General features: G+C 32.0%; 6 protein-coding genes across 11 annotated transcripts; 1 reads left to right on the top strand and 5 right to left on the bottom strand.

Moving 5' to 3' along the window:
* The first annotated feature begins 5,097 nt into the window (after window positions 1-5,097).
* On the top strand, window positions 5,098-12,884 carry LOC128163051 (allene oxide synthase-lipoxygenase protein-like). Its single transcript, XM_052826507.1, has 15 exons — window positions 5,098-5,716; window positions 5,953-5,997; window positions 6,718-6,846; window positions 6,938-7,035; window positions 7,703-7,835; window positions 8,078-8,173; window positions 8,258-8,354; window positions 9,135-9,252; window positions 9,446-9,538; window positions 9,728-9,788; window positions 10,370-10,481; window positions 10,858-10,949; window positions 11,033-11,209; window positions 11,437-11,600; window positions 12,108-12,884. The coding sequence occupies exons 1-15, from the start codon at window positions 5,255-5,257 to the stop codon at window positions 12,220-12,222; spliced, it is 1,992 nt and encodes a 663-aa protein (XP_052682467.1). The 5' UTR covers window positions 5,098-5,254; the 3' UTR covers window positions 12,223-12,884.
* A 1,742-nt stretch (window positions 12,885-14,626) lies between these two features.
* Window positions 14,627-25,399, bottom strand: LOC128162945 (uncharacterized). 3 transcript variants are annotated; one of them, XM_052826378.1, is made up of 15 exons: window positions 24,204-25,399; window positions 23,723-23,868; window positions 22,496-22,643; window positions 22,095-22,231; window positions 21,624-21,759; window positions 20,791-20,886; window positions 19,900-20,039; window positions 19,234-19,325; window positions 18,728-18,812; window positions 18,254-18,325; window positions 17,885-17,980; window positions 17,479-17,637; window positions 16,784-16,879; window positions 15,844-15,902; window positions 14,627-15,709 (listed from the first exon to the last, which is right to left on the bottom strand). In XM_052826378.1, the coding sequence occupies exons 1-15, from the start codon at window positions 24,358-24,360 to the stop codon at window positions 15,688-15,690; spliced, it is 1,641 nt and encodes a 546-aa protein (XP_052682338.1). In that variant the 5' UTR covers window positions 24,361-25,399; the 3' UTR covers window positions 14,627-15,687. The 3 variants fall into 3 exon arrangements, with proteins under 3 accessions (XP_052682338.1, XP_052682337.1, XP_052682339.1); XM_052826377.1 differs by lacking the exon at window positions 15,844-15,902 and having other exon boundaries at window positions 24,204-25,395; XM_052826379.1 differs by lacking the exon at window positions 15,844-15,902 and having other exon boundaries at window positions 15,569-15,709; window positions 16,736-16,879; window positions 24,204-25,397.
* On the bottom strand, window positions 25,394-49,227 carry LOC128162942 (uncharacterized). 4 transcript variants are annotated; one of them, XR_008240740.1, is made up of 17 exons: window positions 49,100-49,210; window positions 48,962-48,995; window positions 42,975-43,190; window positions 42,501-42,664; window positions 41,448-41,595; window positions 40,953-41,089; window positions 40,545-40,680; window positions 38,944-39,039; window positions 35,462-35,601; window positions 34,679-34,770; window positions 34,096-34,180; window positions 33,628-33,699; window positions 33,150-33,245; window positions 32,644-32,802; window positions 32,282-32,377; window positions 31,834-32,073; window positions 25,394-25,536 (listed from the first exon to the last, which is right to left on the bottom strand). XR_008240740.1 is itself a non-coding variant. In XM_052826374.1 (16 exons), exons 3-16 carry the CDS (start codon window positions 43,132-43,134, stop codon window positions 31,891-31,893), a joined length of 1,764 nt encoding a protein of 587 aa, XP_052682334.1. In that variant the 5' UTR covers window positions 43,135-43,190; window positions 48,962-48,995; window positions 49,100-49,210; the 3' UTR covers window positions 31,482-31,890. The 4 variants fall into 4 exon arrangements, 3 of the variants coding, with proteins under 3 accessions (XP_052682336.1, XP_052682334.1, XP_052682335.1); XM_052826374.1 differs by lacking the exon at window positions 25,394-25,536 and having other exon boundaries at window positions 31,482-32,073; XM_052826375.1 differs by lacking the exons at window positions 25,394-25,536; window positions 48,962-48,995 and having other exon boundaries at window positions 31,483-32,073; window positions 49,100-49,227.
* A 5,594-nt stretch (window positions 49,228-54,821) lies between these two features.
* LOC128163906 (uncharacterized) lies at window positions 54,822-64,665 on the bottom strand. The gene is made up of 15 exons (XM_052827590.1): window positions 64,572-64,665; window positions 64,193-64,373; window positions 63,769-63,923; window positions 62,316-62,463; window positions 61,799-61,935; window positions 61,382-61,517; window positions 60,835-60,930; window positions 59,062-59,201; window positions 58,615-58,706; window positions 58,051-58,135; window positions 56,758-56,829; window positions 56,264-56,359; window positions 55,756-55,914; window positions 55,395-55,490; window positions 54,822-55,180 (listed from the first exon to the last, which is right to left on the bottom strand). The coding sequence occupies exons 2-15, from the start codon at window positions 64,341-64,343 to the stop codon at window positions 55,007-55,009; spliced, it is 1,737 nt and encodes a 578-aa protein (XP_052683550.1). The 5' UTR covers window positions 64,344-64,373; window positions 64,572-64,665; the 3' UTR covers window positions 54,822-55,006.
* A 9,340-nt stretch (window positions 64,666-74,005) lies between these two features.
* On the bottom strand, window positions 74,006-109,084 carry LOC128162913 (uncharacterized). The gene is made up of 18 exons (XM_052826332.1): window positions 108,052-109,084; window positions 99,729-99,749; window positions 99,155-99,175; window positions 97,519-97,536; window positions 95,018-95,181; window positions 89,685-89,832; window positions 88,957-89,093; window positions 87,059-87,194; window positions 86,637-86,732; window positions 81,592-81,731; window positions 81,023-81,114; window positions 80,067-80,151; window positions 78,908-78,979; window positions 76,934-77,029; window positions 76,450-76,608; window positions 75,736-75,831; window positions 75,002-75,287; window positions 74,006-74,279 (listed from the first exon to the last, which is right to left on the bottom strand). Exons 1-18 carry the CDS (start codon window positions 108,332-108,334, stop codon window positions 74,257-74,259), a joined length of 2,073 nt encoding a protein of 690 aa, XP_052682292.1. The 5' UTR covers window positions 108,335-109,084; the 3' UTR covers window positions 74,006-74,256.
* Window positions 109,085-124,844: 15,760 nt separating this feature from the next.
* LOC128164276 (D-3-phosphoglycerate dehydrogenase-like) lies at window positions 124,845-137,389 on the bottom strand. The gene is made up of 11 exons (XM_052828049.1): window positions 137,168-137,389; window positions 134,403-134,554; window positions 133,237-133,302; window positions 131,684-131,840; window positions 130,981-131,113; window positions 129,370-129,518; window positions 128,760-128,912; window positions 128,416-128,548; window positions 127,966-128,108; window positions 126,605-126,821; window positions 124,845-125,262 (listed from the first exon to the last, which is right to left on the bottom strand). The coding sequence occupies exons 1-11, from the start codon at window positions 137,300-137,302 to the stop codon at window positions 125,108-125,110; spliced, it is 1,593 nt and encodes a 530-aa protein (XP_052684009.1). The 5' UTR covers window positions 137,303-137,389; the 3' UTR covers window positions 124,845-125,107.
* Between the last annotated feature and the right edge of the window lie 957 nt (window positions 137,390-138,346).

The following is a 138,346-nucleotide window of genomic DNA, read 5'->3' on the forward strand; positions in this document are numbered from 1 at the left end:
AACGACTCTGATCGCCAGTATATGAATTATAATCATGAAATCGGAAAGAAATTATTGTTGAATAATTTAAAATAGGAACACTCTTTTCAATAAGAAAACATAAAACAAAAACGTTTCATTCGATGATTTTTTTCTAGCCATAGAGTAGAAGTCAAGTAGCACGCGGCGTATTGCGTGATCTGTACTGTTATACTTAAACTGATTGACAGGCGAAGCACGTGGAGTCCTGAGATAAAAAGCTGTGTTTGTGCTTACATGTACCTGTTATCTCATTCAACTATTTATGATGTAATGTATCATTTTTTGGTACATTAATGTACCCGGTAAATGATATTTTTATCGCAAGTTGATATGTAAAAATCCCTCATGTATAGAGTAGCTGAATTGTTCTACGGATTCACGGAACGATAGTCTAACGTGTAGTTGTTTGTGTCCATTTCTACAAACAGTTCTTTTGTTTTTTTTAAGAGATTAAGAAAAGCCATGAAACTAACAAAGTAGAAGTTAGATATATTCAGACTATACACACAACAGATTGTAATGCGTTACCTAACAGATGTCCGTGGAAAGGTGTGAATACCGGCATCTCGTGTACACCTCTTTAAGCGTCCAAATATACAGAGTTAGTTGTAAAGTACAGTAACTGCTAAAAAACAAAGAAAGACAATAACACCTGTTGTGTATAGAACCAAAGATAAGTTTTTGTACACGTATTTTGCACGAGTGATTTTTGTTCAGGTGAAATCACGACGCCATTACCAGCTATGCGGGAAATAAAGTTGAAAGTTATTTTATGGAATGCGTGTACTTATTTCCGTTCAATGCTTGCATTTAAATTACTAAGAGTTTGTACATGTATTTATTTACAATTTATCATATGAGTAATTTTTTGTCTATTTATTGGTACAAAAATAGCTCAAGAACAAATAACTCGAGTCACCGGTAATATGTGGTTGTCATTTACTACAGCACATACATTAAATTGGTTTAGAAAAAAAAGCGCATGACTTAAATTGATTTGAATTTTGATAATATATCAATTGACTAATAAATATATTTGGTAAATTAATTTGAATTTATCTAAGAACAAATTAATTAAAAGGTACAAATATACGATTACAGATCACAACTTCACGTTGAAAGCCCCGACAATTTTCTGGGTCTGCGTAACTTAAGTCGACATTCTTTTCATTTTTTTAATTTAAAAAGGATATACAATTATATATATATTTCAACCCTTGTTTAGCCATAGTGTATTTATTTCTAAACATACCCTACTTTTTTAGCGTCTCGGGTAACGATCTCTCTCTCTCTCTCTCTCTCTCTCTCTCTCTCTCTCTCTCTCTCTCTCTCTCTCTCTCTCTCTCTCTCTCTCTCTCTCCTGAGAATCACTTAAGGCTATGTAAAGTCCAGTATGTACCCAATGTTTCAAACATTTCATAAAAATAATCAAAATAGTATAACTACGAATTTTGTGAACGTCAATAGTTTACAATCGGCGATGCAAGTTTTGTCGAAAAACAAAAAAATGATTACGGTCTAAGAAAGGAAATATTTTTTGACTGTTTTAATAAGAATAACAGTTTTAAATCTTAGTATGTGTTATCTAATCCCGTATAAAAAATCTAGCAAAATATTAATCTTATCTGGTCAGCGATAATCGCAGCAATGTTAAGCCGTCCCGATGCTAAAATACGGCTTGAAAACGATATTTTTTTAATCATCGTAAAAATACTTTGACCGGGAGTATTTCTTAAAATCTATGAAACATTTATTGACACCGATGTTAAAGATTACATTTGATGCATTTTTGTAACTCATATGTACTTTGTAATCACGTGACGGGCGAATCCTAATAATGCGTATGATCTATATAAATCGCATCGGCACAAGGTGATTAATGACATTAAATCATACATATTTTTAATAAAAATCCTTTGTTAAGTCATATACTTTGAAGTTCTTGCTTGGGAAAGAAATAGATATTTCGTTTATGGGGGATATTGTTGAAACATTCCACAAAATCATCAAAATAATGCACCTTTTTACTAATCAAAAGCGATTTACAAAAAAATTGGGGTAAATCCGTTGGTTTCCCAAGCACGATTTACATATATTCTCTACCAATATTACGTAAAATATTCTAAAATTATGTTGATTTTTCACCTGCGCCAAGCTGGTTTTAGAAGCATGGAAATTCATTCGTTCAGTTGTTTACACGTAGCAGGGAGAGTCTCTGGGAAATACCATTGTCTTTTATTAAAGTTTTAAAACTGCCGATTATTTGATACTGGTTTTTAATATGAATAAATTCTGTACGTCTCGCATTAACGACAGCATCTATGTAAAGGAAACATGCGGTATTATACTGGTTTGATATAATTCACTTTTAAGGTAAAGAAACATTCCCTGAGAACTATCCACAGGAATGCAGATCGTGACATCAAAGTTAATTATGACGTCATATCGTATGAAGTACAGACAAGTGACTTTCTACATATCGCTGTAAAATCCATTGGGAAGCCTTAACATACCCGCGATCTCCGTCCGCATTCATCGAAAGACATTAGGTCAAGAAGCCGTATATGGAAGTTGCTCACTAATTGCACGGTACGATACGCTTTTTTGTCCGTCTGGAGGGGGGTCTTGCATAAATTATCTTGCACGCTTTTTGCACGGTACGATTCGTTTTGTGAACGGTACGGCACGTTTTGTGAACGGTACGTTTCGATTTGTGAACGATACCGTTCGTTTCTTGCACGGAATGGTACGGTTCGCTTTAGAGGTGAAGTAGCACGTTTCAGGGTCTGTAAAAACAACGAATTCTTCCCCCCTCTCTCTCTCTGTCTCTTTCAGCTTGAACTCTAACTTCAAATTTGGGTCATTCATTCAAAATTCACAAGTACAACGGTGTATTCATTATACAAAGTGATTTTTAACCGAGTCTTAGCCCGTTTAAAAATTTGAATAGTCTCAACTCATTGTCTACCCAAGTTATACGAGTATAACCTGGGTTGCGACAGTTTACGCTTTTTAATCCGCGAAGCGGATTACAAAAAAGCGTTAATTACTCCAACCCAGGTTAAACGAGTATAACTTTAGGTAGATATTGAGTTCATTCCTTATAATTTAATTAAATTGGGCAGCCTTAACATACCCGAGTATTTAACATGCGAGTACCCATTGTTGCCGATTGTTATAAAAACAACATGATTTCAGATATGTATTCGTTGTTTTTGCTACAAACCAAAATAAATAAATAAAACAATATTCATGACACTCTAAGAGTTTGGAACGAAGAAAATTTACTTCAAACATCTCGGAATTCACCTGAACAAAGGTAAGCATATGAAAACGTATCTAATTGGTATCCGTGCGATGACACATGCTAATGGATGTTTGACTTGTATTCCAGTTTGATGACAGGACATTTTTTGTTTAGGTCAAAATTTGAAGAATATGTACCAACGAATTCTTATCCCACCCCCTTGTCTCTTGAAACTTGGCCTATAACTATATATATATATATATATATATATATATATATATATATGTATATATATATATATATATATATATATATATATATATATATATATATATATATATATATATATATATATATATAAGTCTACAGCTTTGTTTATTAAAAAACAACAAATTCTTACCCTTTCTCTGTCTGTCTGTCTCTCTCTCTCTCTGTCTCTCTCTCTCTCTTTCTCTCTCTCTCTTTCTCTCTCTCTTTCTCTCTCTCTCTCTCTCCTGCAGCTTGAACTCTAACTCTTCAAATTTTGGTTATTCATTCAAAATGCACAAGTAAAACGGTTTATTCATTGGACAAAGTGATCTTAAACCGTGTCTGACCCGTTTAAAAGTTTGACTCATTATGTAATTTATTTTTTGAAGGATGTGAAACAAAGTTCAAATTAAACAAATATGCTGTCTCGCCGACCAAGGTTTGAACGAGCTAACAGCAGGGGGCATGAAGCAAGCAAATGATAGTGTTATCCGGATCTCTCTCTCTCTCTCTCTCTTTCTCTCTCTTGCAGCTTGAACTCTAACTCTTCAAATTTGGTTATTCATTCAAAATGCACAAGTAACGGTTTATTCATTGCACAAAGTGATCTTAAACCTTGTCTTGGCCAGTTTAAGGATTACGTTTACTCAGGGGCGAAAAATAATCATCTAATAGGAACGAAAAACTACTTATTCTACCTTGTAGCCCCACTATTGTGGTGTTATTTATCACTTTCAAATAACTAGGTCAATGATCTTCTTTTTCTGCTAGTGACCTCTGAATTTTTTTTGAAAAAATTGTCAAAATTTGTCAAAATTGTCCACCATTTTCATTCAAGGTTTTCTTTATTTTGTAATTATTAAAAATAATGAAACAATTTGTATGTTGGGAAATGATAAAATACGAATAGCTTAACTAATTTTATATTTGACTGAATGGTTTTAAGCTCATATTTTCAGTTTAGTTAAGTCGGAATTTCCTCTATCAATTTCCAAAATTGTACCCTTTTTTGATCGAGTTTTACAAAAAACTGACTAATAGGAGCTCCTAACCATTAATTGCCTAAATCTGTTTTTGGTGTCTGTATTATGTTGACATTAACATTATATAAGGTCAATGATCAAAATTGATATTTTATCTTGAATCGATTTTATGTATTTTAAAGATTTTTCCAATCGCGTGCCAGCCAGTAATATAAATTTACAGACGAGTAAATACAACCAAGAAATATGTAAAATGATATGAAAAAACATATAGAAACTTAACTTTTGCAATTACAATGCAACAGAATGTTTTAAGAGAAAAAAAGAAAATGAAAAAATAAGTCCGAATTTCCTCTGTTTTAATATTAATCTACCTTTGTCGGATCATATCTTCCTCAAATAAACAAATCATGGAATAAATATCGATAATTGTTAATCACGTTGTTGTTTTGTGTTTTTAAAACAACTTTGGACTTCAGATATTGAACTTTGTAAAAATATTTTTTGAAAACCCTGAGTAAACTTAATCCTTAAAAGTTTGAATAGACTCATTATGTATTTTTTTAAGGATGTGAAACAAAGTTCAAATTAAACAAATATGCAGTCTCGCCGACCAAGGTTTGAACGAGCTAACAGCAGGGGTCAGGAGGCAAGCAAATGATAGTGTTATCCGCATCTGTGTCATTTAAAACATATGTTGTAAGAAGGCTAGTTCACACCAACAAATTTACTGAAAGAACATCCACGTCGAACAATGACTACCTACGAAATCAAAGTCAAGACTGGGGACCGACTGGGAGCCGGGACTGATGCCAATGTGGAAATAGTTCTACTTGATGGCTCTGGAAGACAAACTAAACCTGCCTTTCTAGACAACTGGTTCAGGAACGATTTTGAGGCCAGACAGTTAGATGTTTTCACTATTAAAGATGACACAGATATTCCTGATGTTACAGAAATCAAGATACGAAGAGATCAGGCCGGGATGTTCAGCGATTGGTATGTTGAAAAGATAGAAGTGCTGAACAAGAGGAGTGGAACTGCCTCGGTTTTTCCAATTCTTCGTTGGATTCGTCCTGATGTGGACTTGTACGTTGGAAAATATGATACGCTTCTTCCCCAGTTTGACCCTAGAAGAGATCAGAGAAATGCTGAGCTTGAGCTGAAGAAAACGCTCTATGAATATGAGGAAAAGGTTCCTGGCCTACCGGTTCAGGTTAATGTCTTATATAATTATTATTTAACATTAATTTTGCATGATATTGTCCGTTTGAAACCACTGTATTGACATAACAACATACTAGTTTATTAGGTCGTATAAGATGACAGGTATGAATAACAGTATGATACTTTTTGAAATTTTATGGTAAAGGTTTGACTTAATAAAAAAAATGCCAGTTTTAAATATTAGTATAAGTATTTACTGTTTAATAATGCAGTTAATTTTATCAGGTTAAAAAGGTTCCTGAGGATGAGGAGTTTTCAATATCTGCAAAGGTAATGTGCATTAATATAAATATTAATCAGCTTTTTTCTAAAGCTATTGCTAAAGAATCACTAATTTTAGCATTTGCTAAATTGTAAACGTAAATTACAATGTTATTATTCTTTAAAAATATTTGTTTGTAAGTTTTGAAAATTGGAATTTCTAAATTGGAAATCATTCAAGTGAACTGCATATACATTTTTTAAACTTGATAATATTTGATAAAAATTGTCTAGCGCTCTGAGTTTTTCTGATACGGAGTTCTCGGTACAGGTAACTGTTATAATGTCAGGCAACTACAAGAGACCTACTTACAATGACTCTTGTGAAGACTCACGTTTTTAAGTGCATTTTCCAAAAAAGTAGTTTAAACATTTAATAAATTCACACGATCAAAAAAGAGGCATTCAGTTTACACAAAAATGTAGGCGAACAGAAATGGGGAACGCTTCGATCACCCCTTACTCATGCGTCGGTTTGAATTGTCTGAGGCATCTTATCTTTTAGTAATCTTTCAGATTATTTTGATGCTATAGCTTTAGATGTTCACATCTTTTTTACATCAAGTGTGATTCTTAAGAACTTAAAAAATACATATACTTCGAACAACAAAAATAATTATTATTTTGAAAACGTATTAGTGGTCTAAGCTATAGAAAGCCACGTGTCTTTAGAGAAATGATAGAAGCAGATACTAAAAAGTCGTGTCTCCACTATTTTCTTATATCTAGTGGGATCTTCTTCAAAGAAAACTCAGCCTTCTCTCGGGAAAAAGCGTGGAAATGATTTTTGGAAGTGGCTCATGGGAAACTTTAGAGGACTTGACTGGTGTCTATTCAAAAACATTCGGAGATCCAAAGGTAAACATCCTTTATGCTTCTATTGTTGTTGAATGTGTTATGGTATCTATATAACATGCACATTATGATTTACAAGTTTGTTGTTAAATAGGAAATGGAGAACTGGAAAAGTGATGAGCATTTTGGATGGCAGCGTTTGAACAGTGTCAATCCAAACCTCATTCGTCTTTGCACAGAAATACCATCCAAGTAATAACAATATTTGAAAATATTTTACTGCATCTTACTTTCATTAATCATACGACTGTATCAATGGTATTTAGTTTGCTACGTATAAAACAATTATTGTGATCGGCTTCGGCCAATCACAGTTGTGTCAGTATTGGACATTCGACAGGTTTTGATATTTGCACATGCATTGCGCCCCGTACTAGTTTGTTTACCATGCGACGATGCGACGACAGCTTCATGTCAATCTTAAATTACTTGAATTTTACTAAAAACCATTATTCTAATGCGTTTTCCTTGACTTGATATTAAAACATTAATACAGTTGAATGATCATTCCAATCACGCTTCTTTACAACGACTAAAAAATAGAATTAAATTTCGCCTTCCAAGAGCAATTTTATTCATACTACTTTGGAAAGAAACAAAAAAAGATTTGCCCTATTGATCATGTTTATTGCTTTTAATACTTTCGCATTACGTTAACCCGAAGCTCACCAGTGATATCACATACCGATCATTCCTTAAAAGGAATATTTTTTTTACACTAAACCATGCTTGTAAAAACAATACGATTACATGTATACAAGGTTACATGTATACGCTCTCGTTTTAAATAATTAGCTTATATTAGTTTTATATGCTTTGATAACGGCTTCAAATGGCCAATCTTTTTATTTACCACTAGGTTCGGGGTGACAGAGGAATCTATTAAAGAAAATCTCGAAGGACTGACATTGTCGGAAGCCATGTCCAAGAAGCGATTGTTTATCGTTGATCTTGAAATACTTGATGGAATAACTTGTGTTGATGGTTACATTGTGCGTATAAATTATGCAACAAATACTTGAACATAATTTCAATAAAGCATCTTCTTAAGATTTTTTTTTTTAAATTAACCAAATAATTGTTCATTATTTTATCACTTGTAGGTTTGTTGATAAACTTTACAATGCTTTTTAAATACACTTCGGTGAGAAGATGAGAAGAAATATTTACATTATAGAATACAATAAAGCATTTTGACAATGTTCGTTTATTTTTCTTCGCTTTTATTGTACAGTCCCCAGTTCCGATAGCCCTGTTCTTTGTTAACGGTGCTGGGAAACTCATGCCTGTAGCCATCCAACTTTTTCAACAGAAGGGACCAGAAAACCCTGTAAGTCTCCTGCATACATTTATTTCACATCATTTTGTAATACATGTAGAATGGGCCATTCACTAAAAAGATATTTTTTTTCAGGTTTTTGTACCGACTGATCCACTGTATACCTGGCTTTTTGCCAAAATGTGGTACAATGTTGCGGATTCAAATTATCACCAAGCCTTAACGCACTTAGGTATTGAATTTATCGAGATAAAAAAAACTTTTGAGGTTTAAAGTACATGTAGTATATAACAATTAACACTAGATAACAGGATCTGTTTTCATATATCCGAGTCTCTTACGGGACCAGACATAATTGTATTAATTCTTCTATATGTATTGTTAATTGTTTGTCAGAGTCACGCATATTTTGATTGAACACGTTTATTTTTTCTGACTAATCACAAGATAACTGGGACCAAAATTAGTAATACTCATCGTTACAGAAAGAAAAACATGAACTAGATAGGGACCTCGTTTTCCCCAAGCAACAAATCTGATTTAAATTCTTAAAAACAAATAGCGGTCAGATTAAATATAGGTCTATTATTAGGTGTAAAAAGGTAAAACTATGTACACTACTGTGATTTAGAAAAAGTGAGACAAATATTTTCATTTTTAGGACTATGGACTATTGGTACATGTAATAAAGTCATTTTGCAAACATGAATATGAACGTATTGATTTGTTGATTATGTGTTTTTACAAACGTTTATGTATTTTTAAACATGTTTTGCGCAATAGTACGAAGAAATCGAAATACACGAAAATAGGATAAGTGTGTGTAATTTTCTTAACATATGTTTCACTTTGATAATACAGCAAACGTTTGAGTATTATTTGCATAGCCATTGTGTTCAATCCTATATTTGAGACGTTAAAAATGAAGGGATATTGAAATATTTAAAATGCAAATGTTAACCCAATTGTTACATTGAACAAAATCAACAACAAAATGATTTTTTTGAAAAAGGTTTCACACATTTATTAATGGAAGGGATATGTATAACAACAAATAGATGTCTCTCGCCATCACATCCAATGTTCAAATTGTTGGCGCCCCATTTTCTTTCCATTATCGCCATTAACGAGTAAGTGTACAGAAATGTTACAGCATTAAATTATTTTAAAAAATTTGAAATCAGTTTTTCTTTAGCATCTCAGAAATATTACGAACGTACCGTAAAAAGTATGAGGCATCATATGAATTATTTATACAATAATTTTAAAAAAATAACATATATGTCTATGATTTAAATTCTCTTTCTTTATGTTGTTCGGTAGTCGTGCTCTGAAGTTTTTGGTCGCACCAGGTGGATGGATTGATAAAACAATGGCGATTGGGGCTGTCGGCATTTTGGAGCTTACTAAGAAAGGGTTAGTTCTTGTATTCACCTTTATATTCCGAAGATTCACTGAATTGCACTTGCGAACAAAGCTAATTCTTTCCACAATCGTACCACGTGGATTGGGGCTTGATCCAAAACACGCAAACATTTTTTTTTCGTTTTATTTGACCCTTTATTCGAATTAAGATTTATTCTACACTTTGTTTTGAATAAATAGTGCTGACTCCTGGAGGATGAACATCGAGGGAAACTACCCAGAGTTTCTAAAAAGCAGAGGAGTAAGTGGGTTTTTTTTCTACCACAACAAAAATTGTATGTGAATATTTATGTATAACTGACATATTTACATGGTGTTCAGTTTAATACAATACAACTGAAGCCATTGACTAAATAATAAGAATTGCTATTTATTAAATAACATAATAAATGACAAAGTACAAAATGCCAAAAAATACCAAAATTTAAACTACAAAAATCACAATACTGTTAATCAAAGGAATAATTCTATATATAAAAAACTAAATAAATAACGCAGAATTGTAACTAAAATAAACAGAGAGCAAAAGGCAATGGAACATGGACATTTCTATAAAGTGTCAAAAATGGGGTATCTACGCAGAACGTAAGACAATAAAACATGGCCATTTCATGTACAAAAATATGAAACTATGAAGATTTTCTAAATAGCAGAGGAGTAAAAGTTTATTTTGTCCACCATAACAAAAAACATGTAAAAAACATTAAATTGACGAAATTACGTCCCCATGAACCTTTAAAATTTAGGCAATCCAGAAAATTGGCCCCCACGGAATTAAATGATTCCACAGTACTGTAATTAACGTTTTACATATTTTGATAGGTGTATTGCAGTGATGGGTCAATTTTGCCGACCTTCTATCAGCGGGATGACTCCATGGTGTTATATGGAGCAATTCGTGACTACGTGACTAAATATGTCAACTTGTATTATGGTGAGTGTAGAAATGAACAGAAATTTAAAATGAGTTCAAAAGCTTTGTAAAAAGATTGAAAGTATATATTTTCATTGTATAACGTTTATTCCCTTACAGTATGATGAATCATGGTTTACTGTTTAAATGCTAAGTTTTAAGGTCTTGTTTTTCATTAAATCAGATTTAACAGTTACAAAGAACCATCAAGTCAAAATGTTGTGTTGAGATTTTTACTGTTTTGAAATTAGATAATGTCAAATCCACATTTATTAAAAGAAAAAAGTCATAGCATATATAGTGAGTCACGTTCATCAATATGTTCAAATGCATCTTAAATGTCATCAGATCTTTTCTTCACTCAGTTTATTTGCATATATAATTTTGTTTTCTGTAGACACAAATGACAAGATCATTAATGATGTGGAAATTCAGACGTTTGGACAAGAACTGACCAAGTCAAAGTCAGATGGAGGGTGTGGAATTCCGGTAAGTCGTTATTTAACATTTGCACTATGTGGTTGACAGTTGCATTTGTTTTTAATTTCAATCATTTTATTTGTTTATTATAGGGCGTCCCTTTTGAAAACGGAAAGTTCAGCAAAGCGGATCAGCTGATAGAGGTCTTCACATCCGTGATATTCTCTAGCAGCGTTGTACATGCTGCTGCAAACTTTCCTCAGTATGATGCTTACGGATTTCCCCCCAACTATCCTCCAAAAATTAAAGGAGTTCCGCCGAAAAATAAAGTACGTTAAAATGATAATAATAAATTTCATACTTTTAAATTGTCATAATTCTCGTCCTTTTTGCAAGAATTTGCAGTGCTTTTTCTAAAATATATCGGATAAGTCAAAATTTATTTCACTTTTTTTTTACAAATTATAAAATCTATACAAATACACCTGAAATTCATGTTGATCCATAAAATTGAAGCGTTTATTTTTTTTTCTCAACCGATTTAATATATGTGCAGAACCCACTGAAAGAGGAAGACATCGTAAAAAGCTTGATCGATAAGTCTACAACACTGGACACAATGGTCATCACTCGAATCCTCAGTGAAAGGAGTACCAACGCTCTAGGAGACTTTGAAGTCACCTACACCTATGATCCCGCTGCAGTCAAAATTGTAGAGGAGTAAGTGTCATGGGAATAATGTATGCAGGGTTATTTTCGGTCCGTGTTATTTTCGCCCTTCTTCCCTGCAAACGGCTTCGCCTCATCTTGAAAACGACCAGACATGGGGCGCAAAAAATGGGAACGAGTATTGCCCTGCCTACATTACATGTATTTATAAGTTTCAGCACTTATTGAACACGAAATGGGATTCTTTGACGTGGTAGTCGAAAAAGTTTGATAAAAAGGGATATCTCGTTTTATTTTCAATTATTTCTTTTTATTAAGTTCATTACAATATGGCGGTGCAAATGTATTTTTGTGATAGAGAATGAACTGTAAACAGACAAACATTGATGCTGATCATAAATCAAGATTTATATGTTTCGTTACCTCAACATTGTGTATATATATATGAATTTTTAATTTTTAAAAAGTAAGGCACCACCTGTTGGACACGTAAGTAACGAACAAATCATCGTTTTATTACCTTTTTCATATTTACATTTTTTTTTAAATTGATTTCAGATTTAGACAAAACTTAAAGGACATCAGTTTGAAAATGCATCAAAGAAATGAAAAATTGGTGCAAAAATATGAATATCTCTATCCGGAAGAAATTCCAAATTCAATCAGTATTTAACCTACAATTGAGAACCCGGAGGTGATCCACAAAACTGAAAACGAAATCATATGGAACATGATACGAATGAAGTTCACATTCTTTATTGCATGTATTAAAAACAAAAATAATATCTTATCTGTTGGAGACTTTTTTTTTTAAATTTCTTTTTCTTTTGAGATTTGGTAATGGGAATTTTAATATATATGAAATTCAATTCATGTTATGGTACATGTATGGTATTATGATATTTTTGTTATATTTAATTTTATGATATTCATGTTTGAGCATAGTTTAATTTGTTATCAAACGCTTATACTGAGCTTTATATTTAATATGCTTGTGCAAGTTATTGTATGATAATATCAATAGCATATACTTACAATTTGAATGTACATGTGTTAATAAAGCAGAAAATTTTAAAAAAAAAAAGAATATGAGAAAAAAAATCTTCGTTCATATTTTTCAAAACCACCTTATAAAAATGTTGTACTTTTAAAAGTTATTTCAGTGAAAACCCACTTAAAGTACTTGATTTCTATAGAGCTGTTGTATAACAATATTTTGTGTAACATTAACTGGACTTCTAGGTCTCAAAATATAAACATTATTTTGTTAATTTTAAGGCTCGTGTCCTGTTTTTGTTTACATAGTTTTAATATACCAGGACAAAAAAAATTGAAGCTGATTTGTCTATCTTCTTATTCATTTTAAGTATAAATAAACAGTTTCTAACGTTAAACACATTTCTTTTAGGTTTAAAACTGGAATTTTCACTTCAACATTCAAAATTTTTGACTAAAATCGTGATTATGCCCCTTTAAAATGTTCTTCAGTAAAAGTAAAACATGTTTAGAATATGACAAGCATATGTTTAAATTTTACTATTGCTTTGAAAATTGTCATTGTTGGATTCTTTGTACACGTAGATTATAATAAAACAAGAAATATAATATGTAAAGCCATTTATGCTATGAATTGTTCGTCAAATTACCTTTATTTATAAAACTTGGAATATTCTTAATTTCTCAATTATTGATTTCACTTTAGAAAGTAAGCTTTACAATTTCCGTCTCCTCTTGATTATGTTTTTTTTTTGTGAACAAAACATGAGATTTTTTTTTACAAAAGTTTACGTTCGAAGATGTGTTTTGGTACTTGTGATAAAGTCCCTATATTTTCAATCTACTTTTATCAATCAGATAGCCTTTTAAACTAAAACTTATGGTCTCTTTTCACCTAAAATGTTTTGTTTAAGTAATTGATTGGGCCAAATAAATCCCATTTCAAGATTCGCAATAATTTAAAGTATACTTGTGCACCGCCTTCACGTCAAAATTCAATATTCCGTCGTAGTCAAACTGTTAAAGTCTTAGTTAATAGACGTACACTATTTCCGTATCTTAACTCAAACAAAATTGAAACTTGCGCCAAGGTTAGTCAAAATTAATGAGAGTACAATTTCTTTTTTCGAATTAAGGTCTACAGAAAATTTCTATGTAGACAATTAACGTTTATACTTATCACCAGCCATGGACTATTTGATGTACTGTCAAACATAAAATCCTTATTATTTTTAAATACTACTTTTTTAATAATATGTTTGGGTTTGCTCAAAGTCTATGCCTAAACTTCAATAGCATCCGTCACTAAGAAAAAAATATATATGAACTGTCTCAAAAATCTCCGAAAACCTACGTACAACCATCTGTTGAGAAATAGGTCGTCCATTTAAGTTCTAGCTTTGTCTCAAAATAGGGTACCTTATTCTTAAAATGAGTCTCAGAAACTATCAGATGGCACGAGATATATTTTTGTGTCTATGGAGGTACATTGAAGAAATATTTGAAGTGAAAAATATATGTAATTTTTTTCCTTAGTTACGACAAATATTTTTATACCTTTGCCCCACTTCAAAAATAATTTTGATTTTTAGAACTAAAAAAGAAATTGGAACTAGTATTAAGAAATGTGTCGTATTCAACAATGACTCTTTTGAATTGACATCAATTTTTCTATGAACATACAACGTCAATATACCTTCATGGAAACAGGAGTTATAAGTATGGACTGAATTTTGTTTGTTCTAAATATAGACCCCATGCCGACTGATAAAAATGGGGTACCATATTTTGAGACATGGCTACATCATTAACGTGCAAGATTCAACCTTTTTACTCAACAAATGGTTCTACAGTGGACACAAATCAACGCCTTTAATATATTGTACCGATTTTTAAGTCTTTAAGAAAAGTATCGAGCTGTGCCAATCTAAAGTTGTTCTAAGTGATTAACACTGCATTTTTCTGGTCTTGTGTAGGCAATTTATAGTAAAAAAAAACACGTAAAAATTCAAATTCATTGCTTTTTAATTACTTTAACAACCGGCTTTGATCTGTTTTCTTTTTTTTAAAAGTCAATTAAAGAAATGTTACATTTTTATTCAAATGTGTACATATAAGATTGCCAAACATCCCCATTAATAAAGAGGAAGTTTGATTTTCAATTACATTAAGAGATAATGCACAATTTTGCGATATAAATATTTGTTTAATAATAGAGATTTGAACACAATGAATAGACAGTTCAACAATTAACTGCACACATTTTATGCTATTATGTTAGATCGACATTATACATTTCATGCTTATGGTTTTTTCTCTCAATTAGATTTTCAAAGATTATTAATGTTTATTAAATCTAGTTTTTTTTATGTCGTCTAAGTCACTCATGTTATCTATTCAAGTTGGTCTTCGTCTATCGTCGTGCGTCTTTTGTTAACAATTTTACAGTTTTAATTTCTTCAAAACTACAACGCCAATTGATGCCATTTTGGTGGGAAGTATTTTTATGTTAAGAGAAATCTTAATTGTTAAAATCATGGCTTTACTACCCCCGCGCTTCATAGACGGGACCAAATAGGCATAAAAAGGTCAAGTTTCAAATAATCTTCTTCTCTACTCCAACACATGTTAGGGAAACACTTAAAGCATGGTTATGTTATCCATGAAGCTATCTACCTAAATTCATGGCCCCTGGAACAGGGGTTCAGGAGTGTCTTATTGTGAAGTAGTTAAAAGTTTTGTTATGCGATATAAATGCATATCTTAAGCCAGTCAAATAAGGTAATATAACCAGAAAAAAATCATACCCGTATAAATTGGGTAGATATTGAAATAATTATCTAAATAGCGAACTTTTCTAAATGAGTAAACGTCATCCGAAACCAAAAATCTCTTTTGGGTAAAAATAAGCCAGTCAAATGATACACACTATTAGGACCTATATTACTAGCGTTAGCAACGGTACCATCAATAGCATCTAACTCGGTTCCCTTAATGAAGTCATCATGTGTGTCGTTTTCAATTTCATCCTAATCTTTGACTTCATATTCCAAAGTGCTAGATTTAGACTGGATTCGTTTTTGAAGTGATTCGTCAGCATTCTTCAGAAGTTCTTCTTTGGCGGCAAAGTATTTCAAAAAAGTCATTGTCGATTTGTAACCTTGCTGTAAAAATGATTAATAGATTAATGTTCAGTATATCTGATAATTAAATGCTACTAATAGCTGACGTGAATTCATAAAAGCATTAAGAGGCCATATTAGTCTCTATCGCTTAACTGCCACTGGGGTATATATACCAATTGAGCAAGTTAGGGTCTGGTGCTTTCCAATCGAGGCATTCAGATTGCACGGACTTCTAAATAAACGAACAACAGTGTAGTAAATGTTTGATTAAAAAAGGAAAGAAAACTTCCATCAATACAAAATAGAAAATGATATATTAAATCTATTTGAAATAATTCCCAGGGTATCCATATTATTTGCACAGACACATGTTGTGCAGCGTTTCTTTGCTTGCATATTAAAAACATGTCTCGTTCATACAGAGTGCCTAACTTCAACATGACATTAAAGATGCAGGTCCCATTACACCCAGCACAGTTGATAAGTGATAGAATATCCAAGAAAATAACAATGTAGCATAGTTTTTACAGAAGCAAAAGTACTACATATATATATCTCAAGTCCATTTTATCACTGCAGGATTTGTTATGGGTGTGGTTTGCGCAAGCGCAACGGTATAACAATAAGACACAAAGAAACGTTCTACAAAGATCAATGATTTTTGTGGCTGGATTTAAGTTTATTTTGTTTGTTTTTCATTAGATATTTGGTACTAGTGCTCTTGTTGTCAAAGCTTCTACAAAACGCGTTTAATAATACGTTGATCCAATGCGATATGTTCCGGTAAAATGAACCATAAATAGTGATCTCGGTCTTATATAGTGGTGTGTAGCGACGAGCGTTACAATAGAAATGATAAACTAATACGGTGGCAGCCGGAGATGAAAGGAAAATAATGCGTATTTATGAATGCATGTCAGCTTTAACAGATTGATAAAATGGTAAAAGCGCTTATATGATTTTTTTCGTATTTGCAAAAAAAAATTAAAAAGTTTAATCGCTTTACTGTGATTTCATTGGAAATCTTCCAATTTAAGTAGCTTGATCCCAAAATATTTCACTCACAAGGTTGAGGAAACCAAATGAATATTATTTTAGTCGAAATCAACTAACATCAATCACAAATCTCATATCTTCTTCTTCCAATTTAAAATCAGTGAGTCCCACGTGGCCAGTATTAATGCCAACAGTTCTATCCAAGTCTTGAGGCTGTAAATCAAAGATGAATTATAAATTTCGAATCAATCAACATGTTTGAAGTTCTAAATAAGGCAAGTTTTATTTAAAAAGCATAAGACACGGGGTTTGGGGATAAATTGTCGGACAATATTGGTAATATCTGCTGTATATAGGGAAACATTTGCCACTGGTTTATTTAACCGCTTTTGTCTTCTTATCAGCGGCCTTTTTCAACGGCCGAATTTAAGACTGAGTGAATTCCAATGTCTCAAACGATCTCTCCTTAATCACGAGTTTGCCCGGGCGAATTCATGATGGGTAAAAATCGTTTGCAAGTAAAGAATATAATCATAATCGTTATCAGCATATATACTGTGGAATCATTTTATTTCGTGGGGGCCAATTTTCGTGGATTGTGGGTTTTTTGCTTATTCGTGGGGATGTAATTTCATGGATGTTTCAGTTTTTAGTTTAAGTAGGTAAACTAAATCTTTTATAATTAGCTTTCGTTGAGGATGTTAATTCATGGGCGATGGCTACCCACGAATACCACGAAAATTGAGCCACCACGAATTCTAATGATCCCACAATATGACCCAAATGTGAAGGTAACCTGATGAGGACCTTACACTGACAAATGCCCGTTGAACGTTTGTTTTGAAGGCGCTTTGAATCGTTCTAAAGAAGTCAAAAAATCCATCAACGTTTTTCCTCTGGTAGCCAAGAAAACGCTCAATTAGTTGTACACCTGTGCCATGCATAAAGTTTAATAACTCCCGAAAGTCTATCTGTAATAAGAAATCAGTGTTAATTCCTGAAATTTGCTATGATGCCTCTTGGCTATCTAATATATTGTTTGGACATATTTTCTATTAATCATTCCAAATTCGTTAAACAGCGTTATTTAGGTTTTTAAAACTGGTCTGATATATTTTTTTTAAAATTTGAATCAATACTAAATTACTCTATATCCTGTGTCTGAAAATACCTTGCACTTTTGAAAAAAAAATATCGGGAAACATTTAATTTTCCAACCTCGCCAGATTTTTCTTTGTCCAGAAGATCAAAGGCATTCTGAACTGTGCAATCTTTTCCAAAAAGAATTTCACAGCTCGTCGTAGAAAATTCCTCCTACAAAAATTAACGGAATATATAATTTCAGTTTATGAAAAAAGATATGTTCATAAAGATTGAAAACTAAAACAATATGATAATGAGTGTTTCCTTTGGAGGGTATCTGCGTTAAAAGAAAGATAAAACTGTTTTAAACGTAATCTAGTTTCATCAATACTCGCAAGTAACCAATTTTCGTGGCTTTTGTTGTTGAGAGTATACACGAAAATGAATCTTTATTAAAGTGAAATTTTTAACACTCAAAAGTACATTGTGATAGTTTGTACCTACAGATTTAAAAGCAGCTTCTAGCTCTGTCCTGTTAATGGTGTGGTTTTTATCCAAATTGTGTTTCTTCAAAACCTCAAAATAAAAATGACTGTATACTTTGCATAAAATTGTGTTTTATTTATTTGTTGTCAAAGTTCTGTTTTCATGTAGAGATATGTTAAGTTGATATATTTCGGTATTTTTAGGTTTATTATAAGTTATTTTATGTCCTTCAAATATACCTTTTTAGTGGCCTAATTACAGTGATATACTGTTAAAATTAATGGAACCGTTGATTCCGAGTATCAGCAATTGCTTGCTAGACCTCTATTTATCCTTGGACTATATTGCTTTAACTTTAAGCATTATGCAACAGAAGCCAATGCAATCTTCTCTTGAATCTTACTGAATCTCGATTAAAGTGGAATATTCATTCCTAATTGTGTCAATTCATATGTTATATATTCCTTCATTATAGACAATATTGCAATTCACTTTCAAAAACTCATCCACTGCCATTACAACTCGTCTGTCTTCTCTCTTAGCCTTTTCTTGATCCTTTTTTTGTTTTAGTTTTATCCTGTAACATTGAATCGCAAAGTGAGTTCATAACAAACCTGAAATATACATGGAAAACTTGCTAACATTATGTTCAATGGCATGCACTTAAAAAATGCTATTCTAATTTTAATGTGCAAGGCAAGTTCCAAATAATGAATAAAAAGAAGCTGTTTCTGTTTTAGCATATAAGACTTACATGAATCTTTTGGATACAAAATTAAAGATACTTGATGGAAAACATAAAAGCCATCAGATTTCACTTTAAATTTTGAGAAATAATTTCCCAAGCTTCAAACTACATGCATTATCTAACATAATAATGTTAATATTTTCCTATATCTTTCTATACAGCTTCATTTACAATAGAATAACTGAGTCTTAATATAATTAGGGATACCAGTGATAAATGCATGTTATTTTAAAATGCGTTCCGTTCTTACCTTCCTAGTTTAGTGTTGGGAATTGGATCAAGTTGAACACCTATTCTCTTCTCACACATAAATCGGAACATATCTGTCTCAGAGTCGGCGTACTAGAGCACAAGAAAAAAGATTAATGAAAAACAAATGATCATTAGAAATGCCAAAAATTATATATAAACGTACATACCATTTAAAACATGCTAGTAGAAAGAATTTCGTGGCTTTTTTCTATAAACCTTCTCAACGTTATAGTTTTGGAGTGTTCGTTTTAATTGGGTTTTTTTTATACGTGTTTTATTTGTTTTTGCTTGTTTTTTAATAGAGATACCTGGTATATTGGTTTCAAAAAATATGTGAATTATTGAGATAAATGCGAAAATTTTAAACAAATGTTTATAAATCAATAAAAACAGTTTTTATTAATGTATATCCTGATTTTCAAAAGTTTTGATTTGAGGAATAACACTATAGAGCATCTTGAACAAGTGTGTGTTTGTTTTTAATAGTTCTAGGCTAAGCGTTTATTTTTTGAAGGGATAAATGATTCCTTTGATGTGAAAAAAATAATGCGAAATGGTATACATTTGGTTTTATAAAAAATATGATAAGCTTAATTTTTTTCATTTTCTTTTTTTGCAATTATAGAACATGAAACTAGAAATGAAGTATGTCAACAGTTCATACCAGAACAAAGCCCAACGTCTTTGCTTGGTCTTTCTGGTCAAGGGCAAACCTTTGCCGTTGGTCTAATAAGTTTTGTAGATCATCTAATGCTTTGAGTTTTTCTAAAAAACTATCTTTTGAATCCATCGAGAGCCACCATCCTGTAAGTAAAGTACCTGAATTATAACTGCATTATCGCTGTTCTATGATATGATTTGTTCTATGTACTGTGAATTCCTAATTAGATGCAAGAAATTAATATTCACGCAAAATCTTGATAATCTTATCTCGCTGATTTTAAAATCTCGCTTTAATCTTTATACACATTTGAACTATTTTGAATTATGATAAAAATTCTGTGTTCGCGTTATCATATTCTCGCTATTTGATGCTAAACCGTTGAATCGTGGAATTAAGTACTGGCGTAAAATAAGGAATCTACAGTAAAAACTTGTCGGAAGAGTAATTGAAGCCGTTATCATTTTTAATAAATGTCATGCATTGTTTACTAAAATATATGAATACAGGAATCACCATGATAATTATTCTATTGTATGTTTTTAAAGTAGCGATACTGGAGTCACTATACAATACTCTTAATATATAGTACAACTCTAATATGAATAAATGATTATCAGTTTAAAGAAAAACATGATTTATATGGAGTAATAACCTAAATTGTTTCACGGTTTGCTATTATAATAATTTTTTTCTGTGTTTATTCTTATTAAGTGATAAATAGGTACTTTTTACTTATACAGAATTATCAACTCTCTCAGGATTACAAGCATATGTTCTATTCTATCTCAACCTAGGCATTATTTTCAAGCAGTGTTTAAATAACAGCTTGATGATTTACCTACATTCTTACCGTACAACGTGTGTTAATGGAATCTATGTAAACCTACTCACCGTCGAAGCAGTGGATGGGATAGTTACAAATTAATCCGCCGTCTACATAGGTATTTGTTTCTCCGTTACATGTGTAATGTGTTGGTTGAAAGAGACCTTTATCACAAAATGATAATTAATTTGAATACTTGTAACCACATGTACAAGCATACTGGATTTTTATGAATTTTATTATTGTATCTGTTTTAAAGGCTTTTCGCAATTTCTTCATTTCTATTAAGAAGCTCCATAGGGTAATACATCTGCTTAAGAAAATACGTCTATCTATCCATCTATTTATCTATCTATCTATCTATCTATCTATCTATCTATCTATCTATCTATCTATCTATCTATCTATCTATCTATCTATCTACCTATCTATCTTTCTTTCTTTCTTTCTTAATAATAATTATTCTTATTGTCATATTCTTTCACATATATATATATATTGAATAAAACAACATAAAGATCATATGGATGAAACGATATTGAAAAATATAACCGAATAATTAAGCACGATCGTTCAAAATCAGTTGTAATAATTCCAACACTTGGTGTTGTTATTTGGAAATCCCATAAAGTGTTATGATCATAAATATATTTAAAAAACTGTTCTTCTACATATTTTCTTCTAATCTTTGAATGTTTCAAACATTTTTTTTATGAAAACAATATTATTTTCCTTGTGCCATAATATCATCATCAACACCCCCTTTCTAACTCTTAAATGTTAAAAGAAAACAATCGAATTTTAATTCTTTTAAATTCATATCTATCATCACAACGATCAAAAAAAAAATAAAAAAAAAAAATAAAAAAAATACAGTGAATGACATTATACTGAATATTACCTGGTAGTGCAATAGACATCCGTACGGCAGTTCTGATGGACATAGACGGTGTAGTCTTTACGTGACAATATTCCTCTCTCATAAGGTTAACATTAGTCACAATGATACAAAGCTCTAGCCCAGTCTTTCTATAATGCTTAAAAAATATATATATTCAGAAACCATAATAATAAAAATGCTTTAAAAAATTTATATATATTTATAATGAAATGTTAATTTTGTATATATTTATATACTTAGAAATAATAATGAAAGAAAAATGCTACAGTTCAAACTAAACACAAGAAATATTATTTTGAGCCGTGTTTTTTTATTATTAATAAATTGTACATTTGGTTTACTACTTTGGTAAATTAAAACTTGTTGAAATTGCAGTTCCTCGTCGTATTTGTGACGTCTCAGTTTTGAATTATTTAAAACACAAGTTTAATATTCAATTATGTACACTTGATGAAAACAAAAGCAAGGAACCTCGTCAAAAGTTACGTCTTTGTTGCCCATCTTTTTTTCCAACAGTTCCCCGAACCAGTTGTAGAATCTATTACCAGGATTCCATCCGTATCCAGTCAGTAGATTCGGCAGAAGACTAAGTATTCCACACTTGGCATCTGACAAGTATATTCTATAAAACTATAACGTGTCCTAGAAAATTAGGGGAACAGGGCATATCATATCCAATCGTTAGGTAAGGAACAAGTATAGATCTCCCATATTATCATTTGATATTTGTCTAGAATATTGAATCTGTGACAACTTTGAAATATCTGTAACATCAAAACTAATGATTAATTACAAAATGTTCTTGCATCAATTCTTTTATAAGGCATGGAGAAAATATTCGATAGTTAATATACATGTGTATCTCTTTTTACCTAATACTATTGAAGACAAATCTTGACCCATTATGTCTTGGAATTCTTCCAAATCGTATCCCACGGCCAAAAGGGAAGCTGTCATTGCGCCTGCGCTAACTCCAGCAAATCTTCTGATCTGACTGACTAGTCCAAGTTCCTCCAAAGCCTACCAAATGAAGACAAACATCCTGTATGTACAAACATTTAATGCAGTTTAGTTTGTGCACTAAGTACAACATATACAAAACATTTCGGTGAAAAATTCACATTGTGCAATTTAAAAAAGCACATTCAGTTTTAGAATATGCCTGTGCTACTGACGTACTATTAAATACATGTATAATACGACAACAACACTTTTTTTATCAATCTCATTTTCTTAAAAAATCTTTGATCTACCCCAGTAGATCGTTACACAGTGGTTATTCGGGGCCTATTTGATATGCTACGTCGTGTACGTGCATCATTACTATGAGCAAGGTAAAATATGTTTTCATCACCTGCTACATCTTTGCACAGATTGAAGCATTACATTTTTTTCAACTACAGTATCTCTATTCTTCTTGTTTGTTGTTGTTACATGTAAACTGACACGGTGACTCAAAACAAATGTTTCACTTTTTTACCATGACAACTGAAATAAGAAGAAATATTCATCATATGAAAGGATTCACGCATTATGTCATCATCTATCTTTCACAAGAACTTACACATGTAAACAAACCAAACTGTTTTGGACATTAATTTGAGTGTCACGCGATTGCAATTGCTATCTAAAAAGGTTATAGTAGGATTGACACACTGACAAGAAAAAATAGTTTGAAATTATTTGATGTCTGCAGTATGAAATATGCACTTTTAAAGAGTGCATCTTTAGATATAATTCTTGAAGACATCAGGTTTCACAGAGAACCACTGGCTCATGATATATGCCAAGCTGCATTTTTTTTTATTTCCCTGCGCTGAGTGGCTATATGGAACGGAAGAAAAACTCAACTTCCATGTATTGGTCCAACGCTTAATTCCCCTTTTCATCTGATACATAAAATATGTTGAAATTGGTAAAAATTCTATATTTGGTAAATTATTAGTTTAAGTCATTATACACACTGTATTTTTTAAAGCGTTGTTTGATAGGTCTGAGAAACATGTCCATATCCTTTTGAATAGCAACTGAGCAAGGCAAAAATGTTGATACACCATAAGAATAGTGTTGCAATGCAAATTCACAATATATTCTTGTACCTTGATAGCGCCTGAGTACGCATATCCCTTGGCACCACCTCCTTCAAAAACAAGGTTCTCAAAAGGGTAACTATGGTCTTTAGGATTAATACTCATGGCTTTTATTTCAATCTCGTTTAAAATAGATGGCGATTTGCGATTGACACCTAAAAAACAGAACAAATGAAAATAACAGTGTGTTGAGGAATATAATTTTTAAAACAAAGTTAGAAAAAAACAGATTAGCACTTCCAAAAAAAACAAGAAAAGGGACAAAATAATTTTATTGTGAAGTTTCTCCATTAAATGATAAGTAGATTTTTTTCATTTTATATAAGATAAATCATGGACATATTTTATTGTATAATACTTAGGAGGCTGATCGCCTCTATTTTTTATTTACGGCTTTATGCATTATCCTATAATTATAATGTGTGTTAAGGGTAGTTAATACATGTAAAATGAATAGCTAACACTATCGAAGAAAGAAAACAAAAATGACCTGTGTTTCCAGTGTCATCAGGTGTCTCTTTTTCTAGTTCGTCTTCGACATCTTGTATGAACTGTTCGTCAAGATAACGCTTTCTAGCCTCCAAAATTTCTTTGTATTGAATATCTCCTGGATCCGTTTCGATTTTTTTTCCAAAGACGTTCCCCATTTTCTTTAGCGGTCAATAAATTTAAAAGGCCTTCTGACAACTTTAAAATCTGAAATTGAACCATATTCTAAGTTAAATATTCTACAAGAAACACGAATAAAACTATACTAGCAGCTAAAGTACTACTTCATAATTTGAGGATCATAGGGTGAAATGCATTACCTAATTGTGAATATCGATGGTCTAGAATATACACTAGTATTTACATTTAATAGTGTTCTTTCCCACAAACATCAATTAATTAAAAGGATAAAAAAAATTCTACATTGGAAAGTAATAGTACGAGATTATCTCAGAAATAACAAAATTATGTCGTCTAATTTTTCATCGCTGAATTCTTGTAAAATGGATCTTTTTTCTTCTCATAAGCACGTTTTTTGACACATTTGCTTTGAAAAATAAATAGAAAAAGATTAGTCGAACATTGAAGTACATGCATTAATTTTAAAAAAAAAACGAAGTTTGATTGATCACTACTAAAACTTGTCAACATTAGTTTTTCATAAAAATACATGTACATTGTACAAACCAACTTCTTGACAAACTTTATATCAATAAATTTAAATCTTACCTCAAAGAATTTGTCATTTGTATTGTTACGCTCACAAACATGTGATCTGAAAAGACTTGTATGAAATATAGGTATGCGGGATTTGTAAAGTAATTGGGAAAACAACTGTCCTGCACTGTTCACCTACATAATTATGTACCTTATCTGCTGACCAAGCTAGGTCTCATTTGACAAAATATCCGGTTTTTGTCATATTACATTATGAATAACAAGTACTTCCCGTAAGTAAATGTTGGTCGTATTCCGGCTGCACTCGGGGTGACTTAAGACGTAACCCAGTTTAAATGGAACTGTAACTAGGAGTATCAAAGGCGGATACGGAAAACTCTTAGCATTTTAGACTGATTCCATCTTATTATCGCTGGAACTTCGTATTTTCAACATCTAGCCGATTTCTATGGAAGGTAATTGTGTTAAAAAAATCCAGACATGTAAACTTGTAAATCCGAATATGCAATCGTGTTGATGTGCGAGTCTATATATATATATATATATATATATGTGTGTGTGTGTTTAATTAAAATCGTGTAATCTATAAAGCTCGGGCACATTATCTGTTGGCCTAGATCTAGAGTTGACTCCAGAGATCTTCACTCCAATTCGTCCTACAAAAGCACATTTCCAGATTTGAATTAATGTTTGTTATTTAAGTGATAAACACCGTTATTTAGTGAACATGGTGTTGTGAATAGCAATTGCTTTGCTGGCATATTTCATGATGCGCGGTAGCGCCGCATCATGGATAATATGCCAGCAGAATAGTTGCTATTTATAACGCCATGTTCACTAAATAATCATTGCTTATTACTTATATTTTTATTTTTGTATATTAATCCTTGCAGATCCCCCTGTTTTAGAGCTTGCCACTTAGATATTGTATCAAAAATTAACAAATCACATAAATTTGTTAGCATAATAAACAATATGTAATAAAGTAGTTCCTTTAAAATGTTAATATAGAATATGTTTTGAATGCACTAGTTTTATGGAATTGGGATCAGATAGTGGTTAAAGGAGGCTGACTTTCGTTTTCATATTGCATGTTTTTGCGCATTTTTATATATCACAGTGGATTTATACTTTTTATGAAATTGTTTCGATGTCATTTATAAAATTGAACGCAATACACAAAATACAGATATTTTTTTTTTCGATTTATTAAGGAAATGTTTCATTTTTGTCCGTTGTGCAGTAGGGGAGCCTGCCATTGCGCTATTATGACGTTGTGATAAAATGAAGCGTATTAGGAGTACGTTATAAGAAATAACATAAAAGAACAAGAGGCCCATGGGGCCACATCGCTCACCTGAGCAACAATGGGCGTTCAAAAGATATTGTGCCATATGGTCCCTCGGTAGAATAACAAAAAATAAATATTGTAAAGTATTCGAATTTTACACTTATTTTTGCATACACGTAATCTTTGACATTGTACCTTCATGAAATACTATTTTTTACCAGATTAAGAAAATCCCACGCAAGATATAAAACTAAACATTTGGTAGGGGTTCACTTTTAAGTTGTTAACTTCCAATTCCCTATATTTTCGTTCTGCCCCCCCCCCCCCCCACTTTGTAAAGCGATCAAAATATATGAGAGCATATAGGTACATTTTTTACATTAACTACTTATTAGTTATTGTATTTTCAAAAAAAAATATAATAGTTTTTTATTTTAAAAATCCTACATGTATAGATGTGAAAAAGAAAATTGTACCTCAATGTGCTCAATTTCTTAAATTAAAAACATTCAAAAATTTAATTTGTCTTCTCCATTATAAACTAATTGACTGTTATTTACCTCGCGTACAAACCAAGATAATTTTCCACTGTGATATTTTCTTAGGAATAGCAATAATTACTTTATCCCCGCAACAGAAATGTGTCAGAACTATGGAAACTGTTTTAAAGATGTCGTTTTTATTTACTCGTGTCTGAAAAACTATCAAAATTGATGTAGATTTCACATTATTTATTGTATAAAGAGGGGGCCCCAGAGAGTAGGTATATACAGAATATCATTCTTTTATTTTGTTTGTACAAGTATTTAACATATTCTAATTCATATAGAATTTCTAATGTTCAACCAAAATTTCAGCGTCAATCGTAGAATTATAAGCAAGATACAGAGCTCACAGTTCGCCTAGGTTTGAGTAATATTTTGTTCACATGAGTTTATTACATTCAGCTTAAGATTTTTAACTTGGTATTACCTAAATAGAATGGCCTAAAATTCTCATTTCTTTTATTCACTCAAGACCAGGTCACTGGTATTTGAGGTTCAAAATCAGTTTATACAAATGTACACAAACACAGTCAAGGATCACATGTACAGTAGGAGTAATAATTACGAAAAAAGGTTAAGTTTACAATACAATAAGTTGTCAAAGTTGGTTTCTGGAAAAACAGACTTTGAAAATTTTCTTTAAAAGTATTGACAATTTTTTTTACTTTTTTAATCTTTAGTTTTTAAGATCTGTGTACAAACATAGAATTGTGAGCCAATCTCTGTATCTTGCTTATAATTCGAAGCTTAACACTCAAATATGGTTAGTAAATAGAATTTGAAAACAATTAAACACAAGAAACATGCACTATAAAAAATAAAGAACACAATTTATTTTTTTGAAATGAATCATATATATACATGAATATATACCTACATATTTCCGTCAGCGGTATCAAACTGTATTTAAACTGAATTAACTCGAGAAAATGCCAAGCATCTTAACAAAACCTATTGCATTAATCTACCATTACGCAAAAGATAATGCCGAATTACCGATAGAATGAATTGTATTTCAGTACTTTTTTGATACATCAGATTTTGCTTCATTTGCGCAGGTAAACAGTTAACTGTTTGATTTACCGAAGTCTCTGTTTGATTTGATACGTAAAAATCACGAATTACAGACGATAGTTCCCAGGTTACAAAGCATAAATAATGAAAACGAAACGAAAATCAGAACAAGCTAACACCAACGTCATGTGTGAAAACTGTCAACGCATTGAAATATTTAGCCTCAGTCTACTTCATAAAATCGGCACCAATATAGTTTGCATGTTTCAAAAATTTTCCTTCATACGCAAACTGTTGCACAACAAGCAAATTCATCATAGTCAGATCGACCCTTTTTCGTATAATGTCATGGCTGCTTTAAACAAAGAACCTCGTTTTAGAAGTATGGAATACGAGTCTTGGTAAAAATGGGTATGCTAACCCGGGCCGTGGCAAAATAAAGGCCGGGCAGATCGGCAATCGTCAATTCCAAATACGCATTATTTTGCAGCAATATTTACAGCGAATACAAATATACTGGTCCATCAAATATCCTGAAATTTTAATAAGATTGGCAGATTAATAACTGTCAATCTTATGTTTTGCCCAGGCCCAGTCTTGCCTACCCATTTTACCGGATGCCGAACCCGAGGCTATAAAACTGATTGAAACACGCCTTTCCTTTATTATTATTTTCGTAATAACTCAGATTTGAATCAGAATTATCACTTAATTTTTGCAATTTATATTTTCCTTCCCATAAGGATAATTTATGCTAAACTACGTTGAATTGGATTCAGTAGTTCTTGAGAAGAAGATTTTTAAAAATGCACCCCCCTTTTTGTACAGTTTCAAGGTTTTCTCCGCTTTGAATACAGATCGGACTTTTATTTCTGCAATTTATATTCGCCCTACCATAAGGATGCTTTGCGCCAAATTTGGTTGAAATTGGATAAGCGGTTTTAGAGAAGAAGTTCAAAATGTAAAAAGTTTACAGACGGACAGATGGACAGATGGACGACGGACAAAATGTGATCAGAATAGCTCACTTGAGCTTTCAGCTCAGGTGAGCTAAAAAGTAAAAGTTGTACGCTGTTGGAATTTGATACACAGAATGATGCTATTCTCGAGGACATTTTCCTAGACTTTTAAATGAATACATTATACCAATCATAATTCGTAATGCTCAAAATATATAGCAAAATTTGGTGCATTTTAATATTTTGAGATAGCCCCCTCTAAAAACCAGACGGTTGAATTTAGTATTTTTTACATATACATGTAAGACAGGAAATCATATCATTAATCATATATAACAATTTGAGAAATAAAATATTGTAGTATTTTTTAATCTGCTTCGAATTGCGGAGAATAACATATTTCTATATATTTCTATAGTAAATGTGCTTCTATTTACATTGTAAGATGGTCCCTAAAAAGAACCAGACAGTCGATTTTCTTGAAACTTCGTAAATAAACTAGAGTTTGTTTCAATGACATATAGTTAAAAGTTAAAGAGTTTTGCAAATGTATTTTTTTTTTTGCAAAAAAACCCAATCCGCCTCCTTAAACTCTGACTTATCTTATCTATACATTTTTTTTTTAAATTCACATTGCATGTTCATTTCATGATTTCTTTTATTGGTTCAATATCTCAGATATACTTGGAGATAGTACAATTCATCCAGTGGATTTAATTAAGCGCCCTGCTTTCCTGATTGGCTATAATGCTAACGAGCTGGGCCGATTGAACAGAAGTCTGCGATTTGAGGGAAGATATCTCGCTGATAATTTCCCTTCCGAACTGGAAGTTTTTGAGAAAAAAAAATACAATTACAAGAGAGAAAAACGAGTCAGAAAGAGGTTCAAGATGTAAAATTAGTAATAAAAATATCATATGAAAATAGGTTGTCTTTTATTTTGATTTATTACTAAAGTTATTGTGTTTTTACTTGTATTTTTCAAAACCATCAAAAGATTTCATGTCATATTTTTTCCATTGCTTAAAATTTGACTTATTAAATTAGTATTGTAAACTTTCTTTTCCAAAACTACTTCGCATAATAAAAAAGGAGTCCTTTGTTATCAACAATGAAACAAAAAACAAGAGAAAACTCAGTTACTGTTATAACAAATCTAAAGGGCCATAAAGAGACTATTAATAATCATTGATCATAAATCGTTATTCGTTTTTCAAGCAACCAGTTCTTAACTGCATGCAACTAGCAAAACATCATTACATTGCACCACTACTCGCTGTGATTAATCTATACAAAATCATAGGCGTAGTCATTTTTCTATATCCTACTGTTTTTGAGATATAGGAAAGCGGAGGGATTGAAAAATAAAAACCTTAGGAATTTTAAAAGACACACTATTTAAAAAGAAGTAATAAACATATGTTTCAAGTTTTAATAAGAACTATTTACTACTTCCGGTTTTATGAACCAACGCTCAACAAAGACCTGGAGTTACCCAAATAAAGTTCTCCAAAATGAGTGTATACGTATTGATTAGCACTTATGGAACTCTCTAACCAGTGAAGATAAGAAAATAAATCCAATTGTTTTTTTTATTTATATATCCATGACATGACCGGAGGTCACTTAAGATCATAAATCAATGTCGTAATATATTTGACGGACGGACGTACGGCAGACAAAAAGTAAAGTGAGCTTATATGTTAGAACTTAAATATATCACAACATAATGTACATTTAATTACAACAACAATAATTCATAATTTACTGATTAAATGCCAAATTTGAATTCGTGTTAGTCTTTAGATCGTGTTTAATAGCTGCAATGAACCATTAAATCAAAACAAAGTGTTGGTGTTTTCCTCTTTTGAGGTTAAATGTTATGTTAAATCCACATTCAAGTAAAAACAATCATAGTATATTGGGGCGCATTTACTAAGAACCCCTTGGACATTCTAACACCATGAATTTGTTTTACGCAAGTTGACATGCATGTACCATTGTGTTGTCTTTACACACTTCAAATAAGGTTATTTATGATGCGGAAGTTCAGATGTTTGGACTAGAGCTGACTAGGTAAGAATTAGATGGAGGGTTAGGTGTTGAATTATGGTAAGATGAAAGAAGGTTTTATCTCGTAAGGATAAATCAGGTTAACCTTCGGTCATTCTTTTTAATTAACCCCTAGAACGTCCCTCATTTATTATTTTCAGAATTTTCAAGAACACAATGTTAATTTGTGAGCATGATTAACTCTTATTTATCCTTTATCAACCGCTGCAAGAAACATTGCAACCACCATCCAACCACCAGCGTCCTAAAATTAAGTAGTTAAAATTGTTAATAGTTATATTTCGTTGTTGTTTTTTTCTTTCTTATTTTATAATTTCAACTTCATGACCAGGAGTTACTTCCGAGGAATTGACAGCGCCGATCGGTCCATGTGAATGCATTTGGTGATAAAGGGCATTGCATAATTTTACATGGAATGCCATCTCATGGAAAGGTGTGTCAACAATTGATCAACCTCGCCATCTCAATGTTTAACAAGGAGATCTAAGGCTTTCTGTACTATACAGAATTCAAAAAGTAAATGACTGCTGTTATTGGAAATTTCGTCTGAAAGTATGATTTTTCGTTTTGAAGTTTGCTGTGTTTGTCATTAAATAAAAGTTGTTTTAATCTTTTATTTTTTATTTTTTTTTTTTTGAAATCGTATGCTTGTTAAAACAATGTACTTTAATTATCATAAAGGTCGCATTTCAAAGAAAATTTGGATCCTTTCATTAATATCTTCCCCGTAAAACGGAGTGTGGTCTTTCATTTTAACAAACTTGAATTCCCTTAATCCAATAATACTCTTTGTAAATTTTGGTTAAAATTAACTCAGTAATTCTGAGGCAGCCAAACATTGAGGAGTTTATGATCATACTCTAAGGACACAAGATTCATAAGATATTGTTTGACCGAGGTTTTTGAAAGTTAACAACTGAATAATAGTTCTTAATTGTACAAAATGATTCTTTATTCATCATTTTCAGAAAAAAATGAACTGATTACAAAAAAAAACGACATCCTATACCAAAGCTTCAAAAATATACATTCTAGAAAAGAAAACAGTCCGTCAAACACATTCTTCCTTACGGTACAAACTATCAGGATTTATATTGCTAGTCTTGGCAAGGGCGCCGACTCTGGCGTCTAATTCATCATTCCCCTAGAGACGTTACTTTGTGCGACGTCATCATTTTCATATTCTTCTTTAGCGTCATTCCTAAAGCTGCTTGACATGGAACTGTTACTTTCCGGAAGTGATTCAACATCCTTCAGAAGTTTCTTGGCGATAAAGTATTTCAAAAAAACCATGGTCGATTTGTAACCTTGCTGTAAAAATGTTAAATGAACCAATGTTAAACATTTAACCATGTAAATGGTACTTTACCAGAAGATACAAATACACTTATAAGGCATACGTCGCTTTTGCAAAGATAAGATATCAATAAAAATATTCCTTTTTAAGTAGCTTAAAAGCCCAATTTTCACTTGCTTGTGTTAAATTGACCCAATATTATTTCAGAAGAAGTCAGCTTACAGCAACAGCGAAGCTCCTATCTCCATCTTCCAATGTAAAATCAGATGTCCCCACGTGTCCAGTATTAATGCCCACAGTTCTATCCACATCTTGGCGCTGTTATTTAAAGATGATAAAAAAAACAATAACTGTTTTTTAGATAACAAGCTTTATCAATCAGCCAACATAATTGGAGCAAATGTATTAAAAATGCAAGTTATTAAAATCTAGAAAGCACAACACGAATTTCTGGTGAATGCATGTAAATGATTAGAAAGTCGTTAATGGAACCATATAAATATACCTTTATCTCAAAACCATACCTATCCTCATGCATAACAGCCGAATTGGAAAAGAAAACGGGTACGACAATGTATACTTACATCGACAAATGCCCGTTGTACGTTCGTCATGATAGCGTTTTCAAGCGTTAAAGCGTAATTGAAAAGTCCATCAATGTCTTTTCTCTGGTAGCCAAGAAAACGTTGCTGTAAATTTACACCTGCTCCTTCTATAAAGTTTATTAACTCCTGGAAGTTTATCTGCAATTGGAAGCAAGAGTAAATTTTTGAAATTTACTATACCTTTTATTATCGAATATAATATTTCGTAATGTCTTGTTTTCGTCATTCTAAATTCTGCATTCTTAATTCAGGGACTTTGCAACCGTTTTGGTGTTTTTTACCCTGTTTTTTGCTTAAACTATACTGAATATATGTGTATTTGAACCATCTTGCGTCTTTAATAAATAAAATTCCAAGAAGAATATTTTTCTGAGGATATGAAAGGCTGTTTTTTTTCATTAAAGACTTTGTCCTAATTACATTAACATCTAACACAATTATTGAAATAATAAAAAAAAGATAATGCTAAACAGAACATTTTAAACCTCGCCATTTTTATTGCTGTCCAAAATTTTAAAGGCATCGTCCACTGTACAGTCTTTTCCAAAAAGCAATTCACTGCTCTTTGTAGAAAATTCCTCCTACAGAAAATAAAAAAAATAATTTCGTTTAAAAATGATATAATCTATTCTTTAAATTTGGAAATTTAATAAATATACTAATGAGTGCCCCCTACGGTAAATATTTTGATAAATAAATGCTTTATTATATAAATCTTTATAAAACGTTTTTGGTACATCAATATTCGTTAAATATCACTTTTTGAATTTCGTAGTTGAGTGGATCCACGAAATGAAATGTTCACCAAAATTGCAATTTCTAATAACACATTGTATTGATTTGATCATTGTACAATGTTTTACAGATCCCTAAAACTGTGATATCAAATCCACGAAAATTGATGACCACGAATATTAATGAAACCGAAGAAATAAACACTTGACCATTACAGTTCTGACTTACACATTCGAATGCTTCCTTTAATACCTTCCGACTTATTGTATGGTTTTTATGTAGCTCGTGTTTCCTCAAAACCTAAAAAAGAAAGTATGATTGTATATTATTTCCAAGAACATTCTCCATTTGTATTAAAGTAATCCAAAGTAGATCAAAACAGTATCATTTTTTTATATAGTTAGAAATCTGTTTCATTGCAATTCAGAAATGTTGATATATCGATCTTTTTTGTACTTGAGATATACCTTATACTTGATAGCTAAGATACAAATATGGTAATATACTGTTAAAAATAAATGATCGCACTTGCAACAGTTCTACAACCTTCAGCGTATAATGTTCGAAATGAATAGGTTATAGAAAACAGCAGACCCAATTGAAAGCGGCGTCTCGTTAAAAGTGAAATGGCCATTCATAAATTTGTCAAACAATTTGTAAAATATGTATTAAATACATAATCAGAATTGTAATTACTTTCATAAATTCCGCAACTGCCATAATAACTCGTCTGTGTTCTCGCTTAGCTATTTCTTGGTCTCTTTGTAGTTTCATTTTTTCTCTGTAATGTACATGTATCATAACAAAATCATAAACTCTGGACCTAGGATCATGAAGCAATCTACGACTTAAGTCAAAAATAGTACACTACCTTAATGTTTCTTAATTTATCACTGTCAAAATTGAAATGCTTTTAAAAGATCTTGGTTTAACGTCGTTCATTACAAATTTTAATTGTCTTTTTATGATAAACAATCATTTCATGAAATACTGAAATATTGACTTAAGTCTGAAATTGCCTCATGATCATGAAGCCAGGAATAACCTTGTATCTGTGCAGTGTGCTTATAATATACTACATACTACGCAATGAAATTTGTAAACAAATAATGAAAATGTTAGTTTTTCTCAGTGTGAAAAATAGGTTTCTAAACATAAACAATGTGTTTCTTCAATTTGTTTCTTCTGGTGCATATTTTGCAACATGCATAGTAATGTATATATTGAATACAGGATCAAGGTAATGAATGATTTATCTTATTACGCTTTCTGTTCTAACCTTCCTAGTTTAGTATTGGGGGTTGGATCAAGCTCAACTCCTAATCGTTGCTCACAGATGTATCGGAACAAGTCAGTTTCAGCGTCAGCGTACTGGAATACAAGAAAAAGATAAATGAAAATATTCCTGTGGAAATGTCCTTTTTTTTCTCTACATGTTATTATTGTATTTTGAGTTTTTTTGCTGGGTTTTTCTTTTCTTTCCTTATTTTTTTAAATTAATTTTGTTGTTGTTGTTGTTGGTGTAAATTGGCATTATACGTGTTTTGATTTGTTTGTTGTACTTTTTGTATTAAAATATCTATATTTATATCAATTATAAATAATAACAGTAATTGTTTTACGTAAACAAGATGATTTTTTGAATCTATGCCCTAATATGTACATGTAATAGATGTTTAAAACTTAAGAAAAAAAAAAGATGCTGTACCTTACCTAATTGTGTGAATAAAGTTATGTTTTGCACTTTTATTCTATTTTGAAAAGAGAAATAAAAGAGAAATATTATGCTTTAAAAAAATGTGTGATATTTTTTAAATGTAGTTAGAAATAATGAAAAATAGCACATGATGTCACAGTTTTTTTCAGACAGAATAAATGCCCGTAACCGTCGTCAAAAACTAAATAACTATAAGTAATACATTTAATGTCAAAATGTATAATTAAGGTCAGCATATAATGTGAATTTGATCTTGAGCGTTGGTTGTGTATACAGTTTTACATTTCATTTATTTTGCAATTACATGTAACAAAAACTGAAATAGAGGTTTGTTAACAGTCTTACCAGTATAAAGCCTAACGTTTTTTCTGGATCTTTATAGTCCCGAGCAAATCTGTGTCGCTTGTCTAGCACGTTCGGAAGATCATGTAATGGCTGAAGTTTTTCTAAAAAACTATCTTTTGAATCCATTGAGAGCCACCATCCTGTAAGTAGAGAACTTGTTCTATAGCTGTTTAATCGATCTCATACAGTGAAAAAATGACAATAAAAAACCGTGAACTCAAGTGTCTCAACAATGTCTCAACAATCCATAAAACAAAATATAAATTCAAAGCAGAGCAACACAGACCTCCAAATAGAGGTACGATCAGGTGCCAAGGAGGAGTAAGCATCCTCTGCTGACCGGTCACATCTGGCGTGCGCCCAGTGTCATTTCGGTAAAAATGTTATTATGGGGGAAAATGTCGGATATTGGGGAAAATATCATGATCGGGAAAAACGGAGAAAAATCAATCAATGGACAATTCGGTATTCAATCAACAGTCCATAGCAGAGCAATCACGAACTTCTGGAAAACCCAGAGGCAGGATCAGATGCCTAGGAGGAATAAGCATCCTCTGTTGACCGGCCACACCCACCTTGTGCTCTTTGTCGTAATCGGGAAAAAAACAGAAAAGTCCGTAGACAAGTAGGTGATTAATTATGGTCTAACAATTAGTATAAAAAACGTCAATCAGCATGCGACTCAGTGGGAGATTGTATTTGCTGACAAGGTTGTTGTATCGACCATAGAGCTATCGAAAAGATGACTTCAAATGAGACTGTAAATAGTCCTGTATTTTCAACTTGTTTGTCAGTAGCCTGCTTCGCATTAGAAACTGTTCATACGAAGAGCATGCCCTTGCGTATCGAATTAACTGAGAGACAATACACCATATGCAGGTGATTAAGGTATATTGTTTCATTTTCATGCATATTAGCTTGAACGGTATATATGTAAGGAAATAGGTTATATATTTGCAATGATGTTTTTAGCACATATAGTTCAAAACAAGAAGAATTAATCTTTTCTCCACTATCAATAACTGGTAATGTTGATTTTCTGTTCTGTGAAACCATTTGAACAGCTGACTGATAATCACTTTTATTGCACTGTAAAAATCAAAGTTTAATTGAAGGAAACATTAGTATATCTTGGTTTATCGGTTGATAGAATTGCTCACATCATATTTAGATTTAATGTGATGTGTTCATTATTGTTACAAATTATTATTTTACCCCATTATTTTCAAATCATGTAAAATAAGATTTTGTAAATATACACAGTCATATACATGTAAGATTTGAAATTGTCAAGTAAAGTAATATTAATTTAAATTTTCAAGATTATAATAAAATGTTGACAAGTTTCACCTGATATCAAATTTTGATATAGAATATTCCATTTATATATGAGCTTCTGTCTGTCTATGTTGCATACATTTTCACAATATGCCCATATGAATTTTATTTTTCTACCTGTAGCTTCTTCAAATCATCCTTTTATATGGGTCATTCTTATATGTATTAAGTAATAGTACCAGTAATATCATTTTGTTTTTTTAATACAGATTTTTCAAACCTCCAAGAGATGAGAACATCATTGGTATGTGTTAACGAGGTCATTCTTAATACAAGACACAATGCGTAGAAATATAAGAATTATGTAAAAAAAAAAACCAGAAACCATGAGTGATGAAGAGAATTAAGTGCTAATTATCGTTTCTCTTATGTTCATTATGATAAAGCCTTTCCCGATTGATAACTTGGATCATTTATTTTGTAATTTAAGGACAACAATATTTATTTGAACATTTATGATATAATATTAAGACAATTAATTAGCAACACAACATATCCTGAAATATGAAGCTGGACCACACCAGTGATGATCTACCATTTATTATTTATTACATTTACTTGGATTTGAAAACCATTTCTGAAACTCCAAAAGTCATGAATAATTTGGACATATAATGCATACAATTAAGAATAATTTTTGTAAAAGAATATATATTATGATAAATGCATATGCTATAAGAAATACATTTGATAGATATCAAAAGTTGTTTATACTGACCAAGTGCAGTAATGACGTTTGTAATGGCGATATACTGTTTACTGTTCATGTGGAGTAACTGATATTTAAAATATATGTCTTATGTTTATTATTATGTTTAATTTTATGATTTTATAGTATATCAAATCATCATTTCTGTCTATCACTTTTGTCTGTCCATCCATTTATCTGTCTGAAGTCTGTTTTATTTTATAACCCTGATGAGGTTACTGATGTAGATCAAGTTCAGATCATCATTATGACGTTTATACACAACAAGCCTCACAGAAAATATTAGTCCTTTTAAATGACGGAGTTTTTGAATGAGTTTTGAATGTATTGTTGAGTAAATTTTGTATTTTAAATACTTTTTGAAATGATTTTTGTGAATAAGAATATGTGTTGTTATATATACTAGCATAAATACCTTATCCAAATTTTTATCATTTTTACATGAAAAAAATAAACATATCCTAGTTAGCCCACACCAATATAATTTCTTGCTTGGCGGACATTAAGTGGAAAAAGGGTACGAACGGGCGTGCGATTAAATAATAAGATTATTATTTTTTGTGGCCGAAATTTTTACCAAAACCGAATCGAATAGTTTTAAACACGTTCGGTTGCATTGGATTTCCGGATAAACCTTAGAATGATCTTGTGGTATTTTTAGGAAACCCAAGCTATCAGTTATGGATATTATGAAAGAACGTGAAATACCCTAATGTAGCGGTCTTGTTGACGTTTCGTTACATGACATTTTGTTTTTAATTGTAGGTCTTAAACGTATCCGGTTGAATTGCTTTTTAGGATATGAATTAGATGAGTTTGTGGTGTTTGTGAAAATCTCTTGCAATCTGTGATGAATATTATAAGTTTAAAATAGCTGTTTTGCTGTTTACGTGTCGGACATCATTTTTTCAAGGTTATAAGTAAATAATGCAAATATTGTGAAAGGAAATAAAGCCTATTTTAAACCGGGCTCTGCTTGGATCACGTCTACTGAACTTGAAGGTTCTTTGGCAGATATTCTAGTCAATAGGATTTATGGTTTTTTAAAGCAGCTTAAGACAGGGAACCGATGGAATCGAGTCGTTTTAAAAAACACATCCGAAAAAAAACATTTGCTCTACGCTTTTCAACAAATACGGTCATGGTCGAGTATTTACTTACTACCACAGAATGAAGCTCTGCCATTCAGTCAACTGAATGGTAACTGAATGGTCTGGAAAGGTGACTGAATGGCATAGCTATGCCTAGAGCCACCTTTTAGTTACCTTTTAGTAACATTTTAGTTGACTGAATGGCAGGGATTCATCCTGTATACATTACACATTTTTGACATGAACAGCTGAACATTTTAAACACGGTGATGTCAACGACTTAAATACTGATGCTGAAGTTTCTTATAATAGAGAATATAAAAACAGTATATAAACCAACTAACCGTCAAAGCAGTGAATTGGATAGTTACAAATGACTCCCCCATCAACATACAAGTTTGTTTCTCCGTACGATTTGTAATTTGTTGCTTGGAAAAGTCCTATAACACAAAAATGATAACTAATGTAAAAGCATGTTGATACTTGTAACTACATTATCTATTTTATCTATCTATCTATCTATCTATCTATCTATCTATCTATCTATCTATCTATCTATCTATCTATCTATCTATCTATCATCTATCTATCTATCTATCTTTCTATCTATCTATCTATCTATCTATCTATCTATCTATCTATCTATCTATCTATCTATCATATTTTTGTTATATGTTTTACAGACACACGCATACACACTCACACACACACACATATATATATATATATATATATATATATATATATATATATATATATATATATATATATATATATATATATATATATATATATATATATATATATATATATATATATACATACATACATATATAAAATTATATATATATATATATATATATATATATATATATATATATATATATATATATATATATATATATATATATATATATATATATTGAAACACAATAAAATCCACAGTGGTCGGCGAGTTATAGATAAAAATTAAATAAGAAAACACGAAAAACGTTCAATATAGCTTAAGCGCTTTCATATTAAAATCTTCAGAAGCTATATAATGGTAACATAGTAACGTGACGTCAAAAAACTTGAATGTTGAACGGCAATGTCTTTTATGACGTCATAATGATGTCATTTGACATGACATGTGACACTAAGAATGTATTATATGTTATAACATGTCCAGGCTGCAACGAGTACTATATTGGGGAAACAAGCAATCCACTTCGGGCCCGTGTGCGTGTACATAAACAACACATAAACACCCCGGGATATCGACAGATACCGTTAAGTGAGCATTTTGACACTTGCGGCAATTAACAGTTTAGAATATTTCCATTTTATAAACTGTTGAGTGACAGTAATGTGCAAAGAAGAGAAAAAGAAAAACATTTCATCCGTATTTTTAAACCCAAATTGAACTGTTTGTAATAATAATGTATTGAATTGTATGTTATCTAATATGTTGCAAATTATATTTTTTCCGCTAAATCTAGCTATGACGTCATAAAAGACATTGCCGTTCAACGTTCAAGTTTTTTGACGTCACGTTACTATGTTACCATTATATAGCTTCTGACGATTTTAAAATGAAAGCGCTTAAGCTATATTGAACGTTTTTCGTGTTTTCTTATTTAATTTTTATCTCTCTCTCTCTCTCTCTCTCTCTCTCTCTCTCTCTCTATATATATATATATATATATATTTTCTGACAAATAAATTTCATATGTATAATCTGAATATGGAACTACATCATTTTTAATATAAAAAAAACACCAGAGTCAAACAATAATATAATTATGTTTTCTCCTTTGTTATAAACATAATTCAATGATTTTGGGTGTTATTATATTCGTATTCATATAAGAATTAACAATTATCATCACCATCCCAGCAAGAAACAAAAAATAAAAAAACAAGAAACCAAATAAAGAAACAACTCAAAATAGCATCAAATTACCTGGCAATGACATAGACATCCGTACGGCTAATCTTATTGGCATATCAGGTGTAGTCTTCACGTGACAATATTCTTCTTTCATACGGTTTACATTAGTCACGATAACACACAACTCTATTCCAGTCTTTTTGAAATGCTAGAAATTATAAATGCACACATGAAAGCTTGCTGTTAACAAAAGCAAAATAATACTTAGTTGATTAAAACAAAGTAGAACCGTCCAAAAAGAAAAAAAAATGCATATTCAGACATGTTAGCTTTAAATTTTAAAAATCATTATTTTAGATTTTATGCATACTTTTCTACTTCAATAAGTTTGTTTAAATTGATGTCTTTTGTCATGTTTGTGCAGCCTATACTTTTAATTAAACTCTCATAAAACCATAAACAACAACTAAATCAAAGTACCTCTTCAAAGGTAACGTCTATGTTTCCCATCTTTTTTTCCAACAGATCTCCGAACCACTTGTAGAATTTTTTAGCAGGATTACAGCCGTATCCCAACAGAAGATTTGGCAGATAACTGAGTCTTCCAAACCTGGAATCTGACAAGAAAATGTTTTATAAAATATATCATTAAGTCAATTGTGTCAGGTTAAAAAACAAGGGTGAACACACTATCCCATTAACAGGTAGGGGAGAACTATTCATTATTATATAAAAAAACTTTTATTCATTATTTGGCTTTACGTTACTCAAAACTATTTTCTTAAAGTTTATTGTTGGAAATGGCTGCCGCGAAATTAAAAACAAATACATGATTGTATACTAATCTTTGATATTCTAAGAATGTATGATCTATGACAATTATTCGAAGATAACTAACCGATTAAGATATTTCACATGTATCTGCATTATATTTTATTTGAAGTAAAGTTAAACTAATTTAAAATCAATATTTACCTAACAGAATTAGAGACAGGTCTTGAGTTAAGAAGTCTTGGAGATCTTTTGAATTGTATCCCACGGCCAAAAGGGCAGCTGTCATTGCGCCTGCACTTGCTCCGGCATACCGTTTGATCTGTTTGATAAGTCCAAGTTCTTCCAAAGCCTACAGAACGAATTGAGAACACAGTGTATGGTTTAAAAGTAATTAATACAGTTTTATGCAATATACACTATAGAAAGAACCGTTATAAATTTACATTAGGCAAATGATAAAACCCTTCACTGTCGTAGAACTCAATATCGTATCCCCTGCTCAATTAAATTCTAACAGCAGCCACGTGGAGGTCATGTAAGTTCAATAGATAATACGAAATAGTCATCCCTTTGAGCACTATAACGTCATTTTTATAGTAATATAACGTCAGGTTTTTTATCATTTGGAAACTTGTAAATTTGTTATGGAACGTTGATTTCTATTGTTATATAAATGGTTTGCCATTTATAAAAAGACTATCTATGATATATAATCATTACAATGTTTGTATTTGATCTGATATGGTTTATCCGTAATCAGTGTATTCCATCTGGAGAGAGAGCGGAGTTCAAGCCCCATATAGAATTTATTGACCACATATAAACCATATTAGGTCAACTTCAAACAATGTACCTAATCATATAACGAGGTATCAACATTTGATAACCAAACAAAAATGACTTTTGTCCCCATGAATATTATTTTTAGTATCTTTTTTTTCGTATCAATCTTATAAAACAAATATCCTTGATCCGCTCACGTACATCGTTAAAAAAGAGTTATTTAGGATCTTATTGGATATGTTAGGTCGTGTATCATTACTGCAAGGCAAAATATTTGGTGACTTTCTGCCAGGTGATAAAATATTTTTTTCTTTACTACATCTTTATTATCTAATTTTTGTAAAGAATAGTCTAATAAACCTATAAAACACGCTTATATCTTTTTTAAATACAAATTGAGTATGACTGAAATGTGGATACATGTACACAATAGGAACATCATTACAAAGCAAAATACCGATATTCTCTTACCTTAATAGCTCCCGCGTACGCATGACCCTTGCTACCACCTCCTTCAAAGACAAGGTTCTCGAATGGGTAGCTATGGTCTTTCGGATCAATACTCATGACTTTCAATTCTATTCCACATAGAACGGATGGCTTTCTGTCCGTATTTCGATCGAAATTGGATATGGCTAGAAAAAAAGAAACCAGTATTTTAAATTAGTGACAAGATTTTTAAAAAAAATAGTGACGAGTGAGAAATAAGTAGTACTTTGAAAATGACAAAGATATAATTCATTAACAAGTGATCTTGAAAAAGAAATGTGGGATTATTATAAATATTTACTTATTTTTTAGGATAGCAATGAAAAAAGACTTCTTTGATTAACAACGTTTTGCAGAATTTTTACGGCCGAACGAAACTTTTTTACCTTGTTCTAACGGTACTGAACATGTATTACATGTTAAAGCAATAATCGTGAAAATATGACAACAAATAACCTGGCTCTCTGGTAGAATCGGTAGAATCATCATCATTTTCCGCCTTTTCCTCATTTTTCTCAAACTGTTCCTGGAGATAACGTTCCCTAGCTTCTATAATTTCTTTGTTTCGTACATCTACGGGATTTGTCTCGATTTGACTTCCAAAGTAGTTCCCCATTTTCTTTAGATGTCACACCAACTTTAATAGTTTTGTGTTCTAAATTTGATCCATATCTTAAATAAACAAGAAATATGAAAAAAAGTGTTGATGGGGTACGGTATCACAGTGCCGACAAGACCTTTTCTTTAGAGATCACACCAACTTCAATATTTCTGTGTTCTAGATCTGATTCATATTATAAATTAACCAAAAATATGAAAAAAGTGTTGGTGGGGTTCCAGTATTACAGTGCAGTGCAGCACAACCTAACACCAGAACAGACACCATGTAAACCTCGGGTTTAATTTCGGAACTTACACGGGGTTTACTATGGGTCTGCTTGTTCAAATTGTGCGTCAACTCTGAGTTTACTTTGGGTTCACTTGTGGTTTACTTTAGGATTGTCTTGAGTATTTTGGGGGGTCCACTTTACGCGCAAAAGTGTGACACAGACCCGTCTTTACTTACCATCTCACCACCTGTAATTCCCACCCCTTGTATATTACGAATATACATATAGTGTCTGCTTTCAGAGGCATACTTCTAATCGAGGTTTAATATAGGTCCACTCTGGGTTTACATTGGGTCTACTCGGGTTTAACTCCGGATCTGCTCTAGTCAATCCGGAGTAAACCTCCAAGCAGAACCCGAAAGTAACTGAAGGTTTAGTTTGGGTCTACTTTCTGTTAGGTTGGGTCTGATTGGTTCTTCATCATTTGAGGATGTAAAGCCTTAATACATTTTGCATTAAGTGAAGCATTGGCCACGGATATTTAATTGTACTTATCGTTTAATCTACTAAATATTATGCCACTGCATGTTGATAAACACGGTCCACCGAATCAATAAAAGAGAAAAAATCTTCATTGGAAATTAACAGTCTAAAATCATCTTTTTTCAGTTTGCATTGGGCCATTGTTATTCATCGGTTCAATGTAAAAGAATTTTATAAAGTGTCAGCGGGCGAATTTAAGCCTGGGCAAATACCAATGTTCCAAGTTACATATGTATCTCTTTAGTAAACAATTTTGTCTGGGCAAATTTAAGTCGGGGCAAAACCATTTGCAAGTGCTGAAGGGCGATAATAATACGGGGCAAAATAACCCTGTATACAGTATTTGTTGTGTCAAAATTATGACAAAACAAGCGAAAATCTATGTTTAATCACTGGTCAAAAGACTTAACCCAGCTCTGCAGAATAAAAGCCAAAAGTTAACTCCTGGTTAAGCAATTTACCCAGTGGTTATCTTTTGAGAACTAGAGTTTAACCACTGGTCAAAATTTAATCACTGGATAAAAGATTTGACCAGTGGTTAAAGTCAATTTAATTTAGTGTTTTGGGCAACCCGGTCCAGGTATAATTTATTTAAAAAAAAGATTATTATTACCTTTTAAGGGAAATCTGCTTACACTTTCAATTTTGTCAATATATTTCTGATGCCTTTGTGTCAGGTTGAGACAAACGTTAAAGGACATAAATTTAAAAACCCGTGAATGTAATGAAAAAAAATAGAACAAAATTATGAATATTTTTTCTCTGAAAAATCTCGGTTTCCATCATAGTGTATCTTATAATTTAGGCCTGTGAAAAAAAAACTGAAAAGGAAGTAAAATCAAACATGATAAAGACTGTTAACATAAAGTTCAAAGGTTACACTCGAAACATACTCAAATCATACAACTGCATGAACAAGCAACGCTGCTGGGTTTTACACAGAAACAAATAAACGATAGATAAATATACTCTGAAAGTAGTTTTTATACACATATTAATCAATTAATTAATTAAACAGTAAAGTGGTTTGAATCAACTTATTGGTCAACATACCAGACGAATGTAGCCTTAAGTATTAAGCAATGTCTTTGAATTTTTACTTCCTAATCTGCATAATGCTCCTGACGGTTTACGTCTATTTGTATCAAACGACCTATATTTTTACACGATACTGTGGTTTCATTAATTTTCGTGGGTATCAATTTTCGTGGATAAAGTGAAAATCACAGTTTCAAGAATACTTAAATTCGTGGCAAATGATCCTATCAATACAAAATGTTAGTAGAAATTGTAATTCAATGAATATTTAAATTCGTGGATAAACTTAAAAACGAAATCCACGAAAATTGGTATTCAACGAATATTGATGAAACCACAGTAGCTAATCACGTCTACGTTGGCCTTTTAAAAACCATTGTGTGAGAAAAAGTTATTTTGTTTTATATTTGTCCTATCGATTTTCAAAATTCTATTTATTTTTGGGCAAACATTACAGCAAAAACAAAAAACAAAAAACAAAAAAAAAACAGACAAACAAAAGACGGAGCAATAGCAAAAAAAATGTTAAAATTTAAGTTTACTCAATATTACATATTTTTGATCAAATTTTACACAAAAACCCAAATCGCAACTTATCGGGTCTTCCTGACGTGCTCGGAGATACACCTCAAATGGAATATTTTTATATTACCGGATGTTATAATTTTATACAAAGTGGGGTCGCTTACAATTAAAATAAGTATATTACACTACAGCCAACGCAGATCCCGTATTTTCCCGCGACACCGTGATGGTGTTTTAATCCTTTCCGCGATACACCGTCGCGGTATTGTAATCGCGGTGATCGCGTGGCCACGATTTTACCGCGATGGTGTAAGACACCGTAACACGCGTGTTATCAGTATCAGGGATTAAACCAAGAAGGAGAAACAAGCGCTGTTTTAATTATTGTTAGAATTTAGATATAAAGATCGTTAGAAGAAAAATTCATCATTTTCTTTGAATTGTTTTTAACAAAAACTTCTAGAAAACTATTGTTACATGTATTTTTTTAATGTTGTTCAAGAGTCCCAAACATAGCAATGTATTACGCAAGTCATGCATATAAGTGTACTTGAAAATTAGTAATATTTTATTTTAAAGTATTATTTTTTTGCATATTATGAGTTGAAAATATGCCACAGATTTAAAGAAGACAAATATTGCGCGATGTACTATTATAAAGTCCATACCGTAGGCATCAACTCAACTTGACGAAAGTATGTTTTCCCCTCAATCTGACTCTTATTTAACTCATTAAATATTTTCCGGCCTCTCTCTCTCTCTCTTTTGTTTTAAATAAATCAGATTATATATACATTTAGGACGATCGGTGCTAATTATAGTCTATGCAACGGTATGGTCAATCATGGAACAATTATCACCTTGCAGGACTAGTGTAGTGTGTTCTCCGAACGCCTACTCCTCAATTAAAAATAATAATTGGTCAAGGCAATTATGGGGCCCTCTAAGGGAACACAGGTAGACTTTACCTGTATATACTTTAGTTCACAGGTAGACGACATTGTGTTATTTTTAATTTAAAAAAATAAAAAGATGCAATAAATAGTGCTAATGGCTGCATGTACCTGAAATTATATTAAAAATACCATATTTTTTTAAAAAACTAAATGGTTCAGTGACATAAAATAATCATTAAATATTATTTTAAAAAATAGAAATAAAATATCTTTCTTAATTTTTAAATTGACATCTTAACAAAATAAAACATTATATCTTAAGGTATAATTATGATAAAAAATCACTTTCTTCAACGAATTTGTCCTAGCTGTGAATAAATGAACGACATAAGCTTAAATATTTTTTAATAACAAAGTCATAAAACCATGTAATTGAACATCATTATGGTAAAAAAAATCACTGATATTTTTTACATATTTGTTTTGAAATCAATTACTGTAAAGATGTTGAACTGAACTCATCTAAGCTGTAAATAGATAGATCCTCTGGAGGTGCACTACATCTGGGTGTTCCGCCAGTATCTCAACAGAGAACGACATCCCCACAGGTTTTGGACAACAGCAACACACCCATGCAGCGGACCACACTGAAGTCGCCAAACAAATTATGACAGCCATCTCCATAAGATGTACAGATGAAGTTAGGCCCATCCCCTCCATTTTCAGCGAAGAACCCAACAAACTCCGAGACAACGAATGGGGCGACACCAGCAGAGAGCTCATCGAGAGGCTGCTTTCAACACCGCCAGGTCATCACTCTACAGAGCCCGCAGGAAACAGACACCACCACTTCCAAAGACTACAGCAGACATCAGACTGGAGGGGAAATGGACAGAGACAGAGACGGACAACCATTCCTTTTACTAGATAACATCTTCCAGAACAACACGATACTTGCGTTTGCGACAACATACAACCTTCAAGACCTTGCTGCCTCCGAGACCTTCTTCTGCGATGGAACCTTCTACACCTGCCCCACCCTCATCGACCTTATGACCTACGCAGATTCAGCATCGGAACTTCTTCATTGACATAGTGACATTGAACGTGAAAGGACATTAAGACAGACTCAGTGCCCATATTAGTATCTGTGTAAATATTGTTTATATATATTGGTATAAATTATACTTTTTAAAACTTTTTGTCATTTTAAATTGTTATTTATGTTTTAGACATCCATGTATTTATGAGTTTGTTATAAAACAGTTCTTAGTGTCAAAATAAAAAGAAAATTGTATATAAAATGTTATGCAATTTTAAAACATTATTTTATTGAATTACATGTAGTGCTAATAAATTAAATAGATATATTAAAATTGATTCAATGTTTTCTTTTTATTTATGCAACAATTTAAATTATAAAGACATTAAAAATTTAACAAAAATGACAAACTATTGTATTATTTTCATTCAAGAAAACACAGGTAAAGTCTACCTGCGCCCCTTTAGAAGGCCCCAAAATTGCCCAGTATAATTGAATAATGATAATTGGGCAGTAGGCGTTCGGAGAATCAGCCGACGCGGGACCCGTGTAACGGGATTTTCTTCAGGTGACACTAGTGGCTGATTCTCCGAACGCCTAATGCCTTGACCCATTTAAAAATGACAAAGTAGTTGTTAAAATTAGGTAACGCTTGCATATGTGTATGAAAATAATAAAAAAGTATCGTCTAGACAGGCTTGTTTTCTAAAGTCTAGTATGGTTAATAGTGGTATTATTTATGCTTCATCGAATTTTTAATGTAAAAAATTGAGTTAGTAGCAAGATACAGAGTTTTTAATTTCTTGGTTTGTTTTAAACAAAGGTCGATTCATGTTATTGTATACTTAAGTGTTGCAATGTTTAACAGAGTGGTGTTTTTGTTGATAATACTATTTAAGAACACATTAAATCAGTTTATCTAATTCCCACAATTCAATTTGTCAAAGAAATGGAATCACCTCACTTTGCAGTATTTGTAAACAATTAAAAGAATCGAGCTTTCTTTGTTTATAATTGCCTAAAACGAATTCGTTCCTCTTTCTCTTTAAAAGCATGACCTCAAATCGTAACTAGGTTCCTTTAAAATATGAAGAGACTAAGTGCAATGGTTTTGAAGTATGTGGCATATGAATAGACTCTATATAATTGTTTTGAAGCATACCACAAAACATGCTATTGAACAATAATGCTGTCTCGCCGACCAAGGTTAAATTGATTTTGTGTCATGTTTCGAACAATGATACAGACTTTAACACACGGTTAGTACTACAATACTGTAAATATGAAAAGGTGAGGCTTGAGAGGGAAAACCGGACTAGCATGAGAATAAAAATAATGAATATGTAATCAAGCAGTAAGGAAATCCAAAAGACAACCGTTTAGTTTGACAGATTTATTAAATGTTTTAAAGCATTGACCTATAAACAAAGAAAAATATAATTGACAAAATACAATTTTGCATGTACTTTTAATATGTTTTAGTTTCAATTTTTCGTTGACAATAAGCAATCGTTACTACAGTATTCATTTTTTAGGAGTGTTTTGTAATAATTTATTATTAGAACTTACAAACAAGTTTTAGAAATCAATATGGCAAGTTTACCTGCAAAAAATACGATAAATTATAAACCTTTCAATTAAAATAATATGCGCTATTCGCTATCATGGTAGCAAAGAAATATATTACTAAATATAATAATAACATACCACAAGATGCAGCTAATATACGCTGGATTGTCCGACGTCGTTAAAAAAAAATGCTGCCCATTTTAACTTAGTTTAAACGGTTAATTATACTAACAGAGAATCTTCATTGGATGATAATACGAGCCAATGAAATTAAAGAAAATTTAAATAAAATTTTAGAAGAATAATATTTAAGAATATACTGCACAAAACGAAAATAAAAAATTCAAAAACGAATAAATACATAGGAAAAAGATAGTAATAAATCTGTTCTGTTCTACCACGTATGTCTTGTGCTAAGTTTTAACGAGTTGACAGCAGGAGGAAGGGAGCAAGCAAGGGATTGTGTTATCCGGATTTAGGTCGTTTTGAACACTGCCCGGTACCACTACATGTCATTCGTACATAGTTTTGTAAAGGTTAACCTTAGAAAGCTGGTTTACACCAAAAATAATTGCTGGAAGAGCATGCACGTTGAACAATGACTACCTACGAAATCAGAGTCAAGACTGGAGATCGAATGGGATCCGGAACTGATGCCAATGTGGAAATAGTTCTACTTGATGGCTCTAGAAGACAAACAAAACCTGCCTTTCTAGACAACCGGTTAAGGAACGATTTTAAGGCCAACAAGTTTGATGTCTTTACAATTAATGACGACACATATATATACCTGAAGTTACAGAAATCAAGATACGAAGAGATCAGGCCGGATTGTTCTTGGTATGTTGAAAAGATAGAAGTGCTAAACTGGAAGAGTGGAGCTGCCCCGGTTTTTCCTATTCTTCGTTGAATTTGTCCTTCTGTGTTCTTTCCCAGTGAAGAAATCAGAGAAATTCAGAGCATAAACTGAAGAAAACGTTGTATGGATATAAGTAAAAGGTCCCCGGTTTACCGGTTCAGGTTAATATTTAATAATTTTCGTTAATTCTGATTTTGCATAATATTTTTAACGGAAACTAATTCATTGACCTAACAATAAACTGATTTGCTAAATCGAATAAAATGTTCGGTATGAATAATGGAATTATACTTTTTTGAATTCTGATGGTTTACATTTGGCTTCTTCAAAATATTTTGAATAGCTATTCAGTATCATTTAATATGTGTATTAACTTTTAGTTCATTCGATTGTTTTTGTCTGATTAAAAAGGTCCCTAAGGGTGATAATTTTTTTTAAATTCTGGAAAGGTAAGGTACAGTTATGAAGAATATTGCTAGTGTAATAAGTTTTTGTATTTGCTAAATTCTGTATGTTATAGACCATTTTAATACCAATTTAATAACATTTGTTTATTAGTTTAAACAGCTTTAATTGCTATATAAATATTATATGTAATATTATTGAGACGCATATTAAATTTCATAACGTAATATTATTTAATACAGATAATCTAGCGCTCTGAGTGTCTTCCTTTAATTGCACCTGGTACAGGTAGCTGTAAACAGTTAAGTGATTATATGAGCTATCGCATTTTATTAACAAGCAATTGCAAGACCTGCAAATAATGACTTAAGTTTGTTTAAAAAAATAACAGGTTATGATCTACACATATTTGCAGTATAGCATACTTGTTAGAGCGTTAAATAGATGTTTGACATGCAAAACGATACACTTTGTGACAAAGATGCCAAAGATGGCTTACATATTTTTAGTAAACTGAAAGACGGTATTTTTCTAAAGGAGAGGAAGTACATGTTGCTAACAAATTAGGATAATCCCAAACACCCAAACACTAATGAAATATTCATTTATTATGAATTTCTTTAACTTAGAGTTATTTAATGTATCCTTGATGTCGCCCTTTTATTTTGAAGATGCACAGTGCATTTTGAATACGATTTTACAAATTATAAAGCATTTGCAATCATTTGAAAACCCCTTTTAAATTAAAAGACAATGGCTTTAGGTCTTAACCACTTCAACATCCAAATGTATTTTTTTATCACGGCGTCATATTGTTTGAAACATTTACCTATACTACATCAACGCTTGATTAGTCTGTCATTTATGTCCTTAATGAAATTTATAAAATTAAATACATGTACTGCAAATTTTAATTTGTAGCGTTATCACAAACAAAGCCACTACAAAATGTAAATATGTCACTATGAGTACTAATGAGTATTCGGTTTGATACATTCTTAGTTGCAAGGTATACCTAGTTTACCAAAAGGGTTGTCTCCTGTAAATATACAAAAAATAGGCGAACAGAAATGGTGAAGGGCGCTTCGATCACTTTTTGTTCATGTGCCGGTTTTGAGTTGTCTGAAGCATCTTATCTTTTAGTCACCTTTCAATTAATTTTAATGGCTTAGCTTTAGAAGGTCTCATAAAAATCACAAAAGTATGCTTCGTGTTAACTTAAGAGACACATAAAGTTTACTTTGAAAAACATAACCTCATATTTAGAACGTATGTGTGGTCTTGGTTATAGAAAGCCACGTGAGAAATAATGGAGGCAGATGATAAAAATTCGTGTAATTTAATTTTGATTCTTTTATCTTGAACTAGACTTTGAGCAGTGCGTGCACGGGTTGACATTGGATATGATATCGGTCATTTACGAAATAGATACATCGACACACCGTATTCTTGATATTTACATAACCAAGCTTTAAACCTAAAAAAAATTTATTAATTTTATTACCCTCTACTTCGTTAGAAAAATCTAACTGAGTCTCGGGACAGGCCTTTACCACAGTAAAAACGCCTCCCATATACCCGTAATAAAGCAAAAACTTGCAGAATCGCTCCGAAACGATTTTGGAGAAAATTAATGAATCTGAATTGGAAATAATAGTCAAATTGTTTATAACAAACCATTCTGAGGCTGTAAATACATTTCATCTAAAAATTAAATTCATATTAATAAAGAATTCAACACTTTTTCGCCAACGTTTTTTACGCGCTTCGAATTTACACACCATTTTGACATTCGGAACTCTCGGGATTTTTTCTATATTAAATGCACTGAGTTAGAGTTATCCTCCGTATTTCCATTGATAAACAGAACATAATTATGACAAATTTTCAATGAAAATTTACACGTATTTGTAATATAGTTTCTAAGTTTATCAATGCAAATTGCGGAAACCTAAACTAAAGATCCTCTCGTGATTTAGCATGAATGTAATGTGCGTGTGCAAGATTGTAAAATCCTTAAAATCAAGATGATTTTAGAATTTTTTAAAGGAATTTTCGTTGATTATTAATTACCGAAGCTTGATTGAGAAAAAAATAAAAACAAATTGGTAGTCTTCAAGTACCAGTGATGTTTAAAATATATAAAACAAAAGAGAGTACTCTTCTGATTTATCGGTATTAAAGCCCAAAATTTCGAGTCTATTATTTTAACATAGTAGTATAGATTTTAGGACTTTTCTGGTGACTATTCAGAAACATTTGGAGATCCAAAGGTAAGCATCTTAAATATCTATTGTTCGTTGAATGTGTAATGACATGTAGAATACATATTTGATTTGATCTTTTATCAAAATTATGATCTACAAGTTTGCTGTTGAATAGGAAATGGAGCACTGGAAAAGTAACGAGAACTTATTTGGCAGCGTTTAAACAGTGTTACTTTAATTTTCATTCGTTTTTGCACAGAAATACCCTCCAAGTAATAATTGCACTTTAAAAGTATTTTATTTATTCATTATTCTATTAAACAGACGACGCCATACATTGCACTTTTATTGTGATCGGCTTCGGTCGATCACAGTTTTCTCCCGACGAGGCATCTTGGAAATTTTACTATTGGCACGCGCATTGCGCCTCGCACTACTTTGTTAACTATGCAATGACAGTGTCATTTATATCTTCAATTTCATGTAGATTTTTAAACTATATCATTCAAATTCGATTTATACAATTACAGCAGAATACAACCAATCATGTTTGCAATGCTATTTTTGTCTTTGCAATCATTGTACAGTCCCACGTGCCGATAACCCTGTTCCTTGTTAACGGTTCTGTGAAACTCATCCCCGTAGCTTTCCAACTTTTCCAACAGAGAGGACTAGAAATTTCCATAAGATTTCTTCAAACCATTGTTTTGCATCGTATTGTAATACATGTAGTGATCACTCACGTTAATGATAATTTTTTCCAGGTTTTTAACCAATTGATCCACCGTACACCTGGCTTTTTGCCAAAATGCGGTACAATGTTGCAGATTCAAATTATCATCAAGCTTTAACCCACTTAGGTACTGATTTTGATATCAAAATAAAATATCTAGAAAAACTAATTGGACTATCGATGTTTAATCTAGTAAATAACACTGAAACACTATGCACATGTAAAAGCATTTTGTTTCCTTGTATTCAGGTCGCATGTCTTGAGTGAACAAATGCAATTCATCCTACCTTTTGTAAAGTTAATTGTTCGCCAACAGTCACACATACGAGGGTCAATCAAAAAATACGAAGACTTTTGTCATAGCTATGTTACTTAACGTCATATCATTACTAAATTTGATAGACATAATTTAGCAATAGTTTCAAACAATTTGCAAGAAAAAAAGTTGATAAATTCCTTTATATGTAAGAATTATTTTGAATCTAATCCTGCAAAAATGAGGTCACGGCGCACGGTCAAAATTTGTGTTATGTCAACAATAAACCCTATAATGTTGAAAGTTATATCTCTTTAAATTGGGCTAAAAACCTAATAATATTGAAACCTCATATCAAGTCATGGTATTGTATGTACCAAATAATGACGGGATGTATTGATTTGTCGAACAGATATTAGTAACTAAAGACAGATAGTCCTCTTTAGAAGTGACTAAAAACATCGACGACGCCGGACGTCACGGCGCAACGAGAAGTACAAACAAAATGGATTAAACTCAGGAAAAAGCCGATACAAGCTGTAAAAATGCTCAATAGTGCAAAAAATAAGTCCACAATTATTTGCAAGTTTGTGTTTAACTGTAATAAATTTTGTTGGGGTGGTAGTAATTGTATTTTGAATATATAACAGTCCGAAAGAGAGTAGAGTTTCTGTAAATATTTGGTCAAAAAATAAGTAACGTAAACCGACGTACAGTGTTATCCTTACTGCAAACTAAGAGATACACGGTTAGAAAATGAAAACTTTGAAGAACTAACTTATGATTCTCGAACAAATGTGTGCAAATAAGATGTTAAGTGGTTCAGTGCCATTTTTAAATTGTAAGGAGAAAGGCACAAAAGACTAAGCGTGATATAAAGCGTGATATAAAGATGGGGTATATCGATGAACTGTGCGTGTTTAATCTTGACGTCATGTTTTGAACGTTACCGTGCGCCGTGGTGACAAAACATGTTGTTTTTAAAAAGGGGTAACAAAAATACCATGACATTACCGTTGAAATTTGCCCATCAGTTCTATTGCAGCCGAAAATGTTAAAAACAATTATAGACAGACGAGCAAACAGACAAACAGACTGACTAACGGCAGACAAAAAGTGATTACAAAAATATGAGCTTTCAGCTTAGATTAGCTAAAAATCTAACTGAAAGTTTATTGAACAAAATCTTAATAATAATATGTTGCAACACATTCCTTTTGTCAATTAGCTGCTTATCTTTTTTTCCTGTATATCATCTTCTTCATGAAAAAAAAATTATCATCGTGTACCATTCTAAGAAGTTTATGATAATATTCTGGGAACACATGCTTCAAAACTTTTGTGTGACCCAATTCTTTGAAAGCTTACATTTTTTTAACCAATAATAGATCTTAATTCACACATCATTAATACAATTTTTTTATTCATTATTCGCAGAAAACAATCAACTAAACATGTAAACCTCGTCCTTTACCAAAGTTATAAAAAATATACAATCTAGTTAAGAAAAAAGTCCGTCAAACAAATCCCTCTTTACAGTAGATACTATCAAGATTTATATTGGTAGCCTTAGCAGGAGCACCAACTATGGCGTCCAACTCATCATTCCCGTAGAGACGCCATTTTCATATTCTTCTCTAGCGTCATTTCTTAAACTGCTAGACATGTAACTGGCAAGTTCTGGAAGTGATTCAGCATCCTTCAGAAGTTTCTTGGCGACAAAGTATTTCAAAAAAATCATGGTCGATTTGTAACCTTGCTGTAAAAATATTTAGTGAATCAATGTTCAATATCTAATCATTATAAATGTTACTTTATAAGAAGATACAAAAGCGCCTACAATCATGGCATATGTCGTTTTTGCAAAAATGGGGCTTAATTGAAAGTATTCCTTTTAAAATAGCTTAAAAGCCAACATTCTCACTTGCTTGTGTTAAATTAACCCAATATCATTTCAGATGAAGTAAGCTTACAGCAACAGCGAAGCTCCTATCCCCATCTTCCAATGTAAAATCAGATGTGCCCACGTGTCCAGTATTAATGCCCACTGTTCTATCCACGTCTTGGCGCTGTTAATTAAAGATGATAAAAAAAGACCAAAAACTGTTATTTAGATAACAAGCTTGACCAATCAGCCAACATAAACGGAGCGAATGTATTAAAAATACAAATTATCAAAATCTAGAAAAATATGACTTTTTTGTGAATACATGTAAATGATTAGAAAGTCGTTAATGGAACCATGTAGATATACACGCATCTCAAAATCACAGCTATCCATCATTTATGAGAGCCAAATTAAAAAACAAGACGGGTAGGACAATGTACACTTACATTGACAAATGCCCGTTGTACGTTCGTCATGATAGCGTTTTCAAGCGTTAAAGCGTAATTGAAGAGTCCATCAATGTCTTTTCTCTGGTAGCCAAGAAAACGTTGCTGTAAATTTACACCTGTTCCTTGTATAAAGTTTATTAACTCCTGGAAGTTTATCTGCAATTGGAAACAAGAGTAAATTCTTGAAATTTACTATACATTTTATTATCTAATATAATATCAAATCATGTCTTGTTTTCGTCATTTCAAATTCGTCATTCTGCTTAATTAAAAAATTTTGAAATGGTTTGGGTGATTTTTACCCTGTTATATACTTAAACTACTAGTATACTGAATATATATGTATTTGAAACATTTTGCGTCTTTGGTAAATAAATTTCCAAGAAGAATATTTTTTCTCAAGAAATGATATGCTGTTTTTCCATGTAAGACATAGTCTTACATGTAACTACATTAGAATCTAAAAAAATTTTTGAAATAAAAGAAAATAATAAAAGTTTTAAACCTCGCCATTTTTATTTCTGTCCAGAAATTCAAAGGCATCCTCCACTGTACAGTCTTTTCCAAAAAGCAATTCACTGCTCTTCATAGAGAATTCCTCCTACAAAAAATAAATATGTGATTGTTCGGTTAAAAATCAAATAATCTATACTTTAATTTTGAAAATTCAATAAATATACTAACGAGTGTTCCCTCCCCCCCCCCCCCCCCAGATCTTAGATTGATATTTTGGTTTATAGATACTAAAATGTTTATAAAACTTTTTTGGTTCATAAATATCCGATGAATACCAATTTTTGTGGATTTCGTTGTTTAGTGGATCCACAAAGTGCAATGTTCACCAAATTGCAATTTTCAATAACACATTGCATTGATATATTCACTGTACACTGGTTTACGGATCCCTGAAACTTTGAAATTAAATCCACGAAAACTGATGCCCACGAATATTAATGAAACCAAAGAAATGAAGACTCGACAGTGACAGTTCTAGCTTACACATTGGAAAACTTCCTCTAGTACTTTCCGATTTATTGTGTGGTTTTTAATTAAATTGTGCTTCTTCAAAACCTAAAAAGAAAGAAAGTATAACTGTATATTATCTTTTTTAAAATCTCCATTTTCTTCAACGAAAACCAAAGTAAATCAAAACAAAATCTGTTTTATATAGTTAGAAATCTGTTTAATTGTGATTCAAAATTGTTGATACACAAAAGTTCTTTTTTAAGTCCTTCAAAAATACCTTATTTTTGTAGCTAAGATATATGTATTATAATAGTAATACACTGTTAAATTTAATGAAGGCGTATAATGTTCAAAATGAATGCAGTCCCCTTTTGAAAGCCGCGTCTCGATAGAAGTGAAATGGTTATTCTTAAATATGTCAAACAGTTTGTAATGAAAAAATGACAATAACAAACCGTCAACCATCTCAAAAATCCATAAAACGAATTACAAATTCAAAGCATATAAACACGGACCTCTCAAAAGATAGAGGTGGGATCAGGTGTCATGGAGGGGTGAGCATCCTCTGCTGACCGGTCACACCCGTCGTTTGCATTTTGTCGTGATCGGGAAAAAAATGAGAAAGTCCCTAGACAATTAGGAGATTAATTATGGTCTAACAATTATTATGAAAAACGTCAGTCAGCATGCAACCCAGTGGAAGATTGTACTTGCTTACAAGGTCGTTGTATCGACCATAGCACTTGACTTCAAACGAGACTGTTGAAAGTCCTGTTTTTATCAACTTGTTTGTCAGTAGCTTGCCTTGCCTTAGAAACTGTTAATACGAAGAGCATGCCCTTGTGTATTGAATTAACTGAGAGACAGAAAACCACATGCAGATGATAAGGTATATTGTTACATAAGTAAGGAAAGTTGACTATAGAAAAATTGAAGTCATCGCATTTATCATAAAGTTTTGTTGTTAGGTTACCATCAATGTCTATTTCTAGTAAAATGTCCAAATATGAAACAGATGACGCAGACTCTCTGGTACCTTTTATTTCAAGTTCACTAGGATATATCGAGTCGACGTAAGTATGGAAATAAGAATTGTTAATTGATAATAAGTCGTCAATATACCTGAATGTTGAGTTTACTTTTTTCACAAACAAGTTTTTGAACAAATTCTGCTTCATAAGAATACAAAAATAGGTTTGCTAACAATGGGGCACAATTGGCACTCCAACAGAATTCTGGGAATTCCAACAGATTGTTGGAAGACTTGATTTCCAAAAACTACAACAGCAAAAATTTTATCAAATACATAATCAGAAATGTAATTACTTTCATAAATTCCTCGACTGCCAACATAACTCGTCTGTGTTCTCGCTTGGCTATTTCTTGGTCTCTTTGTAGTTTCATTTTTTCTCTATAACGTACATAACGTATAACATAATCATTAACTCTGGATCTAGAATCATGAATCAATCTTAGACTTAAGTCAAAAATAGTACACTGTCTTTATGTTTCTTGATTTAAACTACAGTAAAAATTTAAATGCGCTTAAAAGTGTCCTGGTATAATGTTATTAATTACAAATTGTGATTGTCCTATGATAAACAATCATTTTATAAATAACTGAGATATTGACTTAAGTATGAAATTGCCTCATTATCCTGAAGCCTGGAATAAACTTGTACATGTTAAGTTTCCTTTTGATATACTACATGCTACACAATTAAATATATACGAATAATGAATATGTTATTTTGATTTCTAAGTGTCAAAAAATATGTTTCTTCCATTTGTTTCTTCTGGTGCATATTTAGCAACATGCATAGTAATGCATATATTGCATGCAGTATCAAGGTGATAAATGAAATATTCTCTTATGCTTTCTGTTCTTACCTTCCTAGTTTAGTATTGGGGGTTGGATCAAGCTCAACGCCTATTCTTTGCTCACAGATGTATCGGAACAAGTCAGTTTCAGCGTCGGCATACTGGAGAACGAGAAAAAGATAAATAAAAATATTCCTGTTGAAATGTCCCTTATTTCTTTACATGTTATTACTGTATTTTGGGATCTTTTTCGGTTTTTTTTTCTTTTTTTAATGGCACATTATTTTTTTAGGGTTTTTTTTTTTTAAGTAAAAAAAATGTCTGCAACCGTCGTCAAAAACTGAATACATTGTAACCAGTTGTAATAAATTTAAAGTGAATTTGCATAATTAAGGTCAGAATATGATGCGAATTTCATTTTGAGCGATGGCTATGAATACAGTTAACTTTTCTATTTCATTTGTTTGCGATTACATGTAACACAAAACTGAAATAGAGGTATGCAGACAGTCTTACCAGAATAAATCCCAACGTTTTTGCTGGATCTTTATAGTCCCGTGCAAATCTTTGCCGTTTGTCTAACACGTTCGGAAGATCATTCAAGGGCTGGAGTTTTTCTAAAAAACTATCTTTTGATTCCATGGAGAGCCACCATCCTGTAAGTAAAGAACTTGTTCTATAGCTGTTTAATCAATCTCATACAGTTGTTTCATTTTTGCACTTGTCAGATCACAATTGAATTCCCAAGATTGACAATCATGGTGGAAATGGGCGCGAGTGTTGGTTTTTCTTATAAGATATATAACCGACATACTTGTACAAGCCTTAAAGAACTCTTGTGTTCAAGGGAAAATGAGAAAAAAATATTGTCCGGTTAACAAACAAACACTAGTAGATAAGCGGTTTTTTTTCTCCAACGGACACCAAAACACTTTTTATAATTGTTCAATCATTTAGCCTTAACTATCACATACTCTAAAATATTCCTTTTTCCTAAAGGTTTTTTTTTTTCTAACATAGACAAAAGCTAACGAATCTGAATATTCATCAGCTTTAAAACTTATGACATGCATTATTTACTCCAATCAGTAGGAAAGCAACTCAATCAGTCTTCATGATAATTGATGTGACGTATTTTTATTTTGAAAAGTTACGACACTCGAGTCATTATCGAACTTTACTCGATAAGTTATGAAATACCGTTGGGGTATATAAGTACATCTCTAACATGAAACAATAATGAGCAATTTAAGAGGAAACCTGATGGAATTGGAGCTATGTTGTTAAGTGAGAGAGCACAAGTCGGGTGCGACCGGTCAACAGGTTTTGTTTACTTATCCTAGTCATATGATCCCATCTCTATGGCAATGTTAATCATTTTGACCATGACAATGAATAAACATAAAGAATAAAAAATAAAAAGACATTTTCTACAAAAACTCAATCAAACTTTCTTTAACGGAGTTATAAAAATATAAAAATGTAAAGGTAACTTACAATATAAAAGTTGCAACATTAATACCTCGTGCGTTTTCCATTTGCACTAATACATGTAACATGTCACTGAGATCCCACAATTAAATAAAACTATTTGTGTAAGGTTATTCTTTTTCTTTTGATCCAGGTTTGCTACATTCTGATGCAGAGGAATATTAATATTCTCACGCTCGGGTTATCTTATCCCATATATACAGACCATTAATCTATTTTAAAAGTGTGTCGTGCAGTTGTGCGTGTATTGCGATAACTATCTGAGAAGTGAGTTACCCTATCGTACCAGTCAGGTGGAAGTGTTATTATAAGACTTTTTTGCCTTCATGGCAGGTATACGGAAAAAATGACAATAAAAAACCGTCATCTATCTCAAAATCCATAAAACAAAATACAAATTCAAAGCAGAGCAACACAGACCTTCAAATAAATAGAGGTGGGATCAGGTGCGATGGAGGAGTGAGCATCTTCTGCTGACCGGTCACACCCGCAAACTGAACTTGAGGGTTTTTGAGCAGACATGCGCACCATTTAACTAAATTGGTTTTTTAAATAGCTAAAGGCAGGGACCGATTGAATCGAGTAGTTTAAATCCAGCAAGAAAACATTTCGAACACGTGCTCTACGCTTTTCAACAGATGCAGTCATGGTCGAGGAATTATATACTTATTATAATTACAATTTTTTGACATGAACAGTTAAACATTTTGAACAGTAGACGATGATGTCGGAGACTTAAATACTGATGTTTAAGTTTCTTAAATCAAAGAATATTAAACAGTATATAAACCAACTAACCGTCAAAGCAGTGAATTGGATAGTTACAAAGTACTCCACCATCAACATACAAGTTTGTTTCTCCGTACGATTGGTAATTTGGTGCTTGAAACAGTCCTATAACACGAAAATGATAATGTAAAATCATGTTGATACTTGTAACTACATTATCTCTCTTCTATCTATGTATCTATGTATGTATATATGTATGTATCTATCTATCTATCTATCTGTCTATCTATTTATCTATCTATATATCAATGATATACTTTTTTGTTATATTTTCTAAGATACAACATACATATATATTGCACTCTTCAATTGTTTTACAAATAAATTCCATATGTATGATTTGAGATTGGAACTACATCATTGTTAATTAAAGAACAACAGAGTTAAACAGTTAAGTGTGTTCTTTCCTTGGTTATATACATGGTTCAATTAGTTGGGGTGTTGTTACGTTCGTGTTTGAATGAGAATTAAAAATTATTATCACTACCCCAGCAAGAAACCAAAAAAAAGAACAAGAAACCAAGAAATGAAACAACTAAAAATAGCATCAAATTACCTGGCAATGACATAGACATCCGCACGGCTAATCTTATGGGCATATCCGGTGTAGTCTTCACGTGACAGTATTCTTCTCTCATACGGTTTACATTAGTCACTATGACACACAGCTCTAGTCCAGTCTTTTTATAATGCTTAAAATTATATATGCACACATGAAAGCTAGCTATGAACAAAAGCAAATAATACTTGGTTAATTAAAACAAAGTAGAACTGTCGAAAAAAACCAAAATATTTGCATATTTACAATGTAGCAATATCAGATTAAAATTAAAAAATCCTTATTTTAGATTTATTTGATATACTTAACTACCTTAGTAATTTTGTTTAAACTGAGGTCTTTTGTCGTGCTTGCGATGCCTAAAGTTTTAATTAAACTCTCATAAAACCATGAACAACAAACAAATCAAAGTACCTCTTCAAAGGTAACGTCTTTTTCGTCCATTTTTTTTTCCAACAGTTCCCCGAACCAATCGTAGAATTTATTAGCAGGATTACAGCCGTATCCAGACATGAGATTTGGTAGATAACTCAGTTTTCCATACGTGGAATCTGACAAGAATATGTTTTAAAAATATATCGTAAAGTCATACCTGCCATGTCCAAAAAGTGCAGAGAATACCGTATCCCATTTGAAAGGCTAAGAAAAAAGACTAATTAAGGACTCTTAAATTAGTAAATGTTAGAGACAAAATGATCAACTTAAAACTTATTTCTAAAAGTTCTTCATTGTTAATAAAACGGCTGCCACCAAATTAAAAAAAAAACCAAACACATGAATGACATTTTTAAGAATGCATGATTTATGTAACAGTTTCATTGTCAGTTACTTCGATCTTTAAAATAACTGATCTAGAAATTGCACTTGCAAACTGCATTACATCTTGTTTAAAGTAACTTTAGATTTATATTGCCTATGTATTTCTTTTTACCTAATAAGAGTGACGACAAATCTTGAGTTAAGAAGTCTTGGAGATCTTTTGAGTCGTATCCCACTGCCAAAAGGGAAGCTGTCATTGCGCCTGCACTTGCACCGGCATACCGTTTGATCTGTTTGATAAGTCCAATTTCCTCTAAAGCCTACAGAACGATGGTTTGAAAACAACGTGTATAATTTTTTTAAGTATTGAATACAGTTTTATGCAATACGCACTTTAGATAAAAAATATTATAAGTTTACATTGAGCTATAAGAAACCTTAAGCGATCGTAGAAATCGATATATTGTCTCATGTTCTAAGAACATTACTGGCAAACAGCAGTCTCGTGGAGATCATGCAAATTTAATACATAAAACGAAAAAGTCCTCCCTTTGGGTATTATGACGTCATTCTTCTAGCATTATAATATCAGGTTTTGTACAAAAATTGGAACTTCATACTGTGTTATGAAATGTGAATTTCTATAATTATTTTCAATGTTTGCCTTTTTGCAAAGACAATCAGATATACCGTATATCAGGTTTTTTCCGCGTCATGTTTTTTCCTCGATTTAGAACCTAGAACGGTGTATAAAATTTTCGCGAATCAAATTTTCATTATTTCAAAGTCTTAGTGAAAATATAATTCAAGATTGTTTAACCCTGTGAAGTAAGAGGGTAAAAGTATCTAAATTGCCGCTCTTTATAATAAAAAAATTCGGACAAACCATTTAGACCATCTCTTAATGTTAAATAATTACCGATAATTATGTTCAGAGACGCAAACAGTCATAGATAAATAGATCATGTACTGTTACAGATACCAGTAGCTTCACTGTTCATTGTACTTTTACATAACTGTTTACTTCATAAGGAAGGAGAGAACTATATTATAAGAACAACACTTTGTATCAAATTTACGCTGATATATTTTACGCAATTCGAAAATCGTCGCAAACAAAGCGGAAATTGGATACACGCAGAAAAAAACTGATATACGGTATAATCATTACATGGCTTGTATTTGACGTAATATTGTTTATTCATAATCAGTGAATTATATATCGGGCGGGAGCTCTGTTCTCGTCCAATACAAAATTTACTATCGACGTATAAACCTAGTAATTAATAATATGACAATGTCATCAACATGCTATTTGATAACCTATGAAAAGAGAGACACACACACATCAGAATCTGAATATTATGAAAATCAAATCCTTGATTCGCTCAAGTATATTACTAAACAAAAGCCATGAAGAGGTATTTAGGACCTTATTGGATATGTAGGTTGTGTATCACCATTGTAAGGTAAAAAAATTTCCGATTTTGTGCAAGGTTAAAAATCGCATTTTTCTTAACTACATTTTTATTGTTTGAATTTTGCAAGGAATATTCTAATATAATCAGAATTTGATTGCACAAATAAAAACACTCTTACAAGGCAAAATATCAATATGTTCTTACCTTAAGAGCCCCAGCGTACGCATGCCCCTTGCTACCCCCTCCTTCAAAAACAAGGTTCTCAAAAGGGTAACTATGGTCTTTTGGATTAATACTCATAACTTTCATTTCTATTTCGTTTAAAACGGATGGCTTTCTGCTCCTATTCCGATCGAAATCTGAAAAAACAATGTATTTTTTGTTGTTAAAAAGCGACGAGTTGAAAATAAGTAGGACTTTCAAAATTACAAAGAAAAATTTCATTGCAAAGTTTTCTTCATTAAAAAATGGGTGATTATTACAAATATTCACTTATTTTTTAGATAACCAATGAGAAAAAGGCTTTTTTGTTTCATGATGTCTTGCAGACTTTTTATGGTTAAACTTTTTTTTATTACCTTTTTGTTAAAGTACTTAATGTATATATTAAGTAATAATAACAAATAACCTGGCTCTCTGCTAGAATCAGCATCAGATATCGCTGTTTCGTCATCTTTCTCGAACTTTTCCTGGAGATAGCGCTTTCTAGCCTCCGTTATTTTTTGGTTTCCGTCATCTCCGGCATTTGTTTCTGTTTGACTTCCAACAACGTTCCCCATTTTTTTTTTGAGGTCACACTAACTTTGATCCTTTGAATCAAATTTGATCGATATTAGAAGTTAACAAGAAACATGAAAATTGCGTTAATGGGGTAATACAGTACTGACACGATCCAACCGAACACCAGAGCAGATTATTTTAAAGATATGTTCAAAATATATGCGATATGGAAGAGCAGAAATTGCATAGCATAAAGGAAAAACAACTATCATACTCTACCCACTTACAACTTTACACTGCACCTTAGCTGCTAGCCAGGGTCTCAGAGAAGATATCCGGTTGTAGGAAATTTTCAGTAATTACATGAAGGAAAAATGTTTTTGACCTATAGAATAACAAATATATTTATTTCTGTGTAAACGTTTAAATAAAACTACGATTATTACCAAATTTTCTTGTAACAAGACAGTTTCGTAATTGTAAAACAAAAACACGGTTATTCATCTAATTTTGAAAAATTTGCTTTTGTCAAACTTACAAATAATAAATGCACAACAACGAAAATAAGAGAAAATGTGTTGTCTAAGCCAAGCATTGGTAAACTACTGCTACGAAATGTTTGGTTAAATGTGCATCAAACGGCAAAAAACCCACAGAAAACGGACAATTTGAAAGATTTTGTCTGAAGAATCACAACGGAAGCTTATGGTTTTTCATACTGTAAAAACAGAGTTATCCAATAGTGATATTTTGGTTGAAATTATAAGTAAGTTTAACGAAGATGGTGACTTCCAGTGTAATGTGAAAACATATAAACATTTGAAATGTTCGGTTTAATTAGTGCACTATAAAGATAAACGAAATTGCAAAAAATCATTTTATTATGAGGAAAAAATGTTTAACATGGAGTCATGTTTTACACGTAGTTAATTGTCACATATAAGCATGTACTTAATCTCTGCTTGGAAAGGAACCATACATGAACTTACAGACATGTTGATAACCCTCACCTTTTTTCTATAAGAGGAACAAGTTCCATACTAATTAGATTTTTTTTATGGTAGAGTTGAAATTCAAATGTGAATCATTGACTGGCTATATGGTTTATTAGTTTGATCCCGAGGCTAAGGATTGATCGAAGGATTTTACTTTGCAGAGTAAACACCATATAGCTATCCAACACACGTGTTTTATTTTGTACCATGTGCTCACATCGAAGCATGATATTGCTCATAATATTACAATATATGGCAAGTTACAACTCTTCATTATTCACACGTCATGCATTCCGTTTTGAATCAAAATGGTGTTAAACAATACTTCACTCTAATTTGCTCTCTGATATATATTTAAACGATTTAGATTAAAATATTTTGGATGCTTTGATTGTAACTGGTGCACTTAACTGTTACCTAGCCATTTGTTTATGTCCGAGAAGCGATTGCTTAACGTTAATTCTTAAAACCTTTAAAGAATATCTTGCGTTGAAGGTTATATTGTACGTATGAATTCCATACTAGAAATTTATATTAGGAAAACATTTACGGTAAATTGAATCAGAAATGATATTGATATCTCTCATGAATTCTTTTGGTATGAAAACACTTTTAGAATAATTTTTTTTATTAGTTTGATAAATCAAAAAGCGCACGCAATGAATTCTTTTAATAAAACTGAAGCTCCAAGGTCTGTCAACCCGAGGTTGACGTTAAGCTACAATTTAAGGGATCACATGGCTCAGTGGTCATGGGCGTTTGGCCAGTAACCGAAAGGATGCTGGTTTAAACACCGCGATGGTAACTTGATGATGTGTGTTGTGAACTTAGACAAGGCACTTTACCTACATTGTCTCAGTCCACCCAGCGGAAATTGGGTATCGGCTTACGCTGGGGGTTAACCCGCGATGGACTGGTGTCCCATCCAGGGGGAGTTCATGATTCTCATCCGGTTAGCACCACGGAAACCGGGGATAAGCACCGGCGATCTACGCCTTTGTGGCACTGAGAAGGAATTAACTTTAACTTGACAATTTCTTCAGCTGAATGAGTCAATGAAAAATACCAACAGCATCTGTGTACAAAGCAGAAGTGTTGTAAAAAACGTGCCACCATTAAGGTAGCTAGATTCAAACCAGGCACCCATTTACTAAAGGTCGGTAAAAATGACATATGCTTGGAATACCACTTTCCATTTTTCTTTCTTTTTTGTTCAGAAACGGATTTTTAGTTTCTTTGGGGGAAAAGGTTCAATTGAAATGCTCAACGACGTTGCTGTTTTTCTCCAGACTCGAGACAATACGGTATATCGTTAAAAAAATTGTAGGATATCATCCTTTAACAAAATTTACAGACACCTAAATATCTAAGCCTACATACGTTTTTAATGCAATTTGTAAAAATTAGATCTTTTTTTAAAAGCTTTTTTTCAAACTCAAGCATAAAGTTCAATGCCGTTAATCTACCAAAGTTTTTGAACATGTTTTTGAACAAAATATAAACTTAAAAAATTAATATCAATAACCACTGAATTAAAAAAAATAAAGGCAAATGATATCGTTATTGCAATTAAACATAAATTATACAATTAAGAGAAACATTTCACAATTATTATTTTTTTCAAAATCTGATAAGTGAGACTATATAGAGAAAGACAATATTTTTGAAAAATAATATTTTACTCAGTTACTGAAGAATGCAACCCCAAGTAAATTAAATGTGCGTAGATATTCGGAAAACTTGATATCTATTTGATTTAGTGAGAATATTCAAAAAGGAGCATACAAACGTCTTCCAGAGCAGAAAAAAAAGTCGTTCTTGAAATGAAATTGTTTCTGCGTCTGAATTAACGATTTTGATTATCGAAAGTATTAGCAATGATCAGGTGTAAATCACTTAAAGAGACAGTACGGCGCATCTTATTAAAAATCCGACTTAAAAGAAATTTCCAATCGGGTTCCGTTTTTTGTACTATTGACAAATGTATAAACTTTCAGAAAATTACAACTTTCTCGATGAAATAAATCTGGCTATTTCGTTATAACCAATAAATATTTACATCGCGACGTGTCACGGGGTTCAGCCTTATATACTATTACACATGCGTATTTACGGTAAAAAAAAACCGCACATGTGGGGCTCGCGAAGACTCCTGGACATGTTTGTTGATAGAAATATATATTTTTTTTCTACTTCTCCAAGCCGGGTAAAAATTGTTAAACGTTTTTAAAATAACCACAATTATTATTTTTTAAGTATATATTTTGCGTGTTTATCATGGTAATTGCGGCAACCTAAATTAATTTTTGTACGTGAGGCCACTGAAGGGGGGTAATTTGACCTTTTTATGCCTGTTCATTTTAAAATGAACTGAAATTGGTTAACCATTAATAAATTATTGAGAAAGATATATGTGTTAGAGAGTCCCTTATACCTCGTAAACCATGATGACCGTAGTTGGGCGAAGATTCTGTAGTTTTCAGCGTGCCAACTACTGTCAATCAAAATCCATGTGGTACAAAAGAACGATATAAGATGTTTTCGGTTTGTACGATTTTTGAATTTCTGGAGGCTCATAACTACATTAATTAGGTATGTGAAAGGGGTTTTAACTGTCACAGTCAACGTAATTTCTTATTTCCTAACGATGCAATGGGTAATCTGAAGTTATTCATACATGGGATTTCAGCTGCACTGTTCTCTTAAAATAACCAAATCATTACCTTTTTAAGGAAAATGCTTTTAAATTAGCTCTTGATCTTGTTTTTATATTTTGGTTATATTTGCCAAAACTTTAGACATAAGTTTAAAAACGCATGAAAGAAATGAAAAATAGAACGAAATTATGAATTTATCTCCTCTTAAGAAATCTCGAATCCCATCAGTATGTAACATATACATTAGGACAATTTTAAAAAACCCTGAAAACAACGTCAAATAAAACGTAAAATAAACTGTTTTCATAAAATTTAAATGTCACTAGAAACATGACCAAATATTTATATGTACTTTGCTGGACGAAAAAAGACATAAAAATATGTTCTAAAAGTAACTTATTATACACATATTAATTTGTCAATTAAGCATTAAGGTGTTTAATTCTACTTATTGGCTAACATACCAGTGTAATCCTCAGACCCTCAGGATTAAGCAGTGTCTCTGAAATTGTTCTTGCTTATCTGAGCAATGCTCTTGTATTACATATCAAACGACCTATATATTTTAACATGTCAACTTGTCACGTCTGCATTGACCTTTTTTATTATCATCATGCAAGAAAAATAAAATTTGTTGATATGCAACTTTTTTTATATCAACTTGCAGGATAATTAATATGATGATTTGAAACATAATTAAGTCAATTTGCAAGATGCTTAAGGTGACCCGCCATTTAGGTTTTTTTTTTTTTTTTTTTTTTGGACGCGCTGCGTGCAGACATAGCTACAAGCATTTTGTTCATAAGTTTGATCTTCAAAGCAAATGTTTTTAAGAATCGTGTTTATTTTGGAGTGAAAAAAATGCCACTATTACAAACAAAAAATACTTATTGTAAATTGTAGTCCTACTGTAGGACTGCTTATTTTTCACTGTAGTACTTTGACTTTCAAGTAACTGATCAACGACCTGAATTTAGTTCTAGTGACATTTGAACAAAAATTGGAAAATAAGTCAAAGTTTTCTATTCAAACCAAAATTTTCTCTTTTTTTAATTATTTAAGACAGTTCAAATACTTGGAGGGTGGGAAACAGTAAAATATGAATATGTATTATTATTTATAATATATATATATATATAATATATTTATTTTATTTTTCTTTCGCATTTCATTTATCAATGTTCTACTTAATGTATATGTTTACATTTTTGAACAAATATTACAGCCAAAAAAAAATATAAATAAAATCGAAAAAAGGAACATCAAGATTTGAATTTATGTTATTTCGAATTTCCTTAATCGATATTCTCAACTATCAATTTGATCAAATATTAGTGTACTGTGTGTGTAAAGAACCCTGGCTTGCACTAGCTTCAAACAATTAATGACTTAAACTGATGATACACTAGCAATACGCGTAATACATGTCAAAGTGTTGATTCTATTGACATTTTTTAAGAGTTTGAAATCCCTATCAAGACTCCTAACAATGAATACGACATATCGTAAAAAGTATTTCTTATACTTTAGATACCATTGTTCGTCATTTTAAAAACTACATGTAAATTTACAAGGGACTTTGCTGAAATGAAACTACTCAAAGAATCGTTTGTTATTTAGTTGGTGTTAGATTAGTTAGTCTTCATACATTTTGTTTTTAATAGCTCATATGCATGGTTATATGTAAATATGTACTGTTAACACCATGATATACAGGATGTCCAAGAATATCTGATACCATTTACTCTTTAGATAACTTTTGACTACATTTCCTTAAAAAAAGTCAAACGCATTTTCATAAATGTACATGATGTACATTTCCACTCAGCAAATTTCACAAACACATGTTTTTCACAAACTGAGCATTGTTTATAAAACCATAACAAACTGGGAGTGTGTCCAAATGACGTCCTTTTTATCAACAATAACGTCAACTGGATGAGTTTAATTCCTCACAACATCCCATTTGTACGCATCCCATTTTCTCAAATCCTCTCACTATTTAAAGAACACGTTACTTTTTTTTCATTATATCACACGATATCTGGAGTCTGTGTATGAAAATACAGGTTTTCTCGAGCAATCTTGAAAAAAAAAAAATAAATTCAAACAAAGATATATAATGCAATTCTGTGACATCATAAATCTATGAAATGCACGTTTTTCTTTCATTTTTTTTAAAGAATTGAATATTATTTTATTTCTTATCTGAGTTACAATTTACAAAGTTTGGCTAAACATTATTTAATTTTTATGAATTTCAAACGGTATACGATATTCATGGACACCCTCTACAAGTAATAGGCGTTAGAGTTTTGATAAAATTGAAATTTTTAGAGTTGGAAATTCCCATCATAATTTGTTTACATTGAATACAACAAAGCGTAGAAAATATTTTATAAAGTTTAGATATAATTACTCGTCATTTCTATATTGAAAGTACATGAACCACCAACTTTGCTGGATTTTACACACAAAACAATAAACGACAGAAAATTATGTTCTAAAAGTAGCTTATTATACACGTCAAATGAATCATATTCTAAAACGATTTGACTCTACTTATCAGTTGACATACCAGAGTAACCTTCAGGATAACGCAGTGTCAATAGCTGTGCTTGCGTATCTGCACACTGCTCTTCAACGTATTGAGTTTTCGCCGTCGTTTTCTTATCAATTTTCGTATAAATAGATCAAACAAACTATATTTATGTAATACTTTCTGATCTGGCTGGGAGCTTAAAAGATGACACAACACATATATTGCGAATTTAGTCATTTTATTAAATGATTAGCAATCGACCAATATTAGGGGAGATTATTTTTCAACGACTTGCATATAATTAATGACCAAAATCTTTACACTTAAGCTAATAACCTCCACTGTTAATATTGAGAGTGATATAACAATTCAATACAATAATACAAATTAAACGTTGGTGCCATATAAAACAAAAATTGCCAACAAAAATCTCCAAACAGCAATATACAGAGGAACATGCAGGGGATGGAAGGTGGGTAATTCTGACGAGAAAATCTGTTCGTTTACACTGACCACCCAAGTCCGCCAAAATGGCACTGATACTTATTACGTGTATTAACCCACAAATTTGATTGGTCAAAAAGTATTGCAAGTAACCCCTGATGCCGAACTCATTCTAAAAAAACACATTTAAAGAAATCTTATAAAGTTGATACAAATGTTATCATTTAACAATAAAACGGTTACCGTATTATGTGATACTTTCTGATCTGGCTAGGAGCGTAAAAGATGAGACAACACATGTATTATGAGTTTTTATATATTATGACTTTTGTAGACAACGCCAAATAAAGTGGATTAACTCGGTTGACATACCAGAGTAACCTTCAGGATAACGCAGTGTCAATAGCTGTGCTTGCTTATCTGCACAATGCTTTTCAACGCATTTAGTTTGCACCGTCCTTTACTTATCAATTCTCGAATAAAGAGATCAAACGAACTATAAAATTAAACTTGCCACTCAATACATAGCTGTCTTTTTAATATGTAAAGATAAGTTTAATTTTCAAAATTGACGTAATTAATGATTGCGTTTATTCTAGGGCGTAAATAATTTATAATACTTATTGTATACTATGGTAGTCCTCACTACGTATACTTTCAAACAACTGGATCATCGACACATATTTCATTCTAGTGACCTCTGGTGATAATTGGGAAATTAGTCTCAGTTTTCTATCCAACAACAAGCAAATTTGTTTTACTTTATATGCAAACCAGTATACGGCAGAAAATTAAATATATTCTGAAAATAAGGAGGAAAGTGGTTTGAATTTATCTATTTTCTAATATAGTGGCGAAGTCTTATTTTCAAAGTTCACGTAATATACAAATGCGTTTATTCTGGGGTGAAAATAGTTCTTATATTTTTAATTTAAAAATACTAATTGTCAATTGTGGTCTTAATGTTCTTTTAATATTAGTGATTATATTATACTTTCAAACAACTAGATCAACGACCTAAATTTCATTCTAGTGATCTCGGAATGATAATTTGGATATCAGTCAAAATTATCTATCCAAACCAAGGTTCTTTTCTTTTGGATTTAATATGAATAGTAAAACGACTTGCAAGGTGGGAAGCAGTAAAATAAAAAGATGTTTAGTAACTTATTATACGTTTTACAAAATGAACATCTAAGTTCAAATCTCAAAATACCTATATTTTACTATAATGGCTAATCACGTCGGTATGAGCCTATAAACCATCATGCGAGAAAAGATAAGTTGAGATGCGATTTCGTTATATAAACTTTAAGGATAATTATGGTGATTTGCAACTATTTGCAACTTATTCAAGTCAGTATACAAAATAGTTCAGTTGACAGGCCATTTAGGGTTTTTTTTCTATCTGGAGATTATTTTATGTATATGTTAGATTTTTGTGAGTCAGTCTGTAATCTGAAAATAAACACAAAACAATACAACTATAAAGTACGTAAAATGATAGGATAAACACATAGAAATCTTACTTTGGCAAAACAAAAATGATTAAGCAATATTTGTTTATTACTTTGGAGGTTTTTGTGTTTTAAAAAATTGATTTTGACTATTGAACTTGGTAATTTTTTTCTTATTTTAAATCCTGAGTAAATTCAAATTTCGGTGGCATGTAACGATAAATTCTGATGTTGACATAAACACTACTATGTTAGAATTAACCTTTGTTTATTGTTTTGGTCTAAATACGCTCTACGAAATTTGCTAGTGGGTTATATCTTGTGATAAAAAAAGATTCGTTGCAGTTTATTGAACTAAAAACGATGCTTTGACATAATATTTTTTGATGATCTCTAAAATATGTTTTCTTTTTAGTCGCCTTTGAAATAAATGAATGACAGAAAATCGCTCTGTAGATATCACAATATATGTGATCTAACGCGGGGAAGACAAGGAAGCATATGAACAATTTCGCGTCTTATTTCGATTGCAATAATTATACACTATCAGATGTTAACTATAAATAGCTTACATTTATTCCTTGATATAAAATGAGATAGAACAACACTATCCCGCGCTTTCCACCAAAACAATAACCTTATCAGGTAAAGGAAAAACATCTCACTTTTATAAAAAGTGCTCCTAGAATCCTCTTTTCTCCTCTAATAAATAGTTATACGCCCAGTTCTCTAAAAACCTTCCCTACTTTTATACAGTTTGCACGGAAAATGAATTGCTGAATCAAAGTGACACATACATGTTATATGGGATTTTAGAAGAACTACTGTGGAATCATTAGATTTCGTGGTGGCTCAATTTTCGGAGAATTCGTGGCAACCTCTCATCCACGAATATACACCCCCACGAACTAATAAACTAGGGCTATAAGGTCATAATCCTTTTCTATGTATACAAAAATACACGAAATTACGTCCCCTCAAACCTGTAAAATTTAAGCAATCCACGAAAATTGGCCCCCACGAATTTTAATGATTCCACAATATTTAAGTTGAACATTATTCAAACAATTGATAAATGTTAAATGTGAAGTTCAAAATAAACGGAGTAGTGTTATTTTAGACGGATGTTCGTATCATAAACATCGACAGAGGAAAGCCTGGCCGAGAAATAAAAGCATAATTATATACCTTTCAGCAAATATGCGATAAAAATAACATATGTGCTAGAATACCCTTGCTCAGTTCTCAACAAATCACACCAAAATATATTAACCTTATTAAAGTTCTTATGTTTCTTATATGTTAAATCTGTTCACAATGCTTTTTCCAATCAAATTTTCACGACATTTCACTTTTAGTTATGACGTCATCAATGTTTAAATCTATGTAAAACAATCTAATTTCTGATAAAAAAAAATATCTCTAATATTTTTACTTTGAAATTGGTCTGTGTTTTGCTGATTACATATTTGAATATAAGGTATTTGATAACTTAAGATTCGTTAGTTCGCGAAATTATGTGATTGAATCTTCCATTGCATATGCTTCCGTAACACCCCAACTAAAAATACTGCAATCAATTTTTTGCTTCTTTTTGATGACCCGTTTAAAAAAAACAGAAAATACTTCTGATGTTAAAAAAATATATTTTATTCGAACACAAATTATGAATAAAGAATTATCACAATAAGAATCTATATCTTAAAGCAAATGCAATCACCATGTGCATGAACGTTACAATTCGATGTTGGGTATTCCATCCAATAGCACTTCCATCTCTCTTGGAATTTCCAACATTATATCAAATGGGCATTCAAGACCACTTTCTGGTTTTTCGGACACCAGTGCTTTAAACTGCAAAACTGTCAGTTTCGACATCATCCTTTCGATATATGTCCATCTGCAAAATATAACATCAAACAAATAACCATTACGATATATTATTCTATCAAATCCCAGATCACCCAAAATTGAAAATCTTGATTTCTTACTTGACATGCTGTATTAAAATAAGACTTGCATTGTTCGGGGTTCATGTAAATATTTGTCCCAAGTTACTGTTTTCATCACTTTTGACATGTTTTAACTAAAATATGCATACCTGTCAAAGACGTACAATTAATATCGATGAAAAAGCTTTTAATTCAGAGAAATTCTAAGAAACGAAAACTTATTTCTTACAAAAGTTTATAATGGGAAAATTACTCGGATACCTCGAATAATTTTTCAACGTTCTTATTCGGGTACTTGTTTGTCACTTGCTATGCAAAATCCCCGTAGACTTTTTTTTGGCTGTGAATTGAAACTCTACAAATTATAGAGGGCGTTTCTAAATCGAAATCTTGGGATTTCTTTTTACTTTTGAATGGACATTGTTTGAACTCAAAGAAATTATACAACATCCAATAATTTAGCAAAATGCGCTGCAATATTTTTACATGGTGTAATAAATTAGTCAAAGCACGTTTCATAGATTTCCTGTTTAGATTCTTTCGTTATGACAGTATCTGAATTGCAATTATCAAATTAGGCTAATATATAAATAATAGAATCAAATATAATGCAAAATCTATTAAATCTGTTTGGCATTTAAAATTATTAGAACTTTCATTTTATACACACTTTTTGAATTACTCGTGTTAGAATTAGCATCTAGTTCATCTTTTCTTTTTATAACGTCATCTTTTACATCTTGGACGCCATCTACAACATTCATATCTTCCATGATGTCGTCATCATCATTTTCATCTTGTTCTTCAACGTCATTTTCTACCGTGCTAGACAAAGAACGGATTCGTTCCCGAAGCGATTCGTCGTTTTTAGCAATCTCCTCTTTAGCGGCGAAGTAACTCATCTCCTCTTTAGCGGCGAAGTATCTCAAAAAGGTCATGGTCGACTTGTAGCCTTGCTGTAAATAAATAAAAGTTATATATATATATATATATATATATATATATATATATATATATATATATATATATATATATATATATATATATGAAATATTATAATCATGTTCAGTCGATAAAAAAACACAATGCTTAGTCCAAACGGGAAAATGTTTTTAACTGTATTTAAGATATTTATTAAAACTAGCTTTTTGTCCCTTTTCCCCTTACATGACTCAGTGTTCAAAGAAAAAAGATAACTTTTTTTATTATTTAAGATATTTTTTTATCAAAATTTAATTTTGCAAAAGTAATAATTTAAAGTTTGTATGTTAAATAATTAGTGTAAAATAATTTTAATCGATACATTTTTTTGGTTTCACTTTAAAAGAGGTTTTTATTCTTTTTTTTTTTACCACACAATACACTTGTTTTATTTTGTTTTATGAATGAAAAATCAACACTTACAGCTACAGCAAAGCTTCTGTCTTCCTCTTCCAACGTAAAATCTGAGGTCCCCACGTGACCTGTGTTTATTCCGACAGTTCTATCCAAATCTTCATCCTGTTGAATGAGAAATGGGTCATTGAAAGACTACATATTCATTTTACTCTTAAAACTTGAATAGTAAACGCGGTTTCATTGCAGTGCAATATGATTTATAGAAAACCCACGATCAATTCTGATTTTGATTGTAGTTAAAATTAGTAAATTTATCCATTTTCCAGAATGATAATGGCGAAAACATTTACCTTTTTATATCTTTTCTTGAAAAATTCAAATCAATATCAATGCATGTACACTAGATTGAAATTGGGTGGAAAAATCACCAAGTAGATAAATAGGAGAAAAGTGCAACACCCAGAAGAAACAACAATATATTATTATATTATTATTACGCTCAGATTATTGACTAATCTATGCCACTGCATGCATTCTGGGGATTTATTGTCATAACAATATCATCAAATAGAAATTTTATTTATTCAGAATATTTCATATCTTTGGTTTGTGTAAGGTCTGCCAATTCTAATAATCTTGAGCATTACATACATGCCATTGTTACGTTTCCATCGGTATTCATACGGGATTTGTGCATCAAATCTTAAAACAAAATGTATTCAAATGCGTGCAGCTATACGTAAGAATTGATAGATGAATGGAGATGGAGAAGAAACTTACATTAACAAATGCCCTTTTAACGTTTGTTAGCAGCGCGTTCTGGAGTGTGTCGAAAAATTCAAAGATGCCGTTAATGTCTCTCCTCTGGTAACCAAGAAAACGCTGCTGTAAACTGATCCCTGTGCCTTGTATGAAGTTCATCAACTCGTTGAAATTTATCTGTAAACAAAATCATTAAATTGTTCATAAAGTTTACCTGGTCTCCTACATGTACCTCCATTAATCATTTATTGACATACATTATTTATCCTAATTCTTAGTGCGTATTCATCAAAAGCTTCAATACCTCCATAGTACATCATTTATTCTAATACATCACGAATAACATTCCATGAAATTAAACGATAACATCACAAAGTGTATCTTTCATTAGAAAACAAATATAGAATCAGTTGTTCTTTGCTTCTATTATATTTTATCAAAATTACAATCAAACCCTACAAACACGTTGATGCACATAGAATGTGTAACAAAATTAACCAACCTCGCCATTTTTATCTTTGTCAAGGAGATCAAAGGCTTTCTGTACTGTGCAATCTTTTCCGAAAAGCATTTCACTGCTCTTTTTAGAGAAGTCGTCCTGAAAAAAAGAAAATTTTAATCTAAAACTACTTCAAAGTATTTCAATTATTTTAATCGAGAACTTATAAAGAATTCTTAAAGAGGCTTGGTGATCAACATACTAATCATCAAATCCTTTTTTAGTTTTAGATATGTTTTTGAGTCAAATACTTATTATCTCATATCTAAAAAAGTAAAATTCTTAATATTTTAGAAAACAAATCTCATATCTAAAAAAGTAAAATTCTTAATATTTTATTTTTAAAATTTGAATATTATCTTATATCTTTATAAAAAGCTCTTTTTAAAGAAATTAATATCTAGAGTAAACATGGCCCAAACCATACAGCCTTATTTAGCATACACGCAAGAGTGGCTTATTATATTGTTAAGTTCGTTTTAAAATCGTTCCCTTTCCAAGTTCTTGACAGAAGTATGTTCATTGTAATGATTTGATATAATATATTATATCATTTTCATGTTGAAAACTTAAATCTGATTGGTTTAGACAGCAGTTTATAATCTGTTCTATTATACTCAGCATTAGCAACACACTTGACAACGGGCAACACAACGAATTGTTACATGCGCGTAAATTCTGCGCGTACGGTTCGCCAAAGAACTGGGTTTGTCAATGGTTTTCTCGGGGGTGTCATTTCAATTGTTACCGTTCCAAACAGGCACTGTTTGTATAACATTCATGCGTATATATATATATCTTATTAAAAAAAAAGCAATCAATGGGAGATATATATGTCTCTAAGACCAACTCATAACCGTAATGTAAGCATTTCTTTTTTGCAAATGATAATTTTGATAATTTTAAGCGATTTCATCATTCCTGTTTGTAATGAGAAAATGATTTTGGTACCATTAAGACATCCTTACCTCCTGTAGAAAGAAAGAAAGAAAATTCTGTTAAGAAAGCATAATATAGCCGAGATTCACTAGTAGTCCTCTTGTACATGCGTGCTTGATGGCAATATATAAACAATATCATTCATTTATCTTCCCATGTTCTTTTTTTATATTAACGAAATTTAAAGTAAACCTGTATTTAGTTCTCTTGTGTCTAAAGTTATTTCCTCCAATTTTGAAAATTGAAAAGGAAATGACATACTTATTTCCAAAGAGTATGTAAATATGTATTGTAAAGAAATAAGTGAAATAAAAACATCAAATATTTCTAGGCTTGTCGGAGAAGAACATTGTCTGATTTGTCTAAAGAATTATACGGTGTATATTCTATTATTCTACTTAATACGTTCGAATTTTATTTAAGAGAAACCAATTCAAAGAACATCGTAACAGTCCAAAACAAATAACAATGGAATATCCGCAAGATGAATGTATGACAGCTAATCGACTAAAAGGTAACTGGAACGTCTGGGAATGTGACTTAATGACAGAGCTATGACGTCACAGTTTCGTCCCATTTGAAATATAGTTTCATCAATGTTCTACTAGAGGTACAAAACTCCACATCAGATAGACTTATTACTTATTCTATGATAGTTTATTTCTCTCAAATTGCATGAGATACCTCTAAATTGAAACTTACTTCCTTTCGAAAAAAAAAAACCCAGTATAATGAAGTACAATTTCATTTTTTTTTTCTTCAAAAAATTGCCAACTGACAACAGAATGGGTTTAGCACCTATATGTTAAAAGTTAAAAGTCCGCTGACACTTTTATAATTTTTTGTTGAAATCTTTTCAAAACATAACATTTTGGTCAATTGTTGAAAATTAAGAGAATTTTAAAACTTTGAAAGACAGGTGTCTCTTATAACCTTAAGTGGTGAACATATTATATCGAAAAGAACATTTTATTTTTTTTTCAGATGGCTTTTCTTCCCTATAGAAAGCTCTAACATATTTCAATATTTCCTTCTTACATCTTTGAAAGCATTTTCCAATTCTGACCGGCTAATCGTGTGATCTTTATCCAAGTTGTGTTTCTTCAATACCTGAAAGTGAAGTCAAGGTTTGTTAACGTTACTTTCATTTGTTCATCGATTCCACTACAATCATATCATGTAAGACAACTATTCTCTAACTTAGCAAGTTGTACCTATTGCGATTTTTTCAAGATAAAACGCTTAATTATCACATATGAATTATTTATGACAATTTCTATCTGAGATTTTCATTTAAAAACAAAGTTAGATTCAATCAAGGTAAATCAAAAAAAAATTAATCGTCAGATTTAGAGTCATGTAGCTGTAACACTGTAAATCAGAAAATAACACATTTATTACTTTATTGTGAATTATCGGGTTTTTAAAGATCATTTAAGTGGAATGTACGTATCTCTTATATTTTATCTGACTAATGTCTCATAAATGTTAATTAAAAAGAAAACATATAAGAAAGAAAAAAAGATGTTTTCCTGAATTACTTTTTTTCCTGGGTTTTAATTGAAAATATAATCCTCATCATGAAAAGAAAACTTAACTTTGTATATCAATCAACAGGCAGGAATCCTTTTTGAAATAAAAAAAAATCCTTGTGCCATAATTAAAAACCTACGAAATGGTTTAACCTTGTCCAAGTACCGGAGTAATAATGTTTCTATTCAGTTGTTGAAAATATAGATTTAATATCAAATAAAACAAAAAAATGTTGAACTGAAATCTTTACTTAGCCTCAATTAAAATAAAATTTCCTAAATTTTGACTCATAAGCTTGTAACGGGCAGTAATTGAGTACAACATAACAATTACAGTTAAAACATTAGAATAACCAACAATGCATGTAGAAGTTGTATCTTTTGTTATACTTTTAAAACATGAACCTCAACGTTATGAAACACTTTGAAATTGCAAATTGCAAAAACCTAGGGTTTTTTAATTCGATCAATAAAATATATTTGAGATATATAAAGCAGGTCTCTTAATTTATGCAATAGCTTCAGTTATCTTACTTTGCTCAAAAGTTATATCTAATTTGAAGTCTATTATGCCTGCAACAACCTGGTGTCTCTTAATAGTGAACGTTCTAAATCGAACATTATGCCACAAGTAAGTGTAATTTTTTATTAACATTGCGCACTACCTTCAAAAACTCGTCCACCGCCATCATAACTCGTCTGTGTTCTCTTTTGGCTTTTTCTTGGACCTTTTTCTGTTCCATTTTCATCCTATCAAAATTGATTGCTATTTTTAAAACTAACTGATGAGGTAAAGCCCAATAATAAGTAAGAAAAGTTACATTGTATCGTGCAAGCAAAGTTGAAGCGTTGTTAGAATTGAATTCTGTCATTCCTATAATACAATCGTGCTTATGAAAAAACAAAGACTATCAGAATTTTTTCCAGATTTAACATGCGTCATCACTCAGTTTAGAGAAACTTAAATAGCAAATATTGAATGCACAGTATGTGCAATGTTATTTATTACTGAAGGAAATTTTCATTTGCGCTGGGTTTGTTGGGTTTTGAATTATTTTTCAAGACATTTTAAATAAATAATTATGACTGATGTCCCACAAGAAATTTAAAGAAAGTACTGTATACTATTTGTATTGTTTAACAGGAACATGTAGTAAACTTTTGAAAAGTGAACAAGCGATAATGAATGTCAATAAAATATCTCACTTTAAAACATGATACAAATATTGCAACATTTTTTAAGAAATTTGAATTGAAAACGGAGGAATGCAATATTTTTAACCTTATTTTCTTTTTCTTTCTTAAGTTTTGCAGGTAATTCTTTTTTATATTTTACCTTTAACTGTCTAAATATATATCTATATTGAAAAGCGTCTGCTCGTTTATAACTGTTTATAAAATCTAATTTTTCTTAAGACAATTCTTGATTTGAAATGTAAGTTTAATTCTTTTAAACTTTTAAAATTTTAACACAGTAAGATAATTGAAAGAATTACCAAGGTTTTCAATTCTCTTTACTTTTTACAAACTTAATGCATCACAATAAAAAATAATGTCATTAGAATCTAATGCTTATGATGATATGTTCAATAATTTGATTCTCTGATCAATTCGTGCTTACTTTGCTAGTTTAGTATTTGGGCTCGGATCAAGGTGCACGCCTATTCTTTTCTCCAACATATACCGGAACACATCCGTCTCCGAGTCTGCATACTAAAGCATCGGAAAGATATCAAGCAGGTTAGACATAATAGCAAAACTCAAGTATTTTTTTATTAAACAATGCCATGCAATGATTGATTTTATTTCTAAAAAAAACCATACAGGAATTAGAATTAACCTAAAGCAAAGCAAAGTGCATGGTTGGCAAAGGGAAATGTTGTATCTGTTAATTAAGATCAATAGTCAAACATTTGTCTATTGTTCAGACTGAATAAAGATGCTATCCTGTAAATAATTGGGCAAGACTTGTCATTTGAGAACTTTAAGGCATTGTATTAACAAAAACGTTAATAATGAAATTCTAAAATTATAATTTAAACACACATGCGAATAAATACCCATATCTCTTAAAAATGAACTTGTCTTTTTTACAGCGTATCCATTTTCGACTTGAAATTTGATGAAACATCAGTTTAACCATAAAAAAAATATGTATGTATCAATTGATAATCACTGTAAATGCTTTACCAGTAGAAAGCCAAGTGTTTTGGTTGGATCCTTGTGGCGACGATCGAACCTTCGCCTTCTGTCAAGCAGTTTTGGGAGATCGTCTAATGGCTGGAGTTTTTCTAAGAAACTGTCGTTTGAATCCATAGAGAGCCACCATCCTGAAAATTAATCAACGTCTTAATTTGTACTATAATTGTTGCTTTTAAAGGGTCATGGTCACGATTTCGGTCAAATTTCGTTCTACATTATGGTCAACCAAACTTAAAGTGTCAGTAGTAAAGTAATAAGCAAGATTCAAAGCTCACAGTTCTTTGTCATGTAAACAAGGTTCGTGCCATGTTTTTTGTGTACATTGAATGTGTATAAAATAAATTCGGATTCTGAATGTGAAATAGTTTAGCATTTGCATACACTGGAATAAAGGATGTCTAAACATCAAAATTTGTTAAAGACATTTACATCTTAAATGTTGCTACTCTAAAAAAACAAATAAATGAGCCAATAAACTAAATTTTGCTTTGAGGTCCATAGGATACTTCACATTTAGCACGACAAGCTTTAAATAGTCATGCAATAAAAGCATTGATTCTATCTTTCGCGTTGTTTCAGCAGAACTGCAGACTGGTTACAATGTTCATTTTTCCTATCATTGATTCCCGAGGGGCCACACATTTCCTCATACATGTATGCCTCCCCATTTGGGATTCTACTTAATAAAATAGTGAATGGGATATCATTTATCAAAGCAACTTCATATTTGACTCACTGTTTCAATAAAAAATGATGGTTATCTTTACTACTTTATTAAAATAATAAACTCGAATTTTTGGGCTTTAATACCGATAAATCGGAAGAGCACTGTCTTTTTTTTTCATAAATTTTAAACATCATTGGTACTTGAAGCTTACAAGTTTATTTTTATTTTTTCTCAATCAAGCTTGGCTAATTAATAATCAAAAATTCCTTTAAAAAAATCCGGAAATCATCTGAATTTTTGGGATTTTACAATCTTGCGCATGTGCATTACATTCACGCTAAATCACGGGAGGCTCTTTATTTTATGTTTCTTCAATATCACATTTGCATGGATAAACTCAGAAACGATAAAACAAATGCGTGTTAATTTTTAGTGGAATTTTTTTCTGTTCATCAAAGAAAATACGGAAGAATACCCTTAACACAGTGCATTTGCTATGAAAAAAAAAATCCCGAAAGTTTCGAATGTCAACATGGTGCGTAAAAACGTTGTTGAAAAAATGTTGAATTCTGCAATTAAACTTTTCGAAGAAAGGTGTTTACAGCTTCAAAATGGTTTGTTATGAACATTTTAACTCTTGATTTCAATGCAACTTTATTTTCTCCAAAATATTTTTGGAGCGATTCTGCAATTTTCTGCTACATTACGGGTATATGGGATGCATTTTATCTGTGGTGAAGACCTTTCCCGAGCACAGTTAGATTATTTCAACTCAGCAGAGTGTAGTGAAAATTAATAGCATTATTGTATGCATGGTTATGCAAATGTCAACAAAATAGGTGTGTCGATGTATCTATTTCATAAATGTCCGATATCATATGCAGTGTCAACCATTGCACGCACGGGTCAAAGTCTAGTGTGGTTTATTTCTTTTACTGTGAAATGATAATTAATCTATGTCTTTGCTATTCTGTATTATAAATAGTTGAACGAGATGAGTTGATGTTGATAATGAATTAATAATCATAAAAGTTCTGTTATTGATTTGGCGCGATATATATTTAACGGAAATTGAAGATCAACAGACAGAAAATTGATTAATATTTAGAGAGAGTAGGGGATCAAATGTTTTTGCTTTTGTGAGATTGTTTTATCAGTGTTTTCTATTTGATATTATTTAGACAAAATAGATTTTATCTTAAATGCGTAGACTGAAGTTATCTTTATGTTTAACATCAACTCTGCACGTGTAGTTTAATGAGATAATAGTAAAAAAAATTTGAAATAAACAAATAAACTACTATTTCAAATACCATTCTTTTAGTTAAATATTCATTTTTGCAACTACGTTTATATGCACGATATTGCAGTCTATAGAAATACAGAATATTTCGAGCACAATTTAGATTATATATCAGATACGTACATCGATAACTGACAAGATTCTCAAACAGTATACCGAAAAAATTAAAAACTCACAGTATGTACATGTTGATGAATAAACATCATCTCCTTCAAAAAATGTGGTTTATCTAAATTTTAATTTATTTTTTCTCAATTGTTTTGTATTCTAAAGGTGAGGTTAAGCGTAGAATTAACATAGGCCAGTCTTAGCCTTAAGATCAAACATCGCGATATTCTTTGGTTTCTGGCATTGCGCCTGATATCTTGTCAGTCTGCCGCTTTTATCTTCAATGTTCCATTAAAATTTCATCAATGACATTTTTTGAAAGAAGATTAAAGATCTCAACAAGAATTGTTGATTTGCTGTTGTCTTTGTTTCCTAGACGTCAATTCATCTCACATTCAGATTGAATCAGAAATTACAAGGGTTCTCTTTCAAGCCATTCATCAAAAGATATCTAGAACAAATAGACTTAGCATCTACGAACCAATTTTCTATTTACAAAACATCTTGTTGGGAACTTTCATCAAAAGGGAACAAACAGTTGAAATATATATGAACCAATTTTCTTTTCATAAAACACAAGCAATGCTTCTACGATTGATTTCTTGGATTCATAAAACATCTTATTTGGAACTGATTTCTTTGATCAATTTTGACGACATGTTTGATTCTTTCATACTCTATCAACTAAGAACTCCTTATTCGTAGCATACATATTATGTGAACTACTGATATTTTAAAAAATACATTGGGAACAGTAATTCTATGTATTCATTTATTTTGCCTTGATGTATACATTCATTTATTTGCCTTCGGCGACGATGGAGATTTCAATTTAACGACGACCAAACAAAAACCGAAGTGAAACCAATGCAAGCTTCATAGAAATCCTACGCATATAAATGTTTATTGTAAAACACAAATAGAATCACAGGGCACTCAAAAATCTATACGGAAACCACAGAAGTGATATTGTGTTTCTTGACGATGCATGATAATTCTTGCATTGAAATCTCAAGAGCAATAAGAAAAATTTCTAGGAATTGGTTTTAAAAAAAAACGGAAACCTATTGAGTGTAAGGGCACCTTGATCTTTATCATCTAAGAAAGAAATATTTTTATCCACCAAGGTTACACTGAAAATAACAAATCTCCAAGCAGAGTCACCCAGGTTATTAGATCCTCGCGATTAATTATTTAATCGAGGCGTCTTGTATTTTCGTCTTGCCAAATCTTGATTGATCTTTCCAACGTGATTAGTTTATAATATCTCCGTAGGATAACAAATTTTGTGCAACTTGACAGAGATAATTGCTATGTACTACAGAGAAACATATGTCACAGTGATGTAATCTGAGTAATGTTTTTTTTCTTTTCTGCAATTTCATCATACTACATACTTGCTATCATTAAATTTGTTCTCATAACCTCTAGATCAATTTGATCCAAGTAGGTTCTCTCTTTTAAAATTCGATATATGCATTTATTTGTAGACATACTTTTGATGATAACCTTAGAAGGACCGGTAAATTCGGACCAATCAATTGAAGTCCAATTGGTAATTAAAGCTTTTTAAAGAAAAAAAAAACATTAACGAATGCGTCCCTTAAAAAGTACACTACTCAATTCCATCTTTCACAATAGTCTCTATCTACGAAGAACCTCTGCTGATTTTAAACAGTGCATGGAATAAAGATTTCAGCTTGAAGACTTTTTATCATCCTGAATATTACAATCTGGTATTTGGTCATTGAGGCAAATTGTCTCAAAGAAATGTGATTTTTGGATGACAATAACAAAAATGACCTTTGGGTGACCTTCAGAAGACCTCAGATTGTCACCAGGTTCATCAGCAAAGGAAAAGAAAGTTACTTAAAATCGAAGAGACGGCGATGGTGTCAATAATTTCTTGCCTTTACTTGTCTAGAATACAGAATTGTTCAAGTATACAAAACAGCCTTCTATGGTTGCGTAGATAAAACGTCGTCTTTGCTACTGCCAACTTAATTTTATTGTGCCGTACCTCTTTTTAAAAAACAAAAATTTTAATAAAATCATCAAACAATTTCATTTTACTTTGAATGTGTTGAAGAAAATGATGCTACCTTTAATCTCAATAATCGATATCAATATTCATCTTTTGATTACGCCTACATAAATATACATGTATATGTAGTCTTTCAATTAACAAAATCTTTATAAAGATTAAATAACGTTACGAAAAAATATTTCAATTGCTAATCAGACCGATTCAAATCAAATGTGAATCTATTATTGCGTTTCATCAGCGCACAAAAATGCATTATTACTCATCCGAATCAAACAACATTACAAATTATGTCCGACATAGCTATGTAGATGATGCATGGATGAACTTCAAATAAGATCAGATTTGCATAAAGTGCACACTGTGTAAACGGCCTAGTTATTGAGGAAATGCACTGGATTATGTCAGAAATCTTGTTCGACAACTCTATAGAGGGACATGAAAAGCCAGTTGCCTTATTTACAGACGCTTCAAAAAAAATGTGATCTAGCTACCTGACATGGTTATTGTGCAAATGAAACTAAAGATTTTGACCCGATTTTGTCAAAGCGTTAGGACCGAGAGGGAGCGAGAGGAGAAAGATTATTTCATTGAATACTTTTATGAGCACATGTCGACCCATTTAATTAAAACTTCATGTAGTAACCTTTAAAAAAAAAGTAGCAAATTAAAATTACAAACTTGGTATCTTCATACATGTGCATTCGTTCTTGCGTTTGATGCTTCTGGACATGTGTCCACGTTTACAATGTTAACATTAACGGAAACAACCGAAGAAGCAAGTTTCGGGTTTCAAGCGTGAGAAAATGAAGTATCCCTCAGACAAAATTTCATTTATTTTCAAAATGCACTACTTGAAAATAAAGTTTATTGTCAAATGACTGTTTTACCATTGACGTAAACCGACTTACCGTCGTAGCAGTGGATGGGATAGTTACAAATTACTCCGCCGTCAACATATGTGTTTGTTTCTCCGTTGTATGTGTAATTGGTCGCTTGGAACATTCCTATAGCACGAAAATGCCCATTAAGTTAATGAAAATTCATTATGTTATTGGTTCTGTATAGAGTTATAAAAGGATATGAAGATAATTGTTCTTCTTGTTCATCATCTTGCGGGAAAGTGGGGCTAAAAAATGTGTAGCACTTTTGTATCAAGTAATTTAAAACTATCTTTCTATCTATCTACTGAAAATTGTGATGACTACTTTGCTGGAAGTATCTTCTGAATTATAAACTTTATATATTTATAACAACGGTTCTATAAATGAAAAGTTTATTTATTCCATCGGAAAGAAAATTATAAAAATTGAATATAAAGGTGTTTAATTACCTGGAATCGCCATGGACATGCGCACTGCTAATCTGATAGGCATATCCGGTGTAGTTTTTACGTGACAATATTCCTCGGTCATGTGGTTCAAATTTGTCACAACAACACACAGTTCTTTTCCAGTCTTTTCGTAAAGCTTAAAAAAAGGAAACAGCTTTTTCAAGTTCATGTCTGAAAAGTCAAATTCTTAGTGCAACGGATTTGTTTTCAAATGTTTGGATCATATTAATGCTATAACAGATTTCTCATATAATTAATCTATCTGAAGTGTCTGTTAGGCTTCTGCTCCCCCCCCCCCCCCCCCCCTCCTCAAACCATCCCCGCCTAAAAAAATTGTTTTTATAAATCCATGCAGAAATGGCATTACTTTGAATTGAATTTATATAAGAAAACGGGGAACTTATGAAAAATAGGCTAAATCTAAATAAATTTATATTTTTGGTTAGTTCAGTTATCTAACTACAAATGGTATGTTGTTCCAAAAAAGCAGAATGCTTAGGAACATCGAACTATTTCAATCATCTTTGCGTTGTTATACCTTTTTTTTAACTGTTTGTTGAAGGTAGATTAGATGAATTCAGATTGTGCAATTATCGTCTGCTTGCTGAATTTGTTGTCTTTACTTCAGGGGCCGTAAGCTAATGCACTACTATAAAGTGTTACATGTATTTATATTTAAAACTAATATAAATACAAAAACGAAAGAACGAGAGGTTTTTTAACGTAAAAATTACAACAGCCATCCAATGTGAGGTTTACTGTTTTTGGAGATTGGGTTACTCGAGCTATGCAATATATCTGACCTAAGATTTGAAATTTAACCCACGGTACAAATTTACACAATAAAACGAGATTCTAAGTCTTCAGTTTGCAAAGCTTTATTCTTTAAAAAAAATTGTCACTGGAATTCGTTTATTTGATATACATCCTAAATTGGTGTTTTTGTTCTAAACATCGTAAAGTTTCTGAAACTAAGGAGATGTAAGCAATTTGTTTTGTCTTTTAAAACAACAGAAGGAATTATACCATAAGCATTTAAAAATACAATGTATCTTGTACTCCTTTTTTCAATGTACTTTAGACGACACAATTTTCGAACAAAGACATGTCCAATGTCTAACATGATTCTTGTTTTTAAGCTTTGGGCAATTTTCGCCAATTAAACTTGTAGATGACTCAACAAAGAAGTTGTACGTTAATGACAAACTCGATCCAAGAATGCAGTTGACAGGGTCGTAAATGTGAAGACTTCTCTATTTGCGCTCAATTTATATAATTACGAATTTAAAACACCTCCTCCGAGACTCTAATTCGAGATATTAGTATTGATTCTAGGTTAGAATTGGTCCACAATCGTCATTTTTTAAATCATTTTTTACTATTGAGATTTAATTATCTTTTACGAGCGTAATTGTACCATAAAGTGAAATGTGGGTCCCCACACACTACTTGAAAAAAAAAACTGCAACTACGCATCACAACGTATGCAAGTTTGGTTAATATCCCCTTACTTAACCAAAACCATCATCATGTTTGTAAACTTACAGGCGTAGGTCTGATATTGATTTACAGTCAAGCGCCACCAATATAATACACGTATAATCAGTAAACTTACTCCCCTTGATGGTTTGAGACCCAGTCAAACCCTTACATTTACTTTTTGTGCCAAAAGCTTATTATTCATATATGTACACGTCGATGTGAGCTTTGCGTTCATCACAACTAACTATCAAATGTTTCACACACAAATTAGAATATAATTCTTGATAAATTAGAATATATATATATTCGGCACCCAATAAAATCAAAACCAAAGTTGACATCTCCGTAAAGTGGAATGTCTCCAGTCATAAGATACTTCCAAATTTTCAAAAATTAACTAATCAACAAACACACACCTCTCCAAAAGTTACGTCTTTATTGCCCATCTTCTTTTCAATCACTTCCCCGAACCAGTTGTAGATTCTGTTGCCGGGATTCCAACCGTATCCGGTCAGAAGATTAGGCAGAAGACTAAGCACCCCAAACTTGGCATCTGACATAAATAAGGTATAGAAACTACAAAGTTCATTCAAAAGTATCATACACCGGTATTTGTCCAAAAAAAATTTATGGGCATGATTTTTGGACTAAAAATCAGCATACTCACGTTATAATTATACCTTTTTTAACACAAAAATGATTATGATGAAATTATATTTGTATTAATTATTAATAACAGAAATACGCTAGATAAACTACTAGTAGACCAATACAGTATATCCATATAAAACGGTGAAGTAATCGCTAAATATACAAGATTCACTAGGAATAATTAGAATCATTTTAACAAAAGCTTGGACTTTGGGTAGTCAAACAGCAATGTGACGTAGGCCTGCCTATTTCACTGCTGGCCACTCAGCCATGGCTCTTTGAAATCAACAAGATTTGTCTGACTTATGAGCTAAGACTACGCAATCAGTGCATATTTCGCCTGAAATCGCGTCATTTTTAATTTGTTTTGACGAAAGAAATAGATAGCTACGTCCAACCGAAAGTCCAAGGTCTTGTTAAAATGATTCTATAAACAAATGGCTGTTTTGCGAACCAACTTGATTGACTATAGATATCGTGATCTGATGTTTACCTAGGAACATTTTGGACATATCCTGGCTGAGGAAGCCTTGGATGTCTTTTGAATCGTACCCAACCGCCATCAAGGAAGCTGTCATTGCGCCTGCGCTGGCACCGGCAAACCGTTTGATCTGACTGATCATCCCAAGTTCTTCCAGAGCCTACAATAAACAAGAAGTGTTTCTAAGAAAGCCCATTATTGGTGACAAGTGAAAAATATATTTCATCTTGCGGCTGTTAAAAATTATGAGGACTGGAGCGTGGCAGCTCTCAGATGAAATAGTTATCTTACGTTGCACCAACAGGCTTCCGTATATCGCAAATTATTCATATTGATTCCTTTATATTATTTTATATCTACAATGGCTTTAGTTAGTATACATATTGTTACAGGCACCATGACATTTACGGTCAGGTTCTGAATGTTCAATGTTTCTCTATGCACGACGGAATTTTTCAGAAACAGGCTACCCATACACGTTGTAAAAGGTGATAACATAAAGAAAATAAGACAACAAATGCCTAGATATACGTATAAACTACGGTTGCTTGTAAATCGTTTCTTTTTCTATAGGACCTATATTCAAAACATAAGTAATTATTCAGGCGAGCTAAAATAATCTTTGATACCAATTTACGTAAAAATCTTCGACTCGATGAATTTTTTTACATTCTAAGAATCAAGTTTTTTTTCAAAAACTAATTTGTCACTTGAACGCAATCAATAATAACTATTCGATTTTTCTTTATAACGACCCATATTTTGATCAACTTCTCGGAATAAAAGTCCCAATCGTTTTTAAATTCGCCTTACCAATGATATGTGTATGCTTTAATAAGTTACACTAAAAGTACTAGAAACCTTCAATCACGAGCGATAACCGTACATAACAGAGACTGATATGAGTAGAAATTGCACATGATTACCAGTGGCGTAGCGCCCTTTACGCAAAAACGCAAGTGAATACACAAAATTTTGCAAAGCATAGGTCTTATGATTTGAGTTTCCTATTGTTTGCACGTAAACAAATCGTACTGAGACTCCACTGAATTATAATCTGCATATTTAGTATTCAGTTCTCATCGTGCAATTACTACGATTCCGGAAAATACCGTCAGTCTATACTTACATGTAATTTAAAGTCGGCGGTCGGGTGATTAAAATTTTGACAAAGTCACAATACATTGTGATAAACTTGATCAAAAAATTGTCATTTAGGTAAGTATGTTACGGTTTGAATAATAGACCTGTTTCAAAACGCCTATTATCTTTAGTCATATGCAATTGGTTTCCGCTGGGGTATCAGTGTTTCATATATAATTACACATTCTTTTAAAATTCAACATTTCCCTTACACATACAGTAGGTAAAATTGTAACATTTTTAGACAATATCTCATCAAAAGCCTGTAAATCTAAAAGCTAAAACCTAAAATCCAAGAGCAACGGGGGTCTTGCAAATTTTAAAGAAAATATTCGAAGAGTACCAGGTAAATAATGTTTGTCTCGGAATTCAGCAACTTTTGTTCATATTTATTGGAATCATAATACTTAAAAAATGTCATATTTTTAAGGCTGTTTTGTCATTTAAATAACATAAAATCCAGGAGATTCCGGGGGCTTCGCACCCTGGGCCCCCACCAGGGCTCTGCCCTGGACCCGCTGGGGGCCTCAAGGCGGCCCCCAGACCCCCTACCTTTTTTGAGTACAGTAAATTAAAAGGTAGCTACGCCACTGATTACTATAATTAAAACCGTTCATAAAAGATCTTACAGAATAAAGTTTTGGTCTTATTAGGTTTTCATATTTTACGAATAGTAATTTATAAACAGCAGCGCAAAGAAACTGTTAGAAAACTATTTATCATGCATAGCAATAAATGACTTCCGGAAAAAAACGATTTGTGTCAGCTGCGAGACGCGCTTCGTTGGAATTTATTTTAATACAAATATGCGGAATTTTAAAGACTATCTTTATTTACTTATGAGTGTTTTACCGACAAAAAGTTTCGCTCAGTCTGTCGGAGATACAATTACAAGCTACATTTAGCTGGAATTGGTTAATGATTATGTACATTGTAATATGAGCTATTCGTCCGGCTCGTCATTCCATGTACGAGTATTTCATGGTATGAGATAATGTGTCAAAATATTTAGGGTTCAGAATAGATGAACTGTAAGAAAGTCACAGATTACCTACACTCAAGCAAACAAGGTTTTATCATTGCGAGAGATTTTATAGCTGGGGGCCCAAGGCTGTTATTTTAATTTACGCGCAATACGGCGGAATTTTATCCCACTCTAAATGGTTAAACAACCATTTGTAGTAGATATTGATATAGACGTTCTGTTTCAAGAAATGGCTAAAACCTTAGACACTTATCTCACCCATCCCCCCACCCTCAATAAAATATCAAAATTCGCTTTATATTATCTCTTAATTATCTAGTACATGCTTTTTATGTTTCTCTTACATATATTATTGTGTACCGGTACATTGTCTAACAGACCAGCCAAACAGGGAAACATAGAAAAAATTCAGAATATGCATGTAGGAAACTTTTCACAATTGGATCTAGAACGTACATGTATTTACAGTCACAGCGCAAATTAAATTCTATATTTTCAATTTTCTAAGCATAGATACGTTAATAAAACTATTACAAATTATGCCATTTCTTTTTTATCACGGGGACGCAATTTAGCGATCTACACGTATACGAACTTTTTAAATGTCTCAATCGAGGTTTGGAGCATGCAGATGACTAACACATAATACAGGTGAAAACAAAAGGAAATGAGGCGCAAACAATCTGCACGTTCAACAAACAGAAATCATACGTTGCTGGGTGCAACATAGACGACAATGGATAAATAAAACTCGGATCAAAGCAAGGGTGAGGTTTCCGGAAATCACGATTAAAATTTTACATGTAGGATGGGAAATAAAAGAAAAACAGGTTTGATTCAAATCATAACCGGAAAGTATACGTATATAAAAATGTTTTATGTGGTTTTTGTTTGTCGCTTGTTTATTCTATATTTTAGAACCTTTAAAGCCCCATGATTCAACACGTCTACCTCATGAAACCCTTTTGATCTTATAATTGAATTTAAAGAAATCCCGGGTATGTATCATAGCTTGAGCGAAATATAGATTAAAGTTAATTATTCCGAGCAAAAGGTCGCCGTAAATAGGTCTGATGCATTTCATACAATGAGTAGTCAAATTCTATGCCCTATTTCGTTAATAAGACCATAAATTGCTTTTTCGGATCGCGTCATATTTTCAAAATTAAATGTTCGATGGCTGAGTGTAATTTTGGTATATTATCGTCATCAAACTGCGACTAGACCTCACTGTTAATATATATTTATTCAGTTTTAAGTATAAGCTTAATAAATGGGAAATAAGGATTCAAAAAAAAATTGTTCACCCTTTAGTTTCATTAATACCAATTTGCAAATAGAGAGATAATATTAGCATTGGATGTACGCGTAATCATTTTCATTTAAACGTGCTGGTTGGAGAGAAAGAGAGAGAGAGAGAGAGAGAGAGAGAGAGAGAGAGAGAGAGAGAGAGAGAGAGAGAAGAGAGAGAGAGAGAGAGAGAGAGAGAGAGAGAGAGAGAGAGGGGTGGGGTGGGGGGGGGGGGTTAAGCTCCAGCATATCCCAAACTACTACTGTATTTATATACATGTATGTAACGGTCTATTCGTCGAGAGACCGAGGCTAAATGAAGGCGGCAAAAGGACAAATCTGAGTGGAAAATATTTTTAATGAGTTCGTTGTTAACATTTGTTATCTTTCCACTACGTTAGTAGAGCAGTCAGATATTATACAATTATTTAATGCTTGAGCAGTCGATAGACCCGAATATTTTTCCCGAGGTGCAGGGAACAGCTAAGTATGATCAAAAGACCATACTGAGCTGTTCCCTACACCAAGGGAAAAAAGTTCTGGTCTATTGACTGTTCATGCGTTAAATAATTGTTTTATTACCTAATTCCGTTTTTAGTATTTTGTGTTTACAATTAATATAAATTACAGAAGGTTTTCATACCATGAAGATAAATTCTGAGAACAATAGTAAAATAAACATGATAAAGTTCTCTTTTAATTCTTGTAGCAATTTCACTTTTTCTAAAATACGTTGCTGGTCCAATAGATCGCAGTCTATGGACCGGCGGTCTAATAGATCGCAGTCTATTGACCGGCAGTTCAATAGATCACTTTCAAATCTGAATACATATACAAAATAGACGTAAATATTTAATTTGTAATAAAACAACAAAATCCCTTTGATTAGGTAATAAATGCTCATATGGCATTAATGTTGACAAAGCAAAACCCCAAAGGCAATACATGCATACTTCAGGAGGCTATGTGGTCAACAAATTCACCATCAGATCTTCTTAAATTTTTCAGATATGATTTGTTTAGTTGTAAACTAATATTTAGTAAAGAAAATTCAAAGTATTTTACTTTTTAAATTTTGATTTTTTTTTTATATTTTTATATAGAGCTCTTCTTATAAAGGAGATGTAAACAGTGTAAAAATACCCACGACCGTTGAGCCCTCTTAAAGATTTTCTGCCGGTACATGCATACCTACAACGCCGTATTCGATTTATATGTTCAAAGAAATATCTCTTTCTCAGTTATATTTAATGGTTTTGAAAAGATAACAAGTCTGTACCCCATTTACTCAATTTAAAGCTTTTAAAACATAAAGAAAAGAAACTTTGGTTAGATAGGTGTTTTCAAATTTGTCCCTGGATTTCAAAATATCAAATGACACAACATATTCAAACAATATAAAAGCTTCTTTAAATTGGTATTTCTCTTTGAGAAATGCTTCTCGGATTCTATTAATTATACTGTTTCTTTTTTTTTCAAATTCACAATTCTATGAATGTTGACTCGTTTAAAACAGATTAGATTCCGTAATGATTTTGGCTTTCTATGTCTATTATCCAGTGCACATATTAAGTATTCTTCTCTCAAAAATAAGAAATTAAGGTCCAAGTTGAGTACATGTAATTACAGGACTGAATATCGAAATACACTAGGCACCGTATATGTCGATTAACAAGGACATAAGACATACCGAACTTTGGGTTCATATGAAAAAAAAAAAGATATCATCGATAGAAATTAACATTTGTTTTTAATTGAAAAGCATCAATTTTTCTCCTGTAAAATGCACTTGCGACAACGGGTTCATCTATTTAACAACTGTTCCAGTTAATTCGACAACCGAATTTTTTATATAGATACCATTTCAACGCAAGCAGGTATTTTTTCACCCCTTGAAAACTGATTATCTAGAGTACTCTCCCCTTACCCTGACAGCACCGCAGTATGCAAGTCCCTTATTGCCGCCTCCTTCAAAAATGAGGTTCTCAAAGGGGTAACTGTGGTCTTTTGGGTTAATTTCCATGGCTTTGATTTCCATTTCGTTTAAAACAGACGGCATTTTCTTCAGTTTCCGGTGGTGGTTGTATACACCTGAAATTAAGATAAAAAATTAAAAACAATCATACAAATCGAATAAAAAAAAAACAATATAATAAACCTGTGATGAATCGTGAGGAAAGACTTGTTTCAAAATTGTTCAATCTTAAATAAACACCATTTCAATCAATCATAACTGTTTATATTTATTTAACTTGATAGGATGACACAATATTTGACAATAAATCGTAACATTGTGACCATATGATCTTAGTAAGGTAAGTTTTAGTGATTGTATATTAGAATAAGACAGTATGACATGCACACTGATTACGAGAGAGAGAGAGAGAGAGCGAGAGAGAGAGAGAGAGAGAGAGAGAGAGAGAGCACGCATTTCTCATCAATTTAGATTTGATAGAGAACACATGTTCGTAACTAGATGTTAGATACATAAAATTATAGATTATTAGAAGCATTCTCATGGCCACTTTTTATTTGCCATTTTAATACATAGCATGGTTTGATTATCTACAGTAGTATATGATAAGTTCATTGCATATTACGCTTTAGATATTCATATCAATTTGGTTTTCATTGGTCACTTGTCCTTGGCTTACATGTATACATTGCTGAAATACCGGTAATTTTAGATATAAAAGGAGTCTGTTGTTTGGAGTATTATGAATGCATGAGATTAATCTAACTGTTACATGTATATAAACTTTTAAAATTGCACAAATATATGGAAGAAATTTAAACAATTTGCATTTTTTTTTCAGGGGGGGGGGGTATTTCGATATTTACGTTTGTATATTTTGCTTTTTTTATCTACCGACAAATACTAAAATACAGGTATCGAAAATACAACTGCTGGAACTTAATTAATTGAATCGTGCAGTAAAAAAGAATTTAAAACGCTTTTTTATTGTGATAAATCAAATGTAAACAATTAATGAATAAAAAGGATAATTTAACATAATTTATCATCATAAATCAAAGAAAAACATAGCACTGGAAAAAGAATTAGTCAATAAAATTGTCAGCCATGATAAATAAAATTGTGGCATTTTTTTATGTATGTGTACAATGAAAAAAAAAATCGAATGACTGATGAATTTATTTGAATAATTTGAAGCGTATCTACGATATTAGTAAGTTAAATGCAAAGATTATATTAAAACAAAAACTGTCTTGCGAAATATAGAAAATTTAAAACCTGACATCAATTACTAGACTTGCATTACACAGATGCATCTCGGCCTCAAAATATATAATCAAAACATTATTTCAGTTTACGTATAAATACATCTTCCTGTTCATGACGAAAATAGCGGATCATAAGCCACCTTAAAAGTTAATATCGCAGATTTCTGGGTTTTTTAATGAAATCTTGCATTTGATTTACTGGTGATATGAAGACACATTTCTTAGATTTGCTGTTATGTTTTGATAATGCTTTAAAAAATCTCGTAAACTTGTCGCGATCGTCCAAAGTTTGAAACATCAGTATTATAATTTTAACTTCGAAATTATATATATTAATAATGTCTGCCAAAAATGTCCTCGTGTTTCTACGAAGTGTTAAATATAGATAAATGAAACAGAGCGAACCCTTTAAAGTTTTGCATCTATATCTTAATACATGCTTTGTGTGTGCGTTTATTTTTTTTACGTTTATCTCAACCTTGATGTAAAAAGTCTGTCAATAGATTCATCACACCTCTTTTTTTTTTAATTCCACACCTAGACATTCACCTGTTGGTAATTTAAATATATCTTTCATCACTTTTAATCGGAAATTCCAACAAAGTCGGCGTTTTAACCTATTCAATTAAGATTTAAGAGTCATTTCAACCCAACCCTCCATTAAAATTAACAGGTATGTTGAACTGTAGTCAAAGTAGTAAGTAAATATAGTAGTAATCGACGAAATATGCAAACACGTTGGCGTCAAATTCATTCATCCATTCATTCATGATCGTAACATAGAGTCATCGTCCCAGAATTTGAACTTTGAACTTTTCGGTACACAAAGAGAGAGAGAGAGAGAGAGAGAGAGAGAGAGAGAGAGAGAGAGAGAGAGAGAGAGAGAGAGAGAAGAGTATTAATATATAATACTACTATATTTATAGTAGTACATAGGTAGTAATGGTTGAATTGTACAGTAATGGTAGTACATGTACATTCGTGGAGTAGTTAAACATGCACATATGCATGTGGCAATATAGGTAGCAATGACAATGGTGCATGTTACATAATACAGACTTTTTAGAGAACTTCACATATATATGTAGATTACTTGGTTCGAATAATAGAAATATAGATTATGTGCAAAACATGTATTAGTTTGGTAGTATACATGAACAAACTAGCCAAGGGCCAGATATTTACCTCTAAATTTCACAGCGGCTGCAAATAATTCATGTAAGAAAATAAAAATAAAATTATAATATAATAATTACACTAATAAGTAATATTTTTTAAACACCAATAACACACAAAATTTCGCCAAGTTCACACAGAATAAAAGTATAAATAGTTATGTGTATGCAAAGGCTACTGTGAAATATGTAAATCTATGACACTTAATAAAAATATTATTTCGAGGTTAACATACTTAATTCAAAAATATATTTTATTTCAAAACAGACACAGTCTGCTTATAATTTACTTATTAAATAAATGTTAGTTTTCCTACAAAAGAGACACACATCAAACGGAGAAAAGTAAGATCCATTTCTACAAGACCTTAGACTTTTGGTAGGACGTAGCTACGTGTATATCTATTTCTTGCGTCAAAACAAGTTAAAAATGATGCTGGATTCAAGCTGATTTCAAAGAGCAATAGCCGAGTGGCCAACAATGAAATAGACAGGCTTACGTCACAATACTGTTTGACACATCTACAGAAAGTCCAAGCTCTTGTTAAAATGGTTCTATACAACACTGTTGTCTATGTCTGTGAATATTACTAGTCCTGCTGCCTGCATTGCTCGCCTTGTGCGTTTTCAAAATTGTAAATGATCACGTTGTCACACACAAGTAAAACATGTGACATTGAAGTAGCAGTGTAAAAATCGTGCTAGCAAACAGACTGCAAATGTTTGCAAATTTCACCCAGCTTTTCTGCGATAAACGCAAAACCATGAATTTCTGTGAAAAAGGATGGTTTTTTGGGGAGTGTTCATGACTCTCTATTTTTACTGTTAATATCGTTTTTAATCTTTCACATAATTTATATGTAGCAGTATTGGACACAGACAAACAGACAATGTTTGAGCGGAAAAAGATGACAATACAACAGACTGTGCTCTATAGGGTTATCAAAGGTTACTACTACATTATAACTACTGTAAAAGAAATCAATTTTTGTAATTCAAAACGTTAGAAGTTGGATCCTACTACGCTATATGTTAACAAAAGTTTTCAAAAGAAAGACTTGATTATTAACATAAAAAATATTTTGCGCTGCTGGATGAAAAATGTGAACACTTTCTTTCTTTTGCATCACATCAATAACCAAAAACTCAGTTTTTCGTATAGCTGGTAAAATGTGTAAAGCAATTTAAAAGTTTGTATTATCAAAGTAGATTCATCAAAAGCCAAAAAATGAAACAGGTTCTGTTCAATCCAGCTCGGTGGCATGTTTATTCATATTATGACTCTGATCGCTGACAAATTATAATCAATAACTAAAGGTAATGAAAAAAAAATGTTATGCCAATTTATACATAAATCTTTGAAGGGCACCGGTCATACACATAATGATATTTATGAGGATTTACAAGACCCTCAGTAGGTTTGTAAAGATTGGATTGATTCTGTTAGTTGCAGAGAGAGATCATTAAAACATACATGTGCATGAGGTGCGTTTGATATACATGTATACATCAAAGGGTTTGACCATTCGGACCACCCTCGGCCATTTTAATTTCTAATAAGCAACGGAAAGGGCGAGGTGATCCGAATAAGGTTTTGAGGATTGAGATTCCGAGTGTGCAAGGAGACAAAGAGAAACTGGCTTTACCTCGTAACCTAGCAACATAAGCTACAAAATGAAGAAAAGTACAGGCTAGCATGAAGAGTTTTTAAATTACCTTTTTGTACATTTTTTGCATTCCATATCAATAGTTGCAGATATGCATGCATATGAACGTGTTACATGTATATGCATTAATACGTGAATATTGTATCACACGCTACATTTTCTTAAAATATTAAGGGTCAAGTTTTGTTGTTGTTTTTTTAATAACTAAAATATAATTGCTTTTTTGATTCATATTTGATTGATCTTGCATGTAAGTTATTTCAAATAACAAAGTGATATACATATCCGAAATGTCATTAATGAAGGGTTAATTTGGGGTTCATACCTGAATTTTTCGTGCTTTTTTGAGTGTTTTTTTTAACAAGATATTTATATAAAGGTAACATGATTTGCTTCTGAATTTTTATCAAAATTATTGGAGTTGTTGTTCTTAACTTAAAGTTATCGAGAATCAAAGGAGAAATTGACAAGAATGAAAGACAAAATAAAATGATAAACGAACGTGATTTTGTAATGTCACTAATAGCTATATCTCAGAGTGAGAAAATGTTACCTCGGACTTTTGCGACATTTACTGCAAAGAAAAATAACGTAGTGACTGCAAAGCAACAAAATAAATCAACGATGCGTATATACCATCTAAAAGCATGCGTAGCTATTCAATCAATTAAAAATTACAAAATAATCAACAAAAATTAAACCATTAACGCCGTGGCTTACGTGCAGTGAAAGCCAATATCCTTCTAATACGTGTTCTATCAATTATAACAAATAACAATTAAAAGCATGCGCAGCTATTCAATCAATTTCAAATTATAAAATAATCAACAAAAACTGAAATGATTTTTATGCAGTGAATGCGTGATGAACAGACATTATCATTCCATCAATAAATCATATATTAGTAGCCAAGTTTTTATTCTCCAAAGAAATAATCTGATAAGCATAAATGCGATCGAATCACAAATATTTATAGATTTATTTTTCTTCTTTCGAAATATCTGCTTTTTCCTAAAGGTTTTTCTTGAATCATTCTCTCTTCTGTATGAGTATAGGTTATACTGTTTCTTTCCTAGCAAACATTTACTTTAGCATAAAAAGCACTAAAATGCCTTTTAAGATGCTAATTTAATAAAATCAACTGCCATGGAGTTAGACATAGGAGTAAATTAAGAGTAATGCATTAAAACATCAAACTGTCTTTGTAAAAAATAATTGCGAGATGAAATACGAGATCGTTTTTTTTTTCATTTGATACTAGTAACATGTACAAATATACGTCCATGTTCCATGAAAAAGACCATGGTCAATTGATTTTAGTTTGGCTATTTGACAATCACAAGTCACAACAAGGAAACACAAGCAAACAAACAAAACTCTCTCTCTCTCTCTCTCTCTCTCTCTCTCTCTCTCTCTCTCTCTCTCTCTCAGAACTTGATCGAGGTACCTAAATTGAAAAAATATACTGTATTAATGCTAATAATAACAGCACAATGCAAAACTGTTTGCCTTGGGTTACACTGGGTTAATCGTATCAGAAAGAATATTTCATTTTATTGTCATTTTGAATTTACCGGGTAGCAGTAAATACAAAATTTACAACATGACAATTTTGAATTTACCGGGAGGCAGTATCTACAAAATTTACAACTGTCTTCGAAATGCCATTGGTAAATGTAGTATTTACTGCCACCCGGGACAATTGTCATGTTGTAAATTTTGTATTTACTGCCACCCGGTAAATTCAAAGTTTACACCATGACATTATGCACTTCCAGTGTTTACCCATTGCATACGTACTTTTACCCTTTCAGACAAATTTTCATTAATGGCAATTCTATGCATAGATCGACACTGATGCCCTTTACACGTATTCATAAGCCATGTAATATTGATAGCAGTTCATAATCTAGCAGTTAATATAGCAGAGTTATTACTTCCGAGAGTTTGACACTAGGGAGTCATATCCAATATGTTTAAGCAATACAGCAAGCTTCAAGCAACGCACGGGCGTCGTTAAGAATTTTGCAGTCTTGTATACGTATGAACATGTACATGTATACGTTCACTTTGCTTTTAGAGAAGAATTGGGGGTGGGGGGGCGGTTAGTGGGTGAATTCTACGACAGAAATTCTTGTATCTATCACCGCCCTTTTTAACGCAAATCTAAAAACAAGCTGCATGTAAACTGCAACATACATGTATTGAAATGAAAATACTGCGGCCTTTAGCTAAAAAAAAAAACCCTATCAAGTTCAAGAGTTTAATATACAATTTGCTCGGAAGAGGTATCATTTACATTTATAATGTAAAAAAAAAATAATTGAAGTAATCGATTAATAATCGATTACATGCTATATTGTAATCGATTACAATCAATTACATTTTAAAGTAATTGTGTCCGTGCCCGAGTCTGCGTACATGTAGTTCTATAATCTTCCATAAGAAAACATAAACTAGTAGCATGAGAATGATTTCGCTCCGTCTTGTTTGCTACACGTATTAATAAATAAATACTTTTCCTAATGATTTATCTGTTTAAAAAAAAAATAGAACTCACAATTTAACACGACATTGAAAAAAAAATCAGAAAGGAAGTGTTTGCATCAATATTCTCTGAACCTCTGACTAATTGTCTGTTTGGCGTGTATGGGATAGATATTGTGTGTGCTCTGTTCAATAATTAACGTAAGTTACGGTACGTATGACCCTCCAGAGAAATCTCTCCCTTCGCGATGATTAAACAAATCTTGATGAGCATCATCATATTGTTAGATATACAGAAGAGGTACTTATTGTATTAAAAAAAACATTCTGAAATGTCCATTTTTTATAACATAACGTAATGCTATCATGTGTTAATCAATTTATTTGATTGTTGAAAGGCTTGCACACTATAATATGCAATAGTTGGTCAACATAATACTATGGAAACCCTACCACGTACATGTACCTGCATGCATCTGTATGTATGGTTGAAATAGGATGAAACCTGTATTTTTATTAAATTGAAATCTGCATGAAATTGACGAATTAATAAATGGTGAAAGGGTTAAGCAAAAAAAGAAACGAATCGTATAGGCTAATAACAAATTGGAACTTTTTATCATTTTTTTTTTCACATAACACTGCGACTTGGAAAGGACCAGAAATACGTATCAAAAAGAGGGAGGGGGGGGGGCTTGTGGTCGGGAACACGGGGTTTTACCAAATTCAGATTGTTGTAAATAATGGTGAACGGTATCAGACCGGAGAATTGTGTTTACATAGGCACGGAAGAATACCGGTAAAAAATCGTATATCAGAAGACATTATAGCAGTTTCAATGTGAATTTAAAATGATTTATGGGTGTCTGGGGTAGAGTGGGTTATGCAACACTGTCCATCGACGACAGACAGTTTATCTCGGGGATTTATTACTGGCATGGAGTGTGTGGCGATCTCAATTTCACGGAGAGAAGAGATAATTATAAATTGTTTCATAAATATCTTCAACCAAATGGACAACAACTGTTTCCCTTTGGCCATAACACACGCACAGACACAGCAGGTTGCCAAGTTACTCTATACATTTGTATATACTGTGTTAATGGTTGAATGTCGTGTATATGGGTCATTATCAAAATATGCAGACTTTTAAAATATGTAAAACATGAGAAAATTATTGCAGAAAAAATTACTTTGATTGCAAAAAACACATTTAACAAACAATGAAGTATAACATCTAAAAATTTGCAAACATTGGAATCTACCATTTGGTTGATAATTAGACTAAAATTTAATGAACTGTGAACATTTTGTCAGTGGTGTAACAGGCATATAGTATAGGAAAAAATTCTTAAATAAAATAAAATAATTCTTTTAAAATGATGGACATAAAGTTTATATCAACAAACTTCATTTAAAGTTATTAGAATTAGATAACAGAAAATATTTGACACATTTACATAGTGACCAACATAACATTTGAGACAAAGTCTTGATGTTACTCAACAAATTTTTAATTTGAGCATTAAAAAGAACACAACTTGATTTTTCTTTTAATGGAGCATAAAAAAGACATTATTGTAAATGCACTGGTGTTTTCAAATATACATGAATCATTGTCCGTTAATTTTATTTGGAGAAAAATGTGCACGTTACACCACTGATTATTATGTTTTACCACTGACTAAAAGTTACACCACTGACCTAGCGATAATAAATAAGAGATAAGCGTGTTAAATTTTGTAAAATAAACTAATTTTTATTTTTGATTGCATTTAAAACATGATTAATTTGATCTTAAATAAAAGTTTTTGTGCCTCCTTCTTTTATAATCTGAAGATAGACACACTGTTACACCACTTATAATCAGTGTTACACCACTGACACAAAAATGGCATGTAGATGTTTTTTTACATGAATTCACTCATTCTTTGATGTTATATTTTTTACTATTGACATCCACACACTTTTATCCACCTTGTACCGAGTTCGAACTTTCTTCGGCTCATCAATCTCACAAACAACATCTTCAATACTATACCAGCTCATATCAATCATACACTTTGGATAATACAATTGAAATTTCTCCAATTTTCTCCAAAATCTATGCATACAATGCATTTACACTTCCTCTTTGTCTATATATGTTTTTGAAGCTCAGCTAGCATTTGTTACCTTTAAGTATTTGAAAGATTTTAGTATAACATAATAGGGAATGTGAAATGTCAGTGGAATAACATATATTATTGTACACTATAAGTCATTAAAAAATTTGATTTTTTAATAAAAATATGATGTGGATAATTTCATTTCTTTATTAGAATAAATTTGTTTTTACTTTTATCTTTTAATCAAGTATTTAAATGGGTAAAACATAATTAGAGCATACAAAATGTCAATGGTGTTTCAAATAATGTCAATGGTGTAACAGGTCTCATTTTCCAGATTAAGAAAACACAATTGCAATTAAATAGTCAAGCTTTCTTTATTGTGACAGTGTCTAACTTGTAAAATTGATAAATAACAATTGTTCAAAATGCTCAAAATGTAAATGAAATGGAAGAAAAAGTAAAATAATTAAATAATGTCATTTGGTGTAACAGTTTTTTCAGTGGTGTAACAACAATTTTTGGTTACACCACTGACCGTTATACCACTGATGTATCCATAGTAAATGTAGCAGTATGACCCAAGAGAACAGTTACTACACGAAGCTACATAGCCTATGTTATAATGTGATAAACATTCATCATTTATGTGAAAAACTTTTTTGTTCTTTCATAATAGAAAACCTTAAATAGCACGTTATCCCACTGACACAGTTTACATTGTATTTTTCGGAGCATACTAACATTTTCTGCCATATTTTCTATCACAATGATGTCATCACTGATACATTAATCTTTTTAGTAGCAGGGAATGATGTCACTATGATCTGGGGGATTCCAACTGTAGTACAATATTATTTACTTGATGTATTTTAAGATATTTTTATATAATTTGCCTTGTAACACCAATGACAAAAATTTTTTGTACAAGCATATATCTCATCAAATTCATTGTTTTTAAAAAAGAACTTGTTAAGGAGCATAGCAGAAATTAAAATATGAATGTTGTTTTGAAAATTAACGGCGATATTTGGAATAAAACATCAATATTATTGAAGATATTGTAGGTTAAAGACGTTGGAAAAATTTAATGACAACATAAATTCACTGAAATCTCATAACAAATAATATTTTTTTTATACTTTAAGCAGTAAAATTGTCGATTTATTTGTTCAACAATATGGGTTTAAGTTTCTAAAATCCAATGGTACTGTATATATTCCCCAGAACATTATTTTTCCCCCTTTAAACTGACACTGACACAAAAGGCTGCATATTTTGATAATGACCCATATATATATATATATATATATATATATATATATATATATATATATATATATATATATATATATATATATATATATATATATATATATATAGAAAACTTAAATGAATAAAAACACAAAGTCCGAGTAAAACATAAGCGCTTTCATTTTTATCTTCAGATAAAAATGAAAGCGCTTATGTTTTACTCGGACTTTGTGTTTTTATTCATTTAAGTTTTCTATATCTTATCCGACCACTGTGAATTTTTTCTGGATTTACCTATATATATATATATATACATATATATATATATATATATATTTATATATATATATATATATATATATAGACACGAGCTTGCATGTTTTTAGTAAGAAGTATTGAATTATATACGTTTCCATGCTATAGATGCAAGTCGGTAGCTCTACAGGAAAAGCTGGGTTGACATGCAGAACAAGTATGTCAACCAGAATTTGCCGCAGAGCTACATGTCTGCAGCTACTATATGGGGCGTCAATGGATGAATGTTGTATGTAACAGTGTTTTATTATAGTACCTAAATTACCTGGTGTTCAATACTATAGCTGCAATTCTGTAGCTTTACGGAAAAAGTTGGGTTTACATGCCGTGCATGTGTTTTTTAACCCGAAATTTCCACGTAGAGTTACAGGACAGCAGCTATCCATTATACTCAATAGTTATGACATCAATAGTTGAATATATGGGCCTGTTTCTGATACTTAAGTACTTGAAATTAGGTTCCCATGCTACTGTCAAGTGATACTTAATAGCTACTGTATATAGTCTGTCTTATTAAATGAAATAAAAAGTAAACAGTTCGGCGTTCCCGATATTAAGCCGCCACTATATACAGGAAATGAATAATTGTCTGTTCATATCTTAACAATATTAAATCTTAATTTGTCACGACCCCCCCCCCCCCCCATCCCTACTCCGGAAGGAAAGAGGGGTTTAAATGACCGACATGGCTACATGTAAATAATAAATATCTTTGTTAAAATTTCATATAGGAAATACTGTAATAATTATCTAGAAGTTATAGAACAATGTTCCTGTTGATGTCGGGGCCGCTATTATGTGAATGTCCTTATGTGTGTATGTAAAATTGCAATAATTGAATGTAGTAGCGTTGCATTTTTTATCTAATTGTATGACAATTATTTAGTTCATTTACATGAAATTCATGTCGAACGAAACATAATTCGTTTTATGAAACCGCATGTTTTCCACGACTTGTACAATTCTGGCCAAATTTGGGGACACGCAGTTATCTTTAAAAAAAGTGACTAATGTTTAAAATAAACAATGTATTTCTATTTAAGTATACCTGACTCTACTTAATATTACGACATGTTAACAGTTTAAATCTGAAACAATCACAAAACGAAGGGATCCCTTCCTTCTATTTGATCGAGAGATTTAAAAAAACAAAATCAAAGCTATCTATCGACTCCAAGTGTCCATGAGCTTGAAGTCAAGGTCTAATACATTCTTTTAGTAAATAGTCACTCCATCCTAGCCAAAAATAGCCAAAAGCTGGACCTTGGAGCTCAAAATGGACGTTATTGGAATAGCCATAAAACGTGCTATGTATACAAACGCTAAATGTAGCTGAAGGGCAAATTCCAGTCTATATTCAATATATAATCAAATTGATGGTTTCCTTATCTGAACACTGGGACACGCTCTCCATTTAATTTCATTTTATTTACTGAGTGTAGCGTTGCACAGAATAAGTAAGGGACGTTTGTACATGTATGTGTCTGGGTCTTGGTGATTGTTTTGGTTCCATTTTTGCCTCCCGTTCCGTTCATCCAATTAGTTCATTTTTATTTAAGAGTTTTATTTCCTTAACTTATCTTTAGTGAAGTTTTACCGTATGTCGAGTGTACTAAAATTAATGCATTTCCTATACACATATGTTGTTTAACTTTTCATTTTGTTTGAATTGGGAAAGGGGGGGGGGTGAAAATTTCGGTCGTTGATATTAAACATTACGAAAACATTGGGACAATGTCAGTGAAGTTGAGTCAAGATTGCAATTAGAGTGTACAGCAACACCTTAAAATTAGAAATAAAGGTAGTTTTAGATATTCTGCCCGACAGAGCATTTAACATATGTTTTAATGCTAAACATTTATGCATCTATGAGTAGCAATTTGCGTAACGATTAAAAGCCACGGGGGTTATGTTATGGAAGTTTTGGATTTTATTAACAGGCGTGTAATATCAAGGGGGCTTCTTAAGAGGGATTCGAATGTTCAATACTGAGTCTAAATTACTCGTGGGGAGGCAAGGTCTTCATCAGATGATGAGTCTTGGACTTTATAACGTAAATAAAATGCATTCATAGTTGATTGTGTGCATTAAATTCCCCGCCTGCTACCGTTTAATTAGTTCTTGTCTGTTAATCTGTCTGTGTGAATAATCCTTTAAGTATAGCTCCATGTTTAAATTCTAAGGGTTTTCACATGTCAAGCAGGACAGTTCATACATGTACATGCCTCGATGAAGATTTTGGTTATTCGTGTGTCAATTAACTCCAACACCCACTCACCCACCCCATTCTCTCTCACACAGTCACATATATATAACGGTCAATTTCACTTCCTATCCAATCGACTACTTGCTTCGATGGTTCGCAGTATGCCCTGGGGATGTTGTTTTATATGCATTGATAAAAAAGAATGCCCTGTTGAGGCAAAATTCCATTACATTTATTTATGGGAGCTGGATGGTCAATATATCTACCATGACCTTTAAGATATTTATTTTTAAGCTACATATGTAAAAAACAAATATTTATTCAGCAAATATTTCATTTATTATAGCCTTAAAATTGTAATAAATCTTATAGCTATATAAAGAGCTCTTTTTCTTTAGGAGACCATTAAAGTCTTTAAACATGGTTACGACCATCCAGCCCTCTTAATTACATATATACATATTAAACAGATTAAACCTCTAGGATTTATGTGTAATGTAACCCACCTTTGGTTCCTTTGACGGCCGAGTCCACCTCATCTAGATCATCGTCGTCATCTAGTTTGAACTGTTCGTCAATGTAGCGGTTCCTGGACTCCAGAATTTCCTTCTTTCGGATATCCCCGGGATCCTTCCAAGATGGACCAGCAACCGAGTTCCCCATTTTCCTCAGAACAGAGAAGAATCTTTGGAATCCTTTCCGGTACTCTATGCTGTAAAATTGGTCCAAAATATAAGTTAACAGTGTCACGAAGGACATGAAGAAATCGTTTATCCGGAACCAGTCCATCTTTACAGGGTTTTTTTTGGTGATGAAAAGACGTGGTAGGGAGGGGTGTTGAGATTTCGTTGTTGTAACTTCTTTTTTTTTTTTAAGTTCCAAGATAACCCGATCACCGAGTAGTGTTATTAATACTGAACACAATACACGTGCACAAAAATCGATCAAGTTTGGCCAAAGTCCTTATAAACTGTGGTTAATCTCGTTACTTTTAATGATATCACGTCTTTCCGTTCGACGGTTATATAGCGATTGATCCTAGACACACGGTTTTCTTTTCCCTCTTTTTTCACCACATCAGTCGATATTTCCGTAACCTTCTCTCATGCTGTTTTAGGAATATATACAGACACACTATGTCTCAACCGAACCATTTACATCGCACTCACTATAGACCGGCGTTGCATTTTGGGATGAACAGAAGTCATGAAATCCAATTAAAAGACTCAATTATTCTTTTTTCTCTCTCTCTCTCTCTCTTTCCTTACTCGACTGAATTTACTATTTTTAACACTTGTCACCTTCAACGAAAATTTAAAACGTAGCACAAAATCACTGTGTATATACCGATACGTTTGCCCTATTACACGGGCAGACGAACTTCACACCTGGAGGATTTGAGCCAGATTTAAGTTAATCCAATAGAAAGTATATGACTTCGCGGTGAATGTTTTGGTTCAATTGAATTAATCTCCTCACTGTTATTTACAAAGACCTCACCACGAGCATTTGCAATTGCGTGAATGAAAAAATCTTACCACATTTAACTTATTTACATATATATTATAATGTGATCTTTGAATATTCATGATTTGACAAGAAAGACAACTTCTGCTTGTTCGATGAGTCTATACTTCAGCATTAGTTACCGAGCGTTTTTCTTAAAAGGCTATAGTCGGTTATTTTATTCTTTTTGAAATAATTGGGGTTTTTTTTCTTAATTATTTGAAAAGAAAATAGTTTACATGTAACGAAGTGTATTTGTTTCATTAAAAGTTTAAAACTTATAAATTGCAATTTACATTCATTTTATTATGTTTGAAATTTTTAACTTTTAATCTTCGTGAAAAACATTTCGGTGTATTTTAATACTTTTGGAACGTTAAAACGAATTTAAGACGGCCCGATATAATAGGTGGACCAGCTCTTAAAAGTAAAAAAAAAATTGTAAATATTTCACAAATTTCGTAAGTCTGTGAATGACTAATTAACGACTTTGGTTGATAGTTACTATGACATGGAAACAAAACTGCGAAATATTGGGAAATCAAAAGAAATATGCTTTCTAGAAGTTGAAAAAAAAAAAAAAATTCACAATACTACACTATTAAGGACATATTTTACATGTAGCTTTATGATAATCAAAGTACTGAAGTACTGACGGGAGTTGATTTTATCGATTATCATTTATTCAAAATCAACGATATGTGATTTTGCATGGCAAGTAGTATCAGTAATCGAAATATTTCTGAGAATTTGTATGGATCCTGGCAAGATTGATCTCTTGTCTTGTTCAACCAAACGATCGGCTGTCTCCGTTTTTCTCCGACAAGCAGTTTTGTCGGATATCCACGGAGACAGCCAAGCGTCTGGTTGAACGAGACTACATTGAACTCTAGCGTAGGAATACATACGACTTTAAAAAATATCTAAATTGTTTGTACAAATTAAAAACTTATTATTTTCATGGTATCAATAAATAAGTTTTCTTGAAAAACAATGCTTCATAATACATAGCATCGAATTTATCGATTATTTTCAAGAACTAAGTACTAGACTAAGTGTTGTCAGCGGTATTGATTTGTGCTTAGGTCCAAACACTGTTTCACTTTCGCTTTGCCCGAGTAAGTGCATAGGAGAGTTGATTAAAATCAACTCCCAAAAACCAAAGTGAGAGCCAACATGGAAAGCTCTCTTTGAAGTAATAAGAAAACTAAGACTAATTGAGTTGCATTTGCCTGTCCTATAGATTTGATAGAGGAAGTTCTAGTATATATATATATATCAGTTTCACTGCAAGCTTGTAAATGATGGGTGTATGTGTATTGTAACATCATCGAAAATGTTCATGTAAGGCCAAAACATATAAATATAGTAAGTAGGGCCTACATGTTTTTAAAATATAAAAAAATATATACATGTAACGAGTTTCAATAATGCTTGTTAATATTACTTCAATCAAATTAAGTATATCCGAGCTTAAACTACGACAAAAAAAATACATTGTATATTATGTGGGGGGGGGGGTATGGCAGACGAATAATTAACATCTAAAACGCCAAATTACTATTTTAAACCTCAGATCTTTATCTTCTTATCATGTTTGGTTTAAATAGTATCGATTTTTTTATAAAGTTAATCATAATCTCTCTCTCTCTCTCTCTCTCTCTCTCTCTCTCTCTCTCTCTCTCTCTCTCTCTCTCTCTCTCTCTCTCTCTCTCTCATCACTTGAACTATTTCGAATGTTTTCGTTCACGGATGTTATTATGCAAATTAAGGTACTTCGAAAGGCGGTTTAAACATTTCACACCCGACTTATTTATTATAAAAAACCAATATCAAAAATTTTAATGTCCCGTATCAATCAAAATCAGTGGTTCTATCGATCGATCGATCGATCGATCCATCCATCCATCCATCCATCCATCCATCCATCCATCCATCTATCTATCTATCTATCTATCTATCTATCTATCTATCTATCTATCTATCTATCTATCTATCTATCTATCCATCCATCCATGGTGCACCTTCGTTTTCTCGTCCCAATCTCAAATCTAATAAAACATAAACTTATTTTTGATAGTCTATGGTTAGGCTGTGGATTTTTTGAAAAGAAAAAAAAAACAACAAAACAAAACAGATCAGAAACAAATTTTATCTTGCTTTTGCCTAACGTTCCTAACAAGCACATTGTCAAGTACTTAACGTTTATAAATGTTATCAAACTACAATTAACACTCAAGAGATTTAGATGGATTTGCAGGAAATTCCCCTCACTGCACAGGGTACCGACATCTACCAGATTAAGTTGAAAAATAAGCTAAAGATCCATCTCTGTTTACTACATTAAATAGCTTCCTCAATGTACCAGATTTTCGGCAAAACTTAAGTATTTAATAGACAAAACTGTCTATTTTGATATTCTGTCGTTTCTTGCTATTCTATTTGAAAATATTATATTTGAATGTACATTTTTTAGACAAAAAGGTTAAAAATATATTTGTATTTTGTAAAAAACTTGTGAAATTTCCACAATTTTCTAAAAAAAAAAAAATCACTTTCGCATAATGTTCAAAAAATACATGTTTACTTAAGATTTATTTAAATAGAGACTTTCAACTTGAATTTCAATTAATTTTTGGTTAAATATTTTTATTATTGTTGGATTGAAAAACTAACTTTACAAAGATGAACCCCTAATGGAGACGTATATGACGTATATGACCTTTAGGTTAATAATAGGGTAAAAATGTATGGATTAAATTAACTGGTTTTCAACATTAATTTCAATGAAAACATGTATAATATTGAAATATTCTACATAACGGTACATCAATACCAAATCTTTATACAACTTTTATAAGATAAAGTTCTGCCATTCATTTAACTGAATGTTAACTGAAAGGTCTAGGAAAGTGACTGAATAGCATATTAGTTATATCATACAGCCACCTTTTTAGTAACATTTCAGTCACCTTTCAGTTACTTTTAAGTCACCGTTGACTCAGGGTTGTCTCTAAGACCCGGGAGGTGGGGAATTCCCCCACCTATAATGCCTTAATTACCCGGCTATTTTTGAATTTCAATCACAATGTAGCTATAAGCAAGACCCCCAGACCCCCTTCTACATTTTCATTTCCTCCTTCCACTTCAATTTTTAGGGACAACCCTGAGCCTTTCAGTTGACTGGATGACAGATGCTTATCCCCCCCCCCCGGAAATCTTACAAGTATTAAAGGAGGTTGGATGGTTAACAAATTTCCAAATACACACTGTAAGTCAGGTCTTCTTTAAATTTAAAGATAAGTTTGTTACAGTAAGTCACAAACTATAATTTATTAAAGAAAACAAAATCCATAAAGTTTAGCTCGAAAATTTGAATATTTCCTTATATCTGTATACAGGACTCTTTGTTTCAAGGAGATTCAGAATTACTCTCAATACAGCCACAGCCATTCATCCCTCTTAATAACATTATCAAAACACTTACCAGTGATGCTACAGATTAACCCTCGGTATATGAAGATGAGAACGTATACAAATTATATATACATGTATATCTGTAACCTGTAGTTACGTAATTCTATCTCCGTGAGCTGATGAGTGCGAGTCCTCTATAGCTATAGCATAATACCACTGATGCCAGAGAAGACGACTGAAACACTATCACGGCTGAACCGGACATATTAACCAGTGCACTCTTAAATTGCATTTGTCGAAAAAAAAACCTTTCAATCACTTTCTGCATGATGTTTATTTTTTAATCTCCTTACAAAGACGCTCTGATGATTTTTATGACCCAATGTATACAATTTTTTGCAATCTAGAAAACCGTACGCATTTCAAATATTTGTATGGTTTCTTTTTTTATTTTCATTCATAATTTTCAGCCTCGTTATCGCTCTTGACATATCACACTTGACTTACATGTATGTATGTCAAAAAGGTTTGTGAACCCGGAACTTTTTCACTATATCTGTTACTTTATCTTTATCTGTTAACAGTATAGCTGCAAAGAAACTGCACTATTGAAATCAATATCAATCATGAACACTTGCTGAGAAATTATAAATATTCGTTGAGCGCTTACTTTTCGTGACCTTTATTATATATTATAACTGTACTTCTCATCTGCGACTTAACAGCCCCTGCAAGTCATGAACCTTCAGTTGTCTAAGTTCATAATATATTCTTTATAACAGAGGCAATTCGAAAATTGAAAAATCACGAAAATTGGTCCACACGAATTTAATGTTTTCGAGGTATAGCACCAACAGTTTTCAACAGGACAGTGTATGCCGTATCTCTCTGAATTTATTAAATGAAAAAAAAATGAATGCCATACATGTACGTGTGCAAAAAATACACTCAGGCAAATCAAAGAGAAGATATTAACATTAAATCAACGTGTTTTATGAATATAGACACTTCTAGATGCAATGTGTACCAGACATCTCCGTGTTATTTTTAATGCCTTGATCAAATAACACTATATGTGTACAATTAAGACAAATTATTTTACATTGTTTGAGAGACATTGATAAATACCACTCCCGCTGAAGTTATCTTAAACAGGGTGTGGAGACATTATTTGATAGAGACAATCCTACCACTGGTATCTGAACGATTCCTTCTGCATATCGGACCACCCCTTACTTCAACAACAATCGCATTCTTTAAAAAAAAACGTTCCCTCGATCGAGTGCACTAGAGCAAGCCCATTATAACACTTAGCATTATCTGGTGCATATGTTCAAAATGAGGAAATGGGGCAGCGAGTCAATGCTCTCTTTTTTTTTTAACAAAGGAAGTGGTGTAAAGGGAGAATGTAACACTTTTTACACATCGATTGTGTAAAAAAATTCGATGTCATATTTTCCTTGGCGCGAAAACACGAGGGAATGATGCAGTTGCTGGAATGAGAAACATGCTGAAGACTGACAGTGACGGTTCCTAACACATGTTCCCATTTATGCTAACAAAACAGTGCGTGTAAAACATATAATTCTGCAAGAAATGCCTCTTAAACTGTCACTTTAAATATTTTTTTCGTAGTAATGAACCAAGATAATTATATATTTTTCTTGCTCCTTTCTTTATTTTCTACACTCATTCGCGGAATTTGACTTTTTTTTATTTATTACCCCTGTTGCCAAGTGATGTTAACTAATATTAAATTTAATTTCACAAATAATTGTTTCCTATATTAAAAAAGGAAAGGAATGGAAAGCTAAAATGTAGGTTTTAATTTTTTTGGTTATTGAAATTCAATATTAAACATTCTTTCTATGATTTTTTTTTAAATTAAAAGAAATTGCACTAATCTATTCTATGTGTTATAAGATGCTGTTATCTTCGAAAACACGGAAGTCTTACATAAAAAAAACCTTATCATAAGAGAAGACACTTATACATGTCTCATAGGTGCTTCGAATATAAGCAAACGAATCGCATGACTGTAACTTATTTACGTAATTCTATATTGCCGAGGTTTTATGAATGGGAGGAACGAGCTCTTCTTTCTCATATCACCAAACTAGTTCTATAGAGGGTGGATAACACTTGTGTATAGGCCTAGCAGTTTAAAACTAAACTCCTCGTGTTGAAACTACCAGAAACTACTATTTTTATATGATTTCAATCATTGTTAACTCAATATTCGCTTTGCATTAAAATGTCTCTTTTTGATGGCAAATATGTATTTAAAGAATATTTGTCATTTTTGCCTCAATTTAAAAAAAAGAAAACCCTTTTCTGAACATGTAGACAAGTTATTGGCAATAAGAATACATTGTACCTAATATATTTCAAATGTTTATTTTCATTCGTATTTACCAATTGTTAAATGTAAACAATTAACATGACATAGAACAAGAAACCTGGAAAAATTCATGTAATATGAAAGTTTACTTTATCTATCAATTATATCTCAAAATGATCACAGACAGACTTATGGTCGAGTTGTATTTGTACATGTCATCAGTAGCGAATAGCACATTGCATTCTTTTCTCTTTCCATTCATACAATATTAATGATAGCGTCTCAATTTAGGATCATAAACTTGTGTAGTCGCATCCTTTATAGTGTCAAGTCAGAATTGTATGCATGGTTAGGAGACTTGTAAACTATGTAAAGATACCCCTACTAGTATGTAACAAATATTAAACTTAATTAAATATTCTATTTCACAGTATGATATTTTTTTAGTAAAAAAAATACTAAAAACGTACTTAATTAAACTTTAAAAATATAATTAATATAAACATATTAAAAGTTGCATGTCTTCCAATTCAGTTGATTGTTTATATATGGTAAAAAAAAAATTTAAGTGAAACCTTGCCCAAAATTGCATGCACTTATTACTGATTTCAAATAACAGCTTTATTTCGTTTTTTAAGTAAAAGACACACACTGAAAACATATCCCCGTCATGTTTCATAAATTTGGTTAATTGTCTTGAATTGCAAAATCACTTTTTATCGCCTAAAATGATTGGCGTCAGAGTAGAGTAACTTTTTCCCCAGTTTTCCAGGAGTTCCTTCCCACAATTAAGAGTATGCATATCTGAGGTTAAAAAAATCTAACAAAGATAGTAGCTGACCAAAAAAGCGATAGTAACAAGTAATTGCCTGCAGAATAATGCAACATTTGTCATTGCTAGTTTATTCAGCACACTGGAATTTACTATTACCGCAGATATCTATATGTATGACGTTTTAGAATATTACAATTCTGGTTGTATATCATTCATTGTACATGTATATACGGGGGTCACAATATTTACCCACACCTACAAGCATACCTCTCCCCTGCACATGCTCTAAAAACAGTACAGCGATTATTATTTTTTCGGTGTCCATTTTTTAGTTCAGTTTACACTTCATTGTACCTTTCGTTGGGATTTATATTTGCATGAGCATCATACAAATTGTACGCATTCTACATTCAACGATTACTAATTTCTTTGTGCCAAAGATACACATTAACCAAACCTTGGAGGAGGGTGTGTGTTTATCATCAAAATATAACAACATGTTGCTAGACATGGGTTGTTACAGTTGTTTAGCCACTGCTGAATACCAAACATATTGTCTTTTTATACCGTGCTCAAACACCGGGCGTGTATCAGACATATTGTTCTGCATTCATTGATAAATACCACTGTCGCCAAATTTTGTGCAGCCAATTACAGGCAGCATAAAATTCTGAAACACAGTATCAAACAACAAGGTTTGGGGATTTCTTTTATGTTTTGAGGAAGACAATATTATACACCCGATTTAAAAAAAGTTATTAAGTCATTCTGTGGCGTTCCGTGTGCATATACTTAATGGCAGCCAGTGTGCCCTCAGTTGAGTAAATCGGAGTAAGCCCGTAATTACTTTGCATTAAATAGCACAGCTGTTCAAAGTGAGGTTAGTGGGAAATGAGAAAACTAATGCTTTCTTTCAATAAAGATTTTTTCTTGGCCAGATAACCGAGCTCTGAAGTAAAAAAAAAAAGAATCATGTGCAAGATGACAGCAATGACAAGTAACCCTAACAACAAAACATTGCGTAAAACACAAAATGTCCTACTAGAGATGCCAGTTCAATTCTAAGAAAAATGTTTAACGGTAGTTAGTGTTAACTACTTTTTCCTATTCTTTTTCCATCGTACATTTGGGGTATTTGAGGTTCTGATTTTTGCTTTAAAGTGCTCTTAATTATGACTAATGTATCTTTTTCCAAAAAAAAAATATTTTTCCATCTCGAAATATGAAACAACAAAGAAAACGTCAAAGTAACTGTGTTTAATTGCTCTTAAGAAAAAAGGAACTCATAGAGTACCTTCTGCACCAATCTCCATGCATTCAATGACGAGTTGTTTTTGGCGAATAAAACTACAATAGTTTATAGAATTATAACATACTGTAAATTCCTAATTAAACGCGAGGAATTAATATCCGCGTAAAATCGCGAGAAGCATCCTTCGCGGATTTTAAAATCTCGCCATTATTTTCTGAGAGTTGAAAACTATAAGAAATAAGGAGAAAAGTTCAACGTTCGCGATTTTATATTCTCGCGATTTGGTAGAAACCAGCGGGATCGCGGAATTAAGTACTCGCGTAATATAAGGAATTTACAGTATAAACCAGAGTTTATGAATCATCCCATTTATTTAGACACACGGTTCTGTCCGAAAAAAGAGAGAGATGGAAAGGGAGAGCGATAGAAATAGCGATATAGAAACAACTCGAATGTTCCTTAAAATATGATATTACTTATTCAATAACCAAATGTTTGATAACAAAGTATTAAAACTATTTTAGAAGACGCGCTACATGTGTAAAGGTTTCATAATACATATTTGATAGTTTAATTGATACCCAAACAACTTCATATGAACACATACATGTAACCATCGGATTGCTTTGTCGAAAACGAGTTTTTAGTAAATAGTCAATGACTATGAATACTTATTAATAGGATGTCACGTTTTCTGACTGTTGCTTTAGTCTTTAAAAGAAAAAAAAACACATTAAATTTTAACAGGTGGTGTAGTGTGTTTTCCCCGGAAATTACATTCACAATCTGGGTCAGAAAATCGTAAGGTCTCTACAGAAGAGAATCTAACGTACTTCTGATTAGAAAATTCTTGCAAAAAACTTCTTATCTGAAGTGATCATAAAAACCCTATCAATTTAGTAAAATCACATTCGCATTTGCTCCACTGATAAACGCACGAACAAAAGTCATTCACAATTATACAAACCAGTGCAATTGGCTACGTAGTGTACATATGTATTTAAGTGTACGTAACGAGGCTTGAATTTATTTCCCCCTGTAGTATTTTTTATAAAGATCGAGATAATGCGAGAACTCGATAGTAAAACTTTGCTACGCATTGCTATTAATATGTGTCAAAGTTATACCGATAGATAACTTTGTATACAAGACAGTGATATTCCGAATTGCTAGGCTAGAAAACTATGTAGCAACAGTATTAAAGAAAGACTTTTTCAAACAACTTACCCCCAGAGTCACAGCAGAATGTTTTCCTCAACGAAAGCTCAAGTTGATTGCAGGTTATCAGGTTTTATTACGTAACAGAAAGCAGGTGGCCTAAAAAATAGAAACGTTGGGTTAATCGACTAAAAAGATTAAATGCAAGACTGCGGTTTTCTTCTCTTTCTTTTTTAATTTTCTTTTTATATTTTTTAGGGTTCCCTGCATGTTGTATTTTGTACAATAAAAAAAAACCCTAACAACTAAACTATTTACACTATGCTTGTAAGTGGTCTATAATTCATGAAGAATTAGAACGCTTAAGTGCTGATTGGCATTTCTATAGGAATTATTGCTGCAATACAGTTTTAAAAGAATACTTTCAGTACATTTGCAACGTGTTTTTTTTTCTTTTTAAATCGTTTAAAGAGCGGAAGTGTTCAACAAAATGAACATCAGATTAACCTTAAATTTTGACAAATTATAATTTTGGCCATAAACTAAAGCTTATTGAGGATAAAATTCAAAAAATAAGAGCTCTTCGTATTAAGAAGGTAAATATAGCCTTAAAACTTTCAGGACCATCCAGCCATCTTAATATTGAAACTCACCAGTGACGGCTGTTTTTCTTCTCTATTATAAACACTCTTTTCGTTATAGGCTGTGCATACTCTTTGCAGGCAGATCTGCAGTTGTTTGAAATGCTTGCTCAATGAGAAAGGCAATCTAAACAAGTTTATATATCAAGTTTCTTTGTACAGTTGACTACATCTGTTTAAACATCGAAGTGCGCATGTTTGTAAAACGAACTAATTAAATAAACAATTACCCAGATTTTCTTATACATCTGATATGAAATGAAAAAGACAAATCTTATCCCATTTTGATATATTTTCAGTCAATGATATAAAAAAATATAAATACTGTTTAACCACTTCATGTCATCCTAGGAAAGGCTTTGGATACTGAATGTATGATAACAAAACAAATTGGATAATCATCAAACACTCGAAAAAAGACTGTTTACTGCTTACGTTTCCTGTACCATTACGGAAACGTCCAAATGGGTATCTCGTTGACATTATTCCAACTGTACTTAGGCATTTCCGATGAAATTACAATATATTAAAGGAGGCAGGATAGTCAACAAATTTAGTAAATGATTATTTTAGCTGTAAAATGGTTTTAGTGGTAAACATTCCACATTATTTACGTTTGAATTTATTAAATTTTCCTACATCTCTGCAGATTGGTCTGTTGAATTTATCAAATTTTCCTACATCTCTGCAGATTAGTCTGTCTATAATTATATACTAAGTCTTGTATAATCTAGAACTGGCCACGGTCCTCTTAATCAAACGGTTTTATCAATCAATATTTCTAGCAATAGGTCTCACCTTTTGATTCTCTGGAAAAAAAATTAAACAACTACATTTTAAGCGGTATACACATGACACTGTACCTGATAGATGCTGTACATGAACTACGCAGGATACTGTGCAAAACCTCTGACCAATTTAGCTCTAAGTTTACTTTTTATCTTTCGTATTTCACATATACCAGTAAGAGTTCAAATCAGTTTCTTGTTTCACGTTTTTGGATTGCAATTATGAAACATCATCGCGGACTACGTTACCAGTTTAGTATGATACAAGACCCATTCATAAATAATACCACTTTTAAAACAATGCAGTTACTGTTTTTATTACCTAGTACGTCAGTCTAATGCTCTATATTTTAAACGTTGCGTGCAAAAGTCGTGGGAAAACATACTATTTTCGACCAATAAAATGCCAGAGAATTTGCCTTGTAAATCATTTTTTATAAAGTTTTGAGAATTTAATGTGACAAAATATTTTACATAACTACAGTGCATTATATACCTCGATCTTTGCACTTAGTGCAATTGAAAAAATCGTGGGCAGAAAAAGAGATGTATAAAAGACCACATGTTCCAATGAAAAAACTAACTAATCGACTAAACATCGTTGTTGATAGAAAATTTACAGTATTTCAACTTCACATATTCTTCATGATATAATAGGATTCTAACAAAGGGCAACATGTTACATGGAGGCGTTAGCCGAAAAATTTGAGCATAGTATATACATACATGGTATTAGAGCATTTTAATCGTTATCCTGTATAATTCTTAAACTAATGTAGCAGGTGTGACTGTTATCACAATGCTTGTAAAATAATATCATAATTGTTTCTGTACATTTGTATATTGTAATGAACAAGTGTGGTTGGTTTAAACATATTTTATTACATACATGTATATTATAAACAGTGGGTGTAAACACGTTCTGATCATAATACAAATTATATACAATTGCAGGCACATAGCATCAAAGTATGTCTTTAACTTCAATTTCACTCTTAAATTCCTTATTTTCATTCCAATTTATAACATTTTCCCAAACAAGGGGGGGGGGGGGGCAAATCCATAAAAATTCAATTTTTATACCTAAATATTTAAATTTAAGAAAATTTGGGGGTGGGGGTAGGCACCCCCTGCACACCCCCCCCCCCCCCCCCCGTTGCTACGTGCCTGAATTGTCATAGAACGTGACTATCTTACTATCTGTAGAACAAATTAAAATATATTAAATGCTTCTTTCTTGCTGTTTACTAAGTAAATTAAATTGTTTTGGCGTTACTTCTTTACTTTAATTCTTAGAATCAAATCATTTGTAACTGAGAGTTTATGTTGTATCTTAAACCTAGTTTTCTTCATTTCTTAGAAATCAGCTAGTATGCTTTGTAACGGAAAGTTAATGATGTCTCGCCATCCAACTGCTTTGCCATAGGGATATTTGCTTTACTTCAAAAGCATGATAAAGTGTCTAATACTAGTATAGCAGCGTGAATTTTGCTTGCGGCAGGTAAAACAAAAATAAAACTAGTTTAGGTATGAAATTGTTATTTGTTATGTATTTCAAGACAACAAACATACTACCACCGTATACAAAGAAATCTTTGCCCCCGTTTTATTTTCACCCCTTGGTTCTTCGGAGTGGATAATGTCCAAAGCCGTCGTCCACAGCGAAAAAGTTTTAATGTAAATTTCATTGTTGGCGACGATTGCGGATGTATTTTCTATTTAAAAAACTAATAAAGAATGTCCCTTGTTTTAAAGATTTAAATGCGGGAAAATGCATTTTTTTTAGAAGTAACATTTACCCTTGTCGAAGTTTGATCATCAAGTAACTATTTATAGAGACTTTTAAAATATTTGGGGTTTTTTTGTGTAAATAATAGCTACATTTTCATTTTTCCCCCTTTAAAAAACACTTTAAAACAGGGCAAGATCTGACTGAAACTGAACCAAAAACGGCTTATTGATAGACATGACTGTATAAAATACTGTGGAATCGTTAGATTTCGTGGTGGCTCAATTTTCGTGGAATTCGTGGGTACCTCTTATCTAAGAATTTACATCCTCCACGAATTAATAAATAAGGGCTATAAAGTCATATTTCCTTTTCTAGGTATAAGAGAATACACGAAATTGCGTCCCCACGAACCTGTGAAATATTTATAAAAGCAATCCACGAAAATTGGCCCCTACAAATTTAAATGATTTTAAAGTAATCAACCAACGTGGGTTTTTTTTCATAACCTTGATCTCTTGTTATAGACAATAATTTCATAGAAAAAAAACGAATGTTTGAACATTACATTAGGGGTCAAAAAGACTTCTAAGTTAATGAGGCATTATGACTTGACAAAAAGTTGCATATAAAAAAAAAGAAAAAGAAAAACAAATCGTCTTTAAAAAGAGTAGAACTGTTTATTTCACGATCTTACAATATGGTACTTGATTTCAAAGCTTTTTACTGATCATTGCTTGCTGTCAATAACGATTCATTACAATATATTGAATATCGGTATAAGTTATTGTATTTCATTATTAAAGCAAAAATTAAAGTTAAACGACAATAAGATTATTCACTGGATCGAGTATTTTACAGTGTTTTTATTTTCTATATGCAATCAATCGAGATAAGAGTTGACCTTACATTACAGAAGTTTGTTTATATCTAAATGTTGTTTGGTGCTAAAACGCACCTAATTCATGGTTTAATTCTCTGACAATGTATTGTTACAAACCTTCGTTCTGAAAAGTACAGGACGCAATGTGTTGCTACAAAAAACTGGATATGCTATTAATCTGATTTCGTATACTGTTCATTATATTTACCACACACACACACACACACACACACACACACACACACACACACACACACACACACACTCTCTCTCTCTCTCTCTCTCTCTCTCTGTGAAAAAAATATAAAAACATCGAAATCAAATAAATTAAAAATTAAATTGTAATGAAATAGTAATGTTCATTATTTGATTAACATTTGTCATATTTCTGGTTGTAAAACTGTTCATTTTCCCGGTACTATGTTCTTTGAACCCATATTCTAAACATTTTAATGAGTGAAATAATTTTTTTTTTTTTTTTTTACAAAAATGGTTATCTTTATTATACATCGTACAACATTTTGTGGTTAAATAATTAAATCTTTAACTTTTGAACAGTTTTTCTTGTGGTATTAGACGTCGAACTAATCTTTTGGTGACCGGCCAACCTGTTCAATTATAAATGTTTTATTAATGCCGCTAAGCACTATGTTTGATCACTCGGTAGTATTTTATTAAAAAAAAAATCTGTTTCGTACGTTTGTTTAATAAAATTGTCATGTTTTCCCAGGCTAATCGTGATGATCGTTTAAGAATATTCTACGTTTATCTTGCGAATCGTTTAAAATCCAGTCGTGTATGCTCATCCTATCGTATTATGTGTGTATCCTGGTGTATATGGAATAACAACTTTTATAATGTGATATCACAAACAACCCATCAATAAAGTAGCAATCAAAATATGAAATTGAGATATGTACAAAACAACGAAATTGATAGCATCATGATTTGAAAACAAAATTTTAAATTGTTTTATATCGTTCAAATCTAAAGAAGTGTTTTAAACGTGCTTGTTCGTTTAATTGAACATGCCTGACACGTCTCTGGAAAGTCGGTCAAGGCGAGTCTTCTCCGATTTCTTCTCTAAACTTCTAAAACCATTGTATGAAACTTCATGTATTTATTGCTTACAAAAGTTACTTGCACAAGATCTAACCCCTGTAATAACCCGAACCAACAGACATGCATTGCCTTTACCCACTGTTGCGATACGAAATCTGTCAAAATGTGGATAAATAATACTCACGACCAACATTTCCACCTAACTTTTAGATTGTTATATAGAAAATACCCCTTACAAGGGCTAGATGGTCCCGCCCAGTTTACACTATTTTTATCAAAATCTCCTTGGAAAGGAAAGCTAAGCTGCAGGTTTGAAACAATTTTTTTAACGGTCCTCCATCCGAATATTTTCAAACCGGGGGCTACAGACCTGCAGCTTAGGAGAGCTATCGAATTTCTTTTTACGTAAAAAATTAATAATAGCTTTAAAAATTGTCTCTAAACATTTTCGGCAGATCTGATGGTTTTTTTTACCATTCAGACTCCATAATAAAAAAGAAACACTCAAACAAATTATAGAGTTAGAGAAAATTCAGGAAATACAAAGACTTTGGTCTCTATTTTCAGAAAAAAATACTCTGTAGCATAGTATAGAAGAAAATTATTTCTTATTCCGTATAAAAAAGCACTAGATTATCATAGAATCTTTATTTACAGGCGCAGTGTCTTTTTTAAACGAGAAACCAATTGTCTTGTACTTTTTAATGTTAGTACATACTGATATATGTGAAAAAGGGTACATTTTCTATATAAAAAAAGAAACGAATTGAGGGCCGGCGCAATTCCCCTTCCAACTGTCCCCCAGTGGCTAGGTGTCTGATCTATAAATTAGAACTAAATCCTGACCTTACATTTTGAAAGTAGGTAATGTTTTTTTTTTACAACCGTCTGTAGGTTAAGGTTGTTTTTCTCTCCGTCGCGACGTATGCCTAAAAGATATAGATCTTCTGGTTTACCTTTGTTCAGACTAACTTTCAGGTGTGTTGCCAATATTTTTTTTTTTAACATTTGAACAACATTCATGAACTTCAAATTATGTAATGTCACCTCGAGTGATGCAACAAGATTGTTTATAAATGAATATGACTTGTGGCAAATGAAACGTTTTCAACCAAAATAGGTTTGTCTAAACAATAAACTTTTCATATTAACACAATTATGGCTTGTCGTTTCAGCATGGACTAACGTGATTTATACTTCCAAGTAGTTGTACCTTCAATAATCATGTACTCGTATTTTGAAAAATTGGTTTTTCCAACTTGGCAAAAAGCTTTCGGATTCGTCATCTCTCATCGATTGTATGAACTGTTGCATCAACAAATAATGATGCATTGCAATACATTTCAAACATTGACACAACTACGAGCGAACTGATAGAACAAATCCGTGTCATTTTTCACTCTTGCTCATTTTTTCACTCGCTTTAATTTCAAGATTCATATATGTAGTTAGTTCAGTTCTGTGAAAGCGTCCGATAAATTCATAATACATGTATAAAAATTCATGCACTCGCCATGCTCGCAAGCTTAGTATTTTTACCGCATTTAAAGATGCATTATGCATTTAACGTCGTGATCTTTAGTTCTCAGAAAACGTGTTTAAAATACAACCTGACTTCTGGAGACACCATCTTTAACTGCAAGGGCTTAGAGCATGATTGTCTAAAATTGAAGTCATGCATTTTTCTTTATCTGCTTGTCATGTATCAAATTTAAATTCAGCTTAATCAAACACATAACCCAGCCAAGATGCAAAAATGTCTAAATTCAATTTTATTTCCATAACTTCAAATCAATTATACATGTGCAATTCAGTAGGCCTCTAAAGAACATTCAACGAATTTAAATGGGTTTTTATCTCTCTCGTTAAAAACCTTTCACATTCATAAATGCACAAAACATTGAGTGGTAACAATTAAGGTGTCATGTATACTTTGCATATGTATGCCAAATTTTTTAGGCATCAAAGTAATTTTACTAATGCGTAGGTCTATGATAAAATTATCTTTCATTAAAATGAAATAGCACTCATGGCTTTGACCACGCCCTTCAAGTTGTCTATACTTTTCTGGGAGGGCGGGGCTAAGAAGTTCACCACACCCCACCTATCTCCACCCCCAGCAGCTGACAGGGTTAGACTGGTCACGTTTTCCCCTACAAAAGCACCTATAAAAAAATCAAGTAATAAAAATATTGTTGAATTTTCTAAAAAAAAAACATATATTATTATTGAAGATTTTTTTATTAATTTTATTTTTAAATTTTCTATATCAAAAACTTGTTCGAATGAGATGGGTTGATAAAGAGGGTTGAATGGTGATGTCCAATTTTAGATTATTATGATCTCCTTAAAAAAATGAGCAGGATATAGAAAATATTTAAATTTTTAGCTAAAATATTTGAATATATTCACTTAATACTAGTTTATAGGTAAAATCTTTTTACCAACATTCTGAGGTACATGTACATGTAAGTCTGATGTATACATGTATGTAGGTAATTTATCAACCATCAAACCTCCTGAATCTCATTTGAACGAGATGGTTTAAAAAAGCAATTACTAAACTGCTATTTTTACTCATCACATTTGTGTTTTCAGCCCTTTTTACATGATTTAAATTGGTTTTTCATTGTTCTGTTCAATGACATCTAATTTTCTGTTTAAACGTGTGCTCGAAGTAAGAAGACAGATGGGGCAAATATAAATTAGAGGTAGAAATAATCCTTTTGGTTTATACAGTAATAATGCAGTTAAGTTGAATGTACTCTCCCATCAATATTATTAATATCTGAATAACTCTACCAGAGTTATCTGCTCTTAGTGGTAAAAATTTGAATTACTCTCATGGATGTACTCTCTACTACCAAAGCTATCCTCCCACAAGGATAATATATTCTAGCTTCCATTACATAAAACTTACTAGCTAGGAGAGAATTAGTGGGCGTTGGCAAAACAATGAAGCCACAATAGTCTTACAAATTCACTGCATTTACACTACATGTAGGTGAAATGCAACTTTAATTACTAAATTCAATAACTTCACCAGAGTTACCTTCCCTTAGTATCAAAATAATTTTTCGACTACTGAAAGATTTAACCACAAGGTATTTACTTAAAATTTTTGATATGCCATTAGCTGCCAATAGCTACCCCAGAGTTATTCAGTTGAAAAAAACATTTACTGTAAACGTATTATATTTGACATGTATGATATTTGTCAGAAAAAAGTTTTTGAACAAGTTGGTGGATTTGAATTAGCATATTCCTGAATGTGACTATTCTAATACCTATATATGCATGGCATTTAGCAATGTACTTCATTTAGTGGAAGCCGCATTTTGCCAAAAAAACTAAATAGAATACACAGCCAAATGTAATCCGTTTACAGTAATCTGAAATTAAAACTTGAAGCTTTAATATTAAGGTTTTTTTTTTTTCCTTTTACAAAGCTCTTCTTTTTATAGGAGATAGATACATAGCAATGAATATTCAGTCCTCTTAACTCACCAGATACAGCAGAGAGTAGCTGGGCATTGTCAGCGGCGGAGAAAACCACAGTGGTCCCTGACAGAGTGGCGGGGGCAGGGAAATCCTGGCCCTGGAGTGACAGGAGAACAGCCCCTCCGCTACAAGTGGTCCCAGTGGCCTTTAACCCACCCCCAAGGTCAACAGTCACACAGGCTGAGTAGGGCCTGCAGCATTGATCAACATTGGAGATTTCCACCTGTTGATGGAATGGAGAGTTAATAATTTATAATATCTTTCAAATTAAACATGTATTATATTGTTCAGTTAAATCTTGTTCCTCATAAGATAAAATGTTTTTCCAAGTTGTTTGAATATTACATATGTACCTTCTGTTTAATAAATCATTAAAAAGATTATCCTAATACAATGTAAAGTATGTAGGTCTGTGAACCTTATATAGCTTTTTTCTCGTGTGACCACAACTGAAAATTTTTGGCTTTTATATTTATTTGGTTTATTGATTCTTGAAATTTCTGCTTTATTCTGTTCTTAAAGTGGCATGGTGACTCAAAATAGATGTTTTACTTTTTGATTATGACAACGGAAATAAAAAGAGCTACTCGAAATTTCATCATAGGGAAGGTTTCAAGCATCATAAGTCATTACATATCAATTTACAGGTCATTAAAACTCATCCGAAAATTGCACATGTAAACAAACCGAGTTGTTTTAGACATTGGTTTAGTGTCACGTGATTGACATTTCTGTCTAAATATAGTTACAATGGGAAAAAAAGAATTTGAATTGGAAGCTATTTGATGTCTGTGGTAAGAAATATGCATTAATAGAGAATGTATCTTAATAAATACATATAGTTCCTGTAGACTTCATGTTTCAATGAGAGTTTTCTGGCTCATGTATGCCACGCTGCAGTATTTACATTCCCCTGGGCTTGCGTGGCTATGAAGCCGAAGGAAAACTCAATATTTTTGTGTTGGTCCAACACGCGAATCTATTTTTTTTCTTTTCAATTTGATTAATTTATTTGGAACACACCGTAATTTTTCAAAAGTTTATCTTTTCATATGATATATAAAATATGTGGAAATCATGTAAAAATTCGATATTTGCTGAATCATGGGTTTGTGCGTTACCATGTCCCTTTAAATCAAAAAAATTTTCAACTTTTCATTCCATCTAAATGATTAAAGACTGAGTAAAAATGAGGATGTCCGAAGAAAATTAGTGTAAAAGTTCAAGGTCAGTCATCAAGTTCAAGGGTCATTATACAAAAATCAATATCCAATGAAGTTGAGTTTATTCAATGAAAAAGACTGCATTATGTTTTTAATGTTAACTTACATGCAACTTTAAGTTTATATAGTTACATCTATCCTCACCTGTAAGTTTTGTTCTTTGGCCATGGCAGGTGCATTGACCAAATTCAGTATAATACCATCGCCCCCTGCCTGTTGTTTTGTTGCTAAGTAACCTGCTAGTACAGCTGCACTAAGGTAAGAGCCGGCTTGTTTCAGAGAGGCACCTAGAAGAATTAATAGAGAAGCAAAAATGTTAGTCTGGTCGAATTCTTCATCAAATTTTACAGTATTTAAAACGCTAAAAATTTACATGCAAAAGTTATTCATGAAAGTATGATCTCTTGTATTATTTATTGAACATATCATCAAAATAAAAAATTTCAGACCATTTTTGTTATCGTCTTTTCCATATTTTTCATTTGAAGTTCTGTACCCTATTCAATTTTTATCAATCTAGATAACGTTGATTTGTTATGATTATATACATGTAATACTGAGTGTATAAACTATAATGCTAACATTACAACATACCACATGCAGTTACTTTAATTTGGTCAGTCGCTTGACCTCCTATTGACCCTGCAAGCTGACCTAGCCTCTGTCCCAAGGTCACCCAAGCTCTGGACTCCTCTGATAAAGCATTGGTCATGGCATTGGCATTTATCTGTAGAAAAAAGAAACAACTGTGTCATATATGTTGTCATTAGTTAACTTTAATTACTACCTTTTATACAGATGCTCACATACAAAATGTAGACATCATAAGAATTTAGTTCTTAAGGTACAAACAACATCTTTTTAATATACAAAGGTAGTCATTATTGAAAATACTTAAAAATAGTTTTTAAAGACTGTGAATCATCTACAGAACATACTGCTCCAAAGAGTTTCTTCCCTTTGGCAAGATCCACAAATTGTTCAGCTATTTCTACAGCAACCCTCTCTTGGGCCTCTGAAGTGCTTGCTCCTAAATGGGGTGTTGCTACAACCTTAGGATGCTGAGCTAGTGTAAAATCAGCTGGAGGCTCCTACAGGTGAAACAATTTGAAACATTAATATTGCATAGTATATGTGTTCAGTACAAATTGAAGAGAGCAAGTTTAGTGAATTTCCGTTAATCAGTACAACAAATTTTAACTCTAATAATGGCTTATTATAATGTTTCTAATGAATGTGTAACCTTTGTATGAGGCCATCTTAAAAAAAACTGTTTGTTTGGAATTGCCACCTGGGGGTTTCTAGATCCAGGAGGGAGAGAATTTTATTTTTCAAACTTAATAAAAAAATTGGTAAAAAAAAAATCTCCATATAAAAAAAGATACTTTTAAGCTAATAAAATTTTATCAGCTGGGGGGGCATTTCAATGAGGCGGGAGGCAATTCCATACAAACAAAATTTTTTTTTTGGCCTGAAATTATAAAACTGTGTAGGAATATGAGCTCTAGCTACTATATATTTCAGTATCATCTAAACAGTGTGACTTACAGAGGTAAACACATCCAGACCTGCCCCTCCACACTGCCCTGACTCCAGGGCCCTCAGCAGGGCCTCCTCGTCAATAATGCCCCCGCGGGCAACATTGATCACCCTCACTCCCTTCTTACATTTGGCAAACACTGCATCGTTAATGAGATCTACAATGTAAACATAATTATTATTATTATATAATGTATATTCTTAAAACTAACAATTCTGATCCTCTTACAATGTGTCATTTAGCCACTTCCTGATTTAGAAATTCACAACACTTTACGTTTACAAGAAAAATATAATTACCGGTACATGTATTAAGCAAATTCATTTTTTTTTTTGGTTCTTAATTATGAGCAAGCCTTTGAATCACTAAACAACAGCATTACTTGATCTGTCTTGTACATAAATTTATAATTTGTCGCATAATTTTTACTAAGCCATATTGGACTGTAATAAACGTGCTCGTGCTCTCTACAAATCTACATTCATGCAATCAAACAATACAAAACATATGCAGTTTTTTTCCTTTATTATAGCATTGAATGATTCATTTTTGACGTCGTCGTGTCAATAACTGCCGTCAGGTGAGCAGACAAATTGAATAACGCGCGTTAGCGCGTTGTGATAATTTGTCTGCTCACCTGACGGCAGTTATTGACACGACGACGTCAAAAATGAATCATTTAATGCTTATATTTACATTCCCTTACTGAAGAAATCAATTGTTTACTTAAATTAATCGATATAAAGTGCAGATCATGGAGGGAGTGAATAAGTAACAGCAGGAACAGCTGTTTTGTAAAACCGGTTTAAACTGGTTTTCACATAGACTGTTGAGATGAGATCGACGAGCATGAAAATATAATCCATGATAAATAACTTTGAAATGGTGCTTTAAACAATAAAGTCAACTTTTTTGTTGAATAATTATAAAACATGGTGTTTTTACAACATTCATGAAATACATTTTTTAACAAATAACATAGAAATCACTGTTTGAGAACTACTTATGTAAATTACTCGTAAATTCATACGCAGTGAATAGGTGTTGCATTTAGAGGCATTTAAACGTCACGGAATTTAATGGAAAAACACAGTAGAATGTAAATATATTGCATTGGATTTTAATTCAGTTTTTGCACATATTTTCCCTGTAACAGGTAATCATTAAAAAACTGACAATTTTTTTCACCAAAGAGCTCAACAACTACATGTAGTAATAAGCCATACCAATGTAAAAAAAAAATCATATCTATATCCATTTTAAAATTTGTTAAAGATTTTATTAAGTAAAATCAAATACAAGTGTAGTGTCATCAACAATGATCATAATATACTCCTTGAGCTTACTATCCTATAAGATGATGAGCATACACAGATACATGTATTGTGGTTATTCTTATGTTTGGTTTGAGGTTATTCTTACTTTTGGTTTGTGGTTATTCTTACTTTTGGTTTGTGGATATCCTTGCGGTTATTCTTACTTTTGGTTTGTGGTTATTCTTACTTTTGGTTTGTGGATATCCTTGCGGTTATTCTTACTTTTGGTTTGTGGATATCCTTGCGGATATTCTTACTTTTGGTTTGTGGTTATTCTTACTTTTGGTTTGTGGTTATTCTTACTTTTGGTTTGAGGAATCAGAGGGGTGTGGACGGTGATGAAGTCAACTAAGGGCCACAACTCTTCCAGAGACATGGACTGAACTCCGAACTCCGCACTGACCTCAGCTGGGATGATTGGGTCGAACCCAATGGTCTACGGACAGACAAAACTTGAAGTTACAATGAAAACAAAGGTAGTAAGTCAAATATGCTTTTACATGCAGGTACTTGTTCTTGTGTATGCAAGTTATGTTGAAGGCTAGTTTTTTATACAGTCACATTTCACCAAAAAAAAAAATGGCATTTAATACCGGTGCATGAAGACATTTTTACCTCAACCCCACAAAAACATTTAAACTTTAAAACAGAATTTTATTCCCCATGTTTCTAAATCCAATGGTACAATTAAGAAGACATTTCGTACTGTAAATGACAAGTATTTATGCTTACTTCCTACCAAACTAAAATTATCAAATTGATGAAATCAATCAACTCACAAGATGAATCTCTGCCATTTAGTTAACTGAAATGTGACTGAAAGGTGACTGAATGGCAAAGCAGTCGGTTGACTGAATGGCAGAGGTTCATCTTGTGGTACTACACCTTTTCAAATACAAATATTTCCCATAATCTTAGATCATTCTTAAATATTTCTGCAGATGACACTGGGCAGCCACTATATTTCAAACTCAGCCATCAACATTTTGCATTGCATATGACAGACCTTCATTCCAAATGACTGCATCCTAAGAGCTACTTCTTTCCCAATGCGACCTAATCCCACAATTCCAAGGGTCTTTCCATAGAGTTCTGATCCCATTAGTGCTTTCCTTTCTGACCATTTCTTTTCTTTCATGGCCCGATCTCCACTGTGTACATTTCTGGAAATACAAAATCTCCTTAATGGTCTTTTAATCTAACAGTAAAATATAAAATCCACTGTTTTTATCCGTTGTACTGTTGTAGCAATTTATTATGAGAGTTGGGTTTTTTTCATTCATTTGAACTATTGTTCGATAGTTGTCCCGTTGATAATTTTTGTAATGACATCGTGAGTAATAAAATGTACAGTACTGTACGATGTATTTCTTTACAATCCCAATCAAAAGAATTTTTTCCCACGTTCGTGTATGAACCCTGGAAACTATTATTGCCTAGTAAAAAAGAAAACGAAACCGGGTTGAATGTAATATGACGGAATTTTGGTGAATTCTTCATGTCTGCGTTCGTAGGAATCACTGGTCTTGGGTGTAGAATAAATCAAATGCTATGTGTTTTTACAATTAATTTTCTGTTGGATGAAATAACGGTATTCTGGTGTCGTGTGTATATACAAAGGTGTGAAACCCGTGACTAAAACACTGCCTGGGGGCACGTAGCCTAGTGTACACCGTTACACTTCATTGCATTAGCTGTGTTTTTAACATTACAACTTCTCTGCATAACGACAAGTCACTATTTAATTAATTAACGGAAAGAACACAAATTAATTATTTCATGTTTGGTATTTCGTTTTCTCATTCATAGCGATTACAGGGGATAACTCTATTTGAATATGAAACCACGTGTTGAGCTAATGGACGCCATACCCCGTATTTACAAGTAGCTTCAAAGTATAACTAGATTAAATGAGATTTAGCAATAAGGTATTAATAAAATATAAAAGGTTTGGTAAAATATTATACTTAGTTCTACCAGACAGAACCACGGAGGTTGGTGTTGCAATTAAATTTACACTATGTAAAATTACGATACACAACCATACACCGACGAATACGGAAGAGACCAAACAGCCACAAAACACAGTTAAAAATTGCTTGAAATATATATGTTAAGCAAATTTAATAACTTTAATTACTCTTTTGACTTTCTACATCGATATTCTGAAAGTATATACTTAATACGGTGACTTTCTTAATCAGCGGTCATACTTTCACTATAGTAATCATCGATTGAAAATCGGCTTATCCCCCAATTCGGCTAGTCTAAGGATTTTTCTTGAATTTTGTCTAAAAATTAGCAATTCGGCCTATGCCCCACATCGACATATGCCCCGAAAAATACGGTAACACATAAACTGCATCACCTTAATTTAAGATGGCAGTAAATCTGCAGGTGCTAGCAGTTTCTAAAACAACACAATCTACATAACTAATTATAATTTGAGAGATAAATAAAAAATAGCTTGTAATAAATCAACACTCTAGACGTTACACACCGTGGAACAAGCAGTGTGCAGATTTTTACCTGTTCCAGAGACAGGTAAAAAATTCTTACCTTGATACACAACAGATAAGCGTACAGGTTAACTCGGCAGCACTGAGAGTATTCCCGCCAGGTGTACTGAAAATAGATGGAAAAAAAGATTTTATGTAGATCTAAGGATGCTGGGCTGTCAACAAATTAACCATAACATCTACCGGTACATTTAGTTATCAAAACTTTTGGCCACAAATTATAATTCAGTAAGTAAGAAATGCAAATATTTGAGCTTTCAAATTGAACATTTTCCTATGTCTTTATCAGTAGCAGAGCTCTTTGTCTAAAGGATGCAAATGAAGCCCAAAATGGCCAAAAAAAAACATCCACCCCCTTAATATATACTGTAACAACTTTTTCCATATTTGTTTTGAGACAATTCCTATTCATAAAAAATTAACATCTCTTACATGTATCAGTTCATCTCTAATTATAATATAGTTAACTAAATGCTTAATTTAAGTTACAAGTATCTGCAAGACTTATAAGATGAGCACAAGTGCTTTAGCTTGTTTAGGTAAGAATCCACATGTATACTTTCATTGGAGAGAGGAGAGATAGGGGGGACACGTTTATCATGATTGGGAAAAGAGGCCAAATTTCGTTTTTTGGTTGTGCCGAAAAAAGGCTCATACTGTGGTACATGAACATCACCTGATACATTCAGTAGTCTGTCAACAGTGTCACATTTTTATTAATGTGCATGACCGAAACAAAAATGAAGGTCATGTTACTTTATTTTTTCACTATGTCCATGTCATGTAAAATTTTCTATTTGTCATGTGATATAAAGTGAGGTTGTACTTAATACCTATATTTTTTTTTTTTTTTTTAAATTTTTTCCTGTTTTGGATAGCTGATGTAGAATGGAACCCAGAAAGAAATGAGACAAAAATTCAATATCAAGACCCCACATCTTAAAACAGCAACTTGGACTGGTTTGCTTAAATGATCAATGGTCAAAGTAAACATTTGGATACACGTAGGAGAGTTGACCAGAGGTTAAATTTTGACCAGTTTTTAACAATTAAGTCAAGAAGCCTTAATATGCCAGCAGAGAAAGTGCACTTATGAGCAGTTGCCAAAATTATTGTATTGGGGAAACGGTAGGTAATTTTGAGCAGCACACAAGAGACCACTCTACTGAACAGGCCTAAATATTCATGGTTGTTATGCTCCCTTACTTCATGACTATGATTCCCCTTTTGGTGGCCTCATTGCAGTCAATGTTGTCCACCCCTGTGCCCGCCCGGCCAATGATCTTCAGTTTCTTTCCCGCTGCGATGACATCAGCAGTTACCTTTGTGGCTGACCGAACGATGAGTCCGTCATAATTCTGAAAAATGTCCAGGCAAATTGTATGTACAAATAGATATCAAATTGTATGTACAGTTAAACACATTTAATATATAGAAGCAATCAAATTTTGTACAGTTGTCAGTTAATATCGTGGCATTTAGGTAAGAGAGCAACTTGTGTACAGTAAAATACGCCAGGAACGAAACATTTTGATTTGTTGTAAACATGAAATAATTTCAAACTTGGAAAGTTTACAACATTACAAGATGTTTTATCATGTTTATATATGTTGAAAAATGATTCAAGAGTTCTGTAAAACAAGCAGTCTGAAAGTATTGCATCAGCAATTATACAAGGCCCTTGCTGATGTCAGAAAATGCCAATTTAGTGCACCTGTTCATACGTATTAATTTACAAAGCGCACATGCAGACCTGAGCTATCAATGTTTTTTTTAATTTTTTTTTACTTTTTAAATTTACAGTAAAAGCGTTGATCTTTAACTATAACTTTTCATAACTGACACTAAAATATTGAGCTTGAATTCATGTTCAAGTCAATTAATCCTCAAAATTCGAAGCAAAAGGGGACTAAAAGGCAATTGGGACACAAAAGCAATTGGACTCTTGAAGAAAGAGTTAAAGTTTACGATGTACAGTCACTTAACAATTTCCTGCAGATTATACATGTTACGTAAGCATTGTGTCTGTCAGCCTAATGTCAACAGCTGTTCAATCATCTTCATCTTTTCAGTGTGTGGTGGGGAGCTATTACTACATGTATATTGATTTAGGTTCATCTGATTCATCGTAATCCCCTACTCCAGACCTGCAGCTAGCTGTATGTAGGCATATACTGTAGACTGTAGTACACACATTAGTGACAAACATTGCAATGCAATTCTCTCATTTTACCTTAGGGGTGGGGGTGGTCACTGGTCAGCAACTTAATTGTTAGGTCGAAAACTAATTAATTTAATTAACATATTATAATCACAAGTGTAAATAGTCTTTATTTCACTGCTACTACATTACGTAAAACATTAACATGTCCTACAATTTAACTGGGCACGGATCTAAGTTTTAAAAAATTAAATAATAAAGAAGTTGTCTCCCCCTGAACACAATTTTGGGAGGGACGTACTAAAGACCTGAAATACTAATGACCTGAAAGACCTGAAATTTTATATAAATGATACTTTTCTAAGATTTTTATCAAATAAAATTACTTGTGGGGGTTTAAATCATATTTCCAGGTATAATTTTGTTTAAAAAATATCATAATGACCAGTATCATGCAGAAATATGAAAGACCTGAGAATTTGAATTGACCTGAAATTTTCAAATGACCTGAAATTTTAAATGATTGATACATTTCTATGTTCTGTGTCAATATTAATGTCTATTTGTAAGTTTTTATCATATTTCCAGGTATATAAGTGTTAAAATATATCATACTGATCAATTATTTATGCAGGAGTACGAAAGACTTGAAAATTTGAATTGACCTGAAAATTTGAGCTGACCTGAAATTAAATATAATTGAAACATTTCTAAGTTCTGTGTCAGTTTTAATGTCTATTTGTGAGTTTTTAATCATATTTCCAGGTATATAAGTGTTAAAATATATTATACTGATCAATTATTTACGCAGGAATACGAAAGACCTGAAAATCTGGGCTGACCTGCAATTATATATAATTGACACATTTCTATATGTTCTGTATCAGTTTTAATGTTTATTTGTGAGTTTTTATTATATTTCCAGGTATATAAGTGTTAAAATATATTATTTACACAGGAATATGAAAAACCTGAATATTTGAATTGACCTGAAAATTTGGGCTGACCTGAAATTTTGTGATGGTGTAGTTGTGTAGGTCATCTAACAGCCCATGTTTTGGTTTGATATATTTTAACACATATATACCTGGAAATATGATAAAAACTCAACAATAGACATTAAAATTGACACAGAACATAGAAATGTATCCATCATTTAAAATTTCAGGTTATTTGAAAATTTCAGGTCAATTCAAATTTTCAGGTCTTTCATATTTCTGCGTAAATAACAGCTCATTATAATATTTTTCAACACAATTGGAAATATGATGTAAACCCCCACAAAGTAATTTTATTAGACCAAAATCTTATAAAAGTATCATTTATATCAATTATATAAAATTTCAGGTCATTTAAATTTTCAGGTCAATTCAAATTTTCAGGTCTTTCACATTTCTGCTTGTCAATGAATAACTGATCATTATGATATTTTTTAAAACAAAATTATACCTGGAAATATAATTTAAACCCCCACAAAGTAATTTCATTAGACCAAAATCTTATAAAAGTATCATTTATATCAATTATATAAATTTCAGGTCATCTGAAATTTTCAGGTCAATTCAAATTTTCAGGTCTTTCATATTTCTGCTTGAATAACTGATCATTATGATATTTTTTTAAACAAAATTATACCTGGAAATATGATTTAAACCCCCACAAAGTAATTTCATTTGACCAAAATCTTATAAAAGTATCCTCTATATCAATTACATAAAATTTCAGGTCTTTCAGGTCATTAGTATTTCAGGTCTTTAGTATATGTTCCATTTTGGGAGCAAAGAAAACTTACGAAAAACATGTTACTTACGGGAATTTCTTTCAGAAGTTCCTCTTTTGAGAGCTTGGAATTTTTCAACACTTTAATTCCATTTTCTTGAAGAATTTTGACGCATTTCTGGTCAACTTCATCGGAAATTAGTACGGAGCTCAAATTAAACGACATGCTGTCTCAACATCAAATCAAAACAGGAGGCAGACATAGGCGGTGTTACGTGTATTTGCCCTTGGGGTTAATTTAGTCCTGACTCAAATTTAAAAGTAAGGCTCAAAAGGGAGGTTTTTGTTAAATTGATACGTTGGTTACACGTGTAAATGATAACTTTTGTTTATGCGAATGATCAAAATGCAATTTTGATTGTGTAAAAATAGAAATCCACGTGTTGGACTTGGCGGCAGTACGATAGCCCATTGATGTAAGAACTTAATCCATTTTAAGAGAGCGAGAGAGAGAGAGAGAGAGAGATGGTACCTAAGCTCGGTCGAAACTGTTGCTGCATAAAATGCATGTTATCTACAGAAATTAATGGTCAAGTTTGTTATGTGGCATACATGTGCGCGTAGGCCATTTGTCAATGCTTGCAAAGTCAATCGGAATTCTGGAATCGATCGATATATAATGAGAATTTTAAAGATTTATATTTTAATGATTTATCAGATTTTGATTTTTTTTTTCATCCCTCCCTTCAATTTTTTTATCCGCATTGATAGCAAATCGATGTTTCAAATCTCCAAAGTCTCCAGAGCCTTGTGAATGTACTTTAAGACTGTGAAGTTATATCCAAAAGCTTTGAGGGAGATACATGTAGCTCTTTTATCAAACCCTCGGAATGAACTTTTCCCCCCGGAAGGAAATTAAAAAGGGGGCTAGACTTATCAAAAAATCTTTACCAAAAAAAAAAATAAAAATCCACCAGGTCTTTGGTCACTTTGATCATGGCTATGTGTGACTTTGCAAAAAAAGACCTCCCCTTAGCCCCCCCCCCCCCACCCCCGGGTCCGACGCCTACATGGATTAAAAAAGCTACCCGGGCTATTCACAGTCACTGGGTAATGTATAATATTATATTATCATAGTGCGGGGAATTATCTTTTTTATAAAAAGAAATTTATCTAATGCCACGTAGGGCGCCTGCATGAGATTTGGTGTGGCCAGTTGCATCTCCGACCCGCCGTAGATATATGTGACTGTCATTTTAAAATTCCCGAC

The sequence above is a fragment of the Crassostrea angulata genome, chromosome 9 (genome assembly GCF_025612915.1).
Source record: "Crassostrea angulata isolate pt1a10 chromosome 9, ASM2561291v2, whole genome shotgun sequence".
Classification (NCBI taxonomy): Eukaryota; Metazoa; Mollusca; class Bivalvia; order Ostreida; family Ostreidae; genus Magallana; species Magallana angulata.

What these genes read in the sequence shown, in the direction of transcription:
- LOC128164276 (XM_052828049.1), bottom strand. Translation starts at nt 137,302, where the DNA reads ATGTCGTTTAATTTGAGCTCCGTACTAATTTCCGATGAAGTTGACCAG. An exon ending in AACTTCTGAAAGAAATTCCC is followed by an intron (nt 134,555 to 137,167) that starts GTAAGTAACATG and finishes GACATTTTTCAG; the next exon opens with AATTATGACGGACTCATCGT. An exon ending in GCTACTCTCTGCTGTATCTG is followed by an intron (nt 125,263 to 126,604) that starts GTGAGTTAAGAG and finishes ATTTTTTTATAG; the next exon opens with GTGCTTTTGTAGGGGAAAAC.
- LOC128162945 (XM_052826377.1), bottom strand. Translation starts at nt 24,360, where the DNA reads ATGGGGAACGTCTTTGGAAAAAAAATCGAAACGGATCCAGGAGATATT. An exon ending in AAGACGTAACTTTTGACGAG is followed by an intron (nt 21,760 to 22,094) that starts GTTCCTTGCTTT and finishes ATATTTTTTAAG; the next exon opens with CATTATAGAAAGACTGGGCT. An exon ending in CAGTGGATGAGTTTTTGAAA is followed by an intron (nt 18,326 to 18,727) that starts GTGAATTGCAAT and finishes TTTTATTTTGAG; the next exon opens with GTTTTGAAGAAACACAATTT.
- LOC128162913 (XM_052826332.1), bottom strand. Translation starts at nt 108,334, where the DNA reads ATGGACTGGTTCCGGATAAACGATTTCTTCATGTCCTTCGTGACACTG. An exon ending in CATACTGCGGTGCTGTCAGG is followed by an intron (nt 89,833 to 95,017) that starts GTAAGGGGAGAG and finishes TGTTTATTGTAG; the next exon opens with GCTCTGGAAGAACTTGGGAT. An exon ending in CATGTCCATGGCGATTCCAG is followed by an intron (nt 86,733 to 87,058) that starts GTAATTAAACAC and finishes TTCGTGCTATAG; the next exon opens with GAATGTTCCAAGCGACCAAT.
- LOC128162942 (XM_052826376.1), bottom strand. Translation starts at nt 43,134, where the DNA reads ATGGGGAACTACTTTGGAAGTCAAATCGAGACAAATCCCGTAGATGTA. An exon ending in TAGACGTTACCTTTGAAGAG is followed by an intron (nt 40,681 to 40,952) that starts GTACTTTGATTT and finishes TATAATTTCTAG; the next exon opens with CATTTCAAAAAGACTGGAAT. An exon ending in CAGTTGCGGAATTTATGAAA is followed by an intron (nt 33,700 to 34,095) that starts GTAATTACAATT and finishes TTTCTTTTTTAG; the next exon opens with GTTTTGAGGAAACACGAGCT.
- LOC128163906 (XM_052827590.1), bottom strand. Translation starts at nt 64,343, where the DNA reads ATGGGGAACGTTGTTGGAAGTCAAACAGAAACAAATGCCGGAGATGAC. An exon ending in AAACGTTGGGATTTATTCTG is followed by an intron (nt 58,707 to 59,061) that starts GTAAGACTGTCT and finishes CTCGTTCTCCAG; the next exon opens with TATGCCGACGCTGAAACTGA. An exon ending in ATAGGAGCTTCGCTGTTGCT is followed by an intron (nt 55,181 to 55,394) that starts GTAAGCTTACTT and finishes ATATTTTTACAG; the next exon opens with CAAGGTTACAAATCGACCAT.
- LOC128163051 (XM_052826507.1), top strand. Translation starts at nt 5,255, where the DNA reads ATGACTACCTACGAAATCAAAGTCAAGACTGGGGACCGACTGGGAGCC. An exon ending in CTTGTGTTGATGGTTACATT is followed by an intron (nt 7,836 to 8,077) that starts GTGCGTATAAAT and finishes TTTATTGTACAG; the next exon opens with TCCCCAGTTCCGATAGCCCT. An exon ending in ATGGAGGGTGTGGAATTCCG is followed by an intron (nt 10,950 to 11,032) that starts GTAAGTCGTTAT and finishes TGTTTATTATAG; the next exon opens with GGCGTCCCTTTTGAAAACGG.